The sequence below is a fragment of the Pinus tabuliformis genome, chromosome 9 (assembly GCF_031772625.1).
Source record: "Pinus tabuliformis cultivar Carrire ecotype Pingquan chromosome 9, CPIR1, whole genome shotgun sequence".
Lineage (NCBI taxonomy): Eukaryota > Viridiplantae > Streptophyta > Pinopsida > Pinales > Pinaceae > Pinus > Pinus tabuliformis.
The window spans coordinates 781,926,625-782,070,803 of NC_142307.1; positions in this window are offsets into that span (position 1 = coordinate 781,926,625).

A 144,179-nucleotide genomic window follows, 5' to 3' on the forward strand; every position below is an offset into this window, starting at 1 on the left:
TGACCATGGAGTACATCATCCCTAGCCTAAGGATTTCAACTTTTACAGATATGGAAAACCTTGATGTAATGGAGGAAATAATGTCGCAGTTGCTTTATTTGAAGGAAGAAATATTTATAGCAGGATTCCATTAGTAGGTACAAAAAAAATTGAAAATTCCTCGCATGACAGACATATTAAGCAGAAGAAGTTCTAGGTAGGAGACCTTGTTCTCCTTTATGACAATAATTTTGTAAAATTTCTAGGAAAATTCAAGATACATTGGTTGGGCCCATAAATTATCAAGCATATTACTGATGGAGTTGCTAAAATGGAGAATTGGTTTAAGGAAGAGTAAATGGTAGCAAGTTGAAGTTGTACAGGAACAATCCTGCCCCTACGGCTTCACTATAAAGAAAGGAGAAGAGTCTTAGTGCCACCTGTAGTTGGATGTGGGCACTGGACTATAAGCTATGCTACAGAGAGAGCTTCGACATAGGAAAATTATGTCAAGGTTCATAGGAGTCTCAATGTAAGAAGGGTTTCTCACTACAATATGGGATGCATCAAAGTTCACCAGGAAAATATGACTGTTAAAAAGGAAAATTGTCATTGAAACTCACGAAAAGATGTATTTATGAGGATAGATTAACCAGATCTAGCGATATATGAAATTAATGAACACAATATGTGCTAACAATGGGATTAGAAATTCATATTTGTTATAAAATGTCGTGTCCCACCCAGATTTGCAACTTTGTAGAATTGAGAATTTAAATATTGCTATTACGAAGAAATGCAGTAATTTTCACATGAATATCCTGATGACTAAAGAATTTATTCATATGTTTAGTGAGAAAGGCTTACCCGAAGTCATAGAAGTAGAATTTGAAGCAACGTCATCTAATATTCCCATAGAAACATCAACACACATAGAAACATCATCACGCAAGCATCAGAAATCTTCGTGAAATAAAATGACCAAAGGACAAAGAATGAAGAAGAAACAAGAAAAGGGACTTGTTGAGCTCAAGCAAGTGAGAGATAATGATGAAGAAGGAGAGAAAGTGAAAATAGAAATGGATGGTACTGCATTTCCATCGCCTCTCCCACCATATATTCCACCAAGAAAACCATATGCAAAACTAGTGAAATAATTGAAGGATGTGAAGTATGGCACCTTCACAACTTTATTGTTGGAGTCATTGCAATTTATTGGAGAAACCTTTGGGAAGATTCCGCAGCTGAAGGTCATGGACTGTGATTTTAATGACGGAAATAAATATCTAAAGTTCGCACCAAAAAAATACTTAAAATAAGTGCACTACCCTGAGAGTGGTGTGACAAGGTTAGAACTACAGCAGTGGACGACTGGATTGGCACAGTCAGGCTTGATGAACATGTTGAATGTATCACACTTCAGCAAAAGTCTAGGAAGCCCAGCTTGCTTGAGACAACTGCTCATGATGGTTCACGATGGATGCCAGTGGATGGGGAAGAGAATCCATATTGACCCAATGAAAATATGGGAATCACAAGACTACCTTTTTAAGGGTTGAACCCCGCATAGGAGTTTGTTAGAAAAGATCAGGATAGAGCCATAGTAGAAATCATGAAGAAGAAGTTTGGACTAACAAAAGGGAAGCGAGTTTATGATATCAACTCGATAAATGACTAGGGATTTTTCTTTGTAGCACATATATTAGCTAGGAAAATCATGAGGAAATGTTGGGCTAATGAAGTCCCTACACTAGTGGTTTCATTAGCTGTGTAGTTTTCTAATAGGGTTCAGTACAACTGGGTCGCATATATTTTCCAAGGGTTTTTAGAAAACTACTGCGAGGCTCAGGAGAAAGGTACTCCATTTCATTATTCATGGTTAATTTTGATAATTCTCATGCATGCATGGAGAGATCCGAAAGATTCGCAGTTCCCTTCGGTACCCTCAGATGTTTGTGAAGATATGCCTCATTGTGGTATATCACTAAAATGATGTGAGCAAAAGATAGCATAATCTTATTTGTATTATACCATATGGACTTGCACATGTTGGAGAACTAACATCCTCACCTTTCACTGAGTCTATACAAGTAGTGTAACAATGTCGCGAAGTTTAAGGCTAACTTCCACATAATTTATATACAGGATCATAGGGACACAAGGAATAAATGGCATCCCCTGCCATATTTAGTGGCAAAATAAAATTTCCTAGCAAAGATATAGTAGTGGCCCATGAAGTGGATGGCTGTGCTGGAAACACATAATAAGGATAGTCTGATGGAGGAGGACACGATGCAACATGGGGACGCTAGTGGGAAGGATAAGGACGATTTAGAATCAAAACAAGAAGAGAAATATGGTGAGGGTCACTAAGATCCTCCTGAAGGTGATGAGAAGAAAAAAGAATCTGAAAATACAGAGACAAACCAAGTTGTCAGGGAGAAGATGAAGGTAGGTGCAAAAGCTGTCACAAGAAGCAAAAAGAAGCAGAAGGTAAATTGGACAAAAGACATAACACCAATGGTCATCACTGATGGGGAATTAGATGAGATTGGAGATAAAATTTAGGAAGAAATGAAGGAATCATGGAACAACTTAAAGTATCACTACGACACACTTCTAACAGGTGTCATGGAGTGCATTGCATACTTGAAGATATTATCATAGACAGTTAGACAACCAAACAACCAGTGCATTCAAAGGAAAATCTTGGAGAGGAAAGACAAATAAAGCCTACACTTGCAGTGTAGATAACACCAATTCCCACTAGAGCCATACAGTTAGACTTTGACGAGGTAAAAAAGCATGGCAAAGAGTGGAGGTATGTGAACATGAACTTTGCGGCAATGCCACTTCATGGATTACACAAGCTACATCTAGAGATCATAGATGAGATGAAGTTGCACAAATAGAACACTTCACAGCTAATCATTCAGGTAGAGAGAGAGTGAGCTTCGCTGTAGAAAAATATTGATCAGGTGGTCTAGGATAGGGATCAGGCAGTACACCAACAACATAAGCTAAAGGATTTCATCAAAGCAACATGACGCAAGATTCCTGACATTGAGGTATGAGAAGAGGAACTAGTGGAGGATAAGTTCGTGAATCTTGACCTTGCAAAAGGGATACAACGATAAGATTGTAGAAGTACAATTTACATATGAGATGAAGATCAATGAGCTACAAATGAAGCTACATCCAGCCACACCACAAGAAGTGTGAGAGCAGAGGGAGGTCGCCTTGAAGGCTACAATGGTTGACATATTTGCAACAGTGGCAGATAGTGGGAAGTTTTTGGATGAAAGTTTACAAATTTGGAATTTTCTATAGGAAGATCCAAATGTGTTGAATCTACAAGAGGATATTTAGTAGAAGCAGCAGCAGATGGAAGAGATTCTTGCAACTATGAGAACCTCACCAATCTCACAGAAGCTAACAAATATCAATGAGGGAAATGACCTCTAGAAGTAGATAGAGGATATGAGGAAGGAAGAGAAAACTCTAATGGAGAGAACTAAACCATGGTAGGATGAGGCTCTCCAACTATCCCAAGTAGTGGATGAGAAGCTTCAATACCTTCAATAGAGAGAGACAAAAATGATGTAGAAGGCTACAGAACCTATGATAGAAGTGCTATTGGAGGAAGTGCACAATGAAGAAAACCATGTCACAAACCTTCTGCAGTAGTTCAACAGTGCCTAGAACAATATTGTAATGAATTTCAGAGGAAAATCATCTGAGTGACTCGAGACAGATCACGTGTGAGTGTTGGGGGCCTATTAGGCGCAACCCAACTTGGCCTAGATTTTGACAAAGACTCCGCATTTTGTGGGGCAGAGTGCACAGTGGAGCATGCTGCAGAATGCAAAGTGGACCACAAAGTGGATCATTTTGAATATACCACATGGTGTTTTAAAGGCTTTGGGGTGGGCCAGAGCCCCTCCTTTTTGTAAAAACACATGATTTTATAAGGGATCAATGGTTTTGGGACAATAACTACTTGTTTTAGGCAATCCATGGTATGTGGACCATGGTATTTTGATGATGTAACCCTTCAATGTAATAATATATATAGGGTTAACTAATAAGAAGAGAATCATCTTGAATTAGATCTAGAGTAGTGTTATGGGTGAATTATTATGATCTATAATTTGATAGTGAAGGAGAGGCTCTGTAGCTGAGTGCATAGGCAGCCTGCAACTTAGTGTGTAGGCTAATAACTATTTGGTTTTCAAAGATTCATTATATCAAGTAACATTTCTTGTATATGTAGCCCTACACTAGGGTGAACCACAATACATTAGTGATTGGATGTGTATATTTGCTTATTATCTGTTGTAGAGTAGCAATTATTACAATTGCATTTTACTTCAGCACAATGATGGTTTATGGTTTTTTATGCCATCTCTAAATTATTAATCTAATATGTCAAAGTGGTTTATAATTTCTAAGAATAAGATAACATAATAATACCACATCTCCTAGACCTTCTAGGCTATAGAAACCTAGTTCAACATCATTCCATAGTCACTTCGGTTGAGACTGCGATCGACTTGCAATTCATTTCTGTATGGGCCATTGATTGAAATTTTTGTTGGTGTGTAGTATTGATTGAACTTTGGTCGGACCAATGCAAGGAAACATTAATAAAATATGTAGAAATTCCCACTGTAGATCACCTAATAATGCAATATACTAAATCAAAATACTTGATCTACTTCTACAACCAATTATGCGGAAGCTTAATCGAATTGAGCAAGATCAATTAAACACATATAACTGATAAGAAGAAATCAATCACACATAACACAAAGGAAATAACCAGTGGAAAGCCGCAGCCTAAAACCCCAACTCTGTATTATCATACAAGTGGAAATATAGTCTGGATTACAAAAAGAATCAGCTCACAAGTTATCTTGCTCTCTCTACAATCCCTCTGCTGCTCCTAGACAGTCAAAGACCTCTCTCAAACCTTCTCCTCTGCCCTTCAAGCCTCTTATTTCTTCGCGCAATTTTCCTTGGGGTCTAGTGCAGCCACTTCTGTGAATTGGCCTCTTCACACACTCACTAACCTCTGATCCAACTACGAAATCCTGAAGGAGATAAATCCTTCTCCATGGATGAGCTTCCTTTATAGGAAAAATCCATCCAACTGATAATACACTGTCACTCCTCTAATCTCAACTGGGTCTCTATCTAAACTAACATGCATGATTTATTCATGAGAGAATATTCAGTTATCTGAAGTGCAGTAGTTATATGCAAGCATCCATTAACTAATTGAACTCGCATTAATTTAAACAAACTGTTTAAATCAATCTAACTGGACTTGACCCAGTTAACTGAGCCAACTAATTACAATTCATATTAGAACTCATCCTTATCTCTTTAACTGAAGGATAAATTCCTCAATTAATAGAGAAATTGTTGCATGTCCTCACATAGACTTCATGTTTGATTTTTCACAACTAATTAACTCATGGTGAATTAATTAATTTATTTTCAAACAACTGTTAAGTTCAAATTCGAATTTTACTTCACTATTTTAGTTTAGGGACTGACTAAAATAGGAATCCATCCCGAACTACTAAAAATAGCAATGCTATTTTTAGCACTTCCATTTTTCATTCCCTATTGCTCAATCCAGCACTAGTACCCAAACTGCTATTTATAGCAGTGCTATTTTTAGCATTTCTTGTTGCCATTTTCAACACTCCCTCTCAACATGAAGGGAATTCAACTCAAACCCGATCCTGTACCTTTGGAATGTTCTACATGAAACACTTCTACCAAGTGTGGTTGCTCCAATAATTCTCGAAACAAAAAAACTCCCAACTGACCTCGCTTTTGGGCTAGAAACATACTCTGATGCTGAACCTCTACCTAATGCTGACAAGTGCTCCCTCTCTGACCTCTAAGCTGCTGCAAAACTCCATGCATATCGCACCATTGCACACCTCAGTGTGCCATCCTGAACTGGTACAACACTCTTGTGCCTCTCGCATTGTTGCAGCTTGCTAGCTCTACATTGTCTTGGGACTCCTACACTATAGCTCTCTCTGTCGCTCCATCTACATCTGTCTCTACCCACTCAACCAATCCTGCTACTCCTCATTGAGGCTCTTGTAGCAAATTCGAATCAAAGAGGTAGGGTACCTCAAGGATCTTGCCCATATTACAGCCTTCTTGGGATGATCACTCCACATCGCCCCACCTCCTACCTGGAGGTATGAATGCATGTGATCCCTCTACCCACCTGGCTCGAAATTTCACCCTAATAGAGGTCTGTGCATGAGTAGATGTATCTACTCGATCTCCTCTCAGCTTCTCTAGTTGTGGTTTCTCCACAACCTCTTGAAGCTACTTCACCAATCATGGCTCCTCCACAATCATCTAAGACTTCTTCTAGCATTACATGTTGAGAGGTAATGCACTCTCTCTCTCAACCACCAAGTCTCCATCAGTTACCTTACTCCTGAAGGCTTTGCATGCATCTTGAACCTCAAGAGCATACAAGTTCTTGACCTGTGAACCGATCTGCTTCACCGGTTTAGTGATGATGTGTCTAAGGAAAACCTTTCCCTTACTGAAGACTACATCGTAGCCTTTGTCTTCCAGCATCGCGATCGACACAAAATTTCTCTTCTATCCTAGTACATACTTGACATCGGTCAAAGTAATGTGAACTCCATGATCCCTCTGAAAAATAACCATGCCTACACCTAAGACACTATACTTTTCATCATTACCCATCACTATGAGTATCTAAAGATCTTTCTCCTCCAAAGTACTGAACAAACTCTTGTCGCTGGTCATGTGGAAATAAGCTCCACTGTCAAGAAACCAACCAGTTCCCACCTTGGATGAAACCATGCATGCAAACAATGTGAAATCCAACTTGAACTGTGAGGCCAGTGCCTCACCTTCTGATCCTTCCACGGATCCCTTCTTGGATTTCCTCAGTGGAAAATTTGTAGCAAAATGGCCCACCTCATGACAACGAAAGCATCACACTTTCGATTTTTCAAACTTCTTCCCACCATGGGAAGAATTAGATTGGGAATGAGAATCCTTCTCCTTCCCCTTCTTCACCTTACTCGCTAAGGTGAAATTTTCTTCATCCTCCATGGATGAAGAACCATCTCTAGTGCTTCTTCTTATCTCCTCTTGCATCAGATCTGATGAAAGTCATTCCCAATTTGGAAGTTTCTCACTTCCATTAACTGAGTCCTCATAGCTATGCCAGCTCTTAGGAAGAGCGAGGAGTGCAAGACTCACCATGTCATCATTAGTTGTCGCGATCCCTACACTTCCAAGCTCATCCCTACATGTGGTGAGCTTGTTCAAATACGTAGAGATCATGTCACCATTTTCACACTTGATCCTCTGAAGCTTGTCTTTCAGTGTCAACTTCCTTTGATGATAGCTATTTTGATATATATCTTTCAATTTTTTCCACATTGAAAACATTGTCTCCTTCCATGGAGACTCAAGACTATGTGATCTCTAACTCCCTCCAGAAGGATTCTCCTTGATCTAGACACACATTTCTTCCATTCAGCCAATTCAGTAGCACCAGTCGACTTGGGGACATCTTGTTCAATGAAGTCCTTTAGACCATTATCCCCTAGTACTGCTTCCATGTGATCCTTCCAGGCTATATAATTTGAACTGCGATCAAGGGAATATTTGAGTCTTAAACCATTGAACACCCTAGGTGAATTAGAGATGTGATAAGAACTCGATTTCTATATTTAGGAATCACAAACTTCAAACTTCTCCCTTCTTGTATACTGTTCTTCCTTGATCACCTTTGCTCTGATACCATGTAGAAATTCCCACTGTAGATCACCTGATAATGCAATATAGTAAAGCAAAATACTTGATCTACTTCTACAACCAATTATGCAAAAGCTTAATTGAATTGAGCAAGATCAATTGAACACATATAACTGATAAGAAGAAATCAATCACACATAACACATAAGAAATAACCAGGGGAAAGCCTCAGCCTAAAACCCCAACTCTGTATTATCATACAAGTGGAAATATAGTGTGGATTACAAAAAGAATCAGCTCACAAGCTATCCTGCTCTCTCTGCAATCTCTCTTCTACTCATAGACAGTCAAAGGCCTCTCTCAAACCTTCTGCTCTACCCTCGAAGCCTCCTATTTCTTTGCCCAATTTTCCTTGGGGTCTAGTGCAGCCACTTGTGTGAATTTGCCTCTTCACACACTCACTAACCTCTGATCCAACTACGCAATCCTGAAGGAGATAAATCCTTCTCCCTGGATGAGCTTCCTTTATAGGAAAAATGCATCCAACCGATAGTACACTATCCCTCCTCTGATCTCAACCGGGTCTCTATCTGAACTGACATGCATGAATTATTCATGAGAGAATATTCAATTATCTGAAGTGTAGCAGTTATATGCAAGCATCCATTAACTAACTAAACTCACATTAATTTAAACAAATTGTTTAAATCAATCTAACTGGACTGGACTTAGTTAACTGAGCCAACTAATTACGACTCAAATTAGAACTCATCCTTATCTCTTTAACTGATGGATAAATTCCTCAATTAATAGAGAAATTGTTGCATGTCCTCACATAGACTTCATGTTTGATTTTCACAACTAATTAACTCATGGTGAATTAATTGATTTATTTTCAAATAGCTATGAAGTTCAAATTTGAATTTTACTTCACTATTTTAGTTTAGGCATTGACTAAAATAGGAATCCATCTCGAACTACTAAAAATAGCAATGCTATTTTTAGCACTTCCATTTTTCATTCCCTATTGCTCAATCCAGGACTAGTACCCAAACTACTATTTATAGCAGTGCTATTTTTAGAACTTCTATTTTTAGCATTTCTTGTTGCCATTTTAAGAAAAATCTAACATCATGATTAGAGTATGTATAAATTTCATTAGTAATAATCTCATTATATTAAAGAAGAGCTTCTACTAGAAATCAAATATTACATTGAGATTCTTGATTATACAAAAATGTTTATAAAGTTTGTAATCAACATAGGGGTGTTAAACTCCATCCCCTTAAAATAACACCATCCCTGGTGTTCTTCCAAACTGAAAAAGACAACAAAATTTGAGCTTTATAGAAATAACTCATTTACATCCATTACATATTGAATAAAAAGTGTTACAACAATTTTGCCTAACCTGCATGCTCCCAAGTTTCCTCATCAGGTCCAAAGTGCTTACATTGCACATTGGCCTTCTCTGTTACCCATTACAAAGCATAATCTACCTCTGGTCTAGGATACACAAAGTTTTGGGTTGGAACTCTCCCTCAGGCTCCACCTATATCACAAACCAATCGATTACATGGTTAGAATTGTGTGCATACTTTTTCAATAACGATATGTGGATTGCATCATGTACCTTTATGGTGGGAGGAAAGGTTTGTCTATAAGCCATTGTCCCCACTCTCTCCAAAATATTTGATGGTCCACAAAACCTAGGTTCCAACTTAGCACAAGACCCCACTCCCAATGAGCTCCTTATCAGTATAATTTGAAGGTACATGTGATCCCTTACTTGAAACTTTCAATGCATTCTTTGTTTATCTTCATAGCTCATACGTTTATCCTAGGTTGAATTTAGCATATTCTTGGTACTAATAGCTCATTTTCAATCTCTTTTAACATATCAGGTCTGAGAGCTACCCTGTTTACTGGGTCATCCCAGGGAATGGGTGTATTACACCTTCTACCATATAGATCTTTGAAGAGGCTCATGTTTAACCATTCCCAATAGTCATTTTCATAAGAAAATTAAACTAAGGGAATGAAATCTTCCCACCTCTTAGGTTGGTACGTAACATACATTCTTAGCATGTCCTCCAACACCTTGTTCACTTTTGGTTTTCCCATCCATCTGAGGATGGCATGCTATAATGAATGTTAAATGAGTTCCAAATTTAGTGAATAGTTCTTTCTAGAAATTGTACGTGAACTTGGAATTACAAATTGCGATTATCGTCTTAGGTATTCTATGCAACCCGAAGATTTCCCTCACGAAGATCTACATAATATCAATGACCTTGTGGGTGGATTTAACAGGTATGAAGTGAGCTACCTCTCTCAATTTGTCCACTACCACCATGAGGACATCATGTTGTCTTGGCATCTTTGGAAAACCTATTATGAAGTCCACAAATATTACTTACCACTTCCACTCAAGGATTGTAATTGGTTTTAATATCCCAACTCAATTCACACATTCCACCTTAACTTGCTGACACTCTAGACACTTGGAAATGTACTCTACAATTTTTTTTTTCATAACTGGCCAATAATACCTCTTCTCAATAGCGATAATAATTTTCTAATATCCAAGATGACTTGAATAAGGTATTTTTTGAAACTCAAGTTGTCCATAGAGGGTACATACTATTGATATCTTAATTTTAGAATTTGATCATTTGTGAGTGGGAAGTGATGGACATCAATATTGTGGCAACAGTGGTGCAACTCACAAGGGTATCGACTTTAATTATCAACCCAGGGTTCATACAAACTTAAGAGGGGTTGGCACTATGTGTTTATAACGAATTTTTTCTTCTTTTGTATGATCTAATGCAGGTGAAAGAAACTGAAGGGAAACTAGGTTGCACAAAGACCATTCTGTTTTCTATGCTACAGGAAATACTTAAAAATTGTAGGCCAGAAAGAACAACGAGTAAATATATTCTATTTGTAGGAAAAGAAAGAAAAAAAATTCAAGAAAGTCAGTAAAAAATCAAATCTACTCTATTGTGCATTGGAAACAAACTTTCAATTGAAAGAAATATTTGAAACATTAAACCCTAATTTATAGAAAAAAAGGAAATTTTACTATAACAGCTAGCTCAAATATTCTATGGGGTCTTTGAGCTTCCAAATTCCATCTTCAAGCTTTGGTGTATGTTGTAACATGTCAAGGAAGGATAATCATGTTTTGGATACAAACCTTGAGGAGTTTTTGATGCAAACTATGGGATGTTATAGGTGTCTCTACTTTGCTATAGGAGACACTCTCGTGAGCAGAAAAAATTGTTCTTGATGAAGTTTGTAGAATGGATAAGGTTAAGGAGGGCTAAAGGAAGGTTAAGAATTCTTTTTCGAGTCTTTATTACTCTAATGAAATAGTTTATTTAGAAAAAGAGTGATTCGAGTGTAACAACCCCTGGTTGATTTTCCATGTACATAAAAAAGACCAAGGTCATGGGACATGTATTCCAAGTTGAATGGTGGGTAAACATTATATTGGGCATCACTTATGGTTTAATAATGGATATGGAAATTGGAAAAGGAATTGATTAAGGCAAAGAGGCAATACACAACACTTAATAATTAGAAATAAGGAAAATAGGAGAAAAGGGAGTTGAAGAGACACAAATATGCATGAAAGGAAAATTAGATAGAAAATGAAAGAAAAGAGAAAAAGGAAAGGAAGAGACTAGAAATCAATGATAAAAATGCATTGAAGAAACAATTCGCAACCTTTTCTCAGTTCTAGCTTTAATCATTTGTAGAGAGAGAGCTGCAAGAGGAGAGGGAGAGATAGAGAAAGCAAAGCAAGTCAAGGGATAATCCTGACATTCACTTGGACATGGAGAGAATTAGGAAAGTGTTTATGCCTCTGAAATCATTGCATCAACATTGGGGATAACCATCTAGTCCGGCCCTTAATGCAATTCCTTTTTATTTTAAGTATATAACGAGATGATATATGTTTTTGAGTTGCAAACTTACGAAAATATATAAATAAATCTATATATAAATAACTCGAGTAATACAATATCAGTGCAGTTTATAATTATTTCTGGTAATCGAATGCTAATAAAGATCAATCACTTGACTATAGAAAGTTAAGCATGAACAATGATCATAAAGTGATATAAAACATATCTCATCTCATAATAACATAAACAGTTAGCATATGTGTTTATAGAATATCAATTCCAACTTACTCAAAAGTGATGTAATGCGGAACTGTATGAACATTCACATATAAAAACAATAGGGAATCAGAAGATTGTTTATTTGCATAACCTGTTTCAAAAGGACATTTGATAAAAGTACCATATGTATTTGAATCTTGCTACGAGAATAACAGTCTGGTTCGTTCTTCTTATTTCCATAAACTCCAAAAAGATACAGAAATGCAAGTCCTTTTGAAATATCCTTTATAACAAGTTTGAACCTTGATCCTTGTCTTCTACAAAAATAAATCCAGAAGTGCAGAAGTGCTAACTTCTTAAACCTAATTTTAATACAATTTCAGTACCCTTTCTAAAATGGCATGAAAGGGTATTTATAGTAAAAATAAAACAAATTGTTCGTAAAAACTTCTTAAAGTGGTTGGAACAGTCTTTCCCAAAATATGGTATTTCATGTTTTAAAATAGAATTGCAATAACTTTTGAAAAGATGCGTTGCATCTATCATTCCTCCTGTGGCTTTAACTGACAAATCTTGAGCATAGTTTGGACTTCTAGTGGATGACTCATCCTAGCATGCAACTAACTTGTGTACGCTGCATCCGAGATTTATGGCATCATGCGCTTGGCTTCATCAGCAAGACATTTGATTGTCATTTGTTGGCTACGCGCTTTGACCAAGTAGAACCAATGTGCATCCCAATTGAGGCCTTTTAATTTTTTGATTTTCTCCTCCTTGGTATTCAAATCTTTCTTCCATTGTTTTTCCAATAATTTTTCTTTTGGAAGGTTTTCTGGGCAACACTTAAAAATTAAATTGGCACTGTGTAAGTTATCATTTATTAGTTCAATGATATTATTCCTCACTGCCCTGGCCTTGGAAGTTTCTCTTTCTTCTTTGAACAACTATGTTTCCCATTCTGAAAATAATATCTCTTTGTGAGATTCTTCAATTACTGGTGATTTAGTAGCCCTTCCCTTTCCTGCATTCTGCCAAGAGATGTAATCTGTAACTTTGTCATATGCATCTTCGAATTCCAACATGGAATTGATCGCTTGATCTATCAACGTGCTAGTTTTGACACATAGTGGATGAATGAGAGATATCTTTTGGCAGAGTAGGATTAGCTGTTGAGACAAGAAATTATTTATTTCTAAGGCTTCCTTTATAAACTCTTCAATTTTGGGATTGTCTTTGAATTGTTCCATTGAGAGTTGTATCTGCTTTATTTGCTCATCCTTAGATTTGATCTCTTCATGATGTGCTAGTTTCAGTTGTTCGAATTCCTGAGATAGGTGTTGTTGTCTTTCAATAACTTGCTGATCAATCCTTTGTTTGTCCACCTTTAACTATTCTTCGAGTTGTTTAATCTTCTGATCCTTTTCCTTGATCAATTGATTAACTTCAGTTGCTTTATCAATCATGGTAGCTATATATGCTCTTGCAAACCAAGATAATTTGGTCAAGTCCTTAGAGGGATTAACTTCTGAGTCTCTCCAAATGTTATTCATGGATTCACTTTGAGGAACTGTTGCTGATGCTTGATCCATCTTTCTCTTTTTCCATTGCCTTTTGACTACAGCTATGTGTTTATGTCTATAAAACACATCCAATGGTGTAATTTCTTCTATGTTGAGTGTAATATCTGATGAAGGATACTCAGGGATTACCTCGATTTCCTTTACAGGTGAGTCCATACCGGATGGTTTATCAATCATAGGCGCATGAGTCATGCGCTATTGTTTTAAGGGAGATTTTGGTGTGATAAAATTTTGGGTATTACTCTGAGTTTAAATCTATTGATCAAATTGTTACCATTCTTTTATCAATATTAGATCAATGTGAACATTTGTGTCCAACTGTTCAACTACCTTCTTGCTTGTCTCAGTTGCCTCAAAAGTTTTCTCCTGCTCTGTGCTTTGCACTGTTTGCTGGATGTGTTAGGCCCCTATACTACTAGTGTAACCCCTTATTGTTATTAGTACAACCCCCTTATTATATTGATGTACCCATGTAGTTCCCATATTTTTACTCTTATGCCCCATAGAAGCCCACTATTGTTATTATTGTGCCCTTAGATTATTATTGTTATGTCGACTCTGATCATGTTATGTCCCCTTAGACTCCTATATATAGAAAGGAGGTATTTTCATTTGTATCATCGAAGAATTGTTCATTTATGTAATGTAAAAGAGGTTTCCCTCTCGAAGAGGCTGAATTCTAAGGTGTTGATCTATCTTCTCTATCTTTTCTTGAGCTGGTTTCATAACATTTGGTATCAGAGCTTTGGATTCTAGGGTTTCCCTGCTCCAAACAGGTCATCGTGGCATTTTCGCTATAAATATTTTTCTGTGACGTTTCAAAAGTCGTAAAAAAAATAAATTTGAGAAGAAATCGCGTTGAACCTTGGGTCCAAATTTCAGAGCTTTTCGCGCGATATTTGCGGAGATATGATCTGAGGAAGTTGGTCTTTTTGTAGACTCCTGAATTACATTCAAAACAGGTGACCTGGGGAAAATCGTCATAACTTTCTCTCTGAGCATCGGATTGAAATTTCGTAAGAAGGTATAGAAAGAGGACGGACTGTAGTTTCTTGTATATCTTTTTCAGAACCATAGGTCGAAAAATTGACACGTGGAACTTCATACAAGTTCGCTCTTCTGGAAAGGTCTATAATCAGGTCATCTTGGGAGATTGTGCATAACTCTTTCTTGAGAATCCAATTTGGATTAGAATGGTGGCATTGGAAAGAGAACAAAGAGGGCTACTATAGGTAGCAATTTCAGAACTTAAATATCTAAAATTACAGAGTTACAGTCGTTTCAAGATCGAGGTCCTAAAATCAAGAAAAAGCAAGATGAGGAAGTTTGATGGCAAGGATCCGGTAAATTGGATACTTCATATGGAGAAATATTTTGATCTACATGGCGTACCACTGTTACAAAAGGTATGTATTGCATCTTCATATTTAGAACTAGATCAATTTTTATGGTATAAAGGGCTTTGTTCTCGTAAACAACTTATTACGTAGTCAATTCTCACGGAGGAAATGATAGCACATTATGAGGATAAAAAGAGAAACACCTTCTTTAGAGCAACACCACAACAATTGGAAAGGGTAAAAGGGCTTTGTGACATATTGGAAAGTAAAATTATGGCAACAAGGAAGTCTACCCCTCACAACTATAAAGATGGAAGTGTTGTTTCTCCTAGCCTTCCACAACCTACAAGGGTTACACCACAACAATTGGAAGAAAAAAGGGAAAAAGGGCTTTGTTACAATTGTGATAGCAAATGCACTAAAGGTCGTAAGTGTGCCGAGAAGAAATTGTTTTACATAGAGTATGAAGAGAAGGAAGAAAAGGATCAAGAAACATCAAAAGAAGAGGATATATGCCAGGACTCAACCCCGGAGAAAGAAGAAAAGAATCAGATCATATCTTGTAAAGGATTGGAAGAAATTACCACTCCTCAAACTCTAAAGATAGAAGGACATATCAAGAAGAAAATGGTTCAAGCAGTGAAAGATCACATCGAGCATCAACAACAAGTTCTCCAACTTTTAAAGCATAACGCCACTTTGGTGCAAAATCAAATGAAACAACAGGTAGATCAACATCATAGTGAAAAATGTTTTGATGTAGGTGATTGGGTATTTTGACTGCTACATATAAGGAAAACTATTTATGAGAAGGAAATCTTGGCAATACTACATGCAATTAACAAATGGCGACCTTACCGAATGGGAAGACTCTTCAAGGATAAGGATGTGGAAGCATTGTTTTGTGCTATTTCTATTATCCAACCAGATTAGATAAACGAAGCAAGGGATGAATGGAAGAAGGACAAAGAAGTATGACCACTTATTCAAAAGTTGCAAAAGATTCCAATGCAAACAATATTGCCAGAAATTGAAGAGGAAGGAAAAATCATATTGGAACCTGGAATAGTCACAGAAACAAGAACCCAACAGCCACGAAATCGATCAATTTCAGAGTATCTCATCAAGTGGAAGAACTTACCTGTTGAAGATTCCACATGGGAGGACAAGAATTTTATACGGAAGCATTAAGAACTACTCAAGCGTTGACAACAACGCTTTTTGAAGGAGAGGGGCATGTTAGGCCCCTATACTACTGGTGTAACCCCTTATTGTTATTAGTACAACCCCATTATTATATTGATGTACCCATGTAGTGCCCATATTGTTACTCTTCTGCCCATAGAAGCCCACTATTGTTATTATTGTGCCCTTACATTATTATTGTTATGTCAGCTCTGATTATGTTATGTCCCCTTAGACTCCTATATATAGAAAGGAGGTATTTTCATTTGTATCATCGAAGAATTGTTCATTTATGTAATGTAAAGGAGGTTGCCCCCTCGAAGAGGCTGAATTCTAAGGCGTTGATCTATCTTTTCTATCTTTTCTTGAGCTGGTTTCATAACAGGATGACAGGTGTAATACTTGATAATTCCAATGGCACTGTCTAAAGCCTTTGCATCTTGTATTGGATGAATAACCACTAGGTGATACTATTTTAAATGTCTCTGCTGATGTAAATAAGTCATCGAATTCATCTTTATCATGGATGAATTGTTTAACCTTTACCTGAGTAGTGAAATTATAAGCAACTTTATTCAGGTGATACTATCTTTTGGGAATAACCACTAGGTTCAAACCCCCTATTTTCTCGGCTTCAATTTGGGCGTGCTTATAATCATGAAATGAATAGATGTCGCAGCGAATTGGAAAGGCAGGCCATAACTGTTTCTTGGCATCTTTGATATTTTTTGTAAACCCTTTTTCAACTGTCTGGCAGGTTATTTCCCTAGCCAACAATTTATCTGGGACATATAGGGGAAGGACATGTGGCTCGGTAATGCTACCAAAAACCCTAATGTATGTGAATAGTTCTTCCCCAAACCAACTGCCAATTGAAGTTAAATCAATACTAGCTTCATCAGAAAACCAAAGAGTTGGCCTGTTAAAAATGGCCTGATGAATGGGTAGGATAAAGCCATTGTAAATTTTATAAAAATGATTCTTATAATGGGTCTTCCACAGGTATTTATGGTAAACATGGATAGGGATCAGGTCTTGGTAGTCCATTTCCATCCATTACGGGAAAATCAGAATTGAAACAAATGGTATCGACTATGTAGGCACTCATATAGAATGGGGGAACAACTCAGGTGGGAACAAACTTATTTTTCCTATAATCAAGTATTTGGATGGCCAATTTATCTTATAGGATATTATCCCAATCCATTACAAAAGAGTTCAATGTTGCTTCTATTAATGGAACCATTTCAATGGAAAACTTAGCAGAATTGGGGCTTCCAAATGGTCTACACATCGTTGCGGCAGCATAACATTATGAAGACACTAGAGAGTCCACATAATACATACCAAATGACTCGTTCTTATGTTTGTTGGGGAAGTGCCTCCATTGTTTGATGGGGTTCGACTCTATTTCATTTTCCTTCAAGAAAGCTTCAAGGAATGATTTGTTGCAGTACTTTTGAGGCTCTTGCAAATGATACATTTTCTTCAAGTCTTCAGGCTTGAAGGATCCAAACATTCTTCCATCGACTATGAATGACGTCCAGTCTGTTATATTTATGCCCTCAACTACCCATTTTACCATGTCATTGTATGGAAAACTCTTTGGCCGGGCCACTATTCCATGAAGAAAAGAGTCCGCTAAATCACCAAGTGTGTTCTCAGACTCTGTAGGTCCATCTTCTCTTGCATGTCCTTCATTTACATTTGGCTTTTCCTTTTCCAACATATCATATATGCCTTCCCATGAAATTTTACCACAGTCTTGACATGTCGTATTTAAGACCAACACAACGTTTTCCGGTCCTTCTGCTACGGTAGGGGAAGCTTTCATCTTTTGGGCTTTCTTTGACATTTTAGCTGGCTGCATACTTCCAGATTCAAACTACGAAAATGAAACAGAGGATAGTAATAGGTTGAATCTTTTCATAGCAGCTAAATTCTTTGTAACGATAGTATTGAAAGAAGTATAGAAGAAAATAGGGACATGCGCATTTGATGTGAAATATTTCATATTATAACTGGATATTAATGCGTAGGAAGGAATCTTCAAAGGACCGTGGTCATAACTGTTTTTTAATGCTTTGTCATAACCTAGTGATGTGATACTTTAATGCTCAATGAATAGATCGCATCGCAGGTTTGCAAAAGTTTTATGAGAATGTGTTCCATAAAATTTCCAATTTTGCGATGACTAATTATTTTAATATGTAAAGAGAGATCACATATCGCAAGTCAGAAGTTATAAGCACCATGTTCTCATAGTCTTTTGAATCTCTGTGATTGCAATAAGTGATGACCTGGCATATAGAGTTGGATAATTCTTCATTCAACTAGCCCGAGTCGCATTTTCACTTTATTATTATTGAACCACTTTATTATATTTTAACATCGCATCGTGCATCCCTAAGGTAAGTATCACTTGTTTTCGCTGGGATTGTGATATGCGATCAATGTATATCACATCAAAAGTTTTATGGGCTAGCTTCTTTTGGTTTTTGGCGATATGTGAAATGTGAGAACGATATCGTATCGCAAAGTTTCAACGGAATGCTAACATGTCATTTGGAATTGTGATATGTGAAATGAGAGAATCATATCACATTGCAAGGTTTGTTAATGGATTATTATAAGAAGCTTCTACATTTGAGGTTTTTGTGGTAACTTTGCATTGCAACTTGAATATTTGGATTGAATGTTCCCTAGCTTAAAGTGAATGAGATTTGAGATATTTGCTTCTTTAGAGGATTTTTTGAAGCACCTTTTTATTCAAAAATAAAAAACAAAGAAATTTATTTCTATGTAAAGTTTTATTACTTTTTTACAAACTAAAGGGACCCTATTTCCCATTTAGCATCTTAGAATAAATTTAAAAAAAAAATTGAAATGGGGGAGGGGTTGTTGTATAGCACAACAATTTGCTATTCATTGAAAGAACCAGTTATCTCTGAGTAAAATGATGAAATTTCTAACACTTTATCAAGTAAAAACAATTGGGTAAAAGGAAACTATCTTGAAATTAATTAGGTAAACATAATTACTCTGAATAAGGAAAATTGATCAATTCTGCAATTTCTTTTACAAACCCTTATTATTAATGAAAACATTTATAGTTTCTTCAAGCCTTGATTGGTTGTTAAAGATAAAGTATGGGGATTCTCCTACTTAGCTTTTAAATTTACTCTTTTTTCATAGGTAGAGCCACTGCTGCCAACAAACGTCTATAGTCTCAACAAGGTTACCTTTTAACCATCAATTATTATCCCATCCATCTAGGAATATAATCTTTTAAAGATAAATTTAGGAATATATATCTATATATATTTTCATTTTTTATTTTTACTTGTTCTTCTTTTTCTTTTTCGGATAAAAGCCATTGGGAGCTAGAAGAGGACAATGCCATTCACTGGTTGTAATTGAATTGAACAAGATGGCTCGTAATGAGACCCCTTGTCTTATGATTATAAATCATTACCCTATTTTGGTATGTTGTATTGGTAATTTTAGTTTAATTAGCTCCCTATGATCATGGTAAGCAGGCTCATAATGAGACCTCTTATCTTTTAAATGAGATATATTTTAGAATTACACTCTAAAAAATCATAGACCTAGTGGATGGAGTGAATCTTTGACTCCTTAAGAGTTATTGGATGACAATTATAGAGATATAGATGTGTAGTTGTAGAAAGTCTTTAGTTTTTCAAAAAAAATAACCTTTCTTAACTGATAAAACTTAAAATGATTCACTATGCTTTCCTGGTTCGAAAGATTTTGCAATTTCAAAGAACATCTCAGAGTTTTATGATGTTTATCTAATTTCCCAAAACTATAAACATTTCCTTGAAAGTTTGTATTTTTCAAAAGCAGATATTCATAACATGTTTTCAAAGAGATTCAATAATAGAAAGCCAATGGTATACTATTTACAACATTAATTCTGAAAGAAATCTAAAATTTGCATAAAAAATATGTACAGATAAGAAGGGGTTACCTCCTTAAGGAAATAATATCTTTAAGACAAGCCCATTCACAGGAAGAGAATCTCTCTTTCCTGTTAATTCTTGCAGTAAAAATGATGATAAGCCTATATTTTCGATGATCTAAAATGGTCCAAGCCACATCTTCTGAAATTTGGTATGCTTACCTTTTTCTTCATGTGCTTTGTCCCATTTCAAAACGAGATCTCCAATATGTAATGTTTTTGAGCCGGTTGAACTTACATCAAAGGAGGATTTAATGACTTGCTGAGGTTTAGCATGAGTAATCTTGGCTTTTTCTCTTTCCTCATCTAATTTAATAATTTGATCAAACCTTAATTGAATAGAGGAAGGAGTTTCTTCAATGAATTGTTCTAGGGCTAGTGATGGGAGGGCTAGATTTGGTGGAATAAAAACTTCTTTCCCATACATTAAATTAAAAGGAGAAGTACCTATTGAGGCCTTCTGAGTTATATGATTTACCCATAGTGTGAATATCAAAGATTTATGCCAATTCTTTTGGCTTTGATCAATAGTTCTTTAAATTATCCTTATGAGATTTTTGTTAGTTGACTCTGCTAAGCCATTTCCTTAGGGATAGTAATTTGCAGAGTATTTTAACTTAAAACCTCAATTAAGAAAAAATTCGACTATACTATTTCCAGAAAAATAAGATGCATTGTCAAAGATGAGCGCATTAGATAAACCAAACCTAGTGATGATGAAATGATCAATAAATTCAATAATTGGATCAGAATTTGCTACCTTTAGTGGAACTGATTCTACCCACTTAGTGAAGTAGTCCATGGCTGTAAGGATGTATATGTGTTTCTTGGATGAATGAGGAACAATTTCTCCTATAATATCAAGCCCCAACTATTCAAATGGTTGCTCGATGTTAACTGGTTGTAAAGGAAAGGCTAGTTTCCTTTGTCTCCCGCTAGCCGTTTGGAATATCTTACATTTCCTCACATAGTCATGGGTATCTTTGAACAAATTCAGTCAATAATACTTGGCATGTAGTATTTTATATGCTATAATGTCTCCTCCAAAGTGTCCACTAGCTGGGCCATCATGGAGTTCCTGTAAAACCATTTGCACTTCAGAATTTTTCAAGGCATCTTAATAGGACAAAATCATAGTTTCTTCTGAATAACACATCATCAATGATTTCATAGTGTTTGGATTTTAACCTTAGGGCACGTTTGTTTTTTATTTGAACTTAGGGGAGGCATATCCATTCTTCAAATAAAAAATCAGATCAACATATTGAGATTCAGAATCAATCATACTTACCTCATTTACTTGTGCAGTGCTACCTGAATTTTCATGATCTGGTATATTGGAAGCTCCTACCAGCAACCTACAAAAACCTTGTCCTCTAACAATTTTCATTGGTTTAATATCAATATCATATTCTTGTAAAGCTATTACCTAGTTAGCTCTTTTCTCTCCTACTTCTCTTTGAATTAGCAACTTCCTCACTGCAGAGAATGAGACTATCACTTTTGTATGTGTTTTTAGGAGGAAAGGTCTAAAATGTTTAATAGATTTAAATATTGTAGAGTTGAGGCTTATGTGATCCATAACAAGTTTATGATAGATTTTTCGGAAAAAATCACATGAGAAACCATTTGTCATATAGCGAAGGCTAGATTTAAATATAGCGAAGGCTTGTTTTTTGACTTCTGAATAATTAGACTCAGCACCTTGTAAATTGGAACTAAAGAAAGATATGGGTGCCTGCACCTGCTGATCATTGATTTGTGTTAAAACAACAACATAAGATGATTGAGTGGCCAAAGTATACAAAATAAAATGACTAGAAAATTTTGGAGTATTCAATGTGGAAGCATTAATGATTTCTTATTTGATTGAGTCAAAACCTTCTTTTTTGTTATTCCCCCATTTGAAGACTAAATTTTTCTTAATCATGGATTGCAAGGGTATAAAAATGTGAGAAAAACTAGGAACGAATCTTGTTACAAAATTTATCTGTCCCAAGAATGATTGCATAGATTTTTTATTATGTGGTAAAGGGATGTCAAAAATCTCCTTTATCCTATCAGGATCAATATATATGCCATTTTTGGATACAATAAACCCTAAGATTTTACCTTCATTTAGAGCAAAAAAATATTTTTTAGGATTTAAGAAGATCCCATACTTTTTGCAATGTTCAAAGATTTTCTTTAAATCATGCAAATGGTTGCTCTCTTTTTAGAATAGAAAGTTATGTCATCTAAGTAAACAATGACCGTTTTCTTGATCAAACCTTTGAAAGCTATGTCCATTGCTCGTTGGAAAGTAGCTCCTGCATTTATCAATCCAAAAGGAATTTTCTGATAGGCATATGTTCCCCATTTGGTTCTGAATGTAGTCTTTAATATATCATCTGGATGAACCGGGATCTGATTATATCTTGAAAAACCATCAAGAAAAGACATTATTTCTAAGCCAGCTATTGATTGAATTATTTGCTCCATTGTTGGTAATGGGAAATTATCCTTTTGTCATGCTTTGTTGAGATTTCTAAAATCTATGCAAATCCTAATATCGCCATTCTTTTTCCTGACAGGTACCAAATTTGAGACCCATTTCAAATGTCTTGTAGGAAAAATTATTTTGGCTTTAAGGAGTTTATTCAACTCTGATTTGATTAAACTTTCAAGATTAGGGTGAATTTTCCTTCATTTCTGTTGTACAAGTTTCTCATCAGAAATCATTGGGATTATATGTTGAATAATAGAGGTATCATAAGTCTTCAGATCCTCATAATTCCAAGTGAATACATTATTGTATCTTTTCAGTAATCAGACGAAAGAAAATATTTCATCAAGTGAAAGTCCAAGTCCTAAATTTACATTTTGTGGTTTGGCATCAGTACCAAGATGTACTAATTCAAACCTTCAAGTAGAATTTTGAAGCTTTGAATTAGTGACCTTTCTAAACCTATCCTTAATATCATAAAGACCTTCCAGTTTAACCACAGATTTAGGAATAGGATTTTCATTGAGTTTCTGCTTTAATTGAAGATCATGATCGCTTTCATCGATGATTTGGTCGTCATAAGATCCTTTAGATGTCAAGAAATTTAAGATATCCTCATCATGATTGAATACACGCTAATTGGTGACATTATATGGGATAGATGGTCTAAAAATTAACTCAATAGAAAATCTATCTGGAATATAATCCTTCGATGGAAGGAGCTTAGTAGCTACATTAGCCAGGAGATCTACTGCTACATTCTATGATATGGGAATAGGAGAGATATCAAATGCCAAAAAATGAGAAATAAGATCTTGAGCAAGTGATTGATAATGTTTGAGGTTTCTTGAAAGACAATGAATAGTATTCCTTACTTATTTTATCACTATTTCAGAAACACCAAACACTTTTAGATATTTCACATCAAGATTTATTTCTTTATAAAGAACTTGTATCAAGGCTTCATATTCTGTAGTATTATTGGTACACTCAAATTCTAACCAGCATGATAACATAGTTTTTTCTCCTTTAGGACTGACTAAAATACATCCTTCTCCTGCACTGTCATTGGATTTAGATCCATCGAAATACAAGGACCAAATTAAAGGCTTATTTACATGTTTATCTACAATTTTATCCACAATATTAACACAATTAGAAGTGTCAGTCTGTGAAAAATTTTCAACCTGTGAGGTGACATTACTAGCTGAGAAAGGTGATTGCTAAGCATTGAAGTTCCCAAAAAATGATTCAGCCGAATAGTTTTCAAGAATATTATTATTGAAGGCTACTGGTTCATTTTCTTCTTGAAATTCAGTTACTGTGTGAGTGAGATGCTTTTCACAGTCAATTCTAATTTGATTTGGATTCCCATTATAAGGAAGCGACATGTGAGACCAGTCAGTTGAAATATAACCGTGAAGTTTCTCAGAGCAATCTCTGCTAAGAATTAAACCATAAAACTCAGGGATGTCAGCAATTAATATATCAATTATTTGAATGACCCTTAGATCAAAAGATAATCTAATAGTAACTGAATTTATTTCTCATAAAACTTGAACCTTAGTCCAATTTAATTGAAAAATATGAACTACAGACTTCTGGGGTTCAATATTTAATTTGGAGCAAACTGATGCTAGCATTATATTTGATGAAGCCCCTAAATCAATCAAGCAGTTATGCAAGTTTCTATTGTAGATCTCATAAGTCAAAAGAAAAGGAGGAGTATGAGAATTTGATCTATCTCCCATTAAAATGGCATCGGTAGCATCCACCTTATCAGATGGTGGCTTACCTGATCCTCTGGCAGCCTTGGATAATACACTAGTTGGAAGAGGAGAAGAAGGTACTGCATTTAATTCCTTAAGCAACAATTTTTGTTGATGTTTTAGCTTTCTAATTTCATGCAGAGAAATGTTTGCTCGAGTCTTCTTCATATCTTCAACTATGTTATAATCCATGGAATCTGAAACTACTAGAGTTTTTGAAGATGATGGAGGATTGGACGAAGATGTTTTTGTTTGAGGAGATGAAATGGGAGTTTTCTTCGTAGGAACTTTCTCTTTAGTGACAGGATTTGAATTTTTCTTCTTTTGAGTTGACTAATTAGGTTCTATAATACTCTTACTTCTAGTGTTTACTGGTAAGGCTTCTTGTTCACTTTCATTATCAGAGTTGGGTAAAATAAAGTCCCACATTCCATGACATTCAATTGTAACTTCTTCCTCTGTTTCTTCAGCTGATAAAGTTGTATCTTCTTCTTCTTCATCATCTAAATCAGATTCAACATTTGATATAGAATTTGGTGTTTTAGGATCAATTGGCTGATTTCTTTTAAAATTCCTAAATGGTTTTTTTGATGAAGTTTCAACTACTTGCTTTCTAATTTCTACCATTTCATTAGACATAGTTTTAAGAACTTTTTGTAGGCCTTCCATTTCATATGGATCTTTGGTTACTTTACTTTTTGATTCATGACTAAAAGTTACTTTCTTGGACTTTCTTTCCTCTAATGCATTTTTCTTTCCTAAGGCCAAGATATTTTTTTTCAACAACTATTGCTTCTTTCATATTTTCTGCTAACGTTGGTTTGGCAGCTCTATCAACAAAGATGGTTGTGTTTGAAGGTAGAGCAGAGATGTACCATTCATTTCGGACCTCTTCACTAGGTTTGGATGCTGTAGGTATTTTATTTAATAACTTATTGAAACGTGAGTTGAAGTCCTTAATAGGTTCTTTGGGTTCGACTTTCAAATTAGAGAGGTCATTTATCAAATTTGTTGTAGACCTATCATCTCCAAATTTAGTTAAAAATTGTTGTTGAAAATCATCCCAACTATTAATCGAGCCTGATGGTAACGAAAAGTAACATGATCCAGCTGCTCCTTGTAATGTATATGGGAATAACCTTACAATTGAATCCTCTTCTATTACTCCATTCAAATTAATGGACAACATGAAATTATTTATATGTTCTTCCCCTAACAGGCCATTATCAGGATTGAATTTAGGTAACCATTTTTCTGGATGTGCTAGCAATTGGGTCAAAGGTGCAGGCATTCTAACAGCTCCTAGGTTGGTCCATGGCCTTGGTTGAGGTTGATTATGTGCCATTATTGAGCTATTAGTAGAAGAGGGTGAAGAAGTGGTTGAAAGTGATTGGGTAGAGGATGGTGAAGCTCCTGTACTTGTGTGAATCACAATCTGAAGTTGAGGAGTGGGTGTGTGACCTTGCAACGGTATGGATGGAATGGACGAAGATGATGATATAATCTCGCTGTCAGATTCTGATGGTGTCTTCCTAGCCCTTTTTCGTCTTGGTAAAGGGAATTCAACTGGTGGGATTCCAAGTTTTTCACTCTTTGCTCTAGTTAGCAGTTGCGATGGAATATATTGAGAAGTGACACTGCCTTGGGATAACTCAGACTCTTCTTGAGATATTGAAATCCCTTGCAATTTGTTGATCAAAGATTGTACTTCAGGGTTTTCAGAAGAAGGACTATCTGGCTTGTTTAGGATTTCAGCAGTGGGTTTTGTATTTTTACTTTCAACTTCTTGCTTAAAAATAGGAGATTTGGAATGTGAAGTAGAAGTTGGAGGTGATGGTGAGGGAGTTTTACTCTTAGAATGGTCTGTAGATTTATATTTACTCGCCATTCACAATCAAGACCTCCTTCTAGAGCCAAAAATGTTGATGCCTCTAGAATCATTGCACCAACATTGGTGATAACCACCCAGTCCAACCCTTAATGTAGTTCGTTTTCCATTTGGGATGGTTGCTCCAACTGGATAATATGGGACTAGTTTCCAAATCAAGTTGTTTTGATGAATGAGTGTTTTAAGTATATAACGAGATGATAGATGTTTTTATTTGCAAACTTATGAAAATATATAAATAACCTAGGTAATACAATATCAATGTGATTTATAATGATTTATGGTAATCGAATGCTAATAAAGATCAATCACTTGACTACAGAAAATTAAGCGTGAATGATGATCACAAAGTGATATAAAACATATCTCATCTCATAATAACATCAATTTTGAGCATATGTGTTTATAGAATATCAATTCCACCTTACTCAAAAGTGATGTAATGTAGAACTGTATGAACATTCACATATAACAACAATTGGGAATCAAAAGACTGTTTATTTGCATAACATGTTACAAAAATACATTTGATAAAAGTACCATATGTATTTGAATCTTGCTACGAGAATAACAGTCTAGTTCATTCTTCTTATTTCCGTAGACTCGAAAAAGATACGGAAATTCAAGTCCTCTTGAAATCTCCTTTATAACAAGTAAACCTTGATCATTGTCTTCTACAAAAATAAATCCAGAAGTGCAGAAGTGTTATCTTCTTAAATATAATTTTAATACAATTTCAGGACCCTTTCTAAAATGACATGAAAGGGTCTTTATAGTAAAAATAAAACAAATTGTTCATAAAAAATGCTTAAAGTGGTTGGAACAGTCTTTCGCAAAATATGGGATTTCATGTTTTAAAATAGACTTGCAATAACTTTTGAAAAGATGCATTACATATCTCACTCCTCCTGTGGCTTTAACTGACAAATCTCGAGCATAGTTTGGACTTCTGGTGGATGACTCATCCTATCATGCAATTGACCTGTGTACACTGCATCCGAGAGTTCTAGCATCAAGCGCTCAGTTGCATCAGAAAGAAATTTGATTTTCATTTGCTAGCTATGGGCTTTGACCAAGTAGAACCAATGTGCATCCCAATTGAAGCTTTTTAATCTTTTAATTTTCTCCTCCTTGGTATTCAAATCTTGCTTCCATTGTTTTTCCAATACTTTTGCTTTTGGAATGTTTTCTGGGGAACACTCAAAAATTAAATTGGCATTGTTTAAGTTATCATTTATCAGTTCAATGATATTATTCCTCATTTCCCTGGCCCTAGAAGTTGGTATTTTTTCTTTGATTAGTTGTGTCTCCCATTCTGAAAATGATATCTCTTTGTGAGATTCTTCAATTACTGGCAATTTAGTAGCCTTTCCCTTTCCTTTGTTCTGCCAAGAGATGTAATCTGTAATTTTGTCATCTGCATCTTCGAATTCCAACCTGGAATTGACCGCTTGATCTATCAGTGTGCTGGTTTTGATACATAGTGGATGAATGAGAGATATCTTTTGGTAGAGTTGGGTTAGCTGGTGAGATAAGAAATTATTTATTTCTAAGGCTTCCTTTATAAACTCTTCAATTTTGGGATTGTCTTTGAATTTTTCCATTGAGAGTTGTAGCTGCTTTATTTGTTCATCCTTAGATTTGATCTCTTCATGATGTGCCAGTTTCAGTTGTTTGAATTCCTTAAATAGGTGTTGTTGTCTTTCAATAGCCTACTGATCAATCCTCTGGTTTTCCACCTTTAACTGTTCTTCTATTTGTTTAATCTTTTGATCCTTTTCCTTGATCAATTGATTAACTTCGATTGCTTTATCAATCGTGGCAGCTGTATATGCTCCTGCAAACTGAGATAATTTGTTCAAGTCCTTAGGGAGACTAACTTCTAAGTCTCTCTAAATGATATTCATGGATTCATTTTGAGGAACTGTCGTTGATACTTGATCTATCTTTCTCTTTTTTTGCTTCCTTTTGACTATAGCTCTATGTTTAGGACTATAAAACACATCCAACGGTGGAATTTCTTCTATGTTGAGTGTAATATCTGACGAAGGATACTCATGGATTACCTTGATTTCCTTTAGAGGTGAGTCCATACCGGATGGTTTATCAATCACAGGCTCATGAGTCATGGGCTGTTGTTTTAAGGGAGATTCTGGTGCGATAATAGTTTGGGTATTACTCTGACTTTTAATCTATTGATCAAATTGTTCCCATTCTTTGATCAATATCGGATCAATGTGAACATCCATGTCCAATTGTTCAATTTCCTTCTCACTTGTCTCGCTACCTTAGAAGTTTTCTCTTGCTCTCTGCTTTGCACTGTTTGCTGGATGATCGGTGTAATATTCAATAAGTCCAGTGGCACTGTTTGAAGCCTTTGCGTCTGTATTGGATGAATTGGTCCATTTTTGCTGGTTCCAGCTTGAGCCTTGCCATTTGACTTGTGTAAATGTCTCTGCTAATGTGAATAAGTCATGAAATTCATATTTCTCATGGATGAATTTTTCAACCTTTACCCGAGTAGTGAAATTATAAGCAACTTTATTCGGGTCATATTGTATTTTGGGAATAACTGCTAGGTTCAAACCCACTATTTTATTGGCTTTAATTTGGGTGTGCGTATAATCATGCAAAAAATAGATGCTGCAACTAATTAGAAAGGCAAGCCATAACTGTTTCTTGGTGTCTTTGAGATTTTTTGTAAGCCCTTTTTCAACAGTCTAGTAGGCTATTTCCCTAGCCAACAATTTATCTGGGACATATAGAGGAAGGACATGTGGGTCAGTAATGCTACCAAAAAATCTAATGTATGTGAACAGTTCTTCCCCAAACCAACTGCCAATTGAAGTTAAATCAATACTAGCTCCATCAGATAGCCGAGGAGCTGGCCTGTTAGAAATGACTTGATGAATGGGTAGGATAAAACCATTGCAAATTTTATAAAAATGCTTCTTATAATGGGTCTTATAATGGGTCTTCCAAATAGTCTACACATCATTACGGCAACATAACAATATGGAGACACTAGAGAGTCCACAAAATACATACCTGATGACTCATGCTTGTGTTTGTTGGGGAAGTGCCTCCATTATTTGATGGGGTCTGACTCTATTTCATTTTCCTTCGAGAAAGCTTCAAGGAATGATTTTTTGTAGTACTTCGGAGGCTCTGGAAAATGATACATTTTCTTCAATTCTTCAGTCTCGAAGGATCCAAACATTCTTCCATCGGCTGTGAATAGCGTCCTGTCCATTATATTGATGCTCTCAACTACCCATTTTACCATGTTATTAAATGGCAAAATCTTTGGTCGGGCCGCTATTCTATGAAGAAAAGAATTGGCTAAATCACCAAGTGTGTTCTCAGATTCTACAGGTCCATCCACTATTGCATGTCCTTCAGTTACTTTTGGATTTTCCTTTTCCAACATATCATATATGCCTTCCCATGAAATTTTCCCACAGTCTTGACATGTAGTATCTGAGATCAACACAACTTTTTCTGGTCCTTCCACTACTGCAGGGGAAGATTTCATCTTTCGGGCTTTCATTGACATTTTAGCTAGTTTCATACTTCCAAATTTAAACTGTGAAAATGAAATAGAGGATAGTAATAGGTTGAAACTTTTCGGAGCAGCTAAATGCTTTGTATGGATAGTATTGAAAGAAGTGCAGATGAAAATAAGAACAGGTGCATTTGATGCAAAAGATTTCATATTATAACTGGACATTAATGCATAGGATGAAATCTTCAAAGGACTGTGATCATAACTATTTTTTAATGCTTTGTTGTTACCTAGTGACGTGAAACTTTAATGCTCAATGAATAGATCACATCGCAGGTTTGCAAAGGTTTTATGAGAATGTGTGCCATAAACTTTCTAATTTTGCGATGAGAAATTATTTTAATATGTAAAGAGAAATCACATATTGTAAGTCTGAAGTTATAAGCGCCATGTTTTCATAGTCTTTCAAATCTTCGTGCTTGCAATAAGTGATTACCTGGCATATAGTGTTGGATAATTCTTCATTCAACTCACCCGAGTCATGTTTTCACTTTATTATTATTGAACCACTTTATTATATTTTAACATTGCATCATGCATCCCTAATGTAAGTATCACTTGTTTCTGTTGGGATTGCGATCAATATATCACATCGCAAGTTTTCTGGGCTAGCTTCTTTTAGTTTTCAGCGATGTGCGAAATGCGTGAATCATATCACATCGTAAGGTTTTTTAATGGATTATTTAAAGAAGCTTCTACATTCGAGGTTTTTGCGGTAACTTCACATTGTGACTTGAATATTTGGATTGAATGTTCCTTAGCTTAAAGTGAATGTGATTTGCGATATTTTCTTCTTTAGAGGATTTTTTGAAGCACTTTTTTATTTAAAAAGCAAAAACAAACAAATTTATTTCTATGTAAAGTTTAATTGTTTTTTTACAAACTAAAGGGACCCTATTTCCTATTTAGCATCTTAGAATAAAATTAAGAAAAATTTCAAATGGGGGGTGGGGTGGTTGTTGTATAGCACAATAAAAAGAAAAGGAATTTTTGGGAAACAGGAATAGAAGGTTAGATAAACTACTACAACAAGAGTACATTGCAGGTAATAGGTTGCATGTGTCATTTCCTTGCTGAGATTTGGATGCATCGTAAATGCATTTGGATATTTGGTTATTTTCTATCATTGACATGGGATTTTCTTGAAGTGACAATGGTTTCATCCTTGTCTTGCAATTTTCTCAATAACCATGATGCAGTTGGTTTCCCATTTGGATTATTTTATTGGTTCTTAGGTTCCATATGGCCGTGGGATGGGATAGACTCTCTGGAGCCCTGGAACATTGTGGGTTCCTTGGAGGCTGTGGGTTGAGATGGTATTTCTCTATATCCTTGTAACAAATTAGGTCCCCAGAGGATGTGGGCTGATGTAGGAGTCCTTGGAGCCCTGCACAACATAGGAAGAGTCCAATTGGTTTGGTATTGGTGATTTCTAGACTGGTTGGGTGAAATCACTATGGTTGAGGGTTGAGGTGGTTTTTTCGTTGGAAACCTTGGTTGGTTCCATTATGTTTTACCCATATGATGCCACATTCATTATTGGAATATGGCACAAGGGTGATTGGTTGAAAGCAAGATTTTGGTTGATACCAATCTATGGTTAGGTGGTACATGGAAGTCCCTAACTTGGTTGGCTTTTGCATATATTAATATGATTTATTTCCCTATTGTGATCTATGAGCACTTGTATTGGTTCATGTGTTGATTTATTGCTAGTTTTTCATGGATTATATTATGGTTATATAATGTTTGTATGCACAGTTATATGATATGCTCTTACCATGAATGTTGTTCATGATTTGATAAGTTATTGAATGATTGATGAATGCATGGGACAACAAGTGTTGTTGTAGATAGCTTGAGAGGGAATTGAGCCTTCTTGAATATTCTCTACTGAATTTAAGATGATCATAATCATTTATGCATTCATGACCTATAACTACTATGTTTACTACATGTTTGATGGAATATCTATTATGTGACTTGCATGTTTGAGCATGATCCAACTTGATTGTTGATTGCATAGACTTGTTATAATATTAGCTTACTTTCTGGAAAGTTATGGGAACTTCTGGGTAGTAACCTAAAGGCCATACCTAAAAAAGTGGCACAAATCTCACAACTGCTAGTACAAAACAAAGATATTTTGGTCATAACCACATGCATGTAAGCTTCTGCATGCGGTTGGAGCCTTTTAATCACAAGCTGAACTTGGCAAGGGTGTAGTTAGGGTGTAAAGCTTTTGAAAATGAGTTCTAACTCAGGGATTGATCACCAGGGGTTTTTTTCAGATACTTGAGTGATTGTGGTCCCTAAGGGATCGTAGTATGCTTCAGTTAGTTGGCCCCACTTCCATAACTGTAACATGGAGGTCGAGTCATATCATAGTGACACTCAACTAATGTTTACCCTAGAGATCTTGTAACGACGAGTAAATGTGGGTGGAGGTGTTACCAGGTGGTATTAGAGGTTGAAACACAATTCCTCAGGGTAAATTCATATTGTTATGAATGCATGACAGTTGTATATGTGTCTACTATGCATGCATTGTTGTTGTTATGGTTATCATGTATGTAGTTAGTGTTATAATTTTGTGTTATCATGTATGATGTTGATATATATATATATATATATATATATCTATATATATATATATATATATATATATATATATATATATATAGATATATATAGTATATATCATGCTAATTTGAATTGCATTATGCAAAGGTGATAGCCTCCCTTGAGATACACTGAGGTATGATTTGATTATGTCTTTTATTTATCTTATCTAACATGGTATGTTAATAAGAAATAGAGGATCATAGACGAAGAGCATAATGGTGGATTACAATTCACAACTATCCCCTTATAGGCTTGATGTGAATTTAGTGGAATGGGAAAGGTCAGTTGAGTAGCAAGGAGAGGAGTATTCTCTTGATATAGAAAATATATTGAATATTTTGAAGGAAAAAATTAGAAGTTTTAAGGAATATAATAATAGGTTGATTAAGGCCTGCGAAAGACTTGCAAGGGATCAAGAAAAATAAGTGAAAGACAATTCATTCATCTTTCAAAGCCTTTCAGGTTTGCAAAAGTAGGGATAGCTGGGGATCAGCTATAGACATGAAGAAAAGAATAATGGGACATATAGTAGTTGGTATCGAAAACGATACAAGTTGGGAAAAGTTGATATAGTTGTATATGGAAGATCGTTGGATACATCAGACAAGAGGGGTAGTTCATTTGGGTTTCATTCTAGTATGAGTTCTGAGAGAAATCATCACCATCACTGCCACCATCCTTAAAGGAGGAGTGAGAGTGGGTATTTTCCAGAAGATTTTAAGAAAGACAAACCTCCTACATTTTATTCTTGGAATGAAAATTTATTTAGATTGTATGATTATTTTGAGAACATGAAATATAAGATATCTACCTTTAGTTTCAAAGGGAAAGAAAATATCTGGTGGTGTTGAGGCTACGATCAAAACCCCCCAAAAGTTTTCCTACACATGAATTTTAGAACATATAAAGGATCTAAAAATCTCTCATTCCATCGTAACTTAATGTTATGCTAAGTGCTTAAGTCTTATTCTCAGTTTCTAAGTGTCGAAGTCTCTTTCCCACACATACTCAATTTGTAATAAATTCATGAGTGCATTATTTTATGCAAGATTGAATAGGCATAGAAAATTCCATCAAGACAGTGCCTACGAAATTTTCAAACTATGCCTATAGTCATTACACACTTTCATTAACTGTCTCTCACTTTTAGTTATGATTGTACTTTTATTTCGATGATTTTTTCCGACTATCGCATTTGCACACCTTCGCTTTCACAAGTGCTTCTTTCATGTTACGATTGCCATTTTTATTTTTCTCTCACTTTAATAAGTGCCATTTTTATTTTATCTTCACTCTGACATGTGTGTCTTTCAATTTCATTGACATTTTGCAAGTGTCATTTGCACTTTTCTCTTATTGTTGCAAATTTTTCCTCTCGGGCATGGGAAGTGTCACACATTGTGGAAGCAAAGTTGTGGTTCATTTTGAGAGGAAAATTTGGTACCAATGGGTCCTATATACCATGTAGACATGTACTAGACCCATTACCAAAGTTTTATGCATTATCATACTAGTGTCATCATTGTCATTGCAAAGTGTATCTTCAGTGTTGAACCTAGTCGAAGGGAGTCCATTGTACATTATTAAATGGTATTTATGATGTATTATCTTTCACTAAGATGTCCTATTCATCATAAGGAAGCATATTAGGCATATTCTATTATATACCTAGGCGGGATAATATGGGGTACCAAGGGAGGTACCCAAGGTAATAATGTAATAATGGGATGGGCCACCGTAATAAATAAGTGGTTAACCTATATCATGTAAGGGACCACAAGTAGTTAGTAATAAGGTAATGGGCCCATGGTATTAGTTTGATGGTATGAGGGAACCATGGTAATGACCCATGGTATTGTATGTATGAGGCCTATATAGAGGCTAGAGACTCCACATGGAGGATTGTCAAGGAAGATTGTCAAGTATTATTGTATGAACAGGCATATGGCTTGTGGAGTGTTTTCCTTCCTTAAGGAGTGAATGTATGGTGTTGCCCTACCTTAAGCGTTTGATCAATAAAGAATCATTTCTATCTATTTCTAAATTTCTCCACTTTTTCCCAAGAAAGTGTTATGATACCACTTGTTATAGCTCTGATACCACTTGTTATAGCTCTGAAACCACTTGTTATAGCTCTGATACCACTTGCAAGGATAATTTTAGGGGCGAATGTTCGCCCTTTGGCGAAATAAAGGGGTTTTAAATTTTTAGTGGGCGAATATTTTGTATCATAGTACATTTTTACAAATCACCTCAAATAGCCCACCTTATTTTAAGGGAGAGGGTAAAAAAGGTAAATTTAGCCCTTGAAATTAGGACTTACAACCTTCCATTCGCCCATTCTCAAGAATAGGTTTTATTTAAGTGAATCCATTCGCCCATTTTCAAGAATAAGTTTTATTTAAGTGAATCATATGGGCCAAATACCATATTTATAAAAGAGGTATGGTAAATTAATAAAAATATAAATAAATGAGAGGTATAGTAAATAAATAAAACATTTTTTATATTTACTCCATAAGTCACGTTATATACATGTAAGGGTGTAAACAAATAAAAATATAAGTAAAGTGGAGGTATGGTAAATAAATAAAACGTATTTTTATACTTACTCAAAAGGTATGGTAAATAAATAAAAATATAAATAAACTAGACATATCGTAAATAAATAAAACCTCTTTTTATATTTAGTCCATAACCCTCATTCTATTTATGAAGGCTCAAGAAAGAGGTTTTATTTAAGTGAATCCTATGGGCCAAATACCATATTTGTAAAAGAGGTATGGTAAATTAATAAAAATATAAATAAACGAGAGGTATGGTAAACAAACAAAACATTTTTTTATATTTACTCCATAAGTCACCTTATATTTACGAACACTCAAAAAATGGGTTATATTTAGGTGAAACCTATAGCCAAAATACTATGGGACAAATACCATGGACTAGATTGTTATTATTACCATGCAAAAAACCATTATTAACCCTAATATTAGAATTAATAAAAATAAAAATGGCACATGGTATTGACTCATGGTATTCACCAAAATGGCACATGGTATTGACCCATGGTATTCACCTGGAATGTAGCCTATTTAAATGGGGGAATTAAACCAGCATGTAGCCTATGCTAAGATTCACTAGGACTTTACAAAGTTTTATTATTTAGTGAAAGACTCGCCAAGATCTTACAAGATTTTATAATTGAGTAAAATATTCGCCATGCCTGGTGAGAGATTCGCCAAAAAATTATATATACATATTATATTATTGATAAAATCGCCTTCCATTTTTCCTATATACCATGGAGATTCGCCCATTTATTATATTTATAAATTTAGGGGGGGTTCTTAAAATTTTCCCTGACCACTTTTTATAGATCTAACCCAAAAAATATATGAGAAATAGAAATAAACCTAAGAATAACAAGATCGAAATAGACAGAAATGATTCTTTATTGATCAAACCCTTAAAGTAGGGCAATACCATACATTCACTCCTTAAGGAAGGAGAACACTCCACAAGCCATATGCCTGTTCATACAATAATCCTTGACAATCTTCCTTGACAATCCTCCATGTGGAGTCTCTAGCCTCTATATAGGCCTCATACATGCAATACCATGGGTCATTACCATGGTTCCCTCATACCATCAAACTAATACCATGGGCCCATTACCTTATTACTAACTACTTGTGGTCCCTTACATGATATGGGTTAACCACCTTATTTATTACTATGGCCCATCCAATTATTACATTATTACCTTGGGTACCTCCCTTGGTACCCCATATTATCCCCCCTAGGTATATAACATATTCCCCAAGTACTGAGAACTATCATACAAGTGTTGTCACTATCGTCGCAAAGTGTACCATAAGTGTCTCACTTGGGGGAGGTTGTTGTATTGTCATTGCATTGAGGGAATCATGTTGATCTTGTGTATTTAGTGTTAAATATTCTTTCATAATTTATTTTGATTATGTGTGATCATTCATAAGTTCAATATTAGTATCACTACTACCTTACTGTTCTCGCACTTAGCCAAATCCTAAAAATATTTATGCCTGGCCAACTTGACCCAACTCAGCCTCATGTTGTGAAGATAAATCCCCTTTGCGAGTAATGATGATATCTCTAGCCCAATGAGTGGGTCTAGCAACAAACTAAACAAGCTAGTGCAGACTTTCCTAGCTTATGTTTAAAAAAGAAGAGAGAGAGAGAGAGAAACCTATCTTGTTCTGATGCTAATTTCTCAATCCTTTGATGATGAATTTGATCCCTTAGCTTCTAGGCTCACTCCTTTCTTGTTCCTTATGTAAGAATACCTACCAGAGAGATGAAAGGACAATACAAGATACAAGAGCATACATAGTATATATCAAACATAAACTACTTGATAGATCAAGGAGTATCAAACTCAATGCATAAATATTTAGACATTATGGAAAGTAAACATTAGATGTATATATTAATAAATAAAAAAGGGAAGCATACAACCACTACCTTGATGTTGGAGACCTCCTTTTGGTGGACGTCCAATTCCACTCAAATACTCTTTAAGAACTCATTATCCAAGTTAGATAGGAAAAATTTAGGCATAATCTTAGCATAAAAATATAGGTGATCAATGACCAACTATTTGGGGATGGAGGGGATTTAATTTATAGGAAGGTAGAGGGAGTTAGGGATCCAAAAAAGAGAGTGGAAGGTCCACATCTCAAGGGGAAGACAATTAAAGTAGGATCAAGAGCTCCAAATGGGAGAGCTCGAGCATATCTCTACCCAACAACATCTAGCTCATTGTTTCTCAAAGTTTCTAGCATATGAACCTTCAACCCCATTTTGAGAAAACCTTCCAAAAGAGGTTCAACGTATAATTTCATATCAAAACCCACAATGGTAGTGCTAGGTAAAATAACTGTAGCCTTCCATCAACATGAGAAAGTAGTGGAGAAAAGAGGGTTGGTCTTGAAATTTGGGGTTTCAGACAAGCTTCTCCAGAATTTACTCAGGGTTATTTTTCTTCCATTCTTTAGGGATATTTCAGTATGTGTTTCATGATGAGTACACTTCACAGTTGTCAAAATTTTGCCACTTCAGGATGTGGAACATGAAGTGAATAGGAAGTGTGGCAAAATACTGTGTAACAAATTCCTCCTAAAGCATGAAGGAAGAATAGGGAGTAATGGGTGAAATGATTTACAAGTCAAGACAAGGACTAGAAAAACACCATCAGGAGACCTACAAATCAAGCATATACATATACATATCTGACATATCTAATATAAACATGCCTAATGATACATGAATAGGCATATAACAATACATGAATCCACGACATGGGTGCAGCCACCCGAATAGAATGGATCATGTGAATGGATCCACGGTATGGACGCAACCATCCGAATAGAAAGGATCATATATATGGAACCATGGTATGGTCGAGGCCATCCATATTATCATGTGTACAATCATTAATAACTCACAAATCCACGCAATCTAAATTTTATCATATGGAATCCACAGTCTTGAGCTTTGTCTTTATCCAATCAATGCATGAATTCCAACATGTGAATAGATGTGTCGAAGTCGAACATGATAGAAAACCACCTGATTACTGGTCAATGATGTAAACCATTAACAGGAATGAGAGAAAACACCAATAATGACAATGTATATCAAGGTACAATCAACATAATACATGAGTGTGAATAATGAAGCTGAAGTTGAACACCCGTAGAATCACTTGATCGAAGGCCAATGATGTAAACCTATGTCGAATGTGAAGAAATTTCCATTTAGGCATGCAAGCTCCAAGGTACTGGAATGGAGTTTCTAGATCATCTTCTTGGATAATGAGCTGAAGTTGACAAGAAGTGATCCATTGAAGGAGGGCCATAATGTGTCCCACATCATCGACACAAAACAAGAGATGTAGTAGAGTAGGCAAGTTTGATTCAAGACTGTGGCAAAAAATTCAGACAGTGTATAAGTGGTAAAAAACTATAGATGGGATATCTCTTGAACATATTAGTGACACAACTCTAGAGTTTGGAAACATTTGACTTAACATAGGATCAGAGATCATGATGACAAATCAGTATAATTAGACGAGAGGAAAAATAGATTTCCCAAACCCAAGAAGAAAAGTGATGAAGTCAGGATAACCCAAACTTGACATGAGCAATAGATAAGTGTCATGTTCAAGAGTGACAACTTCCTTCACACAAAATACAAGAGATGTTTGCTTGCATTCAACCCCCCCCCCCCCAACTATTTCTAGTGAGTAACCCATTATTTTTTATCACAAGCTTGAAGCAGATAGCATATTCTTTCCATATAAGTTCATCCTTAAAATGAATCCATCCTATTAAGTCTAATAAGTTATAGGAAGGAGAAAATTGATCTCATCATTGTGACAAGTCTTGTGTCATTTATGTTTTATGAGTCTAACAGAGGTGAAACTTGGAATCTTTTTCATGTTTAGAGAGTTTGAAAAAGAGGTGAAAAAGAAAACTCCAAAGGTCCATTTTTGTAAATCATCTCTCGAACCCGAAAAGATAGAAAACATTATCCAAGAAAGCCTCTTAGAGATGTTCGACTAAGGTATTCATTTTTTGTACAATAGTCTATCTCAGTACAAAAAAGGGTTAAACTTATACTAAGTAGACATCATTTCATTTACTTTAATGAGTTCGAAACGACAAGTACTCAATGATATTTTCATGTTTCAAGAGTCAGAAAAGAGCTTAAAGATGACTCCATGAGGTCACTTTTTCATTTATTTTTTACAAGTCAAAAACAATGATAAAATAAAACTAGTTGAATCAGTCATAATTAAATAGCATCACCATGTCCCATGACCTATCGCTGCATAAGTAAAATGCACATTACCCATTTCGAGGAAAAATATTAAAATATAAGTCAAATATGCCCTAAACAATTGTGGTGATAATTTGGGGGATGCAATAAGGGAGCACTAGTGAGGGAATTCTTCAATGCATCGAAGGATTTTTTAGAAACTTCATCCCAAATGAATGGGATCCCTTTCTTTAACAAGCGAGAAAATCCCTTAGCAAGTTTAGCCAAATTTGAGACAAAACAATGAAGGAAGTTATCTTTCCCTTGTAAACTCTACAACTAACGTAAATAAGATGGAGGGGGGAAATTCATGACGGCCCCCACCTTAAAGGTATCGATCCGAATGCCTTCCTTGGATATGGCAAACCCTAAGTGGCGTCCATATTCGATGCAAAAGAAACACTTATGTAGATTCAAACAAATATTGTAGTGTCGACATTGAAGAAAGATCTCTTGAAGGTGATGAGTATGGTCGTGACAATTAGAAGATTGTGCTAGTAAGTCATGAGATATGGCTGAATTCTATGCTTAATATCATGAAAGGCATAAGACATTACTCGTTGGAAGGTAGAGCTAGCATTGTTCAGACCAAAAGGGAGTTTTTTGTAAGCAAAGGTTCCCCAAGGACAAATGAAAGCAGTTTTATGTTGATCGGTGGGGAGAATGTTAATCTGGTTGTATCTAGAAAAATCCATCCATAAAGGAAAAAATCTCACTCCTGGCACATTCGTCAATGATTTGATCTATAAAGGGAGTCAGATAATTATCTTTAGGACATGCCTGATTGATATCATGATAGTCAACACAAATGCACATAGTTCCTTGTTTCTTAGTCACAGGAACAATATTCAAGACCCAATATGTCAATGGAATAGGATAAATGAAACTATATTTAAGAAGTTTTTCAACTTCTCCCTTTATGGCAGCTGCCTTCCTATTCTGCACGAGACGAAGACACTGACAAGTAGGCTACACATTTGGATAAGTAGGTATCTTGTGCACTACTATACTTGGATATATGCTAGGAATCTCTTTGTATGACCAAGCAAAGACATCAACAAATTATTTGAAGAGGGCAGTATAAATATTGATCTCATCTGGAGAACAAGAAACCCTAATATGGATATTTTTGACAATCCCTAGTTTGACAGAGTTTTCGATGGGCATTGTAGCTGAAATATTTCCCATGTTTCCTTCAGACAATAATTCATAAACCAAAATACATGTCTGAAGTGGATGAGTCGGTACATTGGAAATAAGGGTTTCTATATAATAATAAATCTCACAAAGGCTTGGGAGAAATGATGAACGATGATGGGCATCATTCCATGGAGTTTCCTCAAGGGACATAACTTCTGTGATATTCTCATCAGTTGGAAATGTCTCATTCAAATGATATGGAGAATCCCAAGAACCAAGCTAGGGAGATTGCGAATATGTGTCTAGACTCATACTGAAATGTTCATGAATTTTAGAAGTTGTCATATAAGCCGAATGACAGGATGATATGCTTACTCTATGGGGCTAAGCGGCATAACATCACCAAAACTGTCAATATGATTAGGAAGGGCAATGACCCAAGGATCGTGAAAATTCAAAACCATGTTAATTGAAGTGACATTTAGAGGTGGAAGGGAAAAATTTCTCATAAGGGAAGAGTCTTTGAAAATACCCACCCCAACACTCTTGTAACGAATATTAGTATTCCCAACATATGGCACATTGCCATTTGAGGAGTTGGAAGAGAAAAAGGTGAGCTGATCAACAGTGATTATTTTCGCTTTATGAGAAAAATGGAGCACATGAAATAGAGTAGAGACCATGAAAAAGATTGCATGGGTCCATCTATGACCAAGTAGAAGATTGTAATTCAAATTGACATCGGCAAATTCTACTTCCAAGTTAACGGTTTTTCCTTCCAATTGAATTGACAAGTCATTGAGAATACCATATGCATGAGAACCTCTACCATCAAAAGCTTCCAATGTATTAGGGGACTGGTTGAGAGGTGGAGAACCAATAGCTTTCCAACATGAAAGGGACATGATGCATGTGGAAGAAACCTCATCAATAACAGTCTGATGAATAGTATTCCCTTTTATAATAACTTGTATCAAAAAGGAAAGTTGATGTGTGTTGGGAAATTTATTGGACTTAAATTGCTGCATAAATTATCGACCAGGGAAACTCGTAAGCTTGTGATGATGCTAGCACAATATATGCAGGAGTAGGCAACTAACTCTATGTCTAACTAAATTATTTAAGATTCAATACAATATGCAAGGGAAGAGGCTCCTAACTAAGGAGGTCCTGGTTGTCCTTCCCTACAGTATCATAGAGAAATCATTGATTACATGAAACTAAAAACTTAAAACGAAAACAAGAGAATGAACTTAGTTATTATTTAGATTCAAGTAGAGAGAGAGACTAACTTAGTCTCTTGATTGTCCTCTCATGTACTAATCCAAACTAAACTAAGAGTCATTCATGAGCATAAGAAATGAAATGACTTGAAACATAAAGGCACAAAAGAATGAATTTCAATTACCATATAAATCATTGGAGAGAGAGCCTAACTTAGACTCTTGGTTTCTCCTCATATGATACTTGAAACATAAAAGCAAAAGAATGAATTTCAATTATCATGCAAATCAAATATAGAGAGAGAGCCTAACTTAGACCCTTAGTTGTCCTCTCATATGCTGATTAGATTGTAATTTAAAACTCATTCATCAATCACAAACAAATCCTCAAACATCTAAACAAGTAAATGAAATAAGATCTAATATGAAATAAAATGTTTCTCTCATCCTTTTAGAGTGAGCTCAATTCTCTTAAGAACAAGATAAATTATTCTATATACTACATTAAGAAAACTTATATCTAAAACTACATAAATTCATATCCTACATTCACACAATTTATATCTAAAACTACATAATGGAAATATATGAAAAATGAAGCCTTATTCTATTCCATCATCAATTGGATACAATGCTCTAAGAGTCCTCTCCTTTGGAATGGAGGAGGTGCTCCTATTTATACAAAAACTATGATAACAACCTCATAAATGTAGACCCACTATTCTCTCCTTTGACCCACATATTTCTCAACCAATGATGACACATAATCCTATCCTCCATGATCTCCTCCATGAGGTCCATGATCTTCTCCATGAAGCTTATCTTATCAAATTCGAATTTGATCATTCAAGGCCACATAAAGATGCCCTGGAAGCTTCCTTGGAACCTACACATGTCACCAAAACAACCCACTTCCCATATATAAAGTAAAATATATTATTTCCTAATATTTAATCAAGAATTTCTTTCAAAAATGCTTAAAAATAAACAATATTTGGAAAATATAAATGAGACCCATTAATGGTGAATAGTAGGGAAAATGGAGTGACAAGGTGATGAATAGTGAGCGAAATAATGGAAGCATAAGTGAAAAAATGTATGGTAATGAGTGCCATTTTTGGAGCCCAACATACTCCCCAACTGAAGTTCTTGCATGTCCTCATGCAAGCTACTACAATGACTTATTTGATTTGATACTTAAATGAGCTTCCTTTTACAAGATGTTTGGTTCTTGTGTAACAAACATCTTTCAATCATGGACTTCCTTTTAACTTTGCACATCTTTGGATAACTTTTATTTGTTTGCAAAGCATTGACATATTTTAATGATTGGTTCTTGTGTTACAATCATTATTTACTTTGATCTCTTCTTAATGATTGGTTCTTGTGTTACAATCATTATTTACTTTGATCTCTTTTTAATGATTGGTTCTTGTGTTTACAATCATTATTTACTTTGTTGAGATTTCTTTTTAATGATTGGTTTTTGTGTTTACAATCATTATTTACTTTGTTGAGATCAATCATATGCTCATCATTTTGTAGTAGTTTTTATTGTGGGAAGACTATGTGGGTTAAGATGTAATATGAATGAGGAAAAAGAATGAAGTGTGAAATTCCCCCCTCCCCAACTGATGGTTTTTGGCAATTTTAAATGAGAAAGGAAATAGTGAAATAGTGGAATATTTTCCAAATATCATCATTTTAGCATCTAAAAAGAATTTCAAGATTAAAGGTTAGAAAACATCATACCTTACTTACCTAAGGAAGTGGATGAATCATGCATGTTCAGCTGCCACAATTCTGATCTGAAGCTTCTTCTTCAAGTTGTGGATGAAAGATGGATCTGTATTGTCGTATCGACTGTTGGATCATCTGCTACTAGATGATGAATCTGAGGAGTCTGTTGAACATGGCTGAAAGTCGTATCTGCTGGTGGATCTCTGCTACTGGATGATGAATCTGATGAGTCTGCTGAATATGGCTGAAAATCTATAAGGCTTGGAAGGTATACAAAATATAGAAGTTACATTTTCCTCCCAGCCTTATTTATTGACTTGTCCTCAAGTGAAATACAATGTATACAATGAATGGAAATTGGCTTCATCTGCTACAAAATATGGGTCTTCAAGTCTTCAACGCTCGATGGCACAAATCTTACTATGTGATTAAATGTGTCGATGTCGAACATAGCAAGAAGTTGTTGACTTAGTGGCCGTTAATGAATGCCCCTAGCCAACACAAGAGCTCCCACCATTGATTCCAATGGGAGTCAGGATGCCTAACACATCTTTGTAGGTACGAATAAATTTGTCGTAGTCGAGTCACCTACAAGATCCAACGAACAAGGGATATTAATGTACTCCCATTGTTCATTGGCAAGAGTACTTGCCATTAAGGCATGCAAGCCTCTAGGTGTTTTTTCAATGATACATAGACTCTAGGACTTTGACTCAAGCAGAGTTTTATTGGTGGAAATGAAGGGGAATGGTGAAGACAATGGAAATGGAAATAAGCTTGTAAGAAATGAATGTAAGGAAATGCATGGTGGATGAATAAGAACTCTTGCTGTGAAAAATGGATATGGAAATGTCATGCTTTATGGATGTACAATTGGTGGGATTCAAAATCTTTTCAGAAAGGGAGGTGGAAGGTAGTGGTTGTGGAGATGGATTTGTCTTGAGAATTTTTTCATGAATTAGTCTTCGGAAGACCAATTGTGCACATAATGTAATCTCCTTATGATCACTTGATTATCCTGTAACCTGTAAAAAAACTTGGTACAAAGAAAACATAAGTGTGCTCAAGAAGAATTGCACATTTTCTTCATGATTCTTACGCAAAAATTTCATACCAAATAAAACAAATTTAGGAAAAATCAAAGCGTTGAAAGTAACTCAATTCATGATATCAATTTTTTTACCATTCTTAAAAACAACCGTGAAAAATAATACTCCCTGTTAGATAACTTCTGAAATGTGTTTGGCGAAAAGATGGTCATTTGAATGATCTGTTGTGTCCTGCATATTAGTGCATCTTAAAGCATACAACAGAAAGATGTGATGCCAACTTAAAGTTATCAGAAATAATTATCGTCTTGAGAATTCTCCAATCGATTTTCGAAATGTGTTTCCAAGTATCCTATTTTTTTTTTTGCAAAGCTGTGTGAATTTTGTGATTTTTTTTTTTTTATCTTTTTTTTTTTTTTGAATGAAAACATAATTTTTTTATGTTGATTTTATTTATTTTTTAGATTTTTCTTTAAACAATAAATTAAAAACATAAATTTTTAATTTATTATTTAAGTTGAAAATTTTTTAAAATCGACAAAATTTTATTTATCAAATCCTGATAAAGAAAATTTCCAAAAGAAGTTAGTTAGTTTGTTTGTTTGTTTTTTTTTTTTTTTTTTTTAAATAATAATTTTTTTTTAATTAAAAATACAATAATAAAAAAAAAAAAAAAAAAAAATTGTTTTTATTAAAAATAAAAATAAAAATTATTTTGTGTTTTGAGTTTTTTATTATCCAAAGTTTTAAATAAATCAACACACAAAAGATTTTTTATTTTTATTTAAATAAAATAATAAAAAAAATCAACACACACAATGTTTTTTTATTTAAATAAATTAAAAACAATTGTTTTCAATTTATTATTGATTTTTTTATATTCTTTTTTTTTTTTTAATAAATTATAAAGAAAAAAAACTAATTACAAAGCCACACACAATATGCATTACTATTATTATATTTTTTTTGTTGTTTTAAATAACAAATTAAAAACATTTTTTAATTTATTATTTATGTTGCTTTTTAAGAATTTTTTTTTTTTTTTGTTTTTTTAAGTTGTAAATAAAAAAAATAAATAAACTATATTAAAAAGCAACCAACCATAAGCAAAAGTAGCGGATCTGATGGATTATCACCAAGCTCCTAAACCATTCGGTCCAGCTCCTGCTTGATGAGTTCTCTTTCCCACAGCTTCGATGGGTCTAATGTGAGGCCACCGTTTGGTCGAACGTCTTCAATCTTGTAGCCTAAAGGGGTTTCGTATTGAGGGCAATTACTACTCGACTGCTTTTTACCGCCTTTGGTCTCCATCAGAACATTCAGCCTTTTGTATAATAAAACTGATGATTTAAGCCTGGAAACGACTCCGATCCAGTAAATCCCTCAGCTATCCCTCAGGAAACCAAGACGAGGCAGCAAAACCCCTCACGAAAATCACAAACGAAGAAATCCCATATCGCAAGTATGATGCAATCGAAGACTCCAACAATTTGGTTATGTAAATTGCGAAGGGGAAGACCTCTATATAAAGGGCAGAGACGTGACCGCGGACCTCTACTCCAATTCTTGTGGCTCACAATTATTTTCCTGTTTGAATAACCGCTAGTCTAAAGTTAGCGAACTCTCCGGTTCTGAATGGCCGCCATGCGGCGCCTTAGATCAACAATTAGATCAGGGCCGCCACCAGGGCCCCAGTCAAGAGCCTTCTCGGTTCACCACCAGTACTCCTGTAGTAGCGAATCTTTGGTTTCAACTGGGCATCCATTGCAAGGATTCTACAGGGGAGAACTGATAATGCAACAAACAGTTTAAACTGTCCGCAGTTTTGTATGCATCCGCTAAACTTAATGAGAGAAAAATCCTCCAAATTTATGATTTCCTACAGTCTCTCCAGGATCTCGGCTAGAATCAGAAGATTTGCTGGGAAACTTAATGAGAGAAAAATCCTCCAAATTTATGATTTCCTACAGTCTCTCCAGGATCTCGGCTAGAATCGGAAGATTTGCTGGGATTTGTTGAGCGCTAAGATTCTCAACAATTATCTCTTCGACCTTGACTAAGCAAATTACATGTGTTTTGGTTGCGGAACTACTACAGCATAAAAATCTGGCTTCATAATCATCTAGAGCAAACAGCTCCGAAATTTGGGCCAACTATGGCAGTGAAATAGCATCGTTGCACTTACTCTGAATCTGAAGTCATGCTAGGGTCAGAATTGTGTTGCTTCCGTTTCTTATGCCGATGATCAAAGTCTGAGCTTGCCGATGTGAAAGAAACAGAATGGTGCTGCTTCCTTTTCCTTTGTTTCTTTCTGGATTTTTTTCTTCAACTTATCTTTTGAGAAATCGCCAAAAATGTCTTCTGGAATTATTTGCTGGTTTGGATCGTCTAACTTGAATCCACCACGGGGAGGGCTTATACCTCCTGGCTGTTGCTTAAGCTCCCACTTTATGGGCTCATCAGAGGCTGTATGTGCCTTGAGTGTGGTCAAAGGATCATCCCTCTTCAACCGACTTTCCTCATTGGGCATTATTGCATCCTTCAATGGGCACTCTCGATCACCACTTCGGTGGCCATATGTACCACATGGTAAGCATTTCACATTCGGGATCTCAACTCCAAAGGTGCATTCTTTAACACTTCAAACTCCTCTTCGGTTGGTAGAGTCCTGCCATACAGATCTTTTGGCCGTGGTTTCTTCTTTTCTTCAACTACTGAACCCTTATCAACTGTATATCCATTCCCTTGAGTATTTGAAGCACTAGCATAGGAATCTTGCTGTTATACGCTGCTTGAGAGCCTGATTCTCTAAAGTCAAAATAAGGCGTTGCTGATTCAAGAAAGCCAACTCGGCTGACACTTCTGACTCTTCGGCCTGCAAAGCACTGACATTTCTTTCAAGTTCAGAAATGTACTGAAGTTTCCGAACTCGAGAACGCTGAGCAAAGTGCTGCTTTTTTCGCTTTTGATCCACATCAGGATCATCCTGTTTGAATCACTGGCAGAGCGTCGATGAGAGCCCTTCTTGCTATCACTGCTTGAGAATCAGACATGGCGATTTCTGGGTTTTATGAGTGAAAAGGACTCAAGCTTAGGGCATGCAGTCAACAAAAGGCTCAAATCCAATGCAGAAATATTCACACTGCGAAGAGTGAGACATTTTAAACATGGAAATCGTTGGCAGCTTGGATCCACACCAGAAATCGAAGTGTATCCTGAAACTGGAACCTCCAATTTTTGCCTTCCGCACTTCTCAAAGATATTCACATTAGGATTTGTATGTTTCTCTTGTATACATAAGCCAGGCAATGACTGAAGCTGCTGAAAATTTGTCTGTATCGCCCATGCAAATGCAAAGATTCCATTGTCCAGGGATCTACCCAGCGAACTGATAGTATTTGCCCACTGGTGGTGGCAAGAGCCTCACTTATCAGCTCCCTGCTATTGTTTGCCCAGGTCGTTGAAAATGGTAATCCTATCAAAAAAAAAAAAGTTAATTGTTAAAATGAATTTTTAAGATTTTTTTTTTTGTGTTTGGCAATTTTTTTAGAAAAAAAAATATCTAAAAAACAAAAAAATTAGTTAGTTTTTTTTAAATATCTTAAAAACAACACACAAACAAAAATGGTTATTTTTTTTTTTAATTAATGTTTTGCATTTTTTAAAATATCTAAAAAACAAGGGAAAAAGAAAAAAACATGGTTATTTTAAAAAAAAAAAAAAACAAAAGAAAATGGTTAAAATTTTTTATATCTAAAAATAACAAAAACAAAATGGTTAGTTTTTTTAATAATAATAATATATGTTATGATACATATAGTATTATTATTTTGTGGATTTTTTTTATTTTTTTTTTAAATTAAAATTAAAATCTAATTTTTTTTATTTTTAAAATCTAAAACTAAAAAAACTAAATGTTTTATTTTTTATTTTTTAAATCTAAAATTAAAAAACTAAATTTCATCTAAAAATTTAAAGGTGTTTTTTTTTTTTTATTATTATTCACAAAATTCGTTATTGTCGTTTTGCAAATTAGATCTCCAGCAAGAGTTTTTTTTATTTGAACCAAATCAATGGATTTTCTGATCTTCCTGATCGCATGAAGCACAGGAAGAGAGCATACTTATCGATTGATTTGTGTTTATTTAGGCAGGGGGGTGTTTTTGAAACAACGAAATTTAAAACTAGCTAAACATCAGAAAACTCAAACTTAAACTTCTTTGTGAAGATCCTGCTGTCACCAGGTCTCACAAGTTATTTTGTCTAAAGAAAAATAAATACCGAATTAAATTCTAATGCCTAATCCCTTAGCACCATCCCCGGCAACGGCGCCAAAATGTTGGGCAATTTATTGGACTTAAATTGCTGCATAAATTATCGACCAGGGAAACTCGTAAGCTTGTGATGATGCTAGCACAATATATGCAGGAGTAGGCAACTAACTCTATGTCTAACTAAATTATTTAAGATTCAATACAATATGCAAGGGAAGAGGCTCCTAACTAAGGAGGTCCTGGTTGTCCTTCCCTACAGTATCATAGAGAAATCATTGATTACATGAAACTAAAAACTTAAAATGAAAACAAGAGAATGAACTTAGTTATTGTTTAGATTCAAGTAGAGAGAGAGACTAACTTAGTCTCTTGATTGTCCTCTCATGTACTAATCCAAACTAAACTAAGAGTCATTCATGAGCATAAGAAATGAAATGACTTGAAACATAAAGGCACAAAAGAATGAATTTCAATTACCATATAAATCAATGGAGAGAGAGCCTAACTTAGACTCTTGGTTTCTCCTCATATGATACTTGAAACATAAAAGCAAAAGAATGAATTTCAATTATCATGCAAATCAAATAGAGAGAGAGAGCCTAACTTAGACCCTTAGTTGTCCTCTCATATGCTGATTAGATTCTAATTTAAAACTCATTCATCAATCACAAACAAATCCTCAAACATCTAAACAAGTAAATGAAATAAGATCTAATATGAAATAAAATGTTTCTCTCATCCTTTTAGAGTGAGCTCAATTCTCTTAAGAACAAGACAAATTATTCCATATACTACATTAAGAAAACTTATATCTAAAACTACATAAATTCATATCCTACATTCACACAATTTATATCTAAAACTACATAATGGAAATATATGAAAAATGAAGCCTTATTCTATTCCATCATCAATTGGATACAATGCTCTAAGAGTCCTCTCCTTTGGAATGGAGGAGGTGCTCCTATTTATACAAAAACTATGATAACAACCTCATAAATGTAGACCCACTATTCTCTCCTTTGACCCACATATTTCTCAACCAATGATGACACATAATCCTATCCTCCATGATCTCCTCCATGAGGTCCATGATCTTCTCCATGAAGCTTATCTTATCAAATTCGAATTTGATCATTCAAGGCCACATAAAGATGCCCTGGAAGCTTCCTTGGAACCTACACATGTCACCAAAACAACCCACTTCCCATATATAAAGTAAAATATATTATTTCCTAATATTTAATCAAGAATTTCTTTCAAAAATTCTTAAAAATAAACAATATTTGGAAAATATAAATGAGACCCATTAATGGTGAATAGTAGGGAAAATGGAGTGACAAGGTGATGAATAGTGAGCGAAATAATGGAAGCATAAGTGAAAAAATGTATGGTAATGAGTGCCATTTTTGGAGCCCAACAACGTGGGAGATGAGGAATGTTGTTTTCGAGATCAAAGTTAATCATATTCGAATCTGTAGGATCAATCCCTCCTATGGCGGAGAGTAATGCTTTCCTTTTCAATGGAAAATTCTAGAGGACTTCCAAAGCTGATATCACCAAAGGCTCTTGAGATAAATCTTCCATAATATTATATTGTTGAGAAGCTCACACATTCAGATTATATGATGACTTCCAAAGAAAACCTTTGGGAGGTAGTTGGATAATGGAGTCATTATTAGGTCATTCAATATGAACAGGACCAAAATTTGGCAGAGTGGAAGTAGAAGGCATATTAGTGGCATCATTTTCCACAATCAGTTTGGTAGGAGTTTGATAATCTTTTGATCAAGTAGTAATAGAGACAGGCATCATACCACTCATAAAAAATTGAGAGCCTAAAGATGTAGAGGATTGAGTTTGATCTGTTATCACTCAAGTTGTCCTTTTGGTCAGCTCAAAAGGATACGACCGAGGTAACCACAGACCAATCTTTGGACTGTAGGTTCTAGCCCACCTGCAACCAGAGAGGGCTCTCTCTTTCTAATTTAGCTTTGTTGATAAGGTTTTTAGGATAGTTATTGAGTTCAAGGGTTTTGTTTTGATTTTTTGGTGGGAAGGATGATGCTTTCAGGTAAAGAGGTAGGGATAGCATGAAAGTTTTAAAACCATTGGGCATGGAGTCAAGGAGTAGGACTGCTGGTGCGTTTTCTTGGTCACAAGAGGGAATTATGGAGCAAGACAATTGCATATGAAACAAGCATTCAAGGTAAAAGAGATGGATTAAAGGCTAAGAAATGAGCGGCAATTAAGAATCTCTCATTCAGGTTAGCAGAAGGAAGATAAATGAGCCCTATCTAGGAGAAGCTAAGAATTCCTAGATAATAGTCATTTATATGTGAAATAGATCAAACATGAGCCATAACAGAATTCATATTTATGCCTAAATCAAGAGGAAAACATTAAGAAGCCACAGAAACTGAGCATAGAGTGCAGCTAAGCAAATTCTAAACCAATCCTTTGTTCTGTGACTTGAGCATATGTGAAATTGAAATAACAGAGGTAGGGAAGACTTATTGATTCATATTGCAGCACAAGAATTCCACATTCAATTCTTCAAACCATTGGACACAGAGCAAAAAGTCATTTCTCTAAAGCTTTTCAACAATCTTTGATTAGGTAAAACATCTCAGATCTCCAGTGCGAGTCTCTCATGAAGATTATCAACCAACCAACCCCTTAAACAGTGAATTAGGGTTGTTTATATAAGCAAAATATCTACCCTAATCAAATCTCAGAAAGATCTGCTGTAATAAATGTTTTAAACCTAACGCATGTCTGAAATAAATGCGGGAAAATATCCTCGAGCTGCGATGGGTGCAGCTGTAACAAAAAGGAATTAATGTGTTGCCTTTATGGCTCTGTGTTGATCACTTAGCCATAACTATGCTTTGGGTTTTGATCCACCGATCTCATGTGGCTTTAAATGCTTTAATCACTGATCTGAGAGCTTTAAATGGCTTAGCGCCATTTCGTTGACTTTGTTGGGGGGCTCTTTAATGTTTTCCTGCTTCGGGCCGCTGACATATCTTCACTGATACACTTTGCCGCTTCCTGATACTCTTTGGCGCTGAACCTGGCCTCTTTAATGTCTTCTGAGTGCTTTAGACTGTCTCATCGACCTTTCATGGCAGCTGTTCGGCCCTCTGTTTCTTTAAAAACTGTGTTTTCCCCTTTCTGAATGCTTCGCGAAGAAATTCTGGTCATTTTGCGCCTTTCGGGCTTGCTGGAGGCCGAGTCACGAAGGGGCTTTCCATTTTGGCCTATTTCCCGTAGCCATGCGTGATTAGCACTAGGCGCTAATCGCGCATGAAAAACTGCCTCAGATTTTGATTCCGGGCTTCCTAGGCTGCGATTTGCACCTTTCGCTCTTTTTGATGGTGACGTCAGCATGATGTCAGCATGGGTCCCAGTACGGCGGTGATGTGGCAGGATGACGTCAGCAGTACAGTGGATGACGTGGCAGTGACACGGTGGCAGGGACGTGGCAGGATGATTTGGCCGTAAGGTGGCAAGAGGCCGACATGGTTTGATGACATGGCAAGATGACGTCACTTGGCGGAGGTGGTATCCGGTTTCATGGCGCACCGCCTTTCCGCATGGGTGGTATTGGAGGAGGGGGCTCCGCCACAACCGAAAGGGTGACGTGTGGCGGGAGTATGATGGTAAAACCGCCGATCTCCCGGGCGTTAACCCTCGGCGGCTTCGGAGATGACAAAACCCGCCCACCGTTGATCTGCAGCACAGATAAGGCGGCGGAGGGATAAAGGACGGGGCCCGCGGCGCATTTGAATAATTTATGAAATGGTGGGGGGGGGTTTAAACATTATAAGAGTGGGTTTACGGGGTTATAAGCAGGCAGGGTAGATATTTACATGTAAAACTTTAGGATAAGGGCGGAATATGGGTGCTGTAGGGTTGGGGTTAAGGGGGAATGGTTGTTAGCATGACCAGGTGTCAAACTAACTCCAGTTAGGACATGGATGGGTTAGTAGGAGCCCCAGATGGACTACTGCCTCCCGGACTTAGAAAAATATGGCTATAGTGCCAAGGGGGGGATTATTTAATATTTTTGGGATTTTATATATTTTTGCATAGTAGGGGATAGGAAAATGATTTAGGGAGCTAAATAATAGAGTTAGTAGTTAATATGGAGATGACAAAAAGAACTAAGTATGTGGATCTTAGGCTATCAAGGGGGGAAAAGTGACTCATAGAGGAAGAATGGAAATCCTTGAGTGAAGCAGATCTTCACCTAGGCAAATGATATGGAAAATAATGAAACTAAGAGGAATCAAGCAGATCTTGACCTCTTTAGGAAATTAGTGAGTGATTTGGGGAATAAGAAGAAAGGGGAGTTAGCCATGCCTCGCTTGAGCTCTTCCAAATGAAAACTGCCTTGTACCTGTGATCTGAAGTACAATATCACTTTGAAACGCAAAATTGACCACAATTCAACATTCTGCAACCTCAAAACTACCTACCCAACCTACTTACCTAACAATTTTTCTTCTTTTTGGTTTGGGTGCACTTAGACTTGCAAACCCTGCTTCACAATTTTTCTTTTGAGTGCCCACCTATCTAAATCTATCCTTATTTCTGCCAAGGGCCCGGATTAAGCAGTTGGGCTCCTTTTTTTCTCTACCTATATACAAATCTACCAAGATTAAGTTGTTTGGACAGATATTCATTCTCTATATTCTAAAGCAAGAAATTGAAACCTAGGGAAGCCAAGATTAGGTTGTTTGGACTTCCCTTAACAGAACATTCTTCAAAAATGGTTAAGTCATCAAAATTGGAATACAGCAGTGGCATTTAGACTGGCACACTTTCATGGCCCCTTCTTTGGCCTCTTTGAGAAATATGGAGCATTGCAGCATGCAATGTATGACATATTTGGCATGTAAAAATGTCAATCATGAAAGATGAACACCTGTTGCAACAAGAGGCTAACAGTGGCTCCACTTGGGGATGGCTTTTCCTTGTGAAAAGCCAAGAACAACAGGTCAGACTGCCTTGATTTTCTATTGTTGCTGTGGATTGAAAAAACTTCTTTATGCTGGCTGCTAAAACTGTGAAACTTGGAAATATAAACAACCCTCTACTCAGCTGCATTGTCATAAAAAGTGAAGCACTACCTACTTTCTTTTGCGTGCTTGGTATTATATACAATGTCGCTCGAGCATTGCCTTTGCAATAGATCCAAAACATGGATCAAAACTCATGCATTTCCTTAGCCTCTGATCTTGAAACAGTTGCTGATGCGAAACCTAAAAAATGCTCCTCTCTTATTGATACTGTTTGACCGAAGACTGCAAGCTGCAAACAGATTCTTTTTACCATGAATTTATGTGATATGATAGTGCTATTCTTGCTGTTGTGCTGAGATTAATGCCAAGATAGAGCTTTTTTAAAAAATGGAATACTGGCATTGGTTGTGTCTTCACAAACTTTGCTGCTGCTCCTCTAACACTCAGACTGCCTATACAAAAATAAAAACAAAGTGCTGATATATACAAATATTGATGTACAAAGAGATATATACAGAGCTGCATTGTATCCCTTAAAAAGGATCATGGTAATGTTTTAACATTCGGCCATTTACAGGGCCTTCTTCAGCAGTGCTGCCCTCTACAGATTTGAGAAAATATGTGTTATTTCCCTGAACAGCAGAAATAACGAATGGCCCTTTCCATAAAAAAATCAAATTTTGCATGTTTTCCCTTGTCTTCTCTTCGTGAATCCCACCTTAGAACTTTGTTGCCAACACTGAAATCTTTCGCCTTAGCTCTTTTATCAAACATCTTTTTGAGCTTCTCTTTCAAAATCTGAGCTCTGTCATAAACTTGCTCTCTGGTTTGCTGAAGATGAATGGTCTAATTGATTCTTCGTTGAATGTCATTTGGTTCAGCCTGAATCTCCTATAACAGTTTGATAGTAGGGATGCCCAAGGATGAAGGAAATCTAGCCTCCATGCCATATACTAGCTCATAAGGGCTCATCCCAATGGGTTTCTTTGTTGAAATTCTGTGTGCCCATAGGGCATTTGTGAGTTTTCTATGCCAGTTCTTCTTGTTTTCTTCTAGCACTTTCTTCATGATATTAATCAGGCTCTTATTATATGACTCAGCCAAGCCATTACCTTGGGGGTAATAGGCTGTCGAATGCCCCAAGGTGATGTGAAATTTATGGCAAAAATTGATCATTTTTTTGGATTTAAAAGCAGCGGCGTTGTCAGTAATGATCTTCTCAGGGCAGCCAAATCTAGAAAGGATATTGTACTCAAGGAACTGGATAATGATGGAGTCATTGGCCTGTCTGCATGGGATGGCTTCAACCCACTTGGTGAAATAGTCGGTGGCTGTTAGAATCCACTTGTGCTGGCCTGAGGAAGAGGGATGGATTTCTCCAATGAAGTCAAGACCCCATTGTTGAAAAGGCTTTTCAGTTGAGATGGGTTTAAGGGGCAGGGGCAATAGCTTTCTTTTTCCCTCAAAGATTTGGCATTTATGACATGAAATGGAAAATTTCCTTACATCTGCAAAAAGTGAGGGCCAATAGAAACCAGCCCTTAAAATTTTATCAGTAGTGGACTTCCAATATAGATGTCCTCCACAGTCACCTGCATGGAATTCTTTCATGACCTTGTTAGTTTCATTTATGGTTAAACAATTAAACAATATAACTTCATGATTTTTCCAAAATAAAGCACCATCTATTACACAAAACTTTGAAGCCTTCATTCTTAAAAATCTTTTCTTAGTTTTGGACAATCCTGGGGGAGCAAACAGGTTTAACAATACAAAGCATATATCAGCATACCATGGGGATTGCAAAAAGGTTTCACTGATCTGTGGAGTCACCAGCTCCTGTTCATTGTCCAATTGGTTGATGTCTAAGGCTTGAAAGTTTGTTTCGGACATCAGTTTGGCTAAACCTTGTCCCTTTATCAGTTTGGTTGGTTTTATTTCTATGTCATACTCAAGGATGTTAGCAATCCACTTGCCTCTTTTGCCCTCTAATCCCTCTTGGGTTAATATGTCTTTTACAATAGTGTTTGGTACATAAGCAATCACATGTGAATATAAAATGTAGACTCGGAAATCTTTGATTGCTTTGACCAGGGCATAGGCCTGCTTCTCCATGATTGGGTACTTCAAAGGGGCATCTCTTAAGGCTCGGCTAAAAAATGCAATTGGCTTTTCAGCTCCCTGGTCATCCTTTTGCAAAAGGACAGTGGCTATGGAGTGCTCCGATGCAAATGAAAATATGATGAAATCTTTGTCAAATTGTGGACTGGTGAGGACAGGGGCTTGGGTTAAGGCAGTTTTGATACTCTCAAAGGCTTGCTTGGTCTCAAGAGACCATTTTACCTTAGCATCCTTTTTTAACATGTTACTTAACAGTCTTATTAGCTCGGCTAGATTTGGAATAAATCTCCTCAAGAAGTTGATTTTTCCAAGGAATGCTTGCAACTCTTTTATGTTTCTTGGATATGGGACTTGGAGGATGGCTTGGATTCTTTCAGGATCAATTCTAATCCCGTCCTTTGATATGATATGGCAAATAAGTTTGCCTTCTTCAAGGCCGAAGAGACACTTCTTAGGGTTCAAGGAAATGCCATATTTCCTACATGTCATGAATATTTGCCTCAAATGTTTCAGGTGCTCTTGATTAGATTTAGAGAAAGGGGTTAAGTCATCAAGGTAGACAACCAGGAAATCATGTATTTCCTTGGCGAATCCAATATCCATTGCCCTTTGAAAGGTAGCACCAGCGTTTTTAAGTCCGAAAGGCATCTTCACATACTTAAATGTTCCCCATGGTGTGGTAAAGGATGTCTTGTCTTGGTCATCCAGGTGAACTAGTATTTGATTAAAACCTGAAAAGCCATCTAGCAAAGAGATTCTAGATGACCCCACTACTCTTTGTAGGATGTGGTCCATTTTTGGCAAGGGGTAGTGGTCTTTTAGGGAGACTTGATTTAAATTTCTTAGGTCTACACATAGCCTAATCTCACTTGTCTTTTTTCTTGTGGGAACAAGATTGGATACCCATTCAAAAAATTTGATGGGTGCTATGATACTTGCTTCAAACATTCTTTTCACTTCTTTTTCAATCAAAGGGAGAAGCATAGGATTGTTTCTCCTCAGTTTTTGTTTGAAGGGCTTTTGGTTTGGTTTTAAGGGAATGGTGTGTTGGATTACTGAGGTGTTATAGGACTTTAAGTCCTCATAACTCCAAGCAAATACATCTTGGAATTCTTTGAACAAATCAACATATTTGGCCTTCTGATCGGGTGGCAAATTTTTGGATAATTTGATCATTTTGGGCTTCTCTGATGTCCTGATGTTATGTTCTTCTATAGCAGTGTTTAAGGGTTGCATTTTTGGCTTCTTGGGAGAAAGTTATCCTTTAGATCAACGATCTCAGCCTCTGTTTCGGCTATTTCCTCCAAATGCATTTGTCTCAGCTCTTCTATGTTGGTTTTGTCAAAAACAGTTGGGTTTAACATTTGTTTGGCTATTACAGCAGTTACAGCGTGCTCATTTTCGTTTGTTTGTTGTTGCTCATCTGTCATGGCATCCATGTCAATGTTAATATTTGAAAACTCATGCTCAAGAGTGAGGAAGTTGTTAATCTGGGCATCATTTTCGAACACTTGCCAATCTTTAACATTATTTGGGATAGCAGGCCTATTTTTTACCTCAGCGGTAAAATGGTGATTTGGCTCAAAAGGTAGCTTGCATGTACTAGAAAAAGTAGCTAGGTTGTGTGCATGAATGTTATGCTCTCTTGAAATCTTGGCAAGCTTGGATTCAGTAAATGCATTGAGTATATTAGTGGCAACAGTCCTATAGACCCTCATTCTGTTGTCATTGGTAACAAAGTTACCTTTCATTTGTTGTAGGATTAAATCGGAGTCACCTAGGATGGATACCTTTGCAGCTCCTAGAGCTTTGAGCAGTTTAAGGCCTAAAAGGATAGCCTCATACTCTGCCATGTTGTGGGTGCATTTGAAGTTCAGTATGTAGGCATGGCCTTCTGCATGATTGTTATGTGTATTGTGAATCCAGACACCTGCCCCTGCTCCTAACTTGTTAACAGAGCCATCAAACTCTAAATACCATGTGATTTCTTGCTTGTGGTTAATATCAAGAGTTTCAGTCATTCTTGCAGTGGACAGATTTGAATTTTCTGTTTGGGGAGGTTCTTCCTGTAAGCTGGTTGCCTTTATTGTGTTGACAGTTTTATCAGTATGGGCAACCGTTTCTTTATTGACGTGGGTGTTCAGTTCTAAAGCCAACGACTTGTCATCAATGGGAGGACTTGTTTCATCATTAAATAAAATAAAAGAATCCATGTCAGAATGGATTGAGTAAATGGGAAAATTTTCAGGCTTGCTCTCACTAGTTACCACATATTTCATCAGTGTTTCTCTATACAGTCTCTTTGGTTTCCCAAAGACAGATATAGTGGCATAAGAGAGATCTAATTGGAGGGATCCTTGGAGTTTTGCTCCCCAAGATCTTGACAATAACATGCCATACTTTGGTGGAATATCAGCAACCACCACATCCATGAGGATTGTCTTGTTAGGAAATTGGACTAAGGAGACACACAGGTCTTTGATGAGGTCTAAACACTTGACTTGACTTGAGTCAAAGGAGAATAGATCTTTGTAGGGTCTTGTAACATCAAGGTTCAGTTTTTCCATTACAAATTTGGGCATAAGGTTGTGTGAGGCGCCTGAGTCAAACATGGCATTATGTAATACTTTGTCATATATGTGCAAACTGACATAAAAAGGTAGAACAGATTCATATGTTGATTTTCCATTAACTTCTAGACCGAACAGTAGTTCAGGTTGATCATCAAGAATATTGACATCATCCTTGACTTCTGGCATTTGAAGTGACCTTTGAATTTGTTGCCTATACACATCATGTTTGGCAAGTTCAGATAAGGGGATGGATATATTTAGTTTACCTATTTCTGCCTCCAAGTCAAATGATTTTTCAGATTGGGTCTTAGTATTTTGAGAAGCAAGCTTCCCTTTTTCCGTTGGAGTATCAGCAATTTGGTCTTGTTTATCAGTGTTATGGGAAGTGATTGCTTGTGGTTTTTCTGTTTTAGGAGGGTCTTTTGGAATGCTGTTCAAATTCTCTTTCGAGGAAGAAGGTGGCAGAGGCTAATCTATAGAAGGTTGCATTTCTGTTATGTCCTCTACAGTCACTTGATGCGGGTTTGGGATAGGTATATCTGTTGGTTCTGTTATGACAGCCTTGTCTTTAATCTTGTTGGGATGTTTGGCGTCCTTTAGTTTACCAGGTTCAGGAACGTCAATGGTTGTATTTCTCAGCTTATATTGTTTGTGGACCTCATACACAACAGTATCATAGCCTTGTTTAAAATCAAAAGATTCATCAGACTTAGTCTAAAATTGATTCAAGTCATGCTCATCTTGGTCTTGTTGAGTTAGGAAAATTTGTTGCTCAGCCCTCGAATCCACCAAGTTCATGTGAGTGTCCTCTGGGGGCTCACTAGAGGTAGATGATTCCACATAATTTTCATGAAAAGGGGGTCTTATATCATGGTCTGGGCTAGACCTACCAGCATTTGTGTTCTGCATTTTCCTAAAATTTGGGTTCCTTATGGTATTGAACTGTTGTCCTTCCCATGATGACTTCCTCTCAACACTTTCTACTCTGTCTCCCAGCCTTTGCATGCCATTGATAATAGCATCAAGTTTCTGATCTAAGGCTGAGGGTTCTTCTTTGAAGGTGGTTCTTCTCTCCATTCTAGCTCTGTTTCTTTTGGCGATTAGGTTGGCCTCTACGCTAACAACAACATTTTGCATGTCTACAAGGGTTTGAGGGGCTCTTTCTTTTAACTGGTAGGTCATATCTGGGTCGAATCCATCAGGGAATTTATACAAGGCAAGGTCAGGTAGAGGTCTTAAGTTCTATGGTATTGTATTATAAACATTATTAAATCCTGCACAATAATCCAAGACGGGCTCCTAAGGGCCTCTTTTTATTGTATTGTATTCAACTAGTATGTGCAAGGGGTCTTTCTTTTTCTCCCATCTGTTGATAAAGGATTGATAAAGCTCATCCGGATTGGTTATGGAATTTGCAGCAAGTGCTCTGAACCAAGTCCTGACATCACCTGTCAGACTTTGGACTAAAATTTTCATCCTCACACTATCATCATCTATCTCGCAGTTCTCAAAATAGTCTTGCATTTTCTTTGTATGCTGAAGGGCTGTGCAAGAACCAGTTCCATCAAATTATGTGATTTTAGTTTGATAATCCTGAGGCATAGCCCCAGGATTTGCAGGTAATTGCAGGGGTGCATATCTATTAGCCATGTTTACAGGGATAAGTGGAACAACTGGGACAACAGGGACAGCGGGAACAGCTGTAACAACAGTGGTGGTAGTGGTAGTATGTGTAGTGAATGGAGGTGCGAAAGGAGTGCTTTGAGAGGTGGATGATGAACAAGGGGAAACAGGGGTTGAATGGAATAAAACTTTGGCAGGGGTTGGAACACTGCTTGGGTGAACTGCTTCAGGACTATTGTCAGCAAAGTCTTCTCTTTATTCTTGCTTCCTAAGGATCTTTGGGATTAAGTTCAGATTTTCAAAAGCATCTGGGGGATTTGGGTCTGGTATTGTCCTTGTATAACGAGAATTCTTTTTGGGAGCCAGATTCTGAATTTGTTTTGGTATTTTCTGTGAATGTTTTTTAGAATTAGCAAGGAACTGATCAAATTTTTGGGACAGCTATCTGCAGTTTAAAACTAGCATGAAGATTGACTGAAGCAGCATTTATTTACTCCTGTAATGCAAAGCAAGAATAGTTTCAAAGGCTTCCTAGCCTACATTCAGACTTCATCTGTAGGTTTAAGGAATAGACAACACTTGAAAAACTGATTTTTGTTCTCATGGAGTTTTCCAACTTGATTTCTGAAATTAACTGAGGATGGTCCCCAGTGGAGTCACCATTATGTTATCGCTCAGGTTGTCCTTCTCTTCAGCTCAAAAGGATACGACAGAGGTAACCACAGACCAATCTTTGGACTGCAGGTTCTAGCCCACCTGCAATCAGAGAGGGCTCTCTCTTTCTGATTTAGCTTTGTTGATAAGGTTTTTAGGCTAGTTATTGAGTTCAAGGGGTTTTGTTTTGATTTTTTGGTGGGAAGGATGATGCTTTCAGGTAAAGAGGCAGGGATAGCATGAAAGTTTTAGAACCATTGGGCGTGGAGTCAAGGAGTAGGACTGCTGGTGCGTTTTCTTGGTCACAAGAGGGAATTATGGAGCAAGACAGCTGCATATGAAACAATCATTCAAGGTAAAAGAGATGGATTAAAGGCTAAGGAATGAGGGGCAATTAAGAATCTCTCATTCAGGTTAGCAGAAGGAAGATAAATGAGCCCTATCTAGGAGAAGCTAAGAATTCCTAGATAATAGACATTTATATGTGAAATAGATCAAACATGAGCCATAACAGAATTCATATTTATGCCTAAATCAAGAGGAAAACATTAAGAAGCCACAGAAACTGAGCATAGAGTGCAGCTAAGCAAATTCTAAACCAATCCTTTGTTCTGTGACTTGAGCATATGTGAAATTGAAATAACAGAGGTAGGGAACACTTATTGATTCATATTGCAGCACAAGAATTCCACATTCAATTCTTCAAACCATTAGACACAGAGCAAAAAGTCATTTCTCTAAAGCTTTTCAATAATCTTTGATTAGGTAAAACATCTCAGATCTCCAGTGCGAGTCTCTCATGAAGATTATCAACCAACCAACCCCTTAAACAATGAATTAGGGTTGTTTATATAAGCAAAATATCTACCCTAATCAAATCTCAGAAAGATCTGCTGTAATAAATGTTTTAAACCTAACACATGTCTGAAATAAATGCGGGAAAATATCCTCGAGCTGCGATGGGTGCAGCTGTAATAAAAAGGAATCAATGTGTTGCCTTTATGGCTCTGTGCTGATCACTTAGCCATAACTATGCTTTGGGTTTTGATCCACCAATCTCATGTGGCTTTAAATGCTTTAATCACTGATCTGAGAGATTTAAATGGCTTAGCGCCATTTTGTTGATTTTGTTGGGGGGCTCTTTAATGTTTTCCTGCTTCGGGTCGCTGACATATCTTCATTGATACACTTTGCCGCTTCCTGATACTCTTTGGCGCTGAACCTGGCCTCTTTAATGTCTTCTGAGTGCTTTAGACTGTCTCATCGACCTTTCATGGCAGCTGTTCGGCCCTCTGTTTCTTTAAAAACTGTGTTTTCCCCTTTCTGAATGCTTCGCGAAGAAATTCTGGTCATTTTGCGCCTTTCGGGCTTGCTGGAGGCCGAGTCATGAAGGGGCTTTCCATTTTGGCCTATTTCCCGTAGCCATGCGTGATTAGCGCTAGGCGCTAATCACGCATGAAAAACTGCCTCAGATTTTGATTCTGGGCTTCCTAGGCTGCGATTTGCGCCTTTCGCTCTTTTTGATGGTGACGTCAGCATGATGTCAGCATGGGTCCCAGTACGGCAGTGATGTGGCAGGATGACGGCAACAGGGTGACGGCAGCAGTACAGTGGATGACATGGTAGTGACACGGTGGCAGGGACGTGGCAGGATGATTTGGCGGTAAGGTGGCAAGAGGCCGACGCAGTTTGATGACATGGCAGGATGACGTCACTTGGCGGAGGTGGTATCCGGTTTCATGGCGCACCGCCTTTCCGCATGGGTGGTATTGGAGGAGGGGGCTCCGCCACAATCGAAAGGGTGATGTGTGGCGGGAGTATAATGGTAAAACCGCCGATCTCCCAGGCGTTAACCCTCGGCGGCTTCGGAGATGACAAGACCCACCCACCGTTGATCTGCGACGCGCCAGATCTGATGGTTGGCGGCACAAATGAGGCGGCAGAGGGATAAAGGACGGGGCCCGCAGTGCATTTGAATAATTTATTAAATGGCAGGGGGGGTTTAAACATTAGAAGAGTGGGTTTACGGGTTATAAGCGGGCGGGGTAGATATTTACATGTAAAACTTTAGGATAAGGGCGGAATATGGGTGTTGTAGGGTTGGGGTTAAGGGGGAATGGTTGTTAGCATGACCAGGTGTCAAACTAACTCTAGTTAGGGCACAGATGGGTTAGTAGGAGCCCCAGATGGACTACTGCCTCCTGGACTCAGAAAAATATGGCTATAGTGCCAAGGGGTGGATTATTTAATATTTTTGGGATTTTATATATTTTTGCATAATAGGGGATAGGAAAATGATTTAGGGAGCTAAATAATAGAGTTAGTAGTTAATATGGAGATGACAAAAAGCACTATCTATGTGGATCTTAGGCTATCAAGGGGGGACAAGTGACTCATAGAGGAAGAATGGAAATCCTTGAGTGAAGCAGATCTTCACCCAGGCTAATGATATGGAAAATAATGAAACTAAGAGGAATCAAGCAGATCTTGATCTCTTTAGGAAATTAGTGAGTAATTTGGGGAATAAGAAGAAAGGTGAGTTAGCCATGCCTCGCTTGAGCTCTTCCAAATGAAAACTACCTTGTACCTGTGATCTGAAGTACAATATCACTTTGAAACGCAAAATTGACCACAATTCAACATTTTGCAACCTCAAAACTACCTACCCAGCCTACTTACCTAACATTTTTTCTTCTTTTTGGTTTGGGTGCACTTAGACTTGCAAACCCTGCTTTACAATTTTTCTTTTGAGTGCCCTCCTATCTAAATCTATCCTTATTTCTGCCAAGGGCCCGGATTATGCAGTTGGGCTCCTTTGTTTCTCTACCTATCTACAAATCTGCCAAGATTAAGCTGTTTGGACAGATATTCATTCTCTATATTCTAAAGCAAGAAATTGAAACCTAGGGAAGCCAAGATTAGGCTGTTTGGACTTCCCTTAACAGAAAATTCTTCAAAAATGGTTAAGTCATCAAAATTGGAATATAGCAGTGGCATTTAGACTGGCACACTTTCATGGCCCCTTCTTTGGCCTCGTTAGGAAATATGGAGCATTGCAGCATGCAAAGTATGACATATTTGGCATGTAAAAATGTCAATCATGAAAGATGAACACCTGTTGCAACAGGAGGCTAACATGATCTACCAGTGAAGTCTTCTATGATGGAAAGGGTTCTTCCAACATAGCCGGTGTCACTGGGGTGCATTTTAATAGATGACTAACCTCAACGCAATGGGGACAATCCTTGGTATAATTATATTTGTCAGATATACGACAACGACATTTCAGCTTGTGTTTGGATTCATCATTAGTAGACAGTTTAGGAGGATCCTGTTTAGGGGTATCAGATTTAGCATTACCTTTACCCATATTTTTTCATTTCAAGGATTTTTCTACTATGGTAGATTGGAAAACATTCACCTCAGAAGTTTTACTAAGATTTTTGGGAGTATTTGAGGGAGGAGAAGGTGTAGTATCCGGAACATATTTGTGCTTCGTAGAAGCAGAAGAAGCATTACTAGATGTTTGAGCTACTGACCCAATAATACCATCAACAGGTGTTGTCTCTGTAGGTTTAGAAGATGCTAGATTAGTTGAAGGTCGAGGAGCATCGGGTAAGAGATCATAAAGCATGCTAGATTGAGAATATACCAAATCTAGATACTGAACAAAAGTGATGGCTTTTTCTTCAGTTGCGCATCCACCCATAGCGATGTCTTTGGCGATTTTATTAACGAATGACTTAGTAAACCATTCAGTTAAAATCTCATTAGGGATTTCAAAATCAATAAGATGACATTGATGCCTCCATTTATGGATGTGATCGAAGATGTGGGTAGCAGTATTATGTTTCAAAGACGTTAGGAAATGGGTATTAGTTTCATATCGAATTGGTAGCTGGAAGTGAGTAAGAAAATCCATAGCCAAATTTTTGAAATTTTGAAAGGCACCTTGAGGTAACTCAATGTTTCATTTGGCAGAAACACGCATTAGGGTTTGCTAGAAAATACACAATCAAATGGAATCATTGACCCAAGAGTTGCAAGAACACCATAAATGGTAGGCCATGACATGAACTTGGGGGTCTTCTCCAAACTTCCCTTCGAAATTTGGACAATCACCAGGAATTTTGGTAGGAACCAGAGGCCAATATGTTGAATGAAGTGTTGGGTCGCTTCGACTTATCCAATAACTCCAATGTAGCTAAAAATGGAAATTGAGGATTAAAAGGCACGAAAGGACTTTGATAAGGTCCAGATTTAGGATTCCAACCTGGTTGGTACTGATTTTCCCCCCATAGTGGAGGATTTTTACCATAGGTATTTTGATACTTTCGCCACAGGGAGGAATTTTGACCATACAAAGGTTGAGTTTGTCCCCACAGTGTTGGGTTCTAACCCGAAAAGGTTTGATATTGCCCGACACAGGACATTGAGAACCATAAGGGGAATGGAAAGCCTATGAGGAGCATTGAGTATAGGGTTACTGATGCAATGATTAACCTTGTTAATAAAAAGGTTGACCTTGGTGTTGCAATGGTTGACCTTGTTGTTGCAATGGTTGACCTTATTGATACAATGGTTGACCTTGTTGCTACAAATTATTACCAGCTCCTAAAGGATAATTTCCAAAAGCAGACTGAAACTAACCATATGACCCAAATGAGGGAATAAGACTAGATTGCATTTAGGATCTTGCCTGTTGATTGAAAGGTGGATTTTGAGGTTGTTGTGAACTATAAGGAGGGTATGGTTGTTGGTAAACTATTTGAACTGAAAGGGGTTGATGATAAGGAATTTGACCAGATCCAGAAGGAATACTACCAATAGTTTGACTTGATCTCATAACGTGAGTCTAGGATCCACTCACATAGGTTCCACCAGAAACAGGAGGTATATATGGAGGAGGTGGTTGTCCCCATTCGGTGGGATACAAGGTGGTACATATTTCCACTCAATGGAGGAGGTGTAACCATTGTAGAGATCAAAATAGGAGTTGAAGAACCTATAGGGACATTGGTTGTCCCATCCGTGACTGTAGGTTAAACAGGAATCAAGGAAACCACAACTTGAAAAGAAATTAGGGAAGCCATATTTGAAATGAGTGAGCCAGAGGTAGATGTAACACTAGATGACCATATCAGATGATGATAAAGATAATATGCACATAGAGTACCTGAAACTAAATTACCAAGAGAGGTATAACCTGGAGGGAATAAAGATTCAATACTTTTTGGTGGTGGAGTTGGCCCACTCTCCATATGAGGAGAGGACACATATGGAAATCCTTTAGGTAGAAAGTGATATTCAAAATTATCATCGATACCCAGAGTATGGGTGGCTGAGACTTTTGGAAGAGGATCTCAAGGAGAGGTTGGAATCTCACCTTCTGATGCCATGGGTGGAAACAATTGGTGAGGAGGAATCCGCGATGAACAAGGAGAAAGTTCCAAAGGTACATTGGGATTATCAAATGGACTATATGGGAATTGAGGAGATATCACCAAAGGATTGTAAAGTGGATTCTGGGGAAACAACAAGAACTGTTGAGGAACCTCAGGACTTTTTGGGACAGATTCCTAAGATGATGAAAATGACTCTCGAGGTGGAGGATGAGAAAAAAGGTGTTGAATACTCGGGACAATTCTGAGATCAAAACCTTGATCTTCAAGTGACTCGAGAATCTTAGGATATTCTCCTTATGGTGACCCTTCATTGTGGGACTGTGAAGTAGATATGTGAGGCAAACGCGTCGGTTTTGCCATGATGATGTTTTATCAAAAGCAAAAGGAGAGGAGATGATTTATTTGAGCTTCAATTAAAATTTACCATTAATAAGGCATAATGAGGCCAAGAAGAATGGCACGGGTAAGACACTTCATCATGGGAAGTAAATTTTAGAACTTAAAAACAAAAAATAAATCAAAAAGGGTAATCTAGGCAAGAGGTTCACCAAGTATCCGTGAACCACTATATACACCTTTTCCAAAACCAAGGACTTAATGTATGATGGATAATCTTCCCGAATGTTGTGTTCGGTGTATCATGTTTACAAGGCAGTTGACTAGGTTACCTGTGGCTAAAGGATAACAACCTAATGGGGTCTCCCAATATATACCCGAAGGTACAGGGAGTACAAGTCTATGTTAGTTTTGTCTAATGCATAACCATTTGATGAGAGTGTTCCCATATACTTGCCTCTGATATACCTGAGAGTACCGGAGAATGATCCTATATACTTCCATACGTGGAATGGGATTTCACCCCCAGGATACAACACTGGCAGATAATGACAATTTCTAGGATTATAGACGTCAGAACATGTCTCTAGCCTAGACCTCTAAATGTTTACGTTAAGTTCCAAATTATTCTTAGGTTAATTGAGTAAATTTTAACATTTATCTTAAATTATGTTTCAATTTTGAGCTCAAAACGATGTCACCTAAATCCTTAAGATGCAACTATATGAGAAAATGAAAACTTTCCACTTCAATGAAAGTTAGACTAATCAAGGGAAGAAATTTCAATAAATAATGCATCAAACAACATGTCTTCTACTAAATTTCACTTTCTCTTTCTGAACGCAATGCTCAAAAGTAAAAATGATCTTCACTTGTCACTCCTAAATGCAACTTTTTGAAAGAAAAATAATTTTCACTTTTACTAAGATGCACTTATATAAATGATGATTTTTCTTTGATATTTGAATGCTATAATGCAACTAAATAATGAACTAAATAAAAATGAAAATTTGATTCAAATTCTCTAATGCAACTAATGAATCAACCAAAGCAACACCAATTCCAATTCAAAAATATCTAAATGAAAATATATTTCACCTTTTATTTTTGAAAAAATAAGCAATGCACTTTTTATCTTGAAAATCAAACAATGTAAACTATGCTCGATTAGAAAAAATGATGATTTCCAAATGAAAATGACCTAATGAAACTTGAAAAGAAACTTTGTGAAAGACAAGCTAAAACAAATGCAAACTGATGTTTTCAATGATTTCCATAGACAAAAATACTCAATCAACCAACAAACCAATATCTCAATGACATAATAGGTAGAATGTGATAACCAACTGACTTAGAAACCCTAGAACTCAATCAAGTTTTCACTTCAAGCACGTTAAAGCCAAAGAGATGAATTTACTAATTAACCAAGACAACCAGACAAAAACACTAGAAAATCCACACACAAACGACAATAAAAACCTTTAGAGGTCAGGACACACTGGATTCTAAGGCAAAAACCCTACTTTTTCCCAAATCTCTGAGATCAACACAACTTAGCCAAAAACCTACTGAAAGCGGTTTCAACATGACAATTTCAAGTAAAAATGTGCTGGTAGCGCGACTGTTCAGGTCACGAATGCATTGGGTGAGAAGGTTGGAAAAAAATAAAAATAATTTAAACAAAGAGTCCAAACCTTACACTCTAAAGCAGTGATAATTCAATGTATAGACCTATACAGGCTCATACTAACTAGTAACTCAATGGTCGGTCAAATTGATCAAAAGATAAAATCAAGAAAAGAGGTTGAAGAGGCTATAACTTCCCTAGCAGAGTTGCCATTTTTTTGTGAAGATAAATCGATTGTGTGGATAAAGGTGATCTCTATAGCCCAATGAGTGTGTTTAGTAGAAAACTGAACAAACTAATGTAGGCTTTCGTAGCTTATGTTCAGAAATGCAGAGAGAGAGAGAGAGAAACCTATCTATGTCTGATGCTATTTTCTCAATCCTTTGATGAAGACTTTGATCCCTTAGCTTTCAAGCTCACTCCTTGCTTGTTCCGTACATCCAAATACCTGCAAGAGATATGAAACGATAGTAGAAGATACAAGAGCATACATAGTATATATCAAACATAAACTACTTGATAGATCAAGGAGCAACAAACTAAATGCATAAATATTTGGAAATTTATGGAAAGTGAACATCAAATGTATATATTAATAAATCAAAAGGGAAGCATACAACCTTTTCCTTGATGTTGGAGATGTGCTTTTGGTGGATGTCCAAGTCCAAGCCAAGACTCTTCAAGCATGCCTTCTCCAAGTTAGATGGGCAACATTTAGACATAATCTCAGCATAGAAATGCAGTCAATCGATGACCAACCATTTGGGGATGGAGGGAATTTGATTTATAGGAAGGGAGAGGGAGTTAGGGATCTACACAACAGGGAGGAAGGTCCACATATCAATGGGAAGGGCCTTAAAGGTAGGATCAGGAGCTCCAAATTGGAGATCTTGACCATATCTCTACCAAACAACATCCATCTCGCTATTTCTCGAAGTTTCTAGCATATGAAGCTTCTCCCCCATTTTGAGAAAACCTTCAAGAAGAGGTTCAACACAGGATTTGATATCAAAACTTGTACTGGAAATGCCAATTCAAAGAACTACAACCTACCATCAACATGGGAAAGCAATGGAGCAAAGATAATTGGCCCTGAAATTTAGGGTTTCAAACAACCTTCTCCAGAATTAACTTAGTGTAGTTTTTCTTCCATTCTTTAGGGATGTTTCAATATGTATTTCATGATGAGTACACTTAATAGTTGTCAACATTTTCCACTTCAGGATGTGGAATAGGAAGTGAATAGGAAGTGTGACAAAATATTGTGTAACACCTGCCTTAACTATGCATTGCGTAGTAGCAAGGCTCAAGTTCCACCCTTACCTCCTTGAACTGTGGAACTCATAGTCCCTTCCTCTAAGGGCTATAGATTATGCATTGTAGTGCTCAAATATTTCCTCCTTTCCCTTAGAAACCATGTAATCCTACCTCCCATCCAATCTCTTTCTATGCATTGCACAAACTCAGTCATCAAGTTGTCTCCCTGAGTCCTCGAACTGCTCAACTACACAAGCCATTGATTAGTATACCTATAGAGCTCTGAATTGCATAGTATCAAGGCTTAATACTACCTCACTAACCTCCATGACTTCACAGTTTACCCTTCCAAATAGTCTACTTCTACACATTGCACAGTGGCAACCCTCAAGTTGTCTCCCTGCCTCCCTAAGTTACACAATACCTAGGCCTCTCTCCCTCTTGTACTACACACTGGGAAAATTCAAGGCTTAAGACTACCTCACTGAGCTTATTAACTATGCATTCATCTTGCGTAGGCATCCAAAAATGTGGATTGTCAATTCTCAAGATTCAGTTCATCACTCCTAGCTCTTGGAACTACACATTGCACAATCCCTGAGTCTTCCTCCGTATCCATTGTTGAGTCCCAACTCAATAAATCATTTTCATGAAGTGAGCTATACTAGAATATTTTCAAATTAATGTTGTATTGGCATGATTGGACTCCACTTGTAGGTTCTACATAATGACATGAAAGGATGATGCTCAAAGAGGAAGAGAAGGAGATCATGTGAGAATACACTGGTGAAGCTGGAACCATGAAGAAGTTTTTTAGCAAGAAGATGAAGGGGAACTATATTACCACATAAGATAAAAGATCTAGATCACATGAAGAATCCATATCAACCAATCCCTTGGAGGATGAAGATGAAACACATGCAAGATCCATCATGAATATGCAAAGAAAGCAACAAAAGGAGAATCCTAGCAATGTCATATCATCATGGAATTCCATGTCATCATTATCGAGAGTCATCTCAAGAGTCACATATGTCATAATGTCTTGCCACATCATTTTTGGAGTGTAATTGTATAATTTCCCAAAATTATATAATGTAAACTTATGTGGAATACTGAGGTACCACATTGAATATGAAGAGACACTATTGAGTTCTAAGCCATATAGAAGCTCAAAGGTCATGTAAGAACTCAAAAAGTCATCATATAAGCTCAAGAGCCACGAGGGAGGTCAAGAGTCACATGGTAGGTGGAGAATCACCTCATTTGTTATATATACACCCTCATAACTCAAGAAAAATGACTTTTGGGACTTGAAGTTTCACCTTGTCTTCTCTAGTTTGGCATAGGAGAGAAGATCTTTCTTTGGGGGAGAAAATGGTGACTTAATGTTCCACTATTGGGGGTAGCGTGGCAACATTGTACTTGTATATTTTGGCACTTCCACTTAATATCTGAAGTTTTATGAGCCAAAACATTTTCATGCATGTATCATAAATATAGTAAGAATATTCTTTATATGTTTGTGGTATATGTTTTTTTCATGTGTACTAAGGAAATTGAACTATTTTAGTGACTTTGGTACTTATCTTGTTCAAGGTGTGTTGTATTTGGTTTTATGATATTGGTGTCTTGTGAACTAATTTTAAGGTTAACAAACGATCCTCTTATGCTTGTGTGTGTCTCTTTTAGAATAGTACTATTACTTTTCTTCTAAAGGCTCACTTTCTTTCTCCCTGTCGTGAAAGTACCTTATATGCATTATAATTGTTTTCCTCACAGTGTCAGCTTACTTGCTTATTTCAAATAATGTTTGTATAACCTATTATGTTAATAATGTTAGTCAAGGTAAATCCCTAAGCACAATAGAAATCGGCCATATTTATGGTTGGGGATCCTACTCCAAATTGTGTGATGTCTAATTGGGAATTCACGCCGAGGAGACCCCTAGGTTGATGAATTTATAACATTGTCAACAAGTTGTGTTAGAAGGAGGGCCATATGAAAAGATGTACCCATTCAATATGTTTTTAATATACAATCTTAAATGGTTCTTTGCAAATCATAATCCCATAATGCTTTTCTAACATATCCCTTGGTAAAATTTTCATATTTGCAAAACATTTCCATGATTTTTCTCAATTCATGATTTTCTTGATTTTTTTAAATCTAAATAAATCGATGATTGATTTGGATCTCTTTAGTACCGAAATTAACCAATATATTTCACTTCTGTGATGTTAGCATAATTGCATGTAAAAGAGTATGAAAAACCACATGTGCATACTTTTCAAGAAGAGGAAACATAATGGCAACCATCAAATCAAAGCACTCACACGTTGATAACAGAGTTCACCTAGTGTGGGTTACATCTCTGGGCCCGGTGTCAAGCATGAGGAGGTTGCTTCAATAAATGTTGCGAAATGATGATGTTGTACATGGTCTATTCTTTTTCATTACAAGGGTAAACTCCCTCAACAAGAGACACATGTCATTCCACAAGACATTCTACTATAGAAACTCTTACTTATATGGTACCTCCTTTAGCATGGAAAGATAATAAATTATCACATGATGTGGAATACAAGTATCCTTCAACGTACTAATAACAAGGAACTTAGCAACAAAATAATCAACTCAACAAATCAAAATAAAAACATGGCATCACTGCATCATATACCTCCACCTTCAAGGTTGGCCTAAAAATGCAAAGCTCTGCTAAAGAAATGGACTATACCATTGAATTCATGGCAAGAAAACATGTCAAATGACTATAAAATTGGCCCCTTTATGACAATGACAAAATCTGGACCCTCGGGAATCTCAAATATTCCTCCCTGGAGATGGGTGAAAAATCCACTTCTAAGATGAAAATTATGAGAAAACCACTGCACTCCTAACGAAATTCTGAGAAAAATGACTATAAAGTCAACATCATTATGCCTCTGTAAAAAATCAGCCTCCAAGGGAATCTTTTAGATTCCTCAAGATTCTGCAAAGATTCCTCATTGTTGATTGCGTAAAATTCTGCTTCTTAGAGGAGGAATTAGACCACACCATCATGTTCTTTGTGAAATTCTAGTTTGCTTGAGTATAAACTTGGCATTATTTTGTCACTGTAAAAAATTGGCCCTAAGAGAATCTAAAGATTACTCCATAACATCAAAGAATATTCTCCTTGAAATTTGTGCCAGGCATGGTTCCACCTCAGTCACTATTCTAGGGTTGCACCTTTTGTTCATGGTTCCATAGGCACAGGGTTCTGCTCCTCCATTAGACCTTCGTTTTAGTCACATCTCAATTAGATTCCACTGAATGATGAAATCCGTGGAGTTTAAGTATTAAAGAGTGGGTGGAGTTACCAAGGTTAAGCCCATAGGGTTTTTGGTGAAAGATGAAAATAGTTGGGTGGAGGTCCCATGGTCAAACCCACGAGCCTCTCCCATAATGGCACATTGTCTGTTTTCATTTTGAAGGGTGCATTGTTATAACAGATTTTGGAAGCAAGTAATTTTATGAAAGAAGGTTGGCACTTTTTAATTGGAAGTGGGTTTATGTTGATTTGCGGTGGTTATGGGACCATTGTCAGTGCTTTGGTGTGGGTTTGACACCCACCAACCCCGAATTATATGGTGTTCAAATTAGCGTCATTGGCCCGAATCTTATTTTAATATAGTAGTTGGTGGGCCATGCGCAGGGTCTAGGGTTTGAGTTGTGGGCCCCAAAGATTATTACATTTTTAATAACTGTTGGCAAAGGTGGCAGGGGTGGTAGCCCACCACCCACTTTTTTAATAATTTTTTTGTTTTATAAAAAAAAATAGTCAAAAAAATTTGACTAGTTTTTGAGGTTTATTGACAAAATTAGAGAGGCGAAAAATTCAATATTTTTGGTTTCCAGAATCTCTGTGTCAAAAAAATCCAAATTTGTGCCTCATTAGTGGCTACCACTAGGCCTAGTTTGACCAAAACTTTGACCATGAATATCTTGAGCATATGAACTGAGAATTGATTGGAATTTGTGCCATTGGAATCAATATGATGAGAAATATGATATGGTCACAATTTCCTGTCAATCAATTAACTTTGATTTTTGAGATTTTTCAAAGCCACTTCTGAATTCTGAGTGTTTCTGGAGCCACGTAGATCATTCCTCCCCACTAAGGGGATTTTGGTCCTCCCAAAGCATGAGCATAATATGTGACTACTGTGTTACATTGTCTGCACAATAAGTGTCCTAACAGGTTTCAATTCCTTCTCCTTCACCCTTGTTCTTCAGAGCCATAAGTGATGAACCAACACCTACATCCTCTGCAAACGTGTAGTACAATATTTGCAAACTAGATGTTCAATTGCATGACCAATCATGACCCAAGCATCCCCATAATTTCTAAGAGTTTATAACACACACTGTGGTCAAGTTTAATGATAATAGAATCTAATGCCCCAGCTATCAATAAAAGTCCAAAAGCATTATCATTGCTTTAATAAGCGATGGAAAACACATCATCAATTTTACAATTATTCACAATACATGATTTACAAAATGCGCCCATGAAAAGCTACCATATATAATAGAACCATCTCTTACTCAACAAAGTGAACCACCAGGAATGTGGCAGATTTTCTTGTTGAACATATTCACTAGCTAGTTTCCACATAGGTGCTTTATCTTTGAGATGTTGCTCTAGATGGAGCCTCCAACATGTGGCTCTTTGGTGTCCACCTCTATTGCAATGATTGTAAAAAGCCTTCCTCTTCCATACCTTCTTAACCTTCTTCTCTCCATGATGTCTAGAAGGCTTTTCACGTCTCATCGTCTTTCTTGCTTCCATTCTCTTCTAGCACTCAACAACCACATGGTTATGCGAAGCACACAATCTACATGATTTTCTATGCCATGATTTATACTCATCATTAACAATATGTTTGTAATCAAAATGAACTTTGGAATAATGATACTTTTTATACCTCTCTTGGTTGCCTTTAGTGCAATCCTCACGATGGGATATTACCTTAGCTCTTGCTTTGAAATGGGCACTGTCATGGGAGGATTATGACGTGTTCCCATCATCCTCTTTCCTTGATGGTTTTGACAATGCCTTGGAAGGTTCTGCTGCCTTTGAACACTCTCCTTCAGTATACCCCAAACCAACAAATCAAGGTATTTGTACAACCTCCAACGTTTGAGTAATATTTTAGCTATTAACACCAATTCCTACTCCTTTATACCCCATCCTAGTAAGGAGTCTCATGCCAGTTCCTGAAATGCGTACCTCCCTATTTCCAACAAAAATAACATCATGTGAAATTGAAACTAAATAACTACCAATAATATTTACCTTAGTTGTTGATTTTGAAGCAGGTGATGATGGCTTCGTTAAACCTTTGTTGTGCTTCAACCTTTCCAAGGCCTCCCCTGTGGCTCATATATGAAGGTGCAATCTTTTCTTGTCTTCATTTTCTTCTCGTAGAAGTCTCCTCAACTCAACAACCTCTGCTTGAAAGCTCTGATTGATCTCCTCATTTGAATGATGAGAGGATGATGAAGAAGAATAATGTTCACTCAAGGGGGAAGATGGAGCATCATCCTATGCTCCTTCTTTCTCCCATTCCTCTCTTGCCATATTCTCCTCATAATCTCCATACATGAAATCTACCATTTTTTGCATCCTTTATAATTCCTCGTAGAGAGGTTTGTCATCCTCCATTTTCTTTCTAGTTGCAATTGTAATTCACATAAGGAAGATGACCACTTTAATACAAAACTTGATCAAGATGTCTTGAGCTACTAGAATTAACCAAGATCTTTTACTTTTGTGATGTTAGTATGATTGCATGTAAAAGAGTATGAAAATACACATGTGCACACTTTTCAAGAAGAGGAAACATAATGACGACCATAAAATAAAAGTTCACACACACACATTGATATCATAGTTCACCCAGTGTGGGTTACATCTTCGGCCCCAATGTCAAGAGTGGGGAGGCCACTTCATTAAATGTTGCAAAATGATGATGATGTACATGGTATATTCTTTGTCATTAGAAGGATAAACTCCCTCAACAAGAGTGGCATGTCTCTCCACGAGACGTTCTCCTATATAAACTCTCACTCATATGGGACCTCGTTCAACAGGACAAGATAATAAATTATTAAATGATGTGGCGTACAAGTATCCTTCAATCTAATGGTGATAAGGATCTCAACAACAAAATCATCAACTTAGAAAATCAAAAGAAAAACATGGCATCACTGCATCAGATACCTCCACTTTCAAGAATGGATTGAAAATGCAAAGATCTATTGATGAAATAGACTGCACCATTGAATTCATGGTCCGAAATCATGTCAAACGACTATAAACTTGGCCCCTTTCTGGCACCATCAAAATCTGGAGCCTCGGGAATCTCGAAGGTGCCCCCAATGATTCCTTCCTCAAGATGGGTGAAAAATTCGCTGCTTAGATGAAAATTTTGAGCACAACACTGTGGTCCTGGTAAAATTCTAAGAAAAATGGCTATAAAGTTGGCATCATTCTGCCTCTGTAAAAAATCAGCCTCCAAGGGAATCGTTTACATTCCTCAAGATTGTATAAAGATTCCTCACTATTGACTGCTTGAAATTCTACTGCTCATATGAGGAAACATACCACATCATCATGTTCCTTGCAAAATTCTGGCTCGTTTGAGTATAAAATTGGCATGGTTCAGTGTTGTTGGGAAAAGTATCCAATACGGAATGACCCTATCCCACTCTAAGGGTGATAGTACCTCAGCAACAATCAAAGCAAAGCTATTCGAGATTACTTCTTTATGAGATGTAAGAGAGGGGAGAAAGAGATCCACTAACCGTTGTCTTCCGCTAATGATTGATCCAATCTTCTCTCTTTGCTTCTTGCTCCCAGCTCCTTGCTCTTTCACTGGCCCAGCTACACCAAGATCCTGCAAAATGACAAGAGAGGGAAACTACAAGAAGCATACATTCATAATTGATTCAAGGATAAGAATAAATCAAATATACAAGTATCAATACGCCATTGAGACACATGCATATAGAAGAACTTCAAATTCTTTATTAATGGAAGAAGTAAAGTTCAGGAAGTGATACAACCACAAAAGGTCCAATCCAGCATCACCTCCCAGCAGAAAGAAATCTCCTCTTCACCTCCTTCAAGCAAATCACCCAATAGTTCTATACTCAAACCAACAACACTTCCTTACATTCACAAGATTGCAGCCCCCCTAGACCTCATGAGAGAGATCTATATATAGGATATTTGGAGAGAGGATGAGTCAGCTTGAGCTTGGCATGGAGCTGACTAGTGTCCTCTCCCACTGCAGTTATTCTTCAGTTCTTGAGTCCACTTGGAGGTTCTTGCTTCCACTTGGAGATCTAGACCCTCTTACTCATCACTAGGCGAATTCCCTGATCCAAGTGTCATTTTGGAAGCTTCCTGGGCATTGACACCTTGAGGAATGACTGTGCCACTTGGCCAAACTCGCCCAGCGCAGGTAGCCTTCATTGCAGTTGACATTCAGCGCAGATGCTCAGTGGAGTAGTTGACACGTTCCAGAATTAGCTTGTTTTTGAGTGTTTTCAGGTGGAGAACTGATATTTAGTGCTGTGGTTTGCTGACCTTGTTCCTCTAGGGGTAGGAACAACATGTTTAGGGACTTTGGATCCCTTAGATTATTGACATTTCATGCTTCAAGTTGTAAGGCACAAAAATGTCTATAACAGTTGCCCCCTAAAGTATGAGGTCGTTTATCGGGTGAAATGCTTTATCAGGAGGATCCGAAGTTCATTCAATCGCTGAGAGGTGACTTGTAATAAAATACAATACAATACATTATTTTTCATTCTTCTTTCATGATCTAGCTGAGGCGGGCATTCCCATGCTCAGCTTTATAAATTCATTTTGGTACATATAACAGACGATCGTCTGATGATAGACTGATAATTCTCTGCTGAAATTATCATCCTTTGAGTAGGATGATCATCTGCTGCAATGATGTACATGTCAAATGCCTTTATATTTCCTGAATATATATCGCAGCCCGGATGGATGAAACTAGATCCGGGGTCTTCAAACTCGTTCGATCTTCACTCTAAGTACAAGTCGATCCATGTGAGAATTGTGCTGAAGCCGAACATGGAAAGACATCGCTTGATTACCGGTCAATAATGTAAACCGTTAACAAGCGCGAGAGGAATCACCGATAATGATAATGACCCTCAAGTACTGCAGTACAATTCACGTGGTGTGAATAAAGGACTTGGCGTCGAACACCACGCAAAATCTTCTGGTCGAAGGTCATTGATGTATACCTGTTGCCGGAAGTGAGAAACTTGCCATTGAGGCATGCAAGCTTCAAAGTACTGAGGGGGGTGTTCCTAGATCAACATCTTGGATAATGAGCTAAAGTCGACAAGAAGCGATCCGTCAAAGGAGGGCCTTAATGAATCCCACATCAGTGACACGGAACGGAGCTAATGATTTTAGTGGAGGTGAAAACAATCTGTGAAATATGATTCAGGGTGGCGATCATGGGTGGATGAAGGATAATGTATGGTAGTGGATGGGACACGGTTGACTCTTTCTGAACAACATCGCTTGAACATATAACAACACTGATGTGATGGATCGGTAGCATTACCCCAAATGTGGATGGTTTGGCGAAGACCATGGTGATGAGACCGGTGAATGAAACAACCCAACCCGATGTGATACGGAGGAAAAGTGTCATGTTCAAGAGCGACTTGCTACCATTAAAGCTTTGAGGTTCTCCCAATTTTTCCCCAGTCATTTCTGACCAGTACCTCTTTATTTTTGTCAAGCTTGAGGAGGATAACATATGCTTGTTCTATAACCTGCCCTTCGGGCAAGCCCATCGCTATGTTTTAACGAGCCTAGCGATAGGGAAACTCGTTCTCGTCTAAAGACAAGTTTGTCGCTATTTAATCATTTTAACGAGTCTAACGACAAGGAAAACTCGGTCCTTTTCATTTTTAGAGAGTCTGAAAAGGTACAGAAAGTTAACTCCAAAATTCCTTTTTCGTCATCTAATCCCTTAAGTTCGAAAAAGTATAAAACAATACAGAAGGGATGAGTTTTCGATAACTTTAACGAGCCGAATAAAACAAGTGCTCGACCTTTTTGTGTAATAATCCCTCAGGTCCAAAAAGATTAAAATCTAGAGGAGGGATAGCTCTTCCAGTCACTTTAACGAGCTGGAAGGCCAAAACTCGGCAAACTTTTCATATTTTACGAGTCAGATGAAAAGAGCTCAAAGAAGACTCGTCTTTTGAGGAACGAGTGATAAACAGGGATAGCAGCAGATTCCAGGTACAGGTTGGAATTTTCCAATCACGACAGTGTCACAAGGATGGCTAAGTGAAATCACTCTTCGCAGCTGTTCCTCAAAATAGGTAAACAATCATATGGAGGTGAACGATTGGCCAAATGGAATGGAGGTGGCGGGTGCAAACACGACCAAGGATTTTTATGGCTAATAAATTTACGATCACAATGGTTATTTACCGGGGTATGTTCATTTTTTAATGAGCTTGACTGCTCAATCTTATGTTTATTTTTTAACGAGCATGAACTATGTATTAAAACTGCTCGGATCTCGCTTTTCTGTTTTTTAACGAGCATAAATTCCGCGGTAAAACTGCTCGATATACCAGTCATAAGATAAGACTGTCTCCTATGAGATAGCTATTTTTTATGGAGCTTTATCTCACGAAGCTATGCTCCTAATGTGGCAAAGTTTGACCTTTGCCCCACATCCTTTCTTTATGCAAGTTTGGAAATGGCTAATCCTAAAAACAGATAAATAACTGCTCTTTGCTTGCACTCCAAAAGGTTTGCATGCCCCCAGGTATAAAATACAATTTCAAGGCTACCCCTCCTCTCCCCCACTTCTGCTTTTCTTTGGGTGTTCACAGCTACTTGTCGTCTTGCTAGTCTAATGTTAACGATACTTGTCTTCTCATTATTTTTAACGGGTCTTACGCGGTACTTGTCTTCCCGTCGGCCCAACTTTTGACAGCTCTTTTGCAAGATCGCAAGAGAAGAGCTACTTGCGACAAGAGAGCAGCTACTTGCGACAAGAGAAGAACACTACTCAAAGACAAAACATTGGTGTTATTGAGGGAGGCTTGCCTCTTTCTGGTTACCCAAAGATTGTTTTGTTAACACCATCAAACGAAAACATTTCCTCGGCACTGTCTACCGAAGTAGACAATGGTGAATGACCTTTGTCAAACAAGTAACCTTGACAAAAGAATCCTGTTCTAGAACAACCCCTCTTCCATCCACGGACGGGGTACAGACTAGTCATATTCTCTCGCGGAAATTCTACCTTATACCCAAGGTTTCCTCTGCCCGAAGCAGACCAGGATGTATGCCCCCTGGGTTCTAGTCCCATCTTTCCGAATCACTCGCACTCATCGGGAAGGAGGACTGGGGGTGGAGACATTTCTTGGGTGAATAGACCATTGAGGGTTGGTATGTGACTATTTGCGATGCGTGATCCCGGAAATGAAAGTTGGTCTACGAGCTTGACCATTCTTCCTTCGTGTGGAAAACACATTACTCTAAAGAGTGAGGAGACTATAGCTCCCATGCAATATATATAGTCTCATCTAAGGAGTAGGTTATAATCCAAGGGTCCTTGAACGACCATCACGTTCATTTGAACGGTCTTCCCTTTCAATGTAACAGGTACATTGGGGAGGATCCCTAATGGTCGACTGGTTCCTTTATCAAAACCCGAGAGATTTCTTATCTCAGGCAAAAGCGTCGGGGAACCCAGTGCTTTCCAAGAAACAGAGGAAAGGATACTCACAGATGCCCCTTCATCAATGATAGTTCCAGCCATTACCATTCTGTAGATTTGGACCATGATTCTGAATGGTATACTGGCTGGCAACCGGGGTCTGCCTAGTTGGTTCCAATCAAAGGACACAACCAGGTTGCTTGGCGGTGGGACCGAATACACGGCCGGATATGACCCTGACAATGTTCCTTCCTACGATAAAGGAATGGGCGCATTGCCCTGATGCTCATCAGAGTCTGTGTTGATGAAAAGAATCTGGATGGTGTCATCCTTATTCTCTTCAGTGAGGGTGTCATTTGAAGATGAATCTTCAGTGACGGTGTCATTTGAGGATGAAACCTCTAAAGGAAGAATCAGGTCAACTGCCGTATCGACCTTTAGACTTTCGTCTGGTCTGGATTCAGTAGGTTCATTTTCAATGACTGACGCTTCAGCTGACCACTTGAGCGGGCCAGCTGTATTTTCAACCAACGAAGGACTTGGCACGAGTTTTTTGTATCCAGGAGGAAGTCTCAACGGTGAAACCGGGCGATCTTCCAATACTCTTTTCGCTTCGTCTAAGAAGGGACAACGGTGGATGGCGTGATCGCCTTTACACAGTCTACAGGGGGATCTTGCTCCCCCTCTTTGTCTTGAACCTTCACTTTCGCTGGTTGACGGTAAGCATTCAACATGGCTATCAGAGGTTGATGCTCCCGAATTGTGCAACCGAGGGGACCAGTCCCTTAGTATCTGGGGAATACAGGGACAATCTCTATGGAAGTGGTCTCCTCTACATATGACACATGGCGATTTAGGCCCGGTCTGTGCTGTGTGTGGATTTTTGTCAGATGTCTTTTGCTTGCCCCCAGTCGCCTTAGGCTCCTTCTTCTTCTTCTCTCTCTTCTTCTTCTCCTTCTTCTCCATGGGAGCTTGGCTTTTGCCGGCTCTACCTTGCGAAGATGAAGGATTGGAGGACGAGTTATAGGAAGTAGAAGGCTGGTGGGTAGCTCTAGACTGATCTAACTGTTGACTCGACTGTTCAGGAACCATGGTGTTCTGAACTACATTGGTTGAGAATAGCCAAATTGGCAGGCCAATTGTCAGTCCTGGAAGCAACAATGTGGCCATGTGGGGCGCACCAACTTCTCCCCAAGAGGAGAAAGGACTAGGATTTCCATCTTGTGGAATTCCTTGGTTGGGGCGTTCCATGTTCTCAACCTACAGATCAACGCAGGAATAGGAGGTGATTATGTTCCGTTTAAAATAAATTTTATAACGACGCTTTAGACACAACTTGCTTTTTCACTTTTTAAGAGTCGAGAAAAAGCTAAAGATGACTCTAGTCTCCTTCGATGTTTTAACGAGCCCGAAGTGACAAATGCTCGGATGGACTTTTTTAGTTATAGAGTTTGAAAAGGGCCAAAAGAAACTTCTCTGGAGTTCTAGGTAGAGGGTGTGCCAAACTTTTCGCAAAACCACAGAATACGTTTTACGGTACGAGTGGTCGATCTTCGTGAATGCTGTGTTCACTGCATTGCGATCAGTAGGGCGGCCGACACGGTTTCCTATGGATAAAGGCTCTGTTCCTATAGGGGTCTCCCAATATATATGCAACGGTACGTGGGAGCACAAGTCCGTATTGATACTTATCGCTTCACCGTGGAGGAATCACCCAACCACTCAACGCTAAGATATCACGTTTAACGACGTCGGAACACGTCTCTAGCTTAGACCTCTATGTGTTTGCGTTATGTTTCAATGCGTTGTTATGTAAATTCAATTTATTTTAAGGTTGATCTTGTTTAGCAGTTTGCCTTTATGGATCACGACGAGATGTATAGTAACACTCCTAAATGCAGTCTAAGATGATAAGCAAGCTTTTCAATCTTTCAACTTTGAAAATCTTAACTACTGAGGGAAAAGAAAGACAACATCTTTTCACACAGATCATAGAGCACACACTAATGCACTTTTTCCTAAATCAACATGCAAACTGTCATAATGCACATGCACAATGCAGGTATTTCTTTTCTCTTTCTTAATGTTGGTGCAATACAAAAAGAAAGCTGTTGTATAAATTTGAATTCAATTTCAAGTGAAAGCAAACAAGCTTGTCCAAAATCAAAAGACACCTTAAGATTTACTTGTTTCGACACTAGAAATATATAAATTCAAACCATATGACGAAAGCAAAAGCTCAATCAGCTATGAACAGCAAATAAACTAACTCTTAAGATCAAAACGACACTTCTCACAGGTCTAGATCTAAGAGGCCACAGCAAGATTGGTTCACTTTTCGTTATGGGAAACTGCAAATGATACAAGAAATACACAAAGAACAAACACAGTTTCTTTATACAACCGAGGCAGAATAGTGGCAAGGAAAGTTGGTTTCAGGTAGGTACATTGACTGGTAACAGGCTGCAAAAACAAGGGTGAAAACAGGGCAATAAACAGGAGGGAACCCCAGTAGCACTAGGCAAAACTGGTCCAGCGCAGGTAGTACACTGGCAGTTTGACCTTCAGCGCAGGTAGCCCCTTCAGGAACTGCGCTGAAATGTAGACTGCCTTCACAGCACCTGCACTGAAGAGACAAACTTTCGTTTTTCTCAGTTTTTGGGTCACAGATTGCTCAAAAATTCACAGTTTTTGGCCAAATCAGAAGCTATCAGTCAAGTACACACTAAGGGATGAAAAGGAGGATGAAAAGCTATCACTAAGAGCTATTTAGAGTCCTTGTGTATCAGCTCTTCAAATCATAAACTTGCCCAGAAACTGAGCTAGAGTAGCTGCCCTCTACTTTGCATTTGAAAGATTCAAATGCAGTTCGATTCGGTACTCCCTGTGTTTATGAAATGAATAGCAAAAACAAAAACAACCAACGAGATACGATCCCCAGCGGAGTCGCCAATTTGTTGTTGCGAAAAGTATCCAATACGGAATGACCCTATCCCACTCTAACGGTGATAGTACCTCAGCAACAATCAAAGCAAAGCTATTCGAGATTACTTCTTTATGAGATGTAAGAGAGGGGAGAAAGAGATCCACTAACCGTTGTCTTCCGCTAATGATTGATCCAATCTTCTCTCTTTGCTGCTTGCTCCTAGCTCCTTGCTCTTTCACTGGCCCAGCTACACCAAGATCCTGGAAAATGACAAGAGAGGGAAACTACAAGAAGCATACATTCATAATTGATTCAAGGATTAGAATAAATCAAATATACAAGTATCAATACGCCATTGAGACACATGCATATAGAAGAACTTCAAATGCTTTATTAATGGAAGAAGTAAAGTTCAGGAAGTGATACAACCACAAAGGGTCCAATCCATCATCACCTCCCAGCAGAAAGAAATCTCCTCTTCACCTCCTTCAAGCAAATCACCCAATAGTTCTATACTCAAACCAACAACACTTCCTTACATTCACAAGATTCCAGCCCCCCTAGACCTCATGAGAGAGATCTATATATAGGATATTTGGAGAGAGGATGAGTCAGCTTGAGCTTGGCATGGAGCTGACTAGTGTCCTCTCCCACTTCAGTTATTCTTCAGTTCTTGAGTCCACTTGGAGGTTCTTGCTTCCACTTGGAGATCTAGACCCTCTTACTCATGACTAGGCGAATTCCCTGGTCCAAGTGTCATTTTGGAAGCTTCTTGGGCATTGACACCTTGAGGAATGACTGTGCCACTTGGCCAAACTCGCCCAGTGCAGGTAGCCTTCATTGCAGTTGACATTCAGCGCAGGTACAGAGTGGAGCAGTTGACATTCAGCGCAGATGCTCAGTGGAGCAGTTGACATGATCCAGAGTTAGCTTGTTTTTGAGTGTTTTCAGGTGGAGAACTGATATTTAGTGCTATGGTTTGCTGACCTTGTTCCTCTAGGGGTAGGAACAACATGTTTAGGGACTTTGGATCCCTTAGATTATTGACATTTCATGCTTCATGTTGTAAGGCACAAAAATGTCTATAACATTCAGTCACTATGAAAAATTAGCCCTAAGGGAATCTAAAGATTCCTCCCCAACATCAAAGAATATTCTCCTTGAAATTTGTGTTAGGCATGGTCCCACCTTAGTCACTATGTCAGGGTTCTGCCTTTGGTTCATGGTTACATAGGTGTTGGGTTTTTCTCCTCCATTCAACCTTTATTTCATTCATGGCTCCATTGGATTCCCCTGAGTGACGAAATCTGTGGACTCTAAGTATTGAAAGGCAGACAAAGTTACCAAGGTTAAGCCCATTGGGTTGTTGGTGAAAGCTGAAAATAGGTGGGCAGAGGTCTTGGGGTCAAACCCACGTGCTTGGCCCATAATGGTGCGTTGTTTGTTTTTGTTTTGAATGGAATATTGTCATAAAACATGTTGGTGGCAAGTCATTTTATGAATGACATTTGGTACTTTTTAATTGGAAGTGGGTTTATTTTGGTTTACGGTGGTTATGGGGTTGCTGTCGGCAGGCCGACCCACCGGCTAGCACGGATTCAACACTTTTCGACCGGCATAGGCTCGACACCTATCGACCCTAAATTATATGGTGTTCAAAGTAGGGTCATTGGCCCAAATATTATTTTAATATAGTGGTTGGTGGGTCATGTGCAGGGTCCTAGATCAGGGCCACATGCCCTGAACCTTATTACATATGTAGTATCTTCTGGAGGGGGTGGTAGCCTACTGCCCCCATTTATATATATATATATATATATATATATATATATATATATATATATATATATATATAATTTTTTTTTTATAAAAAATAAACAGTCCTAAAAATTTGACCAGTTTTTGGGGTTTACCGACAAAATTAAAAAGGTGACAATTTTCACTTTTTAGTGGCCAAAATTCGTGCATCGGAGAATTCCAAATTCTTGCCTCGTTAGTGGCTACCATTGGGCCTAGTTTGACCAAAACTTTGACCACAAATATATTGAGCATACGAATTCAGATTTGAGTGTCATTCACGCCATTGGAATCAGGAAAACAAGAACTACGGTCTAGTCCTAGTTTCACTTCAATCAAGTAACTTTGATTTTTGAGATTTTTCAAAGCCACTTCTAAATTCTGAGCATTTATGGAGAAACCTTGATCAATGATGAAGATTTTGTTTGCATATTATTCACCCTCAATCTTGAAGGTTTATTTTAGAAATGGTGTCATACCTTGCCACTCAATTTTGTTCATTCATTTGATCAATTACTGAAGGAGCTTCACCAAGCCTTTAACAAGTATGATTATCAAGTTGTATGATATAGGATTTATCAACTCAGAATGAAATCTTGTGAATCTATAGAGGATTTTATTAATTGGTTTCTTCACCTTTGCCATGAGTTTCCTACAAAAGATCTTAATTATCATTTTATAAGTGAAAAGTTTCGAAGCTAAATTCTTCTCTCCATGAAATCATTTGAATCTGAACCCTGGAGTGATTCTCCTTCTCCAACCTCTACAAACCATGAGACCACTAATTTTAGAAGATGAACCTACTATTCCTTTTGTTCATTATCATCCTCCTTTTCTAGTACCAATTTGGGTGCCTCTTGGTGATGATGTTAAAGTTAGGAAATATGAAAATTGAATTTTTGATCCATCCATTCAACCTCCACCCATTTCCCATGATCTAGTTCCTATTGAGGAGAAATTGGAATGCTTTAGTAATTTCATAAAACCTAAAGTGAAAGTTGATGCCTTGCATTTTCAAGATCATATTAGTGCACATAAGTCCAGTCTTAAATCTGATCCAAAGGAAAACTTGATTGCCTCAAGGGATACCTTTCAACTTCTATTATCCATGTCTCGTGATTCCTTGTCTCATGGTTAGTTTGATCAACCTTCTTCAAAGGATGATCAACCTCTTTTCTCAAGTTGTGATTATATACATGGTAGTTGCATACATGGGTAGAGGAGAAAAGTGGTGAAGATATGATGCATCTTTCTTCCCTCTTCCAGGATGATAATCTTGCATTTCTTTGTCATCACTGATCTCATAATCTTGATAACCAGTTAAACGATTTCATACCCTTCATTCAAGTTGAGACTTTAGACAACAATCACCATGACATCCCTGTTTTCATTAACACATATGATGATGGATGATGGGCCTCTAAATTAGACATAAATTAAGGCCCATGACTCTAAATTAAATATCAATTAAGGCATATGACCATCCTTCAGCACATTAAGCCTTTCTTTTTGGATTAGATAATTTATTTTTAACTTTAATATATTCATTAGGAAGGTTTACGAATAATTGGATATTTGTGCCTAATATTATTTATTTTTGTGGAATATTATGAGAATATTGGGCAGATTATGAAGATTTGGAGGAGATAATTTAGGGACTTGTTCCCTACTACAGGAGGATCAATAATAAATAATAAATCAACAAGATATTATGGAATTATGGCACGAATTGTGAAACTCAAATGATTGAGAAAATCTAGGAATATGTTCCACTAATCAAGGAACCAGATCCACTAATCAAAGGATTTTGGTCAGGAAAGCTTCCTCCATTCATGGGGAATGATTCCTAATCATTTTTTATAAGTACCAAGTCAAATTTGCCTCTAGGGAATGATTGAGAAAATCTAGGAATGTGTTCCCTGCCATTTAATGCAAATTCCTAGTATTGGGGACCAGATCCACTAATCAAGGGATTTTGGTGGGGAAAGCTTCCTCCATTCATGGGGAATGATTCCTAATAATTTTGTATAAGTACCAAGTCGAATTTTCCTCTAGGGGGATATTTTCATTAGTGTTATTGTGGAGAGAGATTGTATTTTTGCAGCTCCATTGTATTTTCTTGCAGGGATGTAATTCTGTTGATGAAAATAATGAAGATTGGTATCATGTTCAGCTTATAAATCTTGTTCTACTCCATAGATCTTTGATTTTCCTTGGGCTTGGCCATCCCAGGAACCTTAGAGCCCTTTTGTATCATTTTATTTCCTTCTTTTCACTGCTTATTCACATGCATCTCTAGTTTTTATTTCTTTCTATTTCTGCATTTAGTATTAATGATTTCTTGTTGTAGGATTGAGTTAAATGGTTGATGTAGGTTATTTTTCAAGATCACAATAATTATTTCATCTTTGGAAAAATTTTGGAAGTTCATAGTAATCATTGAGCTGCTTGGGTTAGTCTTCTTATTCCCAAATCTGGATTGTTGGACCTCTTTTTTAGCAAAGAACAATAAATTTCTGTTATTTTTTAAACCATGCTAACAAGCTTCAATCGAGTTTTTTCCAATTTAATTAAGTCAAAAAATCATTCTAGTTCATAACAAAAATAACCCCATTGCATTTTCACTTGATTTGGTTAGGCATTTTTTAGCTTTCCTAGCTCACTAGTTCTCGAATTTCTAAATTTTTGACTAGTAATTTTTTTTATTTTTTTTGCATGGGTTAACAAAGGTATTTTTGAGTGATTCCACTCGGAAAAGGGAGCTAAGACATCCTATTTAATAATAGAATTTTTCCCATCCAATTTGGATTCGATTTTCTTGGTTGTTAAACCCTCACCAATTTCATCATTTCACAAGGAAACTTCTCCAAGTTTTTTGAGCAAAACCATCCATCTCCCTACTTTGGTTTTGAGTTCTGAGTGGTCCTAGGAACTCCCTTGCCTCATTCCATCCACCAACCACCTTCCCTATGCTTTCCATAACCTTCAACATCCACCCTTTTGCTCTTGGTTGTATCTTGTAGGTTTTCATGGGATCGTGTAGGTTTTTAGTACTTCTTGTAGGTTTTCTTGTAGTGGCATGTTTTGAGGCTAAATTGAGGGAAAACATCGAGGAAGCCACACAAGGTCATATAAGGGTCTTCCAAACCTTCCAACCATCCAGAACCATCTCCAAGCCATCTACCACATCACCAAAAGAGATTAGCTTTCACACTCTCACATAAAAAAAGACAAAAAGAAAAACATATTTATTTTATTCATTTACATGCACAATAGTAGAAGGTTTGATGGTTTGAATCTGCATGCTTAGGATAGTAGGATTGTATACATGCTAACTTAGAATTATTTTGAAGCAAATCATCTTAGCATTTAGTTAGAAAATGGTGTGTTTTAGCATTTGTTTTCAGTCTCTTTCCTTGTACTTTCTTTCTCTCAAATTATAGTTTAAGGTTCCATTTCGAACATTTCGTTTTCTGCAATTAGTTTAGGATTTGACTTCAGTACATGCACTCTGTTACATCATGACAGGAAAGGAAGGACACATTGTATGATGCACATATAGTGATGATACCTCATAAGTTTGTACGAAGCCCGGGTTGATAATTAAATTAGGTAGCCTTGGGAGTTTTAGCATTCTTGTTGCAATACCGAGGCTCATCACTTTTTGGCGTCGTTGTCGGGGAGGTGTCAAAGTATGCATTGTTTCCTTCCCTAGTTGATTCATTTCTTTTTACTTTTTGCAAAATAAAAAAATATTTGCATTAGGCATATTTAATTTCAAAAGTAGAAAATTTCATTGCATTATTGTTTTCATTCAATCAAAAAACAAAAAAATCTCTAACACCAACCCACCTCCCCCATTTGATCACGTAGTGTAGTAAGAGCCACATCACCATTCACTTTTGCAGGTAGAAGAAGAAGATGGCAAAAAATGTAGAAGAATGGATGGAGATGATGACAATGAGGAAGATCCTCTTGGATTTCCCATTCAAGATACTAATATCAATGTGCACATGAAGAACATCCCTCCATCTTTTCTTCCAAAATTTCATGGTCTAAGGTCAGATGATTCAGAAACCTTTCTCTTTGAATTTGAAATTGATTGTATATCCTATGGTTACTTATTAAAAGCTCAAAAACTGAGATTGTTTATGACAACATTGAAGGATAGAGCTCTTAAATGGTTCATTAGTTTAGGGACTAATTCAATATGATCATGGAATGATATACAAAATATATTTATAGAAAAATATAAAGATCATGATCTTAAAGAAGAAATCTTTAGAATGATTCAAAGAAAAGATGAGAGCCTTTGGGATCTAATAGAGAGATTCATGTATAATGTTAAGAGGGAAAAACTACATCATTTGGGATTTGACACACTAAAAACCCTCTTACTTAGAACAATTAGGGATGAATGGATTAATCTCCTTGATCTCGTGAGTAGAGGAGATGTATACCAATTATCATTTGAGGAAATTTGTTAAACATGCAAACACATATCAAAAGGAAAAGCAAGAGTAGGTAAATCAGCATCAAGATTGGTAAGCCAAGCTAAACTTGGAAATTTGTTTGATGATTTTAAAACATAAATTATTAGCAATCTAACAATACAAGTAGAAATGTTAAAAATGCAAGATGAAGGAAATGAAAATTCTGATATTTGTGTTGTAGAATCACATGATGTTAAACATTTTCCATCATTAACAAGGTTGAAGGAAGTTTACCAAGAGGACAATGGAGAAAGTCAATTTCCAATGCAATTATGTTATGTAGCTCCAAGAGGACCAGGGCAACCTATTCAGACTAATATGATGCAAGAGCCTAATTCAAAATTTCAATCTTATCTACATCCAACTCAGATTAATTGGAACACACCCTTCCTTGGCAAAATTGGCCATCTCAACCCCAAAACCAATCTTGGCAAAAAGGTTGGAAATGAACTTATGGGAGCCATCCACAATATCCTAAGTATCTTCCTCAATATCCTCCATACCAAACTCCATGTTATCCTTACCATTCACCTCCACCACAACCACAACCCCATCGACATCCATCTCAAATATACACCCCCACTCAACTACATGTACCACCATTTCCAAACCCACACATTGAAGTAGCTTACCCCACTGACAATGCTGAGGTACAAAACTTCCAAACATATACTCTTGAGCTCAATGGTATTCACCATAGCTCAAGAAGATTATTGCAAAAAGGATATTATATTGATATCAGTGAAGGACCACATCAAGAAGAAGAAGAATCAAAAGAGAAGATCAAAAAACCATGTGTTAATCCCACTAAGGCTGGTAGCTACCTTAGAACAAACAAAGTAAAACTACTTTCATTTTATTTTATGAAAGATAGATGAGAGAAGAATAAAGGAGACCAACTTCTGTCTTGCGCTTGGTTTGTTGCTCGATTCATCTCTCTTCTGATAGTCCTTTGCTACTTGTTTTCTTGTATACCCGTCTTCGCAAAGTACCTGCAAAATCAAAGCAACATAACACTACATGAGAACATGGATCTATTATCATAAACAATCTAGGGTCAAATGTAAATTGACCATAAAAATGCATAAAATATTATTTCATGGACGAAAATATGATAATTTATCATTTCGATCCGTGCAGGAACATCATTTCCAATCTGTGACTGTGTAGTTCAATTCTGCAGCTGTTAAATTCTTGCTTATAAAGTATATTGCATAACTGAACAGGTTCTCTTTCTACCCAAGAGAGGCACCTATCGCAGTACCATATGCATCAGTTGAAATATGAAATGGCAAAGACCAGTTTGGCCCACAGAGAATGGGTGCAACTGATAATTTTTATTTCAGTATTTGAAATGCATTTTGACAATCATTTGTCCAGTGAAATTCAATATCTTTTGCTAATAGTTTGAACAGAGGTTGAGCTATTTTACTAAAGTTTTCAATGAATCGTCTATAGTAGCCTGCATAGCCCAAGAAACTTCTTACCTCTTTTTGTGTTGTAGGAGGCATTAAGTTAACTAGGACTTGGATTTTTGTTAAATCACACAAGGGTATGGAGGAAAACTTGAATAGCTTTATTTATAATTAAGAAAGAGCCAAGAGAGTTACAACCAATTGTTCTGACCCAACATCATCCTCTCAGCAGGTAAGCCCTTCTTCACCTCAAGAAAAGCTTATATCACCCAACACTATGATGTTGCCTTAAGAAACTAACAACAATTCCTTACAAGATGCAAAATTCTAGCCTATGGATCTCTGGGGTGAGGGATCCATATATAGATGTCTGTAAGGGAGATGAGTCAGATTGTGATTTGATTAGTGTCTTCCCTCTGATAGTTCTTGCTTCCACTTGGAGATTGATGATCTCTTACTCATCCCTGGTCGAATTCAAACAGGCAAGTGTCATAGGAGAAGTTTCTAGAAGATTCCATGCTTCTCCACCTTGTGGATTGACACTGCCATTTGTCCTTTCTCGACCATCGCACCCCATAGAAGGGCTTTTTGAAATGCAACGCACCCACTGTCTGTATTTAGGTGAGATGCAATGCACTTTGCCTATGGAGCAGGTGAAATGGTCTAGTTTTGACCAGTTCTGAGTAGTTTTTCATGGAGAACTTCTGGGAGAAGCTATAATCAATTGAGTTTGTTCATTTAGGGGTTGGAAAAACACTTTTAGGGACTTAGAAGCCCTTGGTTTATGGACATTTATGTTTGGGGTTGTAGTGTCCAAAAATGTCTATAACAGTTGCCCCCTAAAGCATGAGGTCGTTAATCTTTTTGATGTCGGGTGAAATGCTTTATCATGAGGATCCGAAGTTCTTTCAAGATGGATGGAGACTTGTAATAAGATACAATACAATACATTATCTTCATAATATTTTCATGATCTAGCTAAGGCGGGCATTCCCATGCTCAACTTTATAAATTCATTTTCATGTACATAGGATAGACAATTGTCTGAGTGTAGACTGATGATTCTGGTAGAGCCATCATCCCTTAGATTGGATGATTATTTGTGCAGCAACGATGTACATTTGATGTATTTATTCCTAAATATATATCGCAGCCCGGATGGATGAAACTATTTCCGGGGTCTTCAATCTCGTTCGATCTTCAATCAAAGTACAAGTCGATCCATGTGAGAGATGTTCTGGAGTCGAACATGGAAAGACATCGCCTGATTACCAGCCAATGATGTAAGCTGTTAACAGGTGCGAGAGGAATCACCGATAATGATAATGATCCTCAAGGTACTACAGTACAATTCACGTGGTGTGAATAAGGGACTTGTCATCGAACACCACGCAAAATCTTTCGGTCGAAGGCCATTGATGTGAACCTATCGCCGGAAGTGAGAAACTTGCCATTGAGGCATGCAAGCTTCAAAGTACTAAAATGGGTGTTCCTAGATCGACTTCTTGGATAATGAGCTGATATCGACAAGAAGCGATCTATCATAGGAGGGCCTTAATGAATCCCACACCAATGACATGGAACAGAGCAAATGATTTTAATGGAGGTGAAAACGGTCTGGTGATATAAGGTTCAGGGTGGCGGTCATGAAAGAATGGAGCGTAAATGTATTGCAGTGGGTGAGACACAGGTGAATTCTCTGAGTGACTTCTCTTGAACATATCGGCAACACTGACATGATGGATTGGTAGCATTAACCCCAAATGTGGATGGTGTGATGTGACCATGGTGATGTGACCGGTGAATGAAACAACCCAACTCGACTTGGATGCGGAGTGAAAGTGTCATGTTCAAGAGTGACTTGCTACCAACAAAGTTTTTCAAAATTTCTTCCCAATTTTTCCCCAGTCATTGTTGACCAGTACCTCTCTATTTTTGTCAAGCTTGAGGAGGATAACATATGCTTGTTCTATAATTTTCCCTTAAGGCAAACCCATCGCTATGTTTTAACGAGCCTAGTGATAGTGAAACTCGTTCTTGTCTGCTATGGACAAGTTTGTCGCTATTAGGTTTTAACAAGTTTAACGACAAAGATAACTCGGTCCTTTTCAATTTTAGAGATTCTAAAAAGGGACGTAGAGGAAACTCCAAAAATCCTTTTTCTTCGTCTAATCCCTTAAGTCTGAAAAAGTATAAAACAATACAAAAGGGATGAATTTTCAATACTTTTAACGAGCTGAACAAAACAAGCACTCGATCTTTTTGTGTAATAATCCCTCAGGTCCAAAAAGATTAAAATCTAAAGGAGTGTTATAGACATTTTTGTGCCTTACAGTATGGAGCATGAAATGTCAATAATCTGAGGGATCCAAAGTCCCTAAACATGTTGTTCCTACCCCTAGAGGAACAAGGTCAGCAAACCACAGCACTTCAGATCAGTTCTCCACTGAAAAACACTCAAAAACAGGTCAATTTTGGATCAAAGCAGCTGCTCCACTAAGCATCTGCGTTGAATGTCAAAAGCTCTATGGTGTACCTGCGCTGCATAGCAAGTGCAACAAAGGCTACCTGCGCTGGGCGTACTTTGACATGTGGAGGAATCTTTTCTCAATGTGCCAGTGCCCAGGAATCTTCCAAAATGACACTTGGATCAGAAGATTCGCCTAATGATGAGTAAAGAGGTTCTAAAACTCCAAGTGGAAGGTAGAAACTCCGAGTGGACTCAAGGACTGAAGAACAACTGGAGTTGAAGAGGACAACAAGTCACACATCAAGCTGACTTATCTTCACTCCAAAACTCTATATAAGGATCTCATCCCATGGGATCTGGAGGCCGGAATTTTGTGCAAAGAATTGCTGTTGGTTTACAGTTGAGAGTATTGGGTGATTGCTTGAGGGAGGTGAAGAGGAGATTTCTTTCCGTCGGGAAGGTGATGCTGGATTGGACCTCTTACGGTTGTATCACCGCCTGAACCTTACTTCCTTATATTAATAAAGCATTTGAGGTTCTTCTATTCGCATGTGTTTCAATGATGTGTTGTCTTACTTGCGTATTTGATTTATGCTAATCCTTGAATCAATTATGAATGCATGCTTCTTGTAGTTTCCTTTTCTTGTCTTGTTCGCAGGATCTCGTGTAGCTGGGCCCGTGAGAAGACTTGGAGCTGGGAGCGAGCGGCAAATAGAGGAGATTGGATCGACCATTTGTGCAAGACATCGGTAAGTGGATCTCTTCCTTTCATCTCTTGCATGTCATAAAGAAGTAACTTTAGATAGCTTTGCTTCAGCTGTTGCTAAGGAACTATCACCCTTAGAGTGGGATAGGGTCATTCCGTGTTGGATACTTTTCCCCACAACAGACTGGCGACTCCGCTGGGGATCGTGTCTTGTTGGTAGCTTGTGTTTCTTTCTATTCATTTCCTAAACAAAGGGAGTACCGAATCGAACTGCATTCGAATCCTTCGAATGCAAAGTAGAGGGCAGCTACTCTAGCTCAGTGTTGGGCATGTTTATGATTTGAAGAGCTGATCCACAAGGACTCTTTTTAGCTCTTTGTGATAGTGTTCATCTTCCTTAATCATCCTCTAGTGTATACTTGGATGATAGCCTCTGATTTGGCCAAAAACCATTGATTTTTGAGCAAACTGTGACCCGGAATCTGAGAGAGACGAGAGTTGTCTCTTCAGTGCAGCTGCAACAAAGGCTACCTGCGCTGCATGTCAGATTGACAGTGCAGTACCTGCGCTGATCCAGTTTTGCCTTGTGCAACTGGGGTTCCCTACTGTCTGTTGCCCAGTTTTCAATATTGTTTTTGCAGCCTGTTGTCAACCTGTATACCCAGCTGAAACTACCTTTCTTTGCCTTCATTTCGCCTCAGTTGTATGAAGAAACCGTGATTGTTCTTATTGTATTTCTTGCTTTCATTCACAGTTTCCCGTAGCGAAAGTAAACTAGTCTTGTTGTGACCTCTTGGATCTAGGCCTGTAAGAAAGTGTCGTTGTGATTCTAAGAGCTAGTTTATTACTGTTCATAGCTGCTTGAACATTTTCTTTCGTTATATGGTTCGAATTTCAGTATTTCTTGTGTTGAAACGAGTGAATCTTAAGGTGTTCTTTTGATTATTGGACAAAAACTTGTTTTCTTTCACTTGAAATTGAATTCGAAATTATACAACAGCTTTCTTTTTGTAATACATCAACATTAAGGAAGAAAAAAAGAAATACTTGCATTGTGCATGTGCATTTTGACATTTTGCATGTCGATTTAGGAAAAGTGCATCAGTGTGTGCTCTATGATCTGTTTGAAAAGATGATGTCTTTCTTTTCCCTCAGTAGTTAAGATTTTCATAAGTTGAAAGAATTGAAAAATCTTGCTTATCATTCTTAGACTGCATTTAGGAGTTGTATCATACATCACGTGGTGATCCATAAAGGCAAACTGCTAAGCAAGATCAACCTAAAAATAATTGAATTTATCTAACAACGCTTTGAAACATAACGAAACACAGTAGAGGTCTAGGTAGAGACGTGTTCCGGCGTCGTTAAACATAGTGACCGTCGATCTCTACGAAGGTGGGTGATTCCTCCTGAGGGACGATAGCACTAATACGGACTTGTGCCCCTGCGTACCATCGCGTATATTGGGGGACCCCTATAGGAACAAAGCCTTTATCCATAGGAAGCCGTTTCGGCCGCCCTACTGATCGCGATGCAGTGAACACAACATTCACGAAGATCGACCACTCGTACCGTAAAACGTATTCTGTGGTTTCGCGAAAGGTTTGGCACACCCTCTGCCTAGAACTCCAAAGTAGTTTCTTTTGGCCTTTTTCAAACTCTATAACTGAAAAAGTCCATCCGAGCATTTGTCACTTCGGGCTCGTTAATACATCGAAGGAGACTAGAGTCATCTTTAGCTTTTTCTCGACTCTTAAAAAGTGAAAAAGCAAGTTGTGTCTAAAGCGTCGTCATATAAAATTCATTTTAAATGGAACATAATCTCCTCCTATTCCTGCGTTGATCTTCGAAGTTAGTCTTTTGGCATCGTAAGTTCTTGTAGAATCGCTAAGAAATCTTTTGGATAGACTAGATATGTCTGAACAACCGTCGACATCTAGGACTGTGTCGTCTGACACAGCAGCAGCAGAGCCTCCTACTGCTACTCGAACGATGTTCGCTGGTATACCATCTGTCCCGGAAAATTGTCAACAACAAGCCAGAGTCCAATCAGGGACGACAATATGGTTAGTTCCTTTTTCTTCATCCGGATTATCATCTGGTACTTCTTATGTTGAAACTCAACAAATTGATCCAATGTGTCTTCAAAGGCCAATTTACCCTTTAAGTACTGGATTTCCACCATGTGGAGGGTAGTATGCTCTTTCATTGTTCCCTCCTAGAGAACAACCATATGAGAGTTTACAACAAGGATCGGGTCAAACTGGAATTACATCCAGCGGTTGGGTACCAATACTGCCTCAACGATCAGGAGTTGCATATTCAGTGCAACCAGTACACCCTGTGTCGAATATTCCCACCACACCTGCTATGGCGAATGCGTCGCAAGTACAAGCGCTACCTATTGTAATACAACAACCTCTTGTCTCATCCACTCAATCACAATCTCAGGGTAGTGCCTCCTTATCTGGAGCGGCTCAGGCTCAAACAAGTACTGTGACTCCTCATCTTGGTCAATCATCCAGTATTGGTCAACAACAAATGGTCCAACAACCAGAGCTGGTTCAATCTCAACAACCGCCATTCCAGCAATCATATCAAGGACCTGAGCAACAAGTCTTTGTAAGTAATGGGCGACCATGCTATAATGGTTATACCCATCAACCTTGTCAGAGTTGTCAGCATTATGCTGGTCTGCAAAGACCCATTGCTCAGGCGATACCATCTTATCCTGGATATGCTTCGCCCAACCTGAACCAACAGTTGCCTTTTGTAGCAACTCTAGAATTACCAGATCTAAACCAGCTGACGAATGATCCAATTGCTTATGCCCCTTGGTGGCCAGCAATTCCGCATAAACTTCCATCAGACATTCCTAAATTCAATGGAAATCCAGGTGAAGACCCGTCGAATCACGTCATGACTGTTCATCTGTGGTGTTCATCGAACACTCTAAACAATGATTCGATAAGACTTCACCTCTTCCAGAGGACATTGACAGGTCCAGCGGCTAAATGGTACATTGAATTGCCAAGAGCCTCTTTCGACAATTTCAGCTCCTTAGCCACGACTTTCTTAACCCATTTTCAATTACCGATAAGGTATGAAACGGGAACAGAACTCCTTACCAACTTCAAACAGACAACGGCGACTCACATATCTGATCATATACATGAGTGGCGACGTCGTCGTAGGATGGTGAAAACTTACGTTCCCGATCAGCTGTTAGCTGAATGGTTTATAAAGTCGTTACTTCCGGCTATAACGGAAGATGTGGCCAAGGGAGGAGTCGTAACAGAGGAGCAAGTCATTGCTCCTGCTCAATACTTAGACTTAGTATATACTCAGTCGGGCACGCTCTACGACAAAATACCTGACGCCCCTAGACCTGAATTTTCAATTCCTCCCCCTCCTAAATCGAATACTAACTCTCACGCCAGTAATGGCGTGACTGGCAAACACAAAATCTCTAGTCAAAATGCAAATGAGGAACTTCTTGCCTCAGAAGTAAATGCCATGTCGACCGACAAGAGCAAACAACTGAAGCAACCAGGGGGCAAGAAGAAAAAGAAAAGGAAAGGGAAACCCCCGACAGGGTGTCATATATGCGATGAGGATCATTGGACGAAAGATTGTCCACATATAGCTGAAGTTAAGAAACTCTTCAAGAGTTCAAAAACCCCAGCAGTATTGACTGATCCGTTTCCTAATCCAAGACAAAATCTAGTTGCTAATCAAAATGCTTCCCGATCCCAAGTGCTTATGTTGTCTACCTCAAAACAGCAAAATAATGCTTTGACAAGGAATAAAGATGACAGGAATCCAAAGCAGTTGAACAAAAAGGCAAATAAACAACCTAGTAGTTCAACAACAACTTTGACCAAAGTCGTGCCACCCATCATTCCTAAACCAATGATAAAGTCGCCAAAGGGAGTAGTACACAAATCAACATTTAATCCTCGTGCAAAAATAGCACAGAATTATAATATAATAGAGGACCTGGCCCAATCGCCGTCCGCTATGTCGACACTTGAGGTACCGCAAAATTGCCCCTCCCAAGAGCAAGCTTTACTATCAGCGATAAGTGGGATTGGCCCAATGGATTCCAATCTTGTGGCCTTTGATCATAAAGGATATGACCCTCAGTTACCAGCTCAACTAGCTTTCCTTGTTCAAGTGAAAGCCCTCAACAAAACTGTTCATCAAACAATTATTGATGAGGGGGCATCTACATGCCTTATGTCGATGAGTTGCTGGAAAAGTTTAGGCTCACCACCCTTGTCAAAATCGTCAACAACATTAAAAGCATTTGATGGACGATCATACACTCCATATGGGATTTTAAGTAACTTGCAAGTTGAACTGGGGGGCAAAACAGTAGAAGTTGATGTGGAGGTAATTGACGGAAACCTTGATTACAACATCCTACTGGGAAGGCCTTGGATATATGCCATGGCTGCAGTTGTGTCGACCTACTTCAGGAGGATTGTATTTCCTTTTCAAGGAAAAATTACAATCGTCGACCAACAAACATTTCTCCCCAACAGTTCTCCAGTTACGGGAAGCAGCACAATGATCCATGAAAGTAATCAATCGCTCCAAAATATTGGAGTAGGTCTCCTAAAAGACCCTGCCTTAATGGGTACTTTTGCCCTACCGCCGGCAGGTAATCTGGCGGAAGTAGCCACAGTGGAAACCTACAATATGAAATCTTCTATATCCAACGGATTCGGAAGATTCCTAAATATTTTGTCAGCATGGATCATCGCCCTAATGGAAATACTATAAATACAGTGGGCCCCGAGGACGGTTCTTATCTCGTGTCAACCTCGTTAAAAAATGAAACAAGGAATCATGAGGATAGTTCTTTTATTGTGTCAACCTCATTAAAAAATGAAACAAATCCCCTTTTCAAAATTCAAAGGTAAACCTTCATTCCAACCACCAAGTTGAATGCAATGAAGCTTGGGGGGCACCCTCCTTTGACATGCGTTATTATGATGCTGGGGGCATGCAAAAGAACGAGCAGTTTTGGCAAAGTTCATGCTCGTTAAAAAATAAACGCAAGATCCGAGCAGTTTTAACGCAGACTTCATGCTCGTTAAAAAATAAACATAAGCATGTGAGCAGGCTTCCCCCCAGAGTTCAAGCTCATCCAGAAAAAATGAACCGGTAAATAACCATTTGAGACCATAGATTAATCAGCCATAAAAGCCTTGGTCGTGTTTGTGCGCCGTCACCTCCACTTTTCATTTGGCCGATCATTCACATCCACTTGATTGTTTACCTATTTTGAGGAACAGCTGCGAAGAGTGATTTCACCTAGCCATCCTTGTGACACTGCCGTGATTGGAAAATTCCAACCTGTACCTGGAATCTGCTGCTATCCCTGTTTATCACTCGTTCCTCAAAATACGAGTCTTCTTTGAGCTCTTTTCACTGACTCGTAAAATATGAAAAGTTTGCCGAGTTTTGGCCTTCCAGCTCGTTAAAAGGACCGGAAGAGCTATCCCTCCTCTAGATTTTAATCTTTTTTGGACCTGAGGGATTATTGCACAAAAAGATCGAGCGCTTGTCTAGTTTGGCTCGATAAAGATATCGAACATTCATCCCTTCTGTATTGTTTTATACTTTTTCGGACTTAAGGGATTAGATGACGAAAAAGGACCGCTGGAGTCCACTTTATGTACCCTTTTCAGACTCTCTAAAGATGAAAAGGACCGAGTTGTCTTTGTCGCTGGGCTCGTTAAAAATATTAGATAGCGACAAACTTGTGTTTAGACGAGAACGAGTTTCCCTATCGTTAAGCTCGTTAAAACATAGCGATGGGCTTGCCCGAAGGGCAGGTTATAGAACAAGCATATGTTATCCTCCTCAAGCTTGACAAAAATAAAGAGGTACTGGTCAGAAATGACTGGGGAAAAATTGGGAAGAACCTCAAAGCTTAATGGTAGCAAGTCGCTCTTGAACATGACACTTTTGCCTCCGTAAATATCGGGTTGGGTTATTATCATTCACCGGTCCCTTCACCATGGTCTCGCCATACCATCCATACATGGGGTAATGCTACCGATCCATCACATCAGTGTCATTATATGTTCAAGAGATGTCATTCAGAAAGTGTCAACCGGGTCCCATCCACTACCATACATCATCTTTCGTCCTTCCATGACCGCCACCCTGAATCATATTTCACAGATCGTTTTCACCATCATCACTAGCTTCGTTCCGTGTCACTGATGTGGGATTCATTAAGGCCCTCCTTTGACGGATCACTTCTTGTCGACATCAGCTCACTACCCAAGAAGTTGATCTAGGAACACCCCCTCAGTACTTTGAAGCTTGCATGCCTCAATGGCAAGTTTCTCACTTCTGGCGATAGGTATACATTAATGACCTTCGACCGGGAGACTTTGTGTGGTGTTCGACGTCAGATCCTATATTCACGCCACGTGAATTGTGCTGCAGTACCTTGAGGGTCATCATCATTATCAGTGATTCCTCTCGCGCTTGTTAACAGTTTACATTATTGACTGGTAATCAAGTGATGTCTTTCCATGTTCGACTTCAAGAAATTCTCACATGGATCGACTTGTACTAGAGTGAAGATCGGACAAGTTTGAAGACCCCGGATCTAGTTTCATCCATCCGGGCTGCGATATATATTCAGGAGATAAAAACATAGACATGTGCAGCAGATGATCATCCTACTAAAAGGATGATAATTAAAAGCAGAGAATTATCAGTCTATTATCAGACGATCGTCTGTTTATGTACAGCAGATGTATTTATAAAGCTGAGCATGGGAAATGCCCGCATCAGCTAGATCATGAAAAGAAAGTATGAAAAGATAATGTATTGTATTGTATTTTGTTACAGGTCACCTCCCGACGATTGAATGAACTTCGGATCCTCCTAATAAAGCATTTCACCCGATAAACGACCTCATACTTTAGGGGGCAACTGTTATAGACATTTTTGTGCCTTACAGCATGGAGCATGAAATGTCAATAATCTGAGGGATACAAAGTCCCTAAACATGTTGTTCCTACCCCTAGAGGAACAAGGTCAGCAAACCACAGCACTTCAGATCAGTTCTCCACTGAAAAACACTCAAAAACAGGTCAATTTTGGATCAAAGCAGCTGCTCCACTAAGCATCTGCGCTGAATGTCAAAAGCTCTATGGTGTACCTGCGCTGCATAGCAAGTGCAACAAAGGCTACCTGCGCTGGGCGTACTTTGACATGTGGAGGAATCTTTCTTCAATGTGCCAGTGCCCAGGAAGCTTCCAAAATGACACTTGGATCAGAAGATTCGCCTAATGATGAGTAAAGAGGTTCTAAAACTCCAAGTGGAAGGTAGAAACTCCGAGTGGACTCAAGGATTGAAGAACAACTGGAGTTGAATAGGACAACAAGTCACACATCAAGCTGACTTATCTTCACTCCAAAACTCTATATAAGGATCTCATCCCATGGGATCTGGAGGCTGGAATTTTGTGCAAAGAATTGTTGTTGGTTTACAGTTGAGAGTATTGGGTGATTGCTTGAGGGAGGTGAAGAGGAGATTTCTTTCCGTCGGGAAGGTGATGCTGGATTGGACCTCTTACGGTTGTATCACCGCCTGAACCTTACTTCCTTATATTAATAAAGCATTTGAGGTTCTTCTATTCGCATGTGTTTCAATGATGTGTTGTCTTACTTGCATATTTGATTTATGCTAATCCTTGAATCAATTATGAATGCATGCTTCTTGTAGTTTCCTTTTCTTGTCTTGTTCGCAGGATCTCGTGTAGCTGGGCTCGTGAGAAGACTTGGAGCTAGGAGCGAGCGGCAAATAGAGGAGATTGGATCGACCATTTGTGCAAGACATCGGTAAGTGGATCTCTTCCTTTCATCTCTTGCATGTCATAAAGAAGTAACTTTAGATAGCTTTGCTTCAGCTGTTGCTAAGGAACTATCACCCTTAGAGTGGGATAGGGTCATTCCGTGTTGGATACTTTTCCCCACAACAAGGAGGGATAGTACTTCTAGTCCCTTTAACGAGCTGGAGAGGCCAATGGCTCGACAATCTTTTCATATTTTACGAGTCAACTGAAAAGAGCATAAAGGAGACTCGTCTTTGAGGAACGAGTGATAAATTTGGGTAGCAGCTAATTCCAGGTAAGGTTTGGAATTTTCCAATCACGACAGTGTTACAAGGATGGCTAATAGGATCACTCTTCGCAGTTGTTGCTCAAAAGGGGTAAACAATCAAATGGAGGTGAATGATCGGCCAATACAGGGTGGAGGTGATGATGAGAACACGACCAAGGCTTTAAAGGCTGAAGTACTACATTCACGACGGTTATTTACCAGAAATTGGTTCATTTTTTATTGAGCTTAAACGCTGGGGGAAACATTTGCTCATTTCTTATGTTTATTTTTTAACGAGCATGAAGTCCGCATTAAAACTGCTCGATTAATCCAGTCGTATAATAAGAATGTCTCATATATAAAAACAGAAAATTTTCAAAGCTTTGCCCCACATCCTTTCTTTTTGCAAGTTAGGAAATGACTAATCCTATCAGTTTAAAGGGTTAGAGGGCCTACAAATTGAAAAAATAAATGGTTGCTCTTCGCTTGCACGCCAAAAGGTTCGCATGCCCCCAGGTATAAAATAGAGTTTCAAGGTCACCTCTCAATCTATCGACAAAACATTTGTTTTATCGGGAAAGGCTTACCTCTTTCAGGTTACCAAAGATTGTTCTATCTACACCGCAAACAAAACACTTCTTCGGCGATACCTATCGAAATAGACAAAGGCGAGTGGCGCAAACGCCTCTACCCACATAACTTTGACAAGGGAATCTTATTCAAGTCTAACCCCCTTTTTCAATCACGGACGGGAGTGTCAGACTAGTCATATATCTCTCGTGGAAACCTACCCTATACCTGAAGTTTTCCTGCCGAAGCAGACCAGGGTGCATGCCCCCTGGGTTTCAGTCATGTCCCCCGAATCACTCGCGCTCATTAGGTGGACAGGCTGGGGATTGATGAGACATTCCTTGTGTGAAAATACCATTTAGGGATGGTATATGACTATTTGCATGTGTGAACCAGGAAATGAATGCTGGTGTACGAGCTTGACCACTCTTCCTTCGTGCGGAAAACACATTACTCTAAAGAGTGATGAGACAATGGCTCCCATGCAATAAATATAGTCTCGTCCAAGGAGTAGATTATAATCCAAGGGTCCTTGGACTACCATTACGTTCATTTGAACGGTTTTCCCTCTCAATGTTATGGGCACATTGGGAAGGATCCCTAATGGTCGACTGGTTCCTTTGTCGAAGCCTGTTAGATTTCTCATCTCAGGCAAAAGCGATGGCGAACCAAGCGCTTTCCAAGCAGTCGAGGAAAGGATACTCATAGAAGCCCCTTCATATATGATGGTACCGGCCATAACCATTCTATATACTTGAGAAATGATTCGGAATTGTACACTAGCTGGTAAACAGGGTCTACCTAGCTGATTCCAGCCGAAGGAAACAACTAGGTTGCTTGGAGGTTGGACCGAATAGACGGCCGGGTACGACTTTGATGAACTTCCTTCCTGTAGTAAAGGAATGGGTAAATTTCACCCATGTTCATTGGAGTTTGTGTTTACGAAAAGAATTTGGACGATGTCATCCTTGTTCTCTTCGGTGATTGTATCATCTGAAGATGGAACCTCTAAAGGCAAGACCGAGGCAACTGCCGCCTCGACCTTTTGACTTTCATTTGGTATGGGTTTAGATGGTTTATCTTTAATGATAGACACTTCGGCCGACCACCTGGGCGGGTCAGCCGGATTTTCAACTAGTGACGGACTTGGCAAGAGTTTCTTATATCCAGGAGGAAGTCGTAACGGCGAAACCGAACGATCGTCCAAAACTCTTTTAGCCTCGTCTAAGAAGGGACAACGGTGGACAGCGTGATCGCCTTCACACAGTTTACAAGTAAATTTTCACTTTCCTTTTTGTCCAGGGGCTTCACTTTCACTAGTCAACGATGTGTTTTCAACATGATCATCAGAGGTTGACGACACCGGGTTGTGCAAACGAGGCGACCAGCCCCTTAAGATCCGAGGGATGCAAGTATAATCTCTATGATAGTGGTCTCATTTGCAAATGACACATGGCGATTTAGGCCTGGTCGGTGCAGTGTGTGGATTTTTGCTAGACGATGCTTGGTTGCCCCTTTTCGCCTTTGGCTCCTTCTTCTTCTTCTCTTTCTTCTTCTTTCCCTTCTTCTTCTCAGGTACTTGATTTTTGGCTTTACCAGCCTCATCAAGCGAAGAGGAAGGAGGAGAGGAAGAATTGGATGAAGTAGAGGGTTGGGGGGTAACTCTAGAATTGTCTAGTTGCTGACTCGATTGTTCAGGAATTGTGGTGTTCTGAACGACGGAGGTTGAGAAAATCCATACAGGCAAGCCGATTTTCAATCCTGGAAGCGACAATGTGGCCATATGGGGTGAACCAACATCTCCCCAAGAGGAGAAGGGACTAGGATTTCCTCCAAGGGGAACTCCTTGGTTGGTGGACTCCATTTTCTCAACCTAAGACCAACGTAGGAAAGGTGATGATTATTCTGTTTAAAATAAATTTTAGACGCTTTGACACAACTTGTTTTTTCAATTTTTAAGAGTCGAGAAAAAACAAAAGATGACTCTAGTCGCCTTCGATTTTTAATGAGCCTGAAGTGACAAGTGCTCAAATGGACCTTTTCCGTTAAGGAGTCTGAAAAGGAACGAAAGGGACTGGTCTGAAAATCTAGATAGAGGGATTACCAAACCAATCGCAAAACTACAGAATACTTTTTACGATACGACAGTCAATCTTCCCAAATGCTGTGTTCAGTGCATTGCGTCGATAGGGCGGCAGACACAGCTTCCTATGGATAAAGGATAAAGCCTATTGTGGTCTCCAAAAATATACTCAACGGTACGTGGGAGCACAAGTCCGTACTGGCACTTATCATCTCAAAGTGGAGGAATCACCCAAACAACAGTGAGAACAACAGTTACCAGGCTTTACGACGCCGGAATACGTCTCTAGCCTAGACTTCTATATGTTGTGCGTTAGGTTCCAAAGTGTTGTTAGATTCATTAAATTTATTTTATAGTTGATCTTGCTTAAGAATTTTCCTTTCAGGTTCACCGCGTGATGTAGATGTACAATTCCTAAAATGCAATCTAAGATGATAAACAGTGGTTTTATCTTCTTTGTGCAATGGAAATCCTAGCTACTAAGGAAAGAGAGACAATATTCTTTCAACAAAGAGCAAAGAGAACACACTATATGCACTATCCTAAATCAAAACAATCAAACAGTCTAAATGCAAATGCAAATGCATGTATTTGTTTTCAGCCTTCTTAATATGTGAATGATAAAAGAAAGCTAATGTGCAAATCTGAATTATTTTTCAAACCGACAATTACTAACAAGTTTCTTTTCAAAATCAAAATGAAGACAATGACAACACTTTGCGATTTGGAAATTAAAACTTGCTTTCGACACTAGAAAAACTACTAATTTAGATCAAATACAATAGTAACAAGGTAATCGACTATCAAGAACAATCAGGTCCTCTTCTATGACTGAAAACGACACTTGCGACACTTTCAAATCAAGAAACAACAGTACAATTACATTACTTCTTTGTAAAGGAGAATTGAAAATGACTCAACAAATACATAAAAACATTTACAGTTCTTTGCACAATGGAGGCGGAATAACAGCAAGGAAAGGGGTTTCAAGCAGAGGTATACTGACTATAGGCAGCAAAACTCTTGAATAGATCTGAAAAGAGTGAACACAGAAACCAAAATTTAGAAACAATGCCTAGTCTAATCAGCGCACCTGTAACACAGTGAATTTGAAATGCAACGCACCTACTACACTCGGGAAGTGCGCTGAATTTGAGATACACAGAAGAGATAGTGCGTTGGACCAGGGACAAGACTTTGATTGGGTTCCGGGTCACATTTTGCAGTTCAGTTCAGGGATTTTGGCCGAGCAAGTGGTAATCAGTAAATCAATCACAGGGGTAGATCTAAGGAGGTTACTAGAGCCACCACGAGGGCAATTAGAAAGCTTGTAAATCAGTTTTTTAATTCATAAATAAAACCTGGAGATTGACTGAAGCAGCATTGATCTAATTTTCATTTGCATAGCAAATGCAGTTCGAAGGCTAGCTGGCTTGACTTCAAGCTCCGTCTGTAAGTTTATAAAGTAAACAAATGTATATAAACAATCAATCTATTCGCTCCCCAGTGGAGTCGCCATTTTGTTACAGGGAAAAGTGTCTATGCAGAACTACTAATCTCACTAAGGCTGGTAGCTGCCTTAGAAACAAACAAAGTAAAACTACTTTCGTTTTCCTTTATAAAAGATAGATGAGAGAAGAATAAAGGAGACCAACCTCTGTCTTGCGCTTGGTTCCTTGCTCGATTCCTCTCTCTTCTGACAGTCCTTTGCTACTTATTTTCTTGTATACCCAGCTTCACAGAGTACCTGCAGAATCAAAGCAGCATAACACTACATGAGAACATGGATCTATTATCATAAACAATCTAGGATCAGATGTAAATTGACCATACAAATTCATAAAACATAAATCACACAAGAGTATGGAGGAAAACTTGAATAGCTTTATTGATAATTAAGAAAGAGCCGAGTTACAACCAATTGTTCTAACCCAGCATCATCCTCTCAGCAAGTAAGCCCTTATTCACCTCATGAAAAGCTTAGATCACCCAACACTATGATGTTTCCTCAAGAAACTAACAACAATTCCTTACAAGATGCAAAATTCCAACCTCTGGATCTCTGGGATGAGGGATCCATATATAGATGTCTGTAAGGAAGATGAGTCAGCTTGTGATTTGATTAGTGTCTTCCCTCTGATAGTTCTTGCTTCCACTTGGAGATTGATGATATCTTACTCATCCCTGGTCAAATTCAGAGAGGCAAGTGTCACAGGAGAAGTTTCTGGAAGATTCCATGCTTCTCCACCTCGCAGATTGACATTGCCATTTGTCCTTTCTCGCCCATCGCACCCCATAGAAGGGATTTTTGAAATGCAATGCACCCACTGTGTGTATTTAGGTGAGATGCAACGCTCTTTGCCTATGGAGCAGGTGAAATGGTCTAGTTTTGACCAGTTCTGAGTAGTTTTTCATGGAGAACTTCTGGGAGAAGCTGTAATCAGTTGACCTTGTTCATTTAGGGGTTGGAACAACACTTTTAGGGACTTGGGATCCCTTGGTTTATGGACATTTATTTTTGGGGTTGTAGTGCCCAAAAATGTATATAACACCATGGGCTACATTTGATGAAGAGAAGACAACAAAATTAGAGAGTGAGAAAGCTCCCTCATGGTTACCATTAAATCCTCAATGTATTCAAGAGATCAATCAACAAAAAGAGGAAGACTTGAAGGTCATGGTAGAGGAAGACATACAAGATGATCCAAATTAGCAAGTGGACTAGAGGCATCACAACTATATTGAAATATGGTTCGAAACAACCACTAAGTTGCAGTAATACTCTCTTCTTCAATTGTGCTTGATATCATCAAATTCGAAGAATTTGATGACTCAAATTCAGGTACATGTCAAAGCATCCATTTCAAGCCTACACGTCACTTTTTCTGTCATCTTGATGAGCACATGGCTCCATTGGAAGTATTCTTATACTTGAAAGTGATTTTGTTTTCCAAGTAGGGTAGGGTAAGAAAAAATATACATATATGAAAAATAAGAGAAAAAATAAAAATCTCAGGTGAAAACATCCTTTGAGGTGCCTCATATTGGCTCATTGATTGAAAACCTCCTTGATGTAGTCAATGGGTTGGGAAAAAAGTAAAAAAAGAGAAAAAAAGAAAAGATCCTAGCTAAAAACCTCCTTTGAGGTGCCTAGGTAGACCTACTAGTTGAAAACCTCCTTGAGGTGGCTAGTAGGCCTATAAGAAGAAAAAATAAAGGAAAAAATAAAAAAATATTTGCTTCATGTATCTCTTTGATGAATGCATGTACTCTCCAACATCTGCAAGCAACAAAAACAAGTTGGCACCGAAAGAAAAAATGGTCAAGCCTAGTCAAACGAAGTCAAATTTTGACTTTCACCTCCTTTCCTCAAATTCTCCAACAAGGCCAAGGCCATGCCAATCCATCACCCTCATCTATTTTCACCATCCACCCATCATTCTCAAGCTTATACCATTCATTTTGCTTGTTGTCCTAAAAAACTACAGGATGCTCTGTTTTACTACAGGATACGAAAATACATAGAGCATAAATTTGTTTTGCCATAAATTGGAAACCATGCATCCATTTGCTAAGTTGTTTCATGGGGAGATGCATATGGCTAACATGTTCAAGAAATTTCAACAAATTCCAGTGCAAATTTTTTGAGAAATCAACCTCCATCACCTACAACCATTTTTGCATTTTCTCGATATCCATGCATCCATTTAAAAATATGTTTCATGGGGAGATGCATATGGATGTTGGTAACATGTCCAAGCAATTTTAGAAAATTCCAGTGCACGATTTCCAAGAAATCTGCCTCCATCTCCTTCAACTTTTTTTAGTTTTTTTCGAGATCTGTGCATCCATTGACCAAACTTTTTTATGGAGAGGTGCATAATGATGATGGAAACATGCTCATAAAGTTTTAGGTCAATCCATTCTACTATTTGGGAGATATGGACAAAAAAATTCATTGTTCTGAAAACCTACAAGATTCCTTAAGATCTTACAGGATACAGAACAACACCTACAGGATTGGCAGTGAGAAATTTTAAAAGGGAAAAACAGAGGTTGGCTTCATCAAGCATTGTTAATGAGGTAGGCTCTACATTTCCCAACTTTTTTCCAAGTGAAAGGAACATAGAAAAAACCTCCTAATTTGTTGAAAATGATTGGGGCATAAGGGAATTATATACACATATTTTTTAAAATTGGGATCAAACCCATAAAAACCTCCATCCATCATAGAAAAATGACAAGGGAAACCCATCAACATAGTGAGGGTTCATCAGCACCCTCTTGTACTAGAGATATTCACAAGGCACTATTGGATGGGATTCTTTGAAAAATTGAGGGGATATGATGATGAATTAGCTAGAGATTTGCAGTCAGCTTCGAAATGGGGTTACAGAGGCCAAAGAAGCTCGTTCAAAGCTTAGTAGTAGCATCAGGATCATTAGCATCACCATCCAACACTTGCACATCAACATCAACTCAATAGCAACATGCAAGTCTCTCCAACAACCATCAGGTAGGTACAGGTATGCAATATTATTGACCTGTTCCCTTGAGCATATTATAGTTAGAAATTTGTTGTCAATGCATGAGAGATGAGGTTTTATAAGCTAAGGATGGGTCAACAGTCTCAGCCGCCTTTAACTAGTTAATTGCGGCTCACTCCTTCACTCATGTAATGTTGAAAAGTTAAATTATGAAGGGTGATGATTTCAAGGAATGAGGACATCAGTTAAAAGAAGACATTTTTGCAAATGCCAAGTCACCACAACACTCTAAGACCTCCATCCACTTCATATTCACTATCTATTCATCATTCATCCATCCCATTTCATTCTTAAAAAAAAACATTAGAGCATCCACTCCATTTTCACAAACTTACACTACTCCCTTTGAAACCTAGCATCATTATCCAATCCATCTTCATCATTTCTCATCACTCCCATACAGTTAGAAGACACTGAAGAAAGAAGGAATGACTATGACAGGAAGGAACAATGTTGCTACAAGAAGGAAGAAAGGAAAGAAAATTGTGGTAAAACCAAAAATGACAGTGCCTAAAAGAGACCTAATAAAAACAAAGAACTCCAAGGCCTTTAGGCAATCATCTAGGCCACAAGGGAGAAGAAGAAGGAAGAAAAAGGAAATGAGTCATCCATCATCAAAACAGAACTCAAACTACGGTGATGAAAAGAGACCTTCCAAGAGGTCTCTAATCTCTTTCTAGCTTTTTTCGAAGGCCTAAAAGATGTTATAGAAATGAGAAAAAGGCATGAGAGTCAAGTTGAGGGCCTATCGTAGGCTCAATCTATCAGTTATGCTCAAAAAGGGTACCCTGTAGTTTTAATAGGGTTTCATGTAGGTTTCCCGTAGTTTTGATATGAATTACTATAGGATGTCCTAGTTCTCATCTAAAGGCAGTTTGAAGGTTTTAGAGGTGTCGAAATGGTGGAACAAGGTAGCAGAAGGTTGATAAGGGTGTGGAAGGCCTTACCAAACTAAAAATTATTTAAGAAACCATATTGAATAAGGGGAGGAAGGCAAGCTAATGGTCTCAAGAAACAATGATTTTTCTTTGCACAAATATGCTTTTGGGCTTGTCCTTATATAACTTATAGCCATGATTCTTAATGCACAAGAGAGAGGCCATTAGGGCCATGAATGAGGAACAATGAGGTCACTAAGTTGCTCAGAGGATGAGAAACACTTTCAATAGGGGGTATGATGGGCCTCTAAATTAGACATAAATTAAGGCCCATGCCTCTAAATTAAACATCAATTAAGGCCTATGACCATCCTTCAGCACATTAAACCTCTCTTTTTGCATTAGATAGGTTATTTTTAACTTTAATATATTCATTAGGAATGTTTATGAATAATTGGATATTTGTGCCTAATATTAGTTATTTTTGTGAAATATTATGAGAATATTGGGCAGATTATGAAAATTTGAAGGAGATAATTTAGGGACTTGTTCCCTACTACACCAGGACCAATAATAAATAATAAATCAATAAGATATTATGGAATTATCGCACAAATTGTGGAAATCTAATGATTGAGAAAATATAGGAATGTGTTCCACTAATCAAGGGACCATATCCGCTAATCAAGGGATTTTGGCGGGGAAATATTCTTCCATTCATGGGGAATTATTCCTAATCATTTTGTATAAGTATGTTAAAATTGGCAACTAGGGAAAAACTTCATGTGGGTCATCTTATTCATGGCTGATAATATTTTTATTAGATTCCTCTCATCGAGAGGTGTAGGATTGATATAAAGATCATCCAATTCCGATAAGTATTCATGGAGATATGAATTTATTTTGATTATGGAATTATTATCAAGCCGACCTACAACTCATGTAGGCTCAGAAGCCCAATAGTCGCATCTGTTCACCCACCAACATTGTGTATAAATATAAGAGGAATTTTCCTCATTTGGACTCACTCATCTCATCACATCTCTCTCTCTCTACTGCGCAGATATTAGTCTCTTCTCTACTGCGCTGAAATGGGTCTCTCTCTCTCACACATGTGAAGCCGGAAGCTGTTGAATTTGAAGCTGCAACTGTAGAAGTAAAGATTGACCTGTGTGGCCTAGAAGATCTCCTCTTTGGAACTGCGTTGTAGGTTCATCTGAACCTCCTTTGAAAGCCGCAACTTTTGGTGGTGGAATGAAGTCAATCCGACGAACGGTTTGCAAGATATCGACTGCCCTAGTTTGAAGCCAGAAACTGCTGAAACTGAAGCTGCAACTACAGAAGTAAAGATTGACTTGCGTGGCCTAGAAGATCTCCTCATCTAAACTGCATTGTAGGTTCATTTGAACCGCCTCTGGAAGTCGAAACTTTTGGTGGTTGAATGAAGTCAATCTGACTGTCGGTTTGTGAGATATGGTCTGCCCTAGTTTGATAATGAAGCCGCTAATGCTGATGCTACTGATCTAGGGTTTGCTACTACTGATATGAATCAGATTTATTGTACTATTTCTCTCTGCTGAATTATTTAAGATAAAAGAAGATTTGATCAAAGGGTTTCCCCACACATTGTGGGGTTTGTCCCTGGCTAGCCGCCACATCTTGTGTCTCTTATCTTGGCTTGTTTTCTGTCGATCGTTTAATGTTCTATCTGCACTTTACTTTATGTACATGTGATTGCTAATCGGTGGAATATAATAAGAAAAAGAAGTAAACTGTTATAAGCATAGAACATACCATAATTTAACAAAGTACCAAGTCAAATTTTCCTCTAGGGGATGATTGAGAAAATCTAGGAATGTGTTCCTTGCCATTTAATGAAAATTCCTAGTATTCGGGACCAGATCCACTAATCAAGGGATTTTGGTGGGGAAAGCTTCCTCCATTCATGGGGCATGATTCCTAATAATTTTTTATAAGTACCAAGTTGAAATTTCCTCTAGGGGGAGATTTTCATTAGTGTTATTGTGGAGAGAGCTTATATTTTTGCAGCTCCATTGTATTTTCTTGCATAGATGTAATTCTATTGACGAAAATATTGAATATTGGTGTCATGTTCAACTTCTAAATCTTGTTCTCCTCCATAGGTCTTTGATTTTCCTTGGGCTTGGCCATCCTAGGAACCTTAGAGCACTTTCTTATCATTTTCTTTCCTTCTTTTCACTGCTTATTCACATGCATCTCTAGTTTTTATTTCTTTCTATTTTTGCATTTAGTATTAATGATTTCTTGTTGTAAGATTGAGTTAAATGGTTGATGTAGCTGCTTTTGCAGGATCACATGCATTATTTCATCCTTGGAAAATCTTTCGAAGTTCATAGTAATCATTGAACTACTTGGATTAGTCTTCTTATTCCCAAATCTAGATTGTTGGACCTCCCTTTTAACAAAGAACAATAAATTTATGCTAATTTTTAGAGCATGTTAACAAGCTTCAATCGAGTTGGTTCCACTTGAATTATATCAAAAAAACATTCTAGTTCATAACAAAAATTACCCCATTGCTATTTCACTTGATTTGGTTAGGCATTTTTTAAATTTACTAGCTCACTAGCTCTCGAATTTCTAGATTTTCGACTAGTAATGTTTTTTATTTTTTTTGCATGGGCTAACAAAGGTATTTTTGAGCGATTCCACTTGGAATAGGGACCTAAGAAATCCTAGTTAATAAAAAAAATTTGTCCCATCCCATTTATAATTTATTTGGTTGGTCATTAAACCCTCACCATTTTCATCATTTCACAAGGAAACTTTTCCAAGCTTTTTGAGCAAATCCATCCATCTCCCAACCTTAGTTTTGAGTTCTAAAGTTGTCCTAGGAATTCCCTTGACTCATTCCATCCACCAACCACCTTCCCTAAGCTTTACATCACCTTCAACATCCATCATTTTTCTCTCGGCTGTATCCTGTAAGTTTTTAGTACAACCTTTAGGTTTTCCTGTAGTGGCAAGTTTTGAGGCCAAATTGAGGGAAAACCTCCAGGAAGCCACACAAGGTCACCTAGGGGTCTTCCAAGCCTTAAAATCATCCACCATCATCTCCAAACCACCTGCCACATCACCAAAAGAGATTAGCTTTCACACTCTCACATGAAAAAAGACAAAAAGAAAAACTAATTTATTTTATTAATTTACATGCACAACAATAGAAGGTTTGATGGTTTGAATCTACGTGCTTAGGACACTGGGATTGCATACATGTTAACTTAGAATTATTTTGAACCAAAGCCTCTTAGCAATTAGTTAGAAAATGGTGTGTTTGAGCATTTGGTTTCAATCTCTTTCCTTGTACTTTATTTCTCTCAGTAGGTTAAGGTTCCATTTTGAACATTTCATTTTCTGCAATTAGTTTAGGATTTGACTTCAGTATATGCACTCCATTACATAATGACACCAAAGTAAGGACACATTGTATGTTGCACATATAGTGCCAATATCTCTTAAGTTTTTACGAACCTCGGGTTCATAATTAAAGTCGGTAGCCTTGGGAGTTGCAACATTCTTGTTGCAATACTGAGGCTCATCAATGGATATCCAAGTACATCTAATGATAACTTTCCTTCTTTCGAGAACTTGGATTTGTATGGTATCGATTCAGAATTTTATTCTCATATCTTACAGTCTACAATTCAATGTGATTATGAAATTCCTTTGATCCATACATCATTAGATGACAAATCAGAAAATATAGGTTGTGAGACTTTTGAATCTTTGGTATACACTATCAAACAAAAGCAATATCAATATGAATGTTACATGGGTATGCCTATCTTTGATGATTATGATGATGAAAATAATCTCATGGGGTATACCATGCATGTTGATCGATTGTTCATACAAGATCAATCTAATTTAGTTACAATTGGTGTTTCTCCTCTTGAGTCCTGTCATATTTCCTCACCTTTAGCATAGTTTTCATTGTACCTGAATGTGTTCAATGAGTTTGTTAGACTGAAAACTTTTCTTAATTATTTGAATCCTTCTCCTTCTAATTTTGATTATAATCAAGTATGGGATGGTGTGGTCTTATGATCAGAGGATGAAAAGATTGAATCTATTATTCATTATTAGTTCAATTGCCAATATTTCATATGTCACGAGGAAGATGTTACACATCAAAATGATCAAGGCAGTTTTTCAATTGACGTATCTCAATTTTCTATCCATTAAGAATCTAATACGTTTAATATTAAGTTTGATCACACTACTATAATTAATAGTTTTTTCATTTATACATCTGATGATAGTGGTGCATATTTACCTGTTGATTTTTCTAAGCCAGCTAATTTTAATCATCCACCATCAGAAAGTTCAGATACTAGTGAGGAAGGAAAGGCACTCCGGCCCTTGCTGATGGTTATGTTAGGTTCTTGCAATCCTGTTGATATCTCTAAACCAAGTTGGATCCATACTTTCATGCATTATTCCTTCCTTAATAGTCTTCCACTGGTTGTGAATTCATTCTTAAAGGGCATTTGATATTTTCAAGTTAATCTTCATGATATTCAAGATAACATTTATGATCAGATGAAATATTCTTGTTTGATTATTCCCTTTTCATGTGGAACCATTATGTTAGACCAACGTTTGGATAACACATCTTTCAAGGAACCCTACAATTTCAAAGCTTATCATTCTAATTATCAAGATAAAGGTCCTTGTAGGTTGAAGGATTTCTCTTTGTCAAACACTTTCGAGATTGATCAACTTCTTATCCCTCTTGTGTATTTCATAAAGCTAATCATATTTTTGGCACAATCTCTCTTCTTCAATGATATAAAATTCTTGAGTCATTCAATGAATCAAAACCCTTATGGTCATACGAATACGTATTTCAATTTGACCCATGTTTCCAATATTTCACCAACTTGGTATCCTAATTTGTTTCCTAAGTTTGTGACGCCGATGACTTTTTTAAATACATTAAGCTTTCATATTTTTTTCATGATGTCTAATTAGATACAAAGGGAACTAATGGAGAATCGATGATCTTTTAGTCACCAAGATGATCATAGTCGTTTTACATTGATTGATTTTGTTGGAACAAGTGATGTTCATGGTTTATCATTTCACGATTCATATCCTTGTTGGATAGTTGAAGCACTTCAACATGAATTGATGGTTATGTTAGTTTCTCACCATCTTTACAAGATTTCTGGACAAGATTAGATCAAATTTTCCTTAGAAGATTCTCTTTGTGATTCGAATGCATTAAATAGAAGTTCATTTTCTCATGAGTATTTGGGTTCTAAAATATGTTGTTCTGAATATCGAGATCCAATTGTTGAATGGTTAGATAAGTCTTACCTGGAAGGCTCCGTTGTGAATAATATGTTTCAATATTTTCTGATGTTTAAAAAAAATGAAAATAGGAATGAATGCACTATCACAAGTAGCCTTCAAGTTTGTATGATCATAATTTTAGTCAACAAGGTAAATCTTGAGATTGGTTAAAACTACTTATTATGGCACATATTTCCATTGATAATAAATACCTTCAATTCATTATGCAAGGTTTTCAAATTGTTTTCTTTACTCTCGCACAATGATTTATGTTGCTATTAATTGATTGTATCTTTGTGATAGTAGTTCAGGAGCAGTTTTGGTGGCTACATTGGAAATTCCATTATACTTAGCCCTAACCTTCTATGTCTTTAGTTGAGTATATTTAGGTACATTATAGCTCTTCATTTTCATTGCATGATCCTCCATTTCATCCCTACTTTTTTCTCTTATCTAGTCATTTGCATTTGTTTGTTTGCTTTGTTTATCTCCCACATTGATTTTTAGTTAAGGTTTACCTCTAATATTATTTTGTTTTTGTCTTCTTGTTATGCCATGTCTTGTATTTATTACATATTTTAATAATAATCTGCATGAAAATTCTCTCTCTTAGATAAAAAACAATATGGCAAATTTTGAAAAGGGAAATTGTGATGACAAATAATGCTTGACTTATCTTTCATCCTCCTCTCTATCTCAGGTTTACATATATTTAAAGTCAATAATGTATGAATAGAAAATATCAACCATACAAACAAAAACCCTTTGGTCGAACCATAAATCCCATATCTATTCTAGGATCTTCATTCCTTGACTTGATGTTGTAATTAAATGGTGTTCTTCTTACCAGTCGAATCGAGCAGAAGAAGGGAAAGCAGAAACTCAATAGTGAGCAAACAAATATCAAAGGTATTTATATAATGTTCTCTGAGGGAAAAAACTCTTCTACTCTCAATAATTTAGGATCTCTCTTCCACCCTAGTGAAATAAATAAGTTCCTAAGCATAGTACTATAAATAAATAAATAAAGGATCAAAGAAGAGAAAGGATTCATACATAGAGAGGTGAAGCAAGTAACTTCACCAGGGTACTATTCATGCTCGTTGGTAGTGAAGCAATTCTTGTGTTCCTATAGTAACTTCATTGGGGTCGTGTCCATGCCTACTAGCAGTTGAGAAATACCAGAGATGAAAGCTAAGAATCTCGTTATCTTAAAGTCACAATTTTATGTTACCCTTCTCCTGAATTGAAACAATTGTGATTTGGAAAGATTTGTGAATGTGTAAAGATGAGAAATAGATTGAGGGGACTATATATTTAACCAAGACAAGTAGAAAATATAGGGTAATCTATATGGAAAACCAATACTTCTTAAAAGATTGATACCTTACACTTAAGAATATAACTTGAACAGAGAAGTTGGATTTCTACCAATGTGTCACCAAGTCTTGACGATGCAATCAACACCCTCCAAAATTCCTCCTACACATGAATTTTTGAGCGTACTGAGGATCTAATGATCTTTCATTCCATAGTCGCTTCATGTTATATTGTTTTTATGTTAATTTTTTAATTCTTCTTCTTGGTTTCTAAGTGTCAAAGTCACTTTCTCACACATTATCAGTTTGTAATAAGTTCATGAGAACATTATTTTATGCAAGATTGAACAGGCATAGTGGATTCCATCGAGATAGTTCCTATGCAATTTTAAACCTCTTTCAATAGTTAGTGCACACTTTCATTGAAAATCTCTCACTTTTGGTTCTAATTGTACTTCTATTTTGGTGAGTTTTTCAAACTATCAATTGTGCGCACCTTCGCTTTCGCAAGCGTAATTTTCATGTTTACGACTGCTTCTTTTTAACTTTTTTCACTTTAATAAGTGTAATTTTGATGTTATATTTGCTTTGACATGTGTTGTTTTCAATTTCGTTCACATTTTACAAGTGCCATTTGTACGTTTCTCTTAATGTCGCAAAATGTCGTCTCTTTGGCATGGCAGGTGTCACACATTGTAAAAGAAAATTTGTGGTTCATTAAAAGAGGCAAATTGGGTAGGAATATGTCCTATTTACCATGTAGACATTTATTAGACCCATTCCTAAATTTTTGTGCATTGTTGTACTAGTGTCGTCACTATCATTGCAAAGTGTATCTTAAGTGTCACACCTAGTCGAAGGGAGTCCATTATAGATTATTAAAGGGATTTTTTAATGCATTCTCTTACACTACTGTGCCATATTAATCATAAGGAAATACATCATACATATTCCCCAAGTATTGAGTAGTGTTGTACAAGTGTCTTCATTGTCTTCACAAAGTGTACCATAAGTGTCACACTTGGAGGAGGTTTTTGTATCACCGTCACACTAATGGGGTCGTGTTCTTCTTAGGTATCAAGTGTTTAATGCTATTCCATCAATTTTTTTGAGTGTTTGTGATAATTCATAAGTTCAATCCTTGTCTCACTACTAGCTTACTAATCCTGCACTTAGACAAATACTAAAATTCTTTCTGCTCGACTAGATTGACTGAACTTAGCCCCCTTGAACTATAGCGAGGCTCAAGATCCCACCTTGCCTCCTAGAACAACATAATGCATATTTCCTTCCTCTAAGGACTATGCATTTCATATTCATAGTGCTCAAGAATTACTTCCCTGTCCTCAGAAATTGCGATCCTACCTCCCACCTAATCCCCTATTGTGCATTGCACAAAATTAATCATCAAGTTGTCTCCCTGAGTCCTTGAACTGCGTAGCTGCACAAGCCATTGATCGGTCTCCCTATATAAATATGAATTACATAGTTTCAAGGCTCAAGACTTCTTCACTAACCTCCACAATTGTGCATTTTATCCTTTCATTCGATCTCCTAAGCATTGCATAGTGGCAAGCCTCAAGTTGTCTCCCTACCTTCCTGAGATGCACAATTGCACAATCCCTAGGCCTCTGTCTCTCACGTACTACACATTGGGAAACTTCAAGGCTCAATATTGCCTCACTAATATTCTCAAATGTGCATTCATCTTACCCAAGCCTCTAGAACTGCGCAGGGCGCAGTCTCAAGCTTTAGTCCATCAATCATAGACCTTGGAACTGTGCACTATGTAGTCTTTGTTTCTTCCTCCCTGTCTAGTATCAAGTCCCAACTCAATTAGTAATTTTCATGAAGCAAGCTAGAACAAGATATTTTTATATTGATATCATCTTGTAATGAGTAGACTCCACTTACAGGTACTACATCTTGACATGACTGGATATTGCTCGGAGAGAAAGGGAAAGATATCATATGACAAGACACTAGTGAAGCTAGAACCATGAAGGAATCATCGAGTGAGAAGATGAAAGGGCAGTAGCTTATCAGATAATATCAAATATCTATATCACATGAAGACTCCATCAATCAGCCCCTTTGAGGATGAATATGAAACACATGTAAGATCCATCATGAAGATGCAAAGATAGCAACAAAAGGGGCAGCTTGGCAATGCAATATTATCATGGAATGCCATGTCATCTTTGTCAATATTCATCTGAAGAGTCACATATGTCATAATGTATTACATAATTTGTGGAATGTAATTGTATAAGTTCCAAAATGAGAAAATGTAAGAATATGTGGAAGACCAAGAGTCCCACATTGAATATGAAAAGTCATTATTCAGTTCTAAGTTATATAGAAGCTCAAAGGTCATGTAAAAATATGAAAAGTCATTGTAGAAGTTCAAGAGTTATGAGGGAGCTCAAGAGTCACATAATAGGTGGAGATTCACCTCATTGTTTTATAAATACACCCTTCTAACTCAAGCAACATGACTTTTGGTACTTGAACTTTCACCTTGGCTTCTCTAGTTTGGCATAGGAGAGAATATCTTTCTTTGGAGGAGCAAGTCGTGACTTAAGGTTCCATTATTGGGGATACAGTGGAAACTTTGTACTTTTATATCTTGGCACTTCCACATAATATATGATGCTTGATGAGCCAATACATTTTCATGCATGTATCAGGAATATGGTAAGACTATTCTTTATATGTTTGTAGTATATGTTCTTTTCATATGTACTAAGGAAATTGAACTATTTCGGTTGCTTTGTTACTTATCTTGTTCAAGGTGTGTTGTATTTGGTTTTATGATTGTGGTTATATTATGAAATACTTTTCAGGTTAACATACGGTCCTCTTATACTCTTATGTGTCTCTTTTAGAATAGTACTAGAGGCTCACTTTCTTCCTTGCCGTGAATGTACCTTATATGCATCACAATTGTTTGCCTTGCAATGTCACCTTACTTGCTTGTTTCAAAGAATGTTTTTATAACATGTTATGTTGCTAATGGAAAGCAAGGAAAATCCATAAGGATAATGGAAACCGATCGTATTTCTAATCGGGTCTCCTTCTAGAAATGGTATGAGGTCTAATTTGGATTTCACGTAGGGGAAACCCCCTTGGTTGGCATATTTCTAGCACCTTCAACAGGTGGGAATATGTAAAGAGTGTTATGGGTATTAGAGAAGAGGAGTTGATTTTGGATGAGTTTGAAAGACTCTTCAATAAGAAGTACTTGTCTCAAATATACTATGTTGATAGGGCCAAGGAATTATATGAGTTGTAGATGGGTTCCATGACAAATGATGAGTACACGAGAAAACTCTTGGACCTATTTAGGTATGTGACTTATATTAAGGATGAGAAATAAAAGATTCAAAGGTTCATTAGTGGGCCTCCATTAGCATTCAAAGATAAAATTGAGTTTGGTGAGCCTCGGTCATTGGAGAAAACCATTTGAAAGAAATAACATTGTTATGAGCAGTCAAAGCACAAGCTTGAGTACAAGTGAGATTGGAAAGATAATGACAATACAATAGACTCTAGTGCCTCCTTCCTTCTCCTATTGTGTCATATATCCTATCCCAAGTTGTTCTTAAGGGGGATGTTAGGATATTCCGACACATAGGAAATAGTTAAGTATAACTTCGTCTAGTGTAGAGTTAGGTAAAGTGTGTTTCTTTACTATGTACTTTTGTAACTTACAATCCAATGGTCATAATATGTAGTGATCTGATGATTCATTCTCTCCTCAGTATTACGGACACTTGAACCGTGGCTTAACACCCGATTGGTCCATGATCTCTATTTAAAGAGCATGGAGGGTCATTTGTAGGGTAACCGTTCATGAGAGAAGCTTATGTAAATTTTCATTCTTTTATTAATAAATTTCCTGAAGTGGCTGCTTTGGCTCAGGCCGTGGACTATTTCCCTCTTAGAGGGTTTTAACCATGTCAAAAATACTGGTGTATTGATCCGTGATCTATTTTTGAGGGTTTTCCTTTGGTGTTTTGTCTGAGGAACTTACCCTATAAATTCCTACATGGTATCAGAGCTATTTGAGGGCCACATCCGTTGTTGATCCAAATCTGAGGCCGGTAGAACTGCATTCGATTTCCGTTTCCTAGATCTACTGTTTCTGACTGCTTTTGGGCTAAGAGGGCTACTCTATTGTGTTAGGAGCATCTGTTCCAGTGAGGAACCACTTTCGTTTCATGTGAAAAGGTTTTTGGTAGCCCTAGCTATGTCAATTTTAAGATCTAGAGGAATACAATGTTTATTTGCAGTTTCTAGTTATTTTCTCTCCTTTTTTTTCGGTTTATTTAGCTCTTTGTTTTCTTTATTACAGGATCTATACCTTTGATTTTTGTGTATGCTCTTTTCCCCACAACTCTATGTGATCTGGGCAAATCAGAAATAGAGAGGAAGGATTTTTCTCATGCGTATGTTCATTTCTACTGTGCCTTAGTGTCATCTTGGAAAATCAGAAACATTAAAGAAAATATTTAGTTTACGGCTAAAGCTAACTTCAAGCTGTAAGGTTTGTTTTTGTTGTATGTCCGTGTTGGGTTTTGTGTTTTTTGTTTTGTAGGGAAAAAGAGCTTTCTCAAGTAAGCACGCAGCCCAAAGCTTCAGTGACTAGAAAAAAAAAAGACAAAAAAGAAAAAATTACTAACCTTTTAATCTAGCTCACTTGGTCCAAAGCTAATTTATGAGAATAGAGATCTTGAGTTCAAATCCTTCTTGGTCCAAAGCTACTTTATTAGATTAAGTTTGGAAAGGGGGCAGCTTTATTTTTAATATAACATTATCATTCATTTCCACACATTCCCGCACTTCATCACCATCTTCAACAACTTTTCTTCAAAAAGCCATAACTTCTTCATCTAGAAGCCGTTTTCAGAGCTATTTTTTTTTAATCAGCCTAATTTTTCAAGATATTTCCATTGGAACTCTTAGTTTCAGCATCTATAGCTTTAGTTTCTATTAAAATGGAAATCCCATGCCAAGTTATTCTTGACAACACCAACTACTTCTAATGGTGGTCCTACATTGTGGATTTACTTAGAAGTAAAGGTCTTTACAGAATGGCCTCAAGCTAAGAAACCAAACCGAAAGATGAAGATAAGGCAACTAAATGGGAAAATAGTCAAGATCAAGCACGTGGGTTGATAGGGATGTCTATTTCTCTAGATCTTAGATTCCATATTACAGAACTTGATACTCCTGATGAAGCAATGAAACAGATCACTAAAATTTTTGGAATTAAAAATGAACTTAGAGCCCATCAACTCGAAAATGAGTTGCTTACATTGGACCCCAATAATTTTTCTTCTATTGAAGATTTTTTTTCCAAGTTCAAGACACTTAGACTTCTCTTGGAAGGTGTTAAGGTTAAGAAAGAAGATAGTAACCTTATCTATTCCATTCTTACTAAGTTGGGACCAACCTACTCTGTGTTTGTTTCCACCTTCCATTCTATAAGAGAAGCCTTCATTTCTCAAGGACAAGCCTACAAGTCCCCTTCCTTTGATTCCTTTTGTGATTCTTTAATAAGAGAACAAGACAAACTCTTACATCTTGGTCTTTTTAATCTTGGAAACTCTTCTAAGAAAGCCTTAGCCGCTCAGCAGCAACCAAATTCAAAGAATCTTAAGAAGTCATATCCTAAAAGGAATGGTCCTAAACCAAACAAGGGTCCTGTTGTGGCCAGCAACAACCCCCCCCCCCCTTTTTTTCATTTAGTATCAGATCATGATACCGAATGAATGGGGACCCTTAGATAAATTTTCTAACAAAAGCTAGACTTTCTTTTAGTTACAAATCATAATTTAGAAAAGGCATCTTAGATATTTTTCTATGGAAGACGATGGGTCTTTTAAAGTCGCATATACAAAAAGATGGGAAAACATCTCCGTTACTCTTCTAAGAAAAATCAAAATACGCGCCACCCTCATGATTAATAACTACATCGCATCGCACCATACTGATGTCCATAACGAAAAGCCAAGAACTTCGCTGACCCGCGATATTGCGATCGCTATATCGCATATCGCATAAACAAGCCAGACAAGATCTGGCAAGCACTAGGTTTTGCGATCTGCGATATTGCGATCGTGCGACATGCGAGGGTACGTCAACAAATCATAAAATCACCTTAGTACGAATCCTCTGAGCGCGCCTTTCAAAAGAAAAGCCACTTACCATTACCTGACCTGAAATCATGCGCTTTTAATGTTAGTAAGTAGATTGGTTGTCAGTCATTAAGAGGATTAAAGACGCGTGCCTTATTGGATATTTGCTTCACGTAAGGTGGCGTAATTGATTTATCTCTTGCATTTAAAACTCTCCCATCACCTTTCTGATCGGACATTCCATTTCACTTGTAATCTGCAGGAACAAAGTGCAAAGACGACTCAGAAAGAAACACAAAGTAAAAATGGGAAAGAAGAACAAGGCTCAGAGCTCCGAAGCAAGAGAGAAGACCAAGGAGATGCCGCCCCTATACACAGATACAGCCTGCAACCGAGATGCAGGAATCTCCACATGGGAAGGCATGTACAGGCTATTAGAAGAGGAGAAACCGAGAATAATGAAAGTGACTGCCGTTGCAGGCACACCACGCTCCTCTGAAGCAACCCTAGAAGACCTAGCATGTTCATTCCTTCACAGAATAGCGGAAAGACCTAAGATTCTACCATACACAGATATGGTCAAGTGGATTCTGGATGATGCAGAATTAAGTAACAAACAATTCAAGACCCAGGGACATGGGATCGTGGGATCTTTCGCCGCCCAAGATCTGAAGCTAATGTACCATCTGCCTGAACTGCAAGTGACCTATAATGCAGAATTTCTTAGGAAGTTCGTAGTGGAGAACCCAGATCTATCAGACACCACTAAAGAATGGTCTAGAAGAGACGAGCCATTAAAGAAGGATAAGAAAGGTATGTACAGCACTGGTTCCCTTACTTCTCCCTATTGTTTTGCTGCAGCCATGCTGTGTAGATTATTTGGTATGCCCGATATCAACAAGTTTTCATCTGAGTGGCTGCCATTAATCGACGCTGCCACAAATGCTGATTTAGTGGATTGGGCTAAAATTCTTTCCGATACTCTATATACGGTCGTGGTTAGTTACAGGTCCAAAAGATCCTTTTCTCAAAGGGTCTATCCTCCTTTCTATTTGGCTGCCTATGTTATGGATTCTGTTTGCCTTGTATCTAATTTCCCCATCATGGGATGGAAATGGACTACCCAAGACCCGTTACCTATTCACATCTATCACAAAGTCTTGTGGGATTCCTAGTTTGCCCCTCATTTTTACCAGATTTGCCATGGGCTTATATTGCTCATGTATAGAATGATATATGGTAAAGACCCCCCAAGATGCTCTCCCGAAGCCGTGACTGACATCATCTCCATCGCAAGATGGTTTGGGGAAGAATGGTTTACTTACATTCGAGTGTATGGAAACACTATTCCTCCACATGTCCTACCCTTGTATGTCCCAGACAAGCTTTTGGCTCGAGAAATCGCTTATCAAACCTGTTCTGAAGGCAGCTTAACCAAAGAATTAAAAGATAAGAAAAAGGCCATTTGGCCTCAATTTCCCGTCAATTGTGGGGCCTTCTCTTTATTCGATGTAGGACACGCTTTTGATGAGGTGGAAAAGGTGACATGCCTTCAATTATATAAGTTCCCAATGAGGCCATTCGACCCAAATAAAGTTGCCCAACAGTTTACTACGAACGTCAAGATAAGAGTGTTCGTCCCGCACAAAGATTTGTTTGACGATCTCTTTCAAGGTAAGAACTCACTCAAAGAGATTTTATGAGAAGCTCGATCGAGGTTATCTCCAGGTGAACTCAAGAAATTCACAACATATAGAGATAGAATGCTGGCCGGCATTCCACTAGAAAGGCTACGAATACCTACTAGAGAGCCAACTCTGAGCATCAGCCTCAGCGAGAACTCCAGCACTTCCAAATCCAAGTCCAACGCCGCGTGAGAAGGTTCCGAACATCCTGAAGAGTCTGTGCATGACAAAAGAATTAACGAAGAAGCAGTCAAAGATACAGCTCGGTCCAGTATAATGTTTCAGCAACAAGTTATCACCTCGCCACCAAGAGATGTTCCCCCTCCGGTTATCGAATCTCCTCTTGTCACAGTAGAGCTAGATAAAGAGTGGGAGTCCTTCAATGAATTATTCAACCTCGAAGGGCAAGTCCCAAAGATGCCTGCAAACGACACACAGGAGGTCCAAGAGGTTGCTCCGACCGTAGTCAGCATTACCACAAAAGCAGAAGATCTCTCCATCACTCCATCCTCAGAACTTCTACTTAACGTAGAAGAAATTCCCCCGCTAGATTTGTTTTACAGTCCCCAGCACAAGGCAGTCGTGAGAAGACAAAGAAAGAAAAGAAAGCTCGAAAATGCACTGTCTCAAGACGCTGAACATTTAGACGTCTTGTGGAAAGACCCAAGTAATAATACTATAGAAAATCTTACGAAGTTGTCTCAAATTGCAGGAGCGTATGCTTCTGCAGCTCTTAAAGGAACGAGAAAATCACATACAGCTGCTACAACAATAGTTACAGCAAGCCAACGCAAACAATGAAGCCTCCAGACAACTCGAAAAGCTCCAAGAAGACTTCCAACAGATGCAAATCGGCTACCAAAAGAGTCTTGAAGAAAAAGAAAAACAACTGCAGGCGGAGCAAGAAATGCACAGAGACGAACCTAAGCTTGCAGAGTTTATTTCAGAGTCCATCGGCTTGAACGAGCAACTACTGCAGCAACAAGAAGAATTGGGGCGTAAAATATCACAGTGGAGGCACTTCGGTGAGCTAAGCGACAAAATCACCAGTCAGGTGGTGGAATTGCAAAGCGAATATGATCAGAACGACAAGAAAGTGACAGAGTATCTGACTTGGCAAGATGATGAGAAGGGAAAAAGAGTAGGAGCACCTAGAATTAATGAAAATCATAAAGAAATGCTTTTTAATAAATGGGATGAGCAGATCACACAGGCAGAGCAAGCAGCAGAGGCAGCAGAGACACAGGCAAGTATTCTTATCGACTGTGTAAATGAAAATTTACACAGGGCCAATTTGATTTCAGAAACCACCCCGGGCTACCTACCAAACAAGTCGCAACTGGAGACAGAATGGAGGCAAAAGGCACAGGCAAAAGGGAAGGCTATCCAAGCACTGGCTGGACTGATTTGGGAAAGTTACTGGATGTACCTGGTTAAACCGCATAGCCAATGGATGACGGTAAAGTGTATCATGAACGCAGCCGAGAAGGTAGCGCCAGCTCTTATAGATGTCGTTTTCGCAGCCCAGCTCAGAACGGAAATTAGCCAGCCGACTCTTCTCAAGCCTATGTTAGAAACATGCAACTTCAAAGACCAAGTCCACAAGTAGTTTTATTTAGAATGTTGTTTCTTTTTGTTTTAGTTATATTAGAAAAAGGACGGTCGTTTGAAAACCAAATCCTTAATTTTGTAATAATACTATTATTAAGATTAGACATAATATTTTAACCCTTCTCATTGCATTGGAGAAGGGTCCAAAAATTTGTCAAAAAACTTGTCCTCAGAACATGCACTTCTGCACCTCAGAGGGGGTTTTTGATGAATGGAAGGATCGGATTTATTGATATTTGCATTTTAATGTCTGCTACTGATGTTGCATTTCTGTACTCTTAGTAGGTATTAGAAGTAAGTAGAAGTAAATCATTATTGCTTGAAGTTTGTGAGTAAAAATTAGTCATAAATGGTACTTTTATCTCTTGATGAATTTCTACTTATTTGCTTAGAGTGATATACAGCTGGTGTTATTTATATGTTAATGTATAAATGTGTGATTACCATTTGGCACTTTTGTACAATGGAGTCATCTGTTCATGCTTGATATATGAATGAATTATCATGCGATATGCAGTCCACAACTGTCCTGTTTAACTACTTATGCAGAATGGTTTATCTTAAATGGTTTATATTCTTATAGTAGCTGAATAATCTTCATTACCAGTTATTATATGAAATCTTTTTAGATCGCGTGATGGAAAAGACATATCCCGGGTTAGTGTAGATTGCATATGTTGTTTTCATTAGATTTCAGCAGCTTATAGCCAAGTCATGAGTTAGATTTAAATTAGTTCTCAAAAGTTATCAAAGAAACAACATAATCAAACTTTACACACACACACACACCCCTTAGATCAGGAAGCTGGTCCCGTTATCCCCAGTCGGACCTGCTACACCAAACGGGCAAGGAGCCGCCAACCAGGTTCCCGACCGGGTGGGTATCCCCCTTGTTGTTGACCCGATTTCAGGGCCCTCAACATATTTGGTGCTAGAAGGAGGGCCTGAGCATAATACCTGTTGGAATGTTTGTCGAATTATAAATCTTGAAACAGGATGACTACTCATGAAGTTCCTATTTGGAGTTGCATCTATGTTCATACCTCTTCCAACATTCCACCGAACGCGGTAAGGCTATTGTCTCAGGTAAAGTTCAATGGTAAGAAAAACTCTTCTGCATTCATTCACGCCCTTCAGTTCATACAAAAAGTTTCAACTTATGATGCTCAGAAAATTGATGAAAGCGTTTTGTGCAGGATTTTTACTCTTACCTTCACAGCAGAAGCTACAAAATGGTACAGAACCCTCCCAGTTGCATCAATTCACAGCTGGGATCAGTTCGTTAAGATGTTCATCTTGGAATTTGATTGTTATGATTACGACCAGGTATATGATGAAATCGATTATCTTAGAGAACAAGATGAACCCGTAAGGGATTTCAATATGCGATTTCATCTTAAATGCCTACAATATGATCTCGAAAATGAGCTCACAGACGAAGAATATTCAGATTACGATGAGTATTTCCTACCTCCTGTGTCTGTCCAATCAGAAATTAATTCTACCTTTGTTAGCTTTTCTTCTAATATGAATGATCATTCCGAGTTAAATACACAAAGCATCCATAATGAAGAAAACCTACAAAGCCTGGGAGTCATGCATGCTCTACTACCAGTAAAGAGAGATGAAGATGCTAAAAGCAAAATTGCCTTGGAAACAGAAGATGAATCTGACAATATCATTTCAAGTCAACAAATGCAGATGCCAAGGTTAGATCAATCAAATGTTTCTCTTTCAAAAAGTATCAACGCAAAAAGGTATGATCTAAATCCCGACATTTGTGATGAATCTAATGAACAAAGTTTATTTTATGATGTTTTTAAATGCATTGTTCCAGATTTACATTTTTCTCTTTATCCTGATGTTTTTAGTGATGACAACCTTTCCCCTCTTAATATTCAAGATATCTCAAAAACTACAGAGGATTATTTAAATGATTCATCATTAGGTTTTCAGGTTAAAGAGATTGCATTAACACAGCTTTCGATCAAGGATAAAAAGGGATTGCCTGAACTCCCTTGTCAGAAAACATACAATGAAAAGGAGGAACCTAGGGAAATCTGTAGAGTCTTTTGTGATAATTACTTTGACGATGATAATGTTGCTGAGTTTTCCCAGATAACTCAATTAGGGTCAGAGGACAGAAGACATCTTAAAATAGAAATCATGTCAGTCCACCCTCATCTCGAAGTAGAAGATCACTTAAATGATTTTACTATCCCAGATAATACCCCGATCTATGATTCGTATCATGAGGAAAGCTCCATCCCAGCTTGTAATCACGACCTAGTTCCCTATTCACAAAGCCTGGCCAGTTTTTGTGAAAAGCAAGATGTTACAAGTAAAGCCCAGTCGTGCTGTAACACTATTTGTATAAATTCCCAACCATTCCTTTTTCACTCAAACTCATTATGTACCAAATCGGATTTCTTTTCAAATCTTCAAACTTTTGATAGGTTATGTTTTAGCGACTTACATATGAGAATTTTCTTTTCGAACAAAATCACAAAAAACTCAAAATTAACAGATAAAAAGTTACAAGTCATTGAAATAAAAAAATCTTGTCCACCATTTGACTTGTTATCCTTCCTATTGCGACATCATCAATTCACAACTGAAATTCATTTTGATTTTTATGATCCAATAGGTACTCAGTTGGAAACAACTTTGCATAAGAAAAGAAAATCAGCCAGAATTCCAATTGAGGTTCTGTGTTTTTATTTCTTAGCCAACAATTACGATCCAAGAAAAATTCGATTCTTTTTTTTTATGCTTGGAAGATTCATTCGGCTAGGGATAAAGATGAATAGATGGTTCCATTGGAAATATCATTTCACATAGTTATTTCCTGTACATGGTTAGAATAGGAGTAGGAGTAGGAGTAGTGTAGTTAGGTTTTTGTTTTTAATAACTAATAGGAAAAGCTATACATATTTTCTTCATAACCTCAGAAAATAATTGCCTATCATTCCTTTTTAATTTCCTCCATAATAAATGTTTGTTCTGGTTCAATGACATTTGACATTTACTGAAGATACCTTGTCTCTGTTTAAAATTTGGAACTTCTGCTACTATCAACAGTGAATCTTTTAAGAAAATTTGATCTTTATTATCATTAGAACTTCAACCCATATATGATGATAGTTTCAAACTCCAAAATTTTAAAGAAAGCTATCTCAGTGTAGGATTTGTTTTAGGTCAGCACAATGAAAGGTATCAATCTTAAGATAACTATTCTCTGCCAAAACAACCTTTATCGCCCTATCATTGTCGTCCAGAACTTTCTTAAGGAAAAACAATGACTTCCTCCCTGCTGAAAGGAAATTACAGCATCCAGAGAAACAACCCAAGAAAAACACTATATCTCAAAGAATAAGAGGTCTCATCACGAGCCGGCTTATCATGATCACAGATATTATAACTTGCTGACTTTGCCAATACTGTCTATCAAAACAGGGCAACGACTTAAGATTGTTGCAATCAAAAGACAAGAGGTCTCATCACAAGCCGGCTTGTTCAGCAAAAGTGTAAATCAAGTGAATGACTGTGTCATAATTTGGCCACCAAACCAAGACATTGTTCTTTAGAGAATTAAAAAAGAAAAAGTGTGCAAAAAGGATTTTTCTCTGGAATGTTGCAAATAACCTCAAGAAGGATAAAGGATCATTGTTGGTTAAAAGGTAACCCTGTCAAGGCTATGGACGCCTACTGGCAGCAGAGGCTCTACCTGCGACTAAGGAGCAGACTAAAGGGCTGATAAACAGAGAAGACTTTGTTTTATGTTTTACAAAGACCAAGTAACAGCTGATTTAGATGCAAAGACGAACTGGGTGTACAAATAATTGAAACGGAAAGAGTTTGAAACGAAACATCATAGGCAGTTTGAAGTCTCATTTGTCTTATCTTTTTATAATAAAGTTCAAAATTTTTAAATTTTTCAGAAGTTTTTAAAAGCGTCAATAGAAATAACAGAGATAACTGGTTCTCCCAAGTGAATCGCCAATTGTTGTGGCCAGCAACAACCCCCCCCCTTTTTTTCATTTAGTATCAGATCATGATACCAAATGAATGGGGACCCTTAGATAAATTTTTTAAGAAAAGCTAGACTTTCTTTTAGTTACAAATCATAATTTAGAAAAGGCATCTTAGATATTTTTCTATGGAAGACGATAGGTCTTTTAAAGTCGCATATACAAAAAGATGGGAAACATCTCCGTTACTCTTCTAAAAATCAAAATACGCGCCACCCTCATGATTAATAACTACATCGCATCGCACCATACTGATGTCCATAACGAAAAGCCAAGAACTTCGCCGACCTGCGATATTGCGATCGCTAGATCGCATATCGCATAAACAAGCCAGACGAGATTTGGCAAGCACTAGGTTTTGCGATCTGCGATATTGCGATCGTGCGACATGCGAGGGTACGTCAGCAAATCATAAAATCACCTTAGTACGAATCCTCCGGGCGCGCCTTTCAAAGGAAAAGCCACTTACCATTACCTGACCTGAAATCATGCGCTTTTAATGTTAGTAAGTAGATTGGTTGTCAGTCATTAAGAGGATTAAAGACGCGTGCCTTGTTGGATATTTGCTTCACGTAAGGTGGCGTAATTGATTTATCTCTTGCATTTAAAACTCTCCCATCACCTTTCTGATCGGACATTCCATTTCACTTGTAATCAGTAGGAACAAAGTGCAAAGACGACTCAGAAAGAAACACAAAGTAAAAATGGGAAAGAAGAACAAGGCTCAGAGCTCCGAAGCAAGAGAGAAGACCAAGGAGATGCCGCCCCTATACACAGATACAACCTGCAACTGAGATGCAAGAATCTCCACATGGGAAGGCATGTACAGGCTATTAGAAGAGGAGAAACCAAGAATAATGAAAGTGACTGCCGTTGCAGGCACACCACGCTCCTCTGAAGCGACCCTAGAAGACCTAGCATGTTCATTCCTTCACAGAATAGCGGCAAGACCTAAGATTCTACCATACACAGATATGGTCAAGTGGATTCTGGATGATGCAGAATTAAGTAACAGACAATTCAAGACCCAGGGACATGGGATCGTGGGATCTTTCGCCGCCCAAGATCTGAAGCTAATGTACCATCTGCCCGAACCGCAAGTGACCTATAATGCAGAATTTCTTAGGAAGTTCGTAATGGAGAACCCAGATCTATCGGACACCACTAAAGAATGGTCTAGAAGAGACGAGCCGTTAAAGAAGGATAAGAAAGGTATGTACAGCACTGGTTCCCTTACTTCTCCCTATTGTTTTGCTGCAGCAATGCTGTGTAGATTGTTTGGTATGCCCGATATCAACAAGTTTTCATCTGAGTGGCTACCATTAATCGACGCTGCCACAAATGCTGATTTAGTGGATTGGGCTAAAATTCTTTCCGATACTCTATATACGGCCGTGGTTAGTTACAGGTCCAAAAGATCCTTTTCTCAAAGGGTCTATCCTCCTTTCTATTTGGCTGCCTATGTTATGGATTTTGTTTGCCTTGTATCTAATTTTCCCATCATGGGATGGAAATGGACTACCCAAGACCCGTTACCTATTCACGTCTATCACAAAGTCTTGTGGGATTCCCAGTTTGCCCCTCATTTTTACCAGATTTGCCATGGGCTTATATTACCCATGTATAGAATGATATATGGTAAAGACCCCCCAAGATGCTTTCCCGAAGCCGTGACCGACATCATCTCCATCGCAAGATGGTTTGGGGAAGAATGGTTTACTTACATTCGAGTGTATGGAAGCACTGTTCCTCCACATGTCCTACCCTTGTATGTCCCAGACAAGCTTTTGGCTCGAGAAATCGCTTATCAAACCTGTTCTGAAGGCAGCTTAACGAAAGAATTAAAAGATAAGAAAAAGGCCATTTGGCCTCAATTTCCCGTCAATTGTGGGGCCTTCTCTTTATTCGATGCAGGGCACGCTTTTGATGAGGTGGAAAACGTGATGTGCCTTCAATTATATAAGTTCCCAATGAGGCCATTCGACCCAAATAAAGTTGCCCAAGAGTTTACTACGAACGTCAAGATAAGAGTGTTCGTCGGGCACAAAGATTTGTTTGACGATCTCTTTCAAGGTAAGAACTCACTCAAAGAGATTTTACGAGAAGCTCGGTCGAGGTTATCTCCAGGTGAACTCCAGAAATTCACAACATATAGAGATAGAAGGCTGGCCAACATTCCACTAGAAAGGCTACGAATACCTACTAGAGAGCCAACTCCGAGCATCAGCCTCAGCGAGAACTCCAGCACTTCCAAATCCAAGTCCAACGCCGCGCGAGAAGGTTCCGAACATCCTGAAGAGTCTGTGCATGACAAAAGAATTAACGAAGAAGCAGTCAAAGATACAGCTCGGTCCAGTATAATGTTTCAGCAACAAGTTATCACCTCGCCACCAAGAGATGTTCCCCCTCTGGTTATCGAAGCTCCTCTTGTCACAGTAGAGCTAGATAAAGAGTGGGAGTCCTTCAATGAATTAATCAACCTCGAAGGGCAAGTCCCAAAGACGCCTGCAAACGACACACAGGAGGTGCAAGAGGTTGCTCCGACCGTAGTCAGCATTACCACAGAAGCAGAAGATCTCTCCATCACTCCATCCTCAGAACTTCTACTTAACGTAGAAGAAATTCCCCTGCTAGATGTGTTTTACAGTCCCCAGCACAAGGCAGTCGTGAGAAGACAAAGAAAGAAAAAAAAGCTCGAAAATGCACTGTCTCAAGACGCTGAACATTTAGACGTCTTGTGGAAAGACCCAAGTAATAATCCTACAGAAAATCTTACGAAGCTGTCTCAAATTGCAAGAGCGTATGCTTCTGCAACTATTGACAAAGCCTCTGAAGTTCAGCAGCCTTTAAAGGAATGAGAAAATCACATACAGCTGCTACAACAATAGTTACAGCAAGCCAACGCAAACAATGAAGCCTCCAGACAGCTCGAAAAGCTCCAAGAAGACTTCCAACAGATGCAAATCGGCTACCAAAAGAGTCTTGAAGAAAAAGAAAAACAACTGCAGGCGGAGCAAGAAATGCACAGAGATGAACCTAAGCTTGCAGATTTTATTTCAGATTCCATCGGCTTGAACGAGCAACTGCTGCAGCAACAAGAAGAATTGGGGCGTAAAATATCACAGTGGAGGCACTTTTGTGAGCTAAGCGACAAAATCACCAGTCAGGTGGTGGAATTGCGAAGTGAATATGATCAGAACGACAAGAGAGTGACAGAGTATCTGACTTGGCAAGATGATGAGAAGGGAAAAAGAGCAGGAGCACCTAGAATTAATGAAAATCATAAAGAAATGCTTTTTAATAAATGGGACGAGCAGATCACGCAGGCAGAGCAAGCAGCAGAGGTAGCAGCGACACAGGCAAGTATTCTTATCGACTGTGTAAATGAAAATTTACACAGGGACAATTTGATTTCAGGAACCACCCCGGGCTACCCACCAAACAAGTCGCAACTGGAGACAGAATGGAGGCAAAAGGCACAGGCAAAAGGGAAGGCTATCCAAGCACTGGCTGGACTGAATTGGGAAAGTTACTGGATGTACCTGGTTAAACCGCATAGCCAATGGATGACGGTAAAGTGTATCATGAACGCAGTCGAGAAGGTAGCGCCAGCTCTTATAGATGCCATTTTCACAGCCCAGCTCAGAATGAAAATTAACCAGCCGACTCTTCTCAAGCCTATGTTAGAAACATGCAACTTCAAAGACCAAGTCCACAAGTAGTTTTATTTAGAATGTTGTTTCTTTTTGTTTTAGTTATATTAGAAAAGGACGGTCGTTTGAAAACCGAATCCTTAATTTTGTAATAATACTATTATTAAGATTAGACATAGTATTTTAACCCTTCTCATTGCATTGGAGAAGGGTCCAGAAATTTGTCAAAAAACTTGTCCTCAGAACATGCACTTCTGCACCTCAGAGGGGGTTTTTGATGAATGGAAGGATAGGATTTATTGATATTTGCATTTTAATGTCTGCTACTGATGTTGCATTTCTGTACTCTTAGTAGGTATTAGAAGTAAATCATTATTGCTTGAAGTTTGTGAGTAAAAATTAGTCATAAATGGTACTTTTATCTCTTGATGAATTTCTACTTATTTGCTTAGAGTGATATACAGTTGATGTTATTTATATGTTAATGTATAAATGTGTGATTACCATTTGGCACTTTTGTACAATGGAGTCATCTGTTCATGCTTGATATATGAATGATTTATCATGCGATATGCAGTCCACAACTGTCCTGTTTAACTACTTATGCAGAATGGTTTATCTTAAACGGTTTATATTCTTATAGTAGCTGAATAATCTTCATTACCAGTTATTATATGAAATCTTTTTAGATCGCGTGATGGAAAAGACATATCCCGGGTTAGTGTAGATTGCATATGTTGTTTTCATTAGATTTCAGCAGCTTATAGTCAAGTCATGAGTTAGATTTAAATTAGTTCTCAAAAGTTATCAAAGAAACAGCATAATCAAACTTTACACACACACACACACCCCTTAGATCGGGAAGCTGGTCCCGTTATCCCCAGTCGGACCCGCTACACCAAACGGGCAAGGAGCCGCCAACCAGGTTCCTGACCGGGTGGGTATCCCCCTTGTTGTTGACCCGATTTCAGGGCCCTCAACAGGTCCTAAGCAATTCCAGTCTCAAAATGAAAAATCATTTCAACAAAATGAGAAGGAAGAAAAAAAAAAAAGGAAGAAGAGTGATAGACATTGCCACTTTTGTAAATGAGATGGCCGCTTAAAATCCAAATGCTTTAAGAAGATGGAAGCCTTGGAAGCAGCAATGAAGAAGCATAACATCCATTTTGAGCACTCTTCGACTTCAACTTCATCTTCAGGAATAGCACTTTCTGCATGTGGTTGTCAAGCATCTCGGTCTAGCTATGTACTAAATGTATCTTCTTCTTCTCATTCTCATGAGTGGCTTATTGATTCTGGAGCTTCTTATCACATGGCCCAAAAAAAAGCCATGTTTTCTTCTTTAAATGATTGTAATACCAAAAATATATACGTTGGTGATGATAGATCTCTTACTGTTGTAGGGACTGGAACTGTTCATATAGAGGTCAATTTAATGATGTATTATGTGTTCCAACCTTATCCTGCAACCTTCTATCTGTATATCAGATAACTCATTCAGGTGAAGGTAAAATCATTGAATTTTCACCTCACAATGTTGTAATTAAGGACCTAAGAGATCCTAGACAGATTTTAGCTACTGGAATTGTTGATGATTCTACAAGGTTGTATAAGTTTAACAACTTTGGGTCATCAAATCTTCCCTCGGTATTTGTTGCTCATAACGATGAAGTGAGAAAACTTTTGCATGAGAAATTTGGTCACTTAAACCATAGCTCCATTCAGAATCTATGTAAAGAAAATATGGTGACCAGTCTTCCCATGGTATCTTGCAAAGATGGTGTTTGTTCGAGATGTTTACTCGGAAAACATCATCGAGATAGTTTTAAAAAACGTGCCTCTTGGCATGCCCTAGCCCCTTTATAGGTTGTGCATAGTGATTTATGTGGTCCACTTCCAGTTGTTTCATTCTCCAGCTACAAGTATTTCTTAACTTTCATTGATGATTTCTCTAGACGTACTTGGGTATACTTCTTAAAACTCAAGATTGAAGTATTTAACATGTTTTTGGCCTTTAAGGCCTTTGTTGAAAAACAATCTAGACTTCAAATTCTTAAGCTAAGATCTGATAATGGCGGAGAATATGTTAACAATAAATTCATCAAATTTTTCACTGAGAATGGAATTCAAATGCAACATACTATTCCATATACTCCACAACAAAATGGTGTAGATGAAAGAAGGAATCACGCCTTAAAGGAAATGGCTAATTGTATGCTTGAATCTAAAGGACTTAGTCTTAATTTTTGGGCAGAAGCAATTAACTGTGAAAATTACATAATAAATCACCCTCCTACTAAGGTTTTAAAGAATATCACTCCAGAAGAAGCATGGAGCTTAATTAAACCAGATGTATGTCACTTTCGTGTTTTTGGAAGTGAAGCATGGGCCCATATTCTAGATGAGAAACATAAAGCTTTAGAACCCAAGAGTGAAAAATGTATTTTTGTTGGATATTCTAAAGATGTCAAAGGATATAGACTTATTCCACTTAAGTCCAAAAATGTTATCATTAGAAGAGATGTAGAGTTTGCTAAAAATATATCGGCCTATGAGCCTAGTTCAACGGATGTGTCACCTCTCTCTATCTCTTCTACTTTTGAAAATATTTCTTATTCAGATGATGAAAGCGAGGATGACCATCGTCCCCCACCTTCTCAGTATCTTCCTTAAGCTCCTCAGCTTCCAAAATGGGTCCATGCTACTCGGGATGTAGTAGGTGATCTTGTCAGTGATCCTATAGATCAGCGACATACACATTCTCAATTTGATAGAGCCTCTTCTTTATTGACTCAAGATTCAGTGAATTATGATCCTGACACCTTTGCAGAAGCTTCAGGCCATCCAAATTGGGATGCAGGTATGAATGAAGAATATCGTTCATTATTGGCAAATGATGCATGGGATCTTGTTCCTCTACCAAAGGGACAAAAACTTATTAGATGCAAATGGGTTTACAAAACCAAGTATCGACCAAATGGGAAAGTTGATAAACATAAAGCTCGTCTTGTTGCTAAGGGTTTTTCACAAGAAGGCATTGAGTATACTGAAACCTTCTCCCTTGTTGCCAAAATGAACTCTATCTGCCTTGTTCTTTCCCTTGCTACCTCTTTCAAATGGGAAGTCCATCAGATGGATGTTAAATCTGCCTTCTTGGATGGGGACTTGCATGAAGAAATCTATATGGAACAACCTATTGGATTTATACAAACAGACTCTAGCCTTGTATGTTGGCTTAAGAAATCCCTTTATGGTCTGAAGCAAGCTTCTTGGGCTTGGTATGCCAAAATGGATAGCTTTCTTTTAGAATCTGGCTTTTCTAGGTGTCATTCTGACAATATTGTCTACACCAAGAAAGCGGGCAAGTCTCTTATCATTCTTGTTCTTTATGTTGATGATCTTATCCTAACTGGTAGTGATCCCAACCTTATCAACCATGTGAAGTTTGGCCTTAAAAATCAGTTTGAAATGATAGACTTAGGACACTTGCATTATTTTCTTGGTCTTCAAGTCTTGCAATCCAAGGAAGGTATTTCCCTTTCCCAGTCCAAGTATGCCTGTGATCTTCTGTGCCATTTTCACATGGAAGATTGTAAGCCAGCCCCTTCTCCCTTTCATTCTGGACCCAAACTTTCAGTCACTTGTACTTCCCCTGAATTTGATGCTACCTTATACCGTCAACTTGTAGGAAAAATTTTGTATCTGACACATACTTGTCCTGACCTTTCCTTTGTTGTTGGCCTTATTGCTCAGTTTATGTAAAAATCACATGAAAGTCATTGGAAAGCAGCTAAAAGAATACTTCATTATGTTCGAGGTATAGTCCAGTTTGGGATTCATTATAGTGCAGAAGCATCTCCTCTATTGGTTGGTTTTACTGATTCTGATTGGGATGGTGACCTTGATGATCGGAATTCTACTGCAGGTTATGTGTTCACTCTTGGTTCAGGACCTATTACATGGCTTGCAAGAAACAAAGTGCCATTTCTCTTTCTTTAGTAGAAGTAGAGTATCATGGTGCCGTAGAAGCTAGTAAGGAAGCCTTGAGGCTTTGTCAAATCCTGTCAGAGTTTGGGTTTCAGCAGCAACATCCGACTACACTTTGGTGTGATAATCAAAGTGCCATTCAACTATGCAAAGATCCAGTCCAATGTCAGTGCAGCAAACACATTGAACTGCACATGCACTTCATCAGAAAGCTCATTCATGACCATGTTCTTGAAGTGCAATATTATTCAACAGATGATCAAGTTGCAGACATCTTTACAAAGGCTCTCATAGAGGCGAAGTTTACTAAACTTCGATTTATGGTTGGAGTTCAGGAAGTTGTCACTAAGGGGGGATAGGCTCTAGTGCCTCCTTCCTTCTCATATTGTGTCATATATGTACATCCTTCAATCCTATCGCAAGTTATTCTTAAGGGGGGGTGTTAGAATATTCCAACACATAGGAAATAGTTAAGTATAACTTGGTCTAGTGTAGAGTTAGGTAAAGTTTGTTTCTTTACTATGTACTTTTGTAACTTACAATCTGACAGTCATGATACGTAGTGATTCGATGCTTCATCCTCTCCTTGGTATTACCAACACTTGATCCGCGGCTTAACACCTGATTGGTCCATGATCTCTATTTAAAGAGCATGGAGGGTCATTTGAAGGGTAACCATTCATGAGAGAAGCTTATGTAAATTTTCATTCTTTTATTAATAAATTGCTTGAAGTGGCCGTGTTAGCTCAGGCCATGGATTGTTTCCCTCTTAGAGAGTTTTAACCATGTCAACAATACTTGTGTATTGATCTGTGATCTGTTTGTGAGCAATGTCCTTTGGTGTTCTGTCTGAGGAACTTAGCCTGTAAATTCCTACAAATAATAAAGGTAATTTTCCTTAGAATTGAGGAAGACCTCAGGATGTAGGTGATAATGAACATGTGGCACCTTACATGAAGTTCAATTTAGTTGAGAAAGGACATGGATCTCAACCTAACGAGAAGAATAAGGGTAATGGTTGAAATCCTTTTATGTGTTGGACTTGTGGTGGAGAGCATAATAGGAGTGAATTCCCATCTCATCAGGGTTCCAAGCCTCATATTTACAGTTCTTAAGAGGCACAGATAGTTGGAGATGTAGGTGTAGTATTCATTGGATTTATGTAGTAGTGGATAACATGTTGGCATATCATTAGACATCCATTAATGAGATGGAAGGTAAGATTCATGATCAATTTGTTTCTATTTTGATTGATCCTAGATCAATTATAGTTATATCAATCCTGACATGGTGGATTAGTGTTGCTTGAATAAATAAGTGCATGTAGAATCTTGGTTGGTGCAACTGGCTACAGGGGCCAAGAGAAGAGTCCATCATTGGGTGAGGTCTTATGCATTTGATATGAATGGTATTTCTACATTATCACATCTAAATGCGTTTTATTTGGGTTCATATAATATCATATATTATTTTGGGCATGGATTGGTTGTTCATTCATACAACTATTGTGGACTTCTATGACAAGGCTATTGAGTGTCTCGATGATAATGGGGAAAGGAGAATCTTGCAGGGAAAGAAGAAGTCTACATCGTTGAGAATGGTTACAACTATGCATGCAAAGCACAACTATAGAAAACGATGTTTGTTATTTGCAATGCATATTTCTAGTGATAAAGGGAAGGATGTTGAGGATGAGAAAGTCTTGAAGGGATATCTTTTTTGTATTGGATTAGAGATGTTCTTCTTGGAGATATTCCAAAGCTACCACATCATAAGCAAGTGGATTTATATATTGAGTTGATTCCAAGAGCAACAACGACATCTAAGGCACCTTACAAGATTACGAATTTAGAGTTCGTGGAATTGAATTTGTAGCTTAAAGAAATGCTTGACAAGGGATACAAAAGGCCAAGTGTATTTCCTTGGGGTGCACTAGTATTATTTGTTAGGAAGAAGGATGGTACTCTTAGATTGTGCATTGATTATGGGAAATTGAACAAACTGACCATCAAGAACAGGTATCCATTGCCACAAATTGATGGACTTGTTTGATCAATTGAAGGGAGCAGTAGTTTTCTCAAAGACTGATCTAAGATAAGCATATCATCAGTTGCACATCAAAAAAGAAGAAATCTAAAATATTTCATTACATATGAGGTATGGAAATTATGACTTCATGGTGGTTCCTTTTGGTCTTACTAATCCTCAATCACTTTCATGTGTTGGATTAAAAATGCATTGCATCCTTACCTAGATAAATTTGTGATAGTCATCATTGATGTTATATTGGTATATCCCAAGAATGAAGAAAATAATGCAAAGGACATGGAAGTAGTGTTGATATTATTGAGATAGAATCAGTTGTATGCCAAGCTCAACAAGTGAAACTTATTTCAGTCTTAGATTCATTACTTAGGACATGTTGTTTCGAAGGAAGGGATAGCGGTGGCATTGGAAAAGATTAAAAATATCACGGAGTGACCAACTCCTAAGAATGTGGATGAGCAAAGACCATTCATGGGGCTTGTAGGTTACTACAGGAGGTTCATCAAGAAATTTTAAAATATTTGCTATCCAATCAAATATTTGGAGAGAAAAGGAAAGAAGTTTGAATGGACAAAGGAGTGTGCATCTAGTTTTGAGTAGATGAAGCATTTTCTTAAAAGTGCTCCATTTTTGAAGATTGAAAATTATCATAAGGAGTTTGTGGTTTGTACATATGCTTGCGAGGAGGGACATGGTGGAGTCATAATGCAGGAAGGACAAGTAGTATGTTACGGATAAAGGAAGATGAATGAGCATGCATATAAGTATGTGACTCATGAACTTGAGTTGGTAGCTATTATTCATGCACTGAAGATGTGGAGACATTATCTCCTTGGAAAGAGGTTTGCTATGATGAGCGATCATAGTGGATTGAGGTATTTATTTGAACAACCTAATTTGAATGCCAAGAAATCTATATGGTTCTCTACTCTTAGCAAGTTTTATTTCAAGATGAGGTACATCAAAGATAAGGAGAACATGGTTGCAGATGATCTCAGTAGGAGAGTGCAGTTGCATGACATTTGAACTGTGAGTTCATATTGTACAAATTTATGGGAGTGAAAACTTGCATGCAGGTAAGCATGATGAGAGATATCAACAATTGAAGTAGAGATTGAAGGAATGGAATGAAGGTGATAGGGATGAGGTGTATTACCTCATGGCAGATGACTTGGTTAGATTTAGGAACAAGAATTATATGCCAGATAACAATGATTTGAAGAAGCTTATCTTGAGGGAGTTTCATGTCAAGCCATATCCATGCCACCCAAGATACCATAAGCCTTTGAAAACTATTAAGTAGTTCTATCCTTGGTCAAATTTAAAGAAAGAGGTGGTCATGTTTGTTGCAATATGCTTGGACTATCAGCAGGTTGAATTTGAGTGCAAGAATCCAACTGGTTTGTTGTATCCTATTCTGATTTTAGAATGGAAATGTGAGGTCATTTCCCAAGACTTGATTATAGGTTTTATGAGGACATTAAGACAACATGATTCCAACATGGTTGTGCTTGACAGGTTAAGCAATGTAGCTCACTCCTTTGCAATGAATTCTACTAACTTAGCCAGTGAGGTAGCTCAAATATTCATCAGGGAGATTGTGGCATTGCATGGAATTCCCAGGAATATCATATCATATAGAGATGCCAAATTCACTTCCAAGTTTTGGATGGATGTTTTTATAGTCTTAGGGACAAAGTTAGATTTCAATACATTTTATCATCTACAAAAATATGGATATACATAGATAATTAACAAGATTCTTAAGGAGATGTTGAGAATGTATGTCATGCATCAGAAAAGCAAGTGGGAGGAATATCTTCCACTGGTAGAGCTTGCATATAATAATGGGTACAAGAATCCTTGAAGATGATTTCATTAGGATCTATATGGGTGTAGTTTTAAAACTCCTATCATCTCGAGTGATCTAGTGAACAATGTTTTGATTGGCTCAGATATGTTGGCAGAGATAGAGCAGGAGATGCAGGTTATTAAAAGGAATTTAAAGTCAGTGCAGGAAATGTAGAAGAGCTATGCAGATCAGCATAGAGCATTCAATGAATTTCAAGTGTGGGAGTATGTGTACTTTCACATCAAGCCCAAGAGGATCTCCTTGAGGATTGGGTCACGTTCCAATTTGGTACCTCAGTATTGTGTTCCTTTTGAGATTCTTTAGAGGATTGGACTAGTGGCCTATAGATTTGCACTATGGCCAACAGTAAAATTCCATGATGTTTTCAATGTTTCATTTCCTAAGAGAGATGTGAATGATGTTGATCATGTGACTGATTCATCTATATTGTAGGTGAAACCAGAGGGAGAGTTCCAGCCAGAGCCACAATTCATATTTCAGTGAAAACAAACCATGCTTTGAAACCAAGAAATAGATAAGGTTAAAGTGTAGTAGAAGAATTTTGGTCCTAATGAAGCTACATGGAAGATGGTTGATTAGATGCAAGCATTGTATTCTTCCTTATTTACTGGTTGAGAAAATGTGTTTGGTATATGTGTTTTGGTTTATATTTATATATGCAAATATGTGTTGTAAATATTGCAATGAGATATGTTATAAAGCTCCAATAAGTAGTATGGTGGTCATGTTTTTAGCAGTTGGTATGTTGTAAATGTTACATTGAGTTGTGTTATAAAGCTTTGCATGAAACATGTTTTGTTTCTTATAAGTTTCATAGAACATCGAGGATGATGTTCCCTCAAGGTAGAGGGGTTTATAACAACCCCTATTTTATTTTCCATGTAAATAAAATAAGAACAAGGTCATGGGACATGTATTCCAATATGAATCATGGGTAAACATTATAGCGGGCATCAATTGTAGTTTAATTATGGCTATCAAAATTGGAAAAGGAATTATCTAAGGCAAAGTGGCAATCAATGGAATTTAGTTATGAGAAATAAAGGAAAATATGAGAAAAGGGATATGTAGAGACAAAAATATGCATGCAAGGGAAATTAGAGAGAAAAAGAAGGAAAAGGAAAGAAAAAGGAAAAAGGAAAGGAAGATACTAGACATCAACAATAAAGAGGGATTAGAGAAACATGTGATAGTTTTTTGTTAGTTTTATATTTGATCACTTTCAGAGAGAGAGAGAGATCCAAGAGGAGAGGCGGAGAAAGAGAAAGAAGAGGAAATAAAGGGAGCATCCTAGAATTCACTTGGACTTGGAGAGAAGCAAGCAAGAAAAAGAATTCATGGGTAGTGGGAAGAGAAGGTTGGATCATCTACTATAGTAGGAGTGCATTGTACGTAACATGTTGCATGAGTGATTTCCTTGCTGAGATTTGGATGCATAATACATACATTTGGTGATGTGGTTATTTTTGTCATTGTCAGGGCGATTTGCCTAGATTGATAGTGATTTTAGCCTTGGCTTTCCATCTTCTAGATAGCCTGTTAGGCCCCTATACTACTATTGTAACCCCTTATTTTTATTAGTACAACCCGCTTATTGTTAATATTGCGCCCCATAGAAGCCAACTATTGTTATTACTGTGCCATTACATTATTATTGCTATGTCGACTCTAATTATATTATGACTCCTTAGACTCCTATCATTTGTATCATCCAAGAATTGTTAATTTATGTAATGTAAAGGTGGTTCTCCCCTTGAAGAGGTTGAATTCTAAGGTGTTGATCTATCTTTTCTATATTTTTGTGAGCTGGTTTCATAACATTTGGTATCGGAGCTTTGGATTCTACGGTTTCGCTGCTCCAAAGAGGTCATCATGGAATTTTTGCTATAATTTTTTTTTTTCTACGTTTCAGAAGCTAAAAAAAAACCCATTTGAGAAGAATCACGCTGAACCTTGAGTCCGAACTTCAGAGCTTTTAGCACTATATTTGTGGAGATATGATCTAAGGAATTTGGTCTTTTTGCAGACTCCTGAATCACATTCCAAATAGGTGACCTGGTGAAAATCATCATAACTTTCTCTCTGAGCATTTGATTGAAATTTCATAAGAAGGTATAGAAAGAGGATGGCTTTTAGTTTCTTTTATATATTTTTCAGAGCCAAAGGTCAAAAAAATTACACGTGGCATTTCGTACAAGTTTTCTCTACTGAACTAGTCTATACTCAGGTCACTGTGCGAGATTTGGCATAACTCTTCCCTGGATAATCCAATTGGGATCAGACTGGTGGCATTGGAAAGAGGTCATAGAGGGCTACTACAGGTTCCAATTTCAAACGTAAAGATTTGAAAGTATAGAGTTATAGTCGTTTCGAGATCGAGCTCCTAAAATCAAGAAAAAGTAAGATGAGTAAGTTTGATGGCAAGGATCCGGTAAATCGGATACTTCAGATGGA